Source organism: Gymnogyps californianus, chromosome 4 (assembly GCF_018139145.2).
Source record: "Gymnogyps californianus isolate 813 chromosome 4, ASM1813914v2, whole genome shotgun sequence".
NCBI classification, from domain to species: Eukaryota; Metazoa; Chordata; class Aves; order Accipitriformes; family Cathartidae; genus Gymnogyps; species Gymnogyps californianus.
Window position 1 is genome coordinate 45,110,848 of NC_059474.1, and position 118,150 is coordinate 45,228,997.

The window sequence follows — 118,150 nt, forward strand, 5'->3', positions numbered from 1 at the left end:
TAATTGCAAGCTGTGGCTTTTAAGGAAAACACTTCTTTTTTTTAAAGAGACGTTCAGATATTACAGTGGATCAATGTTTGCTGTGTTTGGAGCTACTGCATTTATTGCTTCAGAATACAATACTTTTTGTGTGTGTTTGAAGCTTTCAGAAGACATTTCAAATGAAACTTTTGGGACACTGCTGCAAGGAGTTTGTGAACATTTCTTCCTTTGATTTCAGTATTTGCTTTGCTTTTACAACATTATATTTAAAACAAGAAAAGTTCTGTTTCGGTTGGTAGTTCCCCTGTTTCTTAGGGAATGAAGATATTCTCCGTGACCATGTTAGATCAGAAATAGTGTAAGACATGATCTTAAGGAAATAAGACATTTACCAATGCATCTGTTTTTATGAGGGTTTGGGGTTTTTTGAAGGGCAGGATGGAGATGTCAAAGATATTAGGCAATTTAAATAGTATTTTTGATAGTTTTGAATAATAATAAGATGAATTACTCATTTCTGGTGGACTACATTTTTAGAAGAGGAGGGAGATACTATGTGAAAGACTAACATGATCCAAAGACTTTTTGAATAACGAACTTGTGTTTTTGAAGAGTTTATTTGTAGCCATGTTTTGCTTTGTGTTTGAATGATTGAGGTATATAGCAATCATATTGGTAATAATTTTGTTATCTATAATTTTTTTGTCATCTTTAATTCCATGCCATTGATATTTATGACTGTGTGAAAGCAACATGGAATTATCCTATCTTAAATATAGAACATACAAAAGAACATACAGAAATATCTGAAAATACTATTCTGAATAGTTAAAAACAGTTTAAAGTACTTGCTGTACCTCTCAGTCAATTGCTGACCTTTTACTATGAGGTCAATATTGATTGTGACAACTTTACATAGGCATATGCGAACAGATGCACGAGTCCAACCTCAGAGCTCACCTATAACTGTTCCTACATATATAGGGATGACTGCATTAATATATTTCCCATAGTGTTTTCCAGTCTGTACTTGCGCCCTCCCTTACCTGTTACCTATGTTGCAATCATCTATCACACAGTACTTTACTGTTATTTCACAAATCTCTCATTTCAGCCCCAAGTTGTGTGTTTTATTGGACTGTAAGCTTATGTGGAGTGCCACTGAGTTTTGCACTTGAAGACAAATTCCTTATTTTTTTATTCCTGTTCAATTACTTTTGAAGGCACAGTTAAAACAGAAGATGATACAAAGAAATAGGCTTGATTCTGGTCTTTGTGTGCAATTAATATTTCTTTACTAAATTCCAGACACTTTCATCTGTGTGAAAAACAGTAGAATTTCAAAGGTATGAAAAGAGAGCGTTCTGTAACATGTTGGGTTTTTTGGATAACACATGAGAAGACAGGAGCTTCTTTTCAAAGCCTAGGCTGGTTTGTCAGCATTTGCATTTGGAAAGTTTACGTAGTATTCAATGTTTCATAGCAAACACTGAAAAAGAAATGCTGAGCCTGCAGCACCATTTTTATTGCCACTAATCAGAAAGAAATTGCAGTATAACTAAACTTTGTACTACTTAACTATTTACTTTGTGATACTTAACTGAGCAACTTTGCCATCTGAATGTTTTCAGGAGTGGAATATCTCAAGAGGAGGAAGTAAGAGTTTTAAAAAAAAATGTCACTTTCACTATGGGATTGGCTTGCTGCTGTCAGCATGCCAGATTTGAAACCAGATTGCAAGTTGTGGAGTGCATTACAGATCCTATTTTCAGCAATGTTCATCTACTGCTGAGAAAGTATTAAATAAATCCTGTATGGAGAGTGATGGAGGAACACCACGGAAGGCATCCACTGAATGTGATCACTAAGTGAAAAAGCACACACCTCTTCATTTTTGGACTAGTCAATTTTTGTACCTTCCTTCCTCAGTTTCGTATCTTCTCCATTCCTTACAAAATGTTGGGTAACACATATTCACACAGAACATGCTATAAATTTTATCAATCTGTAAATCACTGAAGTATTAAAGTACACTTATAACTCTAGTATTTATAAAAATTTGCCTTACAGAAGTGGTTATACTATTGCTAAAAGTGCCTGGAAAACAGGTTTCTCATAAGCTCTGTTTACGGTTTTTCTTACTTCAAATTGTCATCTCACTCTTTGTCGTTGTGCTGTGCCCACCCAGAAGTTTGGGTTTCTTTCCTTCTAACATATATGCGGACATAGTCATGAGTGTAAGGAAGAACGTAGTCAGCATATGCAACAAGGGAGAAATAGATCTGATCATATATACTGTTCCTGACCATTCTGGATTCTTTTACAGCTGGACCTCTTGGCAAAATATTTATTTTCCAGGCCAGATTTCAACTTCCTCTTCATTTCAAATCTAAGTTTCTCTTCATCAAAGATGTGCTTTCCTGCCGAATCTCACCCTCCCTCCGTTGGCTTTGAATTTGTTCAAAAATATGCCACAAGAAACTGTATTTCATTAATTAAGGGTGTTAAAACTTGAATTAAAGGATTTCAAGAGAATGATGGGCAGAAATAGAGTATCAGCTCAAAAGGTAAATGTTTCAAATAATCAAGACTGCCTCAAAGAGCAAGACATTTACAATTAAATGCTCTCTAAATTGTAGCTTTAGCTAATAATTTTATTACGATACTGTCCGAATCATCACACAAGAGGTGTTATATTTTAGTGTGTTTAAATTAGAGTAGCTGGATAGAATGTTGATTTCTGAGCTTTCATTTTTCAGAGACTGTCAAACAATATTACAACATATAAGATTGATGCTTCTTCTAATAGAATGTTATGCCAGTGCTATGCCTTCTACTGTGTATTTGCTTCCAGTCCTTTTATAAAAAGAGGTTTACCATATTTCAGGCAAACTAGGCTTGCTAAGACTTGTGATTATAGCAGAGAGGATATGGAAGTCTTTGCTCAGAAGTGTATTCAGGCAAGAAATTTAGTGTTGTCCCATTGTGATACAAGTTCCTTTGAATTCTTTAATATGAATTACATAAATACAATTTTTTACTTTGTTAAAATCCTTGATTCTTCAAATGTCATTCAAATGAGAGAATGAGCTAATGATTTACATTATAGGAGAGAGGCCAAGTAACTTTTTTTAATCAGCGTTATCTATTTTCGGTATCTGAGATAAGGAAGGTGTGTCAAATGAGACGCTATCAAGATGACCTATTCATTTCTAACTTATGTTAATAGAAATGCTAATTCACACAAAACCAAATGTAATTGTTTCACCCTAGAAAAGGTTTTGTGTTAGAAAATAAATTTTTCTTAACATGAGCTGAAATCAAGTGTAATGACATGGGAAGGTCCATTTATATGGGCATATTAGTCTGTTTTGAGAGAAATGATCCTCTCCTCAGAAGATTATAATATATGGTATTATTTGATCACTACTAAAAAACCATTAAACCATGGATGTATTGTTTCAGAAATTAGTGGTTGTTTGGGAGTTTGGTGGGGTCTTTTTGTTTGTTTTGTTTCAGTACAGAACCCTAAACCTCCTTAGAAATACTGTGATATTAGATGTCTTTAACAGTTATTGAAGCTAGAGACTATTCAGATTGGTTACTGACTTTATTTCTCCTGCTAAGCTGAGAAATTTCTTGACAAACTTTATTGTATGGTTTTGTTTTGTTTTTTTTTTTTAATTTCTAGAGCAGATGTTTTTCTTCTATGTGAGACATAAATTGTAGGATGTGGTAGAGGTGATGAAGTTTACACCTTTCATAGCCTTCAAACATTGTTGTAAAATCACCAGCTGTGTTCCCATGGGTTTATCACTCAAATGCCCTACTCACATGATCCTTGAAATTCTGGGAATGACAGATTTCATTGAGTCAGTTCTTGAACCAAATAATATAGATTTGCTTAATTAGGTGAAACATAATCTTGAAATATGAGATTTCTATTTTTTCCAGACTCTTAGAAACCCTTCTTAAATGCATAAGCCCATATGTTCCTCATGCTGTGCAAAACTGTTCAGAGGGAACAAAGCCAGTTAAAAATTCAGAGATCTAGTGGAACTAGATAGCTGAGGAAGATGCATAATATTAAGGGTTTGCACCAAGAGTTTGGTGACTGGAGGATTCCTGACAGCTTAGGTCAGATCTCTTAATGACATGTTGCAAACTGGCAAGGACAAAGCTGTTGGGCAAAATGAAACCGCAAGTCTACCAGCCCCCTTTAGGCTTTGTAAATTATGTACAGAACTGCTTTAGCCTCCTGAATATGGTAGGAGTGGAAAGATATGAAAGTTATTGTGAGGCAGTTTTTATTCTCCTTCCTTGCAGTATAAAATATTGTGTGTTGCAGAGGTGAAAAACAAAATAACGTCACATATCTATGAAGGACCTCACAAATAAAGTTTATGGATGTCACAAGTTTAAAATGAATGTTTTAACATTAATGAAAATGCCATTAAATGATAAATGTTAATATATTTTTTCCAATAAAAGAGCCAAAGAGAGACAATACTGGAGGGAGGAAATTTTCCTTCCTAATTCTTGCTCCATCCAGTCCCAGTAAAGGTCGCTCATTGCATAAATCCTGGAGAAGTACTTATTGGAAACATTTTCCCTTAAAAGGTGTATAGGAGTGGAAAGAGGTAGGCACCTATATTTCACAAGAATCAGAACAATAAAAGAAGCTTAATTCTGAGCTGTCACCATATGATTTTTGTGAAGTTGTAAAACTAATTTACGTAAACTTTGGCAAGTAGCAATCAGTTTTTCATTGTCTGGAATAATGGAAACCCCAGATAATATGTCACCAGGGCATAACGGAATTTGACCTGCAGAGAACTAGTAATCTCATCTTCTGATTCATACAGGAAGGCTTGGGCATCCTTTCACAAAATTTTCTGGTGCCTCAAGCATCAGCTAAGTTTTGCTCAGGTGCAGTGTGGCCCCAGATGGCTTCATGTGTTCATGCTGTGGCTTTGCTAGCAAACCTTCACAGGCTGTGGCTCCTGGGAAGGGCAGTGCTCATGTGGCTTCTCAGAAGTTAGCTTGGATGCGGACTTGCTTAATAACCATTTCACACTTAAACTGCTTCTAGGCCTGTAACCCATATGGCTGCAGTCACGTCATATGTCAGCAAAAGTAAGTGTTCAGAGCCAGGCTGTCTCTGCACAAAGACCAACTCAGTGACTGCGTCAGAGGCACGACTGATTTCTAACCTGTAATGTTAATGGCATATGGATAATGGAGAGTTTTCTGTGTGTTTATTAATGCTATAGTAAAACCTATGAGGAAATTAAAATTTGTGTTTTGAAGAAGGGTCTGGACAGTACAGTAAACATGGTTTCATGTTCTGTTTTTTTCTTCTCTCTGTTAAGTGATTATTGTCTACTGAGTGTATGAAATAATGCAAGGAAAAGCAGTATGAGACCCTAGAGCTAATGAGGTTATAGTGCACGTATAACAGGCTGTTATAATTTTGGTGGTTTTTTCAAGTTATTGTTTGATTTGTCAGCTTCAGTGACTTCCTTCAAGTGACAATTCCTAATTTTCAAAATTGGAAGACCCTAGTGTAAAATCTTGAAGCTGTCTTCTTTTCACAATAGAAATAGCTCATTTATTCCTGCCTACTATTGCTCAACCAAGACATGTTTTTGTCCAGCACAGAACTTTGCCTACTGCTTGTGATTACTTAAATATCTTTTTCAGGAAGCGATGACCTAAAGTTCTATGAGAGTCCAGGTAAATAGTGATTTCTATTCCTTGTTCATTATACTGTTGACTTTCCACCAAGAACTGTAAGGGGTCAAAGAAGCAGGATTTACCTTATTAGGATTCTACCTGTTCTCCCCTATTACCTCATAGTTATCTGTTTCATTTTAGATTTAGCTCATTCTGAAGGTGCCTAGCTTAATAATTCTGAAGATCTGGTGTTTTTTCTAAAGGTGGTCACAGCACGAGTTGCTTAGGCAACCTGCAGTTCTTACGTGAAGCCAAAGAGTCGAGGCCAGGTTTCATCTCTGCGTGAGTACTAACTGATCAAAACCATACCATGCAATCGTCGAGAATAACTTAAAATTTACTTGCAGCTTTTGTTCATTATGAATATAGTTATGCTTCGCTATTAGCAAACAGTACTGTCAAGCAAACCTATTTCAAATGTTCAAAGCTAATTAAACCGATTTTCTGTCAATCTGAGATTCCTCATTATAAAACAAACAGTAAGCGTAGTTTATGGATATCTTAATTTATGCTTGTTGGAAACTAGATTTTGCAATATAAATATTTAGATATACTGGATCTTCAGAATTAGGTTAAGCATATGTCTGAAATTTAGATTTGTGACAATAGCTCTGTAATGAATTACTGTACAATGTTTTTATCATAATTATTTCATTAGCAATGTGTAGTTCATCAATTCTGAATATATGATTAGTTCAAAATCTACTAGAGGGGTTTTTGGTGATAGCTATGGGTTATTGCTGTAAGTAGCTTAGAAATGTTTAAAAGATCCTAATAGATTTCCCTCCAAGAACTATTGTTCTTAACTAAATAATCACAAAACAGAAGGATAGAGAAAAAGCAAAAAAAGTCAGCAGGGCACAGTTACTGGGAATAAGAGTCTACCTATCTTGCTTGTCACCTACCAAGCAGTCTTGGTTTGGTTCTGGCTAATTGACACAAACCGGAAGGTTGACCTGCTGCTTCGTTTTCAGAAGAATATTTAACATATTTACCTGCTGCTTGATGAATGAAGGCGAGAAATGAATTATTCTGTACAAATATAGACTGAATGGTGAGTCTAAACTCTTAGCAGGGAGTTTAAATTGATGCCGTGCTGGGAATGCTACTGATTGTTTCCTGTTATTTCTTCATCTTGAAAGAAAAAGATTTAAATTCTGGAACCCAGAATTCCCACTACTGTATATGAATTACTTTATGATAGAAATTTTATTTCAAATATCTTTATTCTTAAGGGGAGGGACAAAAATAAGTGAGCATAAAATATTTCATGTTTTGGATAGTAGACTATTTAGTAGAACTATTTTGTTCTGCTGCCATATGTTTTACACTGTAAGCCTGTGGTAGGTTTCTGCTGACCTGATAAATTGCCTGGACTGATTAGTAGTTGTCAGTAAAGTATGTCTATATAGTGTCGTCTTAACATTTAATTAGATTTATATAATCAGCATCCCCTGACATTACAGTGGTAACGGTACTGGAGAAGACCCTAATTAGTAAACTCCCATAGTGTTTAAAGGGTGCGCTTGACATTTTTCTTCTCTGTACATTTTGGTCTCTGAATGTGAAAAATGTACATTCTAGTACTCTTTTTAGTGTGGGAGCAGTTAGTGGCAAGCAAAGAAAATGTGTAATTTTCACACTTTTGATACCATGCCTCTTCATACTTGTACTGAGCTTACATGAAGCAAAACATATTTTAATTCCCAGTGTTGTTTCTATTTCAGGACTTTTTTGATACTCTTGTAACTTTAAGGACTATATGGTACCTTCTGTAAAATGTATTCCTTCTGTAGTAGAGCTACTGCTCCACTGAAAAGCAAATTTGAGCTGGCACCTTCATTCTACACTGCCACCCATGTGGGCTTTTTACTTGGTGGGAAAAAGAACTTTCTGGGATGAAATTTTGCATGTATGATAACAGAAAGATGTATTTCTTTCTGTCTTATGATGGAACTTTCATTTAAATGTCATTTGGAAAAAAAAAAGTGAAAATAAAAACTGTATCTATTTTGCTTGATGATGTGATCTTAGGTAGAGGTATATTCTTAGTGCAAATGTATTTTCTATTACAGTGCAGGAAATGTAAGATGTATAAAATGCGTAATATTAATCTGTATTAGCAACAACTGTTAATACTCTAAGCAAACTGCAGTCCCATGGGTTGTCAGTAAAAACTTAAGTAAATATATAGGCAGGGAATCAATATATTCTGTGTCTGAGAATAGTCTGTCCCTTCCTGAGGACACCACGTCGTAGCGCTTTGTTGGCACAGATAAACGAGTTGTCATTCTAAACATACTGGCACATCTCCTCTGTCAGCCTGGGGAGGTCCTGATCCTTCAAAATATGACATAGCTTCAGCACGGACACAAGATCGTTAACAGACTGTCCTTCACTTCTTAACTCGACCGTGAAGATTTTCAAAGTAGATTAATGAGCCCTTAAACATGCCCATGGAAGTTCAGCTATAAGGAAGTGCCCAAAGACCACTGTCATGTCAGGCGATAAGATTCCTCCTCCTGCTGCTTTGCTTTGTTACATGCTCTGTGCACGTTTCATTTTCCCATTTTTCACATCACAGATGAGCGTGTTTGACCCTACCGTTTGAGTATCTTGTCTGCACTTTTCTCTTTGTCTTTCACTTATTCCTATCCGCTTCCACCTGATTATCAGGGGTCTGACCTGGATTTGCTATACTCCAAATATTGCAAAAGCTGAGGGAGGGGCTGGGATCTTCATTTTGTGCTTGAAGTCTTTTAAAGTACTTCAGTAGCAATAACATGCCAGCCTGTATGTAATGATTTTCACTAGCACATTTCTTTTTCCCCTCAAGACTTCTTGAAACGCTCCTTAGTTTTGTGGGTGGCTGGCCTGCAGTTAAATACAACTTTCACATTCAAAGTTAGTTTCTCTCTGTTTAGCTTTCTAAATAAGTGTTGAAGTTGAATATAGGCCAACTACCTACACGTGCTTTTGCACTCATCTCTCTTTTCCATTATTTTGTGTTTCCTGAGGCAAACTTGTTTTCTGTGGAGCTATATACAGTGAAAGGGTCCTTAATAAAATCTCATCTGTTGAGCTAGCACTTAGCAAGTGTGTTCTCAGTCCACTCATGCATTTGAGGAAGAGAGAATGGAATGGCATTGGGAAATAGTGTACTTACTCCAATTAGCTCATTGAGACTTGTAGCACGGCATATATTTCAAAATTGTAAATAAGTCTCCGGATAATGTAGTGAAAATTGGTTTGTTCAACTTATATGGATCTGTAGATGTGCTTACTTAATTTTGTAATGTATTGCTTCTAGCAGCTTGCCAAGATTTTGTTGGTGAAATTCTTATTTATTAATTCTTTCAACAAACATTTCTAGTTTAATATATTTTTCTGAAGAGAAGAAAAACATTAGTGCTAGACTGGAAGGTTGCTTGCTTGCTTTCTTCAAATGAGAGAGAGCCTTCATGTAAAAATGCTGTGATTTGAGATGTATATATGAAAATAAATGGTGTAACAGAGAGCTAGAAATGTCAAAGTACTACAAACCTTAATTAAACCTTAAAGAAATAAAAATGTCTGAATTCAGTGTAAAATGCATAAATGTCTAAATGAATAAAATTTGAGCTTCAAGGAAATGGGCAGCTAACGAAAGGTGGCATAACCTATGTACCAGCTCAAGAGGCTATTTTATATAGGAGAAATGCTATATATTTTAGTGATTGGAACAAAAAGGGTACATAGATTGGTGCTGAAAGCAGAAGAAGCCAGAGTTGGTAAGTAAAGAGGGAGAAATTTTCAGAAAACAGGAAAAAAATAGTGCATTGGGGAAAAGAGTTGAAAAAACAGCCAGCCAGGGCAAGTATTTATGCAGCAGAGACTCTGTCAGTGAATTCCGTTGCCTGTCAGGGCTGTGGAAGGCTTTGATTCCAGATCTTGTTGAATCAAAAACATGGTTACCCTTCAGGAGGCATTTAATGCAGGTCATCAATGGTATAAGATATCTTTAGAAAGCTAAGGCTTGTCTCTGTTATGCCTCATCTGTAGAAGGAAGAGAATAGCACATTCATCTCACAGAGATATTATAAGAAAACAAATAATTGAAAATTATGGGGCGCTAAGGTATCATGGGGCACGGGCACACTGAATACATGAAAATAACTCATTAGATGACACTGCAGAGCTACTGAACTTAGACTGAGCTTATCTGAGAAGCCATGTGACTGCTTAAGGAGGTCTCACACCACTGTGCAATAGTTCTGATGAGGGCAAGGCTTACGGCTTAGCCATGGAGCTGCTCTTTGGTACAGCAGTTTAACAGCTTTTGGAATGGGACCGTTATACAGGACTGCACTGTGTTACATAGCTGTGCCAGGTCACATCCCACAACTGCCACGGGTATCTCTGCCCAACGCTATACTGCATACTGTTGTCTCAACTTCAGCGCTGGTGTTCAGTATAGCCTAAAAGAAAGCAGTATGGATGGTAACAAAGTCAGAGGAGGTTGTAACTGCAAGATTACATGCTTCAGGGGATTGTCAGAGGCAGAGATCAAACCTTCTGGGTGGCACAGGATGAGACTTGGCTGCCTGAGCTGCTGCACCACAGCCACCGCAGAGTTGTCAATCTTTCTGTGTTCACCCAGTCACTAAAGGGAGCCAGGGAGCAGTGCTGCGCCATCAAGCATTGTGTCCGTGTTCTGCTGTACACTCAAGATCTCAGTTTTATAACTTTACATTTTGTCAGTATCCTTGCTAATGTCTTATTTCTTTGAGGTTCTTTGGAAATACTTGCAAGAGGGTGGATACCTGTTTTGTGCTTAGTGTTATTTTGAAATAGAAGAGAAAAACTGATGCTGTGCCTAGTTTTACCCTGTAATTAGCAAACACAACAAATACTACATCTTCTGGGGGTTTTTTAATGGTTTGTGAAGAGTGACGTATCATTTAATGGTTTGTGAAGAATGGCATATTATAGATGTGACGTGCATATGATCTGTGTGAATCTTAGCTCACTGACAGCCGTGAGAGTTGTGGTTATGATAACTGCGTGTCCTGCATTGTTTTCATCTCACAAAGAAGCAAAACCCAATATTCTTTATGGAAAATAATTAGTAAATCATTATGGTCTGGTATAAAGTTTTTATTTTTGCTCAGCTGTCAGTACCATTAGTCATTTGCCCTCATATTCCATGAGATAATTTTATAAAACATTATTGTTGGATTGGTTTCTGGCTGCATTTAGCTTATTTTTATTTTTAATAAATAGTGTTTGTAACGAATTTACTCCTGATTAGTGAGCAATATGGTCATATCCACCAATACAAATTTGTAGGTATCCTGTGACTGATGAATAGTCATGAAATAGTTTATTTGAATGCTAGTTGACAGAAAATTCAGTTACCTCTGGAAACTGAGGTGCAGCTATTTTCTTGTTAACAACTACAGCCCTGAAATTAGTTAGAAGGTGGTGAAATTTGATATTCTATTGGGAGGTACTTGTTAAAACACTTACTAAAGTTGTATGCATTATAATGAAGAAAATTCTGCTAAATGTTTTGAAGAAGGCTTGTGTTGTCATCAAGGATTAACTGGGTTTACTACCTAATAAGTTCATATAAGAGCCAAATTATGTTCGATGAAAACTTGTAACAGATCTGCTGAAGGCAGAAAAGTTGGATTCCTTTTTAACAAAGATTAAATACACCTATTAAATAGTTGTCACCACTAAACTAACTGAAATATACTATTGAAAGTAACCATTTTTCGTAACCCCCACCCCCCCACCCCCCCTTCTGATATATGTTATGAAGGCCATGACTTAAGATCTGACCTCTGCTAGGAGGAAATCATGACAGATGGCCTATTCAGGGTTTTTCAGGATAAATGGATTCTGGTTATTTAAGTTATAAAGAATTACTGGCCTACTAGCCTAATGCTGCAGTTACTGGTAAAATCTTAAATAACTAGTCTCTTACATAAGTAAAGTATATGTTAACCTAAAAGCTAATAATTATGTGAATAAACTTTTGAATAATATTACTCTGATAATTTTCGACTGCAGTTTCCAGAAATCAAATACAAAAGTAGGCTTTAGAAGTGGATGCGTAGGTACAAAAGTATGACTCAAATAGCTGAAATAATACGTTATTTAAATGGGGTTGTCATTAGACAATAATAATTATGGTGATACAATTATTGGAAACAGTTATTCTTGTCGCTCTGGCTGCTGTCAAAAAGTAAATTGGGAAATACTTGGAGAAATTGAGTAGGAAAAAAAAAAGTTGAAGGATTAGGTAGCCCTTCTATTTTTTATGTTTGTAGTTAACTTAGTGAAACAAATAGAAATGTTTTGCTGAATAGATAATAAATCTGGAGAGGTGCCAGAAGATTAGGTAAATACCAGTATGGCACTCTAAAATGAAATTAGTGGGATTCTTAAGGGTGTCTTCAAATAGTTTCAAGTTAAGCCTGAACCAAATTTAATATAGGACTTTTTAAAAAATGAGGCAAAGCATAAAAGCCTAAATAATATGAAAGAAATATCATTTTAAAGTGTTAACCTACTATTCACCGTTTGATGAGCATTTATTTAGTGGTAATGCTTTTATACTATGGTTGTTTGGGAAATAAAGCACAAACAGGCAAAACCAATAATGAAACATACTTTTACATAAACCAATTATTTAAGCACTGTGAATTAAAAAAAAAAAATTCGACAATAATATATAACCACATTCTCTCTTATCCTTAAAGATTCAGCAGAGAATACATGCAGAAAATATGCTGGTTGTAATGGATTTAATTATTATGCTCACGTTTTTATTAAAAAAAAAAAGTTTTGTTTCATCTTGTTTCTGTATACAAAATGAACCTACTGGAATAGGTGACAATTTCACAGAAGTGTTTCCATTAATTTAGTTGGGGTGCAGTGATTGCTTTCCTGTCATTCTGATGTTATTCACTCTAAAAATGGTTCTGAAAACTATCTGAAATTAGGTAAGAAAAGTTTAAGAGACCAGCAAAGATAAAGTAGCAGTGGCCTTCTGATATAGCCTGTCCTGCAATAGAGTTGTTACAGGTTGCATTATGAAGAGCAACAGTATCTAAGCAACAGGATATGCCTTTCTTTCCAGCAGTGATGACCATCGTCTAGTGTAGGTGCTATATGACTGACCTGTCACAGGAGCAGTATCCGAACTGCTCACAAGCATGAGGTTTCTGTGTTTAGGGTTGTCAAAGGAGGATGGTTTATGACTGCCCAGAACATTGTATTTGACAGAAGAACTTCTGTTAAAAATACTTCTCTGAGAAAGGGGAGATACTTCTTCTATTGGACCAAGCATGGTCTTAGCACTCTTTGGCATGTGTATTTCTGGCACTTCAATGAAATGTGATTTAACGGGATTTTCCCTTTGTTCTTAAAAACTCGTTTAAATTCAGTATTAATTATCCATCTTTTGAAACAGGGGTGTTTAGTGGTTAAATTATGTCTTTCAGACATCTAACCTTTATTGGATTAAAAAAAAAGAAAAGCTACTTCTGTCTTCAAATTTTACTTCAATAGTGAGCTCTGCCTGATTCAAAGTGGGTTTTATCTTACACCATAAATATACCCTTCTTCTTTAAGTAAACCACATAAGAATGAGGAAAAGCTTTACAAGATAGACTTTTCCTTTTACATATGCAGAACAAAGTCCCTTAAAGACTTACTTTAGCTTCTTACGCCCTGTGCGTTTGGATAACTGCATGCATAACTTTACGAGTTAGTTAATGCTTTACCTTCCTGTGGATTTTTTGCATGTTACACTTTCTGCTATTTCTATGGCTTCCCTGAAGAATTTCCATCTGCCAAACACTCAGTGTGGTTTTAACACATGCACTTACCAGTCGTGCCTTTATTGTTGATTGAAGCTTTGGTTTAAGCTGCTTGGCAATCGTATATGTTTAAATATATGCAAACTCACAAAGCAAAAACACATACTTTGTTCTTGTTCTCAAATATATGTTTGTTTCAAGACTGTTCTCCTTTCTAATTGGGAGTCTGATGCATCTGGAATATACATGGAGAGGTCCCGAGGGAAGGATTAGGCACCCTTTCGTCACTCACCTGTAGGCAGGAACGTGCCAGGAGCCCATGCTGTCGCATTGCTTTTGAAAGCTCTGAGGACAATTCAATGGAGACATCTAACCTTGGATGAGCAAAGCATTCCCAAGAAGAGTAGCTGTGATATTAAGAGCAAGAACCTTTTAGAAAACAAAGTCATATTTGATGATGGAATAGAAGTTGCTTATTAAAATAGTTTGGAAAAAAACCTGGAATTAAACTCTGCATAGGCAAATACGGATTTGGCAGTATCTATGTGTGTAAAGATTATTTTTTTTTAAATATTAAATCAATAGCCATAAATATACGTTTCTCCTTTTAATTTTTCAACATTTTCTTCTTGCAGTCTTCACAAATGCAAAGAGGTAGAATTACAATGCTAAAAATTTACCATGGGGGAAAAAAACCTGTCATGGTTTCTCTAAAGAGCCTTGAGTGATTTGAAATTGCTTTCTGCTTTACACAAGAGATACTTTTCATTGTGCAAAAAAAAAAAAGTGTGACTATAAAGACAAACATACCCACAATTTTTATACCTTTAGTAACCCAAAAGACTATTTTCTTTGAAAGCTTTTGAAGATTTCTTGTCACTCTTTGGGTGTAGTGGTTATGGAGTGGTTAGACAAAGCAATGTTAGCTGCAATAATTTTTGTACCAGTCATCTTAAATTGATTGATTTTCAATTAAACTGTTTTAAGTAATGAGTGAAGTTTGAATCCTTAGTTATGACAAAAAGGAATCAAAGTCTTGAAGGGCTAAGGACAACTTAAAATACATATTAGCAGTGTAACAGAAAAGAACAAAACATAGGCTCGCTTTAGTTGGAAATAGTGATATGGTTAATTATGGTGCAGGAGCACCAAGATAGCCACTTTATAGTCTCTGAAAATTGATTGGATAATATAGGTAGTAATCTAAGAAGATGCTATAGTTAACACTTTGCAGGCTTAAATAAAAAACTGAAGCAAATTCTAGAAAACTCGATTATAATAAAACTTCTAATACTCTAAAGAGGTGTGCTGATACTGTGGTTATAATTTTAAAATGCTGCTGAAGTGACACATTTGGTAAGCATAACTAAGTTAAAGGACAACTCTGTTTTGTCTTTACAGCTAGGGAAATGCATTTACTTGTGCGTAATTGGGTTTACTCTTCAAATTGTGCTCTAGAAGCACTTCTGAAATCAGTCATTAATAAATAGGACAACATGTTTGAATTCAGACTCTTACATCCACTTAATGCAGAGGTGTTTGATTGTGTATATGCAGTAGCTATACAAGAAAACTGGTATCATTAGAGTTTTGATCAGTACTGTCATTCTAGGTGTCAACTGAGTGATTTGTGGGCTTGTATGCTTGTTTTCTGTTGGTGTCTGCATTTTTTTTAACGAGGATAGCACATTAGGTATATAATTTAGCTATCTGCTGCAAGTATTGGTCAGGAAGATAACATTTTACTAGCTTGATGGCCTTTCAAACTACTGACATTGCAAGTTATATTAATTAAATGATGGACTCACAAAATTATTCCTGTTTGGAGGGGCAGATGGTACTCAGCACTTCTGATGAAAGAAAAAGTTTTTACAGATAGTTATCATATTTGTATGTGGAAACTAATTTTTTTCCCCCTGACTTTAAAGAACCACCACTGAATTGTCCTGCACTTTTACAGCTGTTGGCACAATCACATATATTTTAATATGACTTAGGGTTTTTTTAAATATAGAGGTAATTTTCAAACTTGAGGTTGAGCTTCTTATTTGTAGAAATACAGCTTTAGAGTCATTATGCTGTTATGCTATGGCTACACTGAATTGTCTTTGTGAAACACAGCAGTCATAGGATAATATTGACTAGCTGGTTGAGAAAAGCCTATGGCTCCCTTGTGACACAAAAATAGCACAAGCTATCAGAGCTTTCTAGTGCATCCAGCCCATGAATTTATGTTTGTATTCAAATTAGAATAATTGATTGGAAGTCACAGCATGATAAGACTCAGACAAGAGATATACAAAGAACAACAGTTCTTTTACAAGAACTCAGCAATTGAAGGTTATTTGCATTTCAATATTTCTGCAGCTGTACTCCTGGAATATTTTGATGATCTGCCAAGTCATGCAGTGTGTTTAGTTGCTGGACAAATACCATCACTTTGATTGCTGTTGGGAATCTTCGAACACAGAGAACAAAACTATTTAGCTTACATAAAGAACAGTATGTTTTGTGTTCAGTTTCCTGCTGTTCTATGGTAGCTGCTAGATCCTGGTAAGGACTGAAAAAGCATAACCTTCTCATGTACTTCATCTTAATTCAGCCTTTGTTGAGGCCTTTGTTACCTGAATCTAATTATGTTCCTGAATTAACCTTACCGATTCTTTTCTCTCGATAGATTAATCAACTTTTTTTGGAGACATTACACTTTTATTTCATATGACTGGCTAATTTTTAATACACTGTCCTTAACTAAACCCCTATTTATTTAGTATTAATATTGTGCAAGATGTACTTGAATCTCTATAATTCTGTATGTCCCTTTGCTTGCCTAAATTATAAGTAAAAATTGTCTCCCCTGAAAAATTATGAATAAGGTAAATCTTTCATTTTTAAACAAATTTATAGGGGATGAATTAAGATTTTTTTTTTTCAGGCAGTTTATTTGAGGTGGTGGTTCTTCAGTTGGATGAGCAAGTGCAAAGTCCTCCTTTCAATTATGATCTGTACAGTGGCAGTCATCATTTTGATTCCTCAGAGCAAAAAAGAAGAATTGCAAATGTTCCAAGAGGTTCTGCACTCCAAGAGGAACAGGATAGGACTATAATCAGATGATTCCTTGTCTTCACAGGTACAGGCAGTATAGAAAAGATTGATTGATCACTTACTGAGGGGTGATGGTGGTGTCACTCTTTGGAATGATCTCCTTGCAGATCCTTGGAGGGCTGTTGCTCCAGGTAGATGGCACGCACTGATCTTGGGCATCCACTCTTCACTATACCTGTCAGTCAGGTAGACTCTGTGGAGCTCTAAACTAACATGTTTTTAAAAGACTGTAAAACTTTGAGAACCTAGACTTCTTGCCAGCTGACATTATAGAGGATGTGCTGCAAATTGTTAAAATACTGTATACCTGTCTCGACTGTGTAGAAACTCATAATGTAATGACTTCAAGTAGTTACCTTTGTTATACTGAACTACAGCTGTTGCCTGGGGTTTATGGTTCTTTGTCAGTTCTAAGTACCAGGAGTATCCAGCTGTGCAGAGTCATTTTGTAGAATATTCCCTGGACTAAGTTATTTTTTCACTTCATCTGTGATCAAACTCAAACTGTGTAGTATAACACATTGTATGCTTATATGTGATGTGTAGAGTTGTATTTTCAGGTTGAATTGGCTTATATCCACCCCAAGTGTGAGGAATACATGACTCTAGAGACGGTGGAGTTTGCATTACTTGTCTACACTGAACACATCTCTGGAAGAATTCACTGTACACTGAAACATGCAGCCATATAGGTTCGTTTCTGCTAAAAGTTTACTTGAAAATTTGGTAGACAATCAGAAACAAAGAAAGTAGCCTGACACGTAAAGCTGTATTAAAATACAAACCTAAAATAATGATAAGATAATAATTCATCAGAAGTAATAGAATATTAGAAAGGGTCTTCAGTGAAGACCTAAAGCTTTCCCTCTTAGTAAGTGATCAAGAGTGTGATGGTTCAAAAGGAAGCTTCAGCTAACTACTCATGTGACCAGCTGCTCACCAGTAGGTGTAGCAGACTTTTAATCTCACTTTAGAGCTCTAGGAACTTAGGAACCATATGGTTTATTCCTAGGATATCTTTTCAACCACTTATCTTAAATATACTAGGTTAATTTTTCTACCTTTGCAAAAACATGTTTGTGTGCATTGGGTCCAGAGAAGGACGTGTAAGAGCCATTTAAAAGCTGGGGTTTGGGAGGTTTTTTTTAGTAGTAGAAAGATTGGATATTCTTGTCTAATCTGGGGAGAATGGTCAGGAAGTTTTCCATCTGAACAGTGTTCTGGAGAGAAATATCTTTTAAATAATGATTGAAATATTCTTTTAAAATCAGAATGAAGACTTTCTTAAAAGTTATATGCTTTTTCTTTCAAGTTCATGTTCTTTCTTCAGGGAAGAACCAAAGCAGTAAAGGGCTCCCAAGCAGTGAGCTGCACCAGCTGAATGTGGAGCCACCTTGTTCATGGTGTGCATTCAGAGGAACAATGAAGTCTGGAAACTTTTCAGACATAGCAGGCCAAAAATTTATACATACATTCCTCTGGGCTGTAATCTTTGTATAGTATTCTTCTGGGGGAGATTTCAAAAAATTATTACATTTATTCCAAATATGCATTTTGTGGGTTTTTTTTATTTTTTAAGGATTTTTTTTTCTCTAGCCAGCATTAATATCTAGTTTCCAGGCATCTGCGCAAAAAATGCACAACAATAACTTAGTGATCATGGGAGAATGCAGTTCATCAATTGTAACAAATGAAATCTGCCCATAAGTCCTGGGTGTAGTAAAACATTTTACTAAAGCGTTAATGATTGATCTTACCAAAATAGAGAACCACTTCCCCAGAGCTATTTTTCTGTCTATGAAGGTTCAAGTGGCATGAAAGATTGGCTCAACATCTTTCCTACAAACTTCACTTGTTAGGCGTAAAGCAAGCAATACCTCTTTGCTCAGCTCCAAGTGCAGTCATAAAGAGAGCAGCAGCAGCTCATCCCTTTTCACCCAGTTTAATAGAGTTCACCAGTGTCATACCTGATACAACTCCCCTCCTCTGCTCATAAACTGCTTACAAGACAATATGTGAGGAACCACCGTGATGGGTTCCAGAGCAGCAGAAAGAAATGGTTTGTCTCATTTTGAAAAGTCTGAACAATACTGAAATACTTTCTGCTTGAAATTTTGAATGAAAAACAGGAAATTCCAGAGACGGCAGAATAGTTTTGAAAAGACATTTTACTTTCTCAGAAGGTTTTGTGTGCTCCTATTTAAAAAGTGGGGGGGACAGGATGGAGACTAGTTTAATTTGAAGTCAGACTCTGCTGTTGTTTCAGTCCTGTTTAGCTGGTAAATGGTATTTCAGCACGATACAGAAACTTCCTAGAATTTTCAGTAGAAGCTTGAAAAAACAAAAATTCTGTTTGGTTGTCTCATATTAAGTGCTTGTCTTTCCAAGTTGCAGAGGACGTGCATATGCTTGTCCTTCTGATACTTTTTCTGATTCTCTAGTTTTACTTATAAGTACTTCATGATATGTTGGACATACAATGAAAAGCATTTAAAACATGGATTCATTTTTTGTATCTGTATAGAGGTTGCTTAAAGGCACAAACTGTTCACTGGTACTTCCTTTACTCTTAAAAAACCCCAGTTTGGTATGTAAAGTTCTGCTAGTTGCATTCACAAAACTAAGGAAAATAAACAGTCTTGTAGGGCTTGCAAGGCAGTGGATGCTCTGATCCAGTGGAAATTGTAACTGCTGCTAAGTTGGTGACAATGAGTTTAGTCGGTGCTTCAGTTGGATTTCTCATTGTGAAGCCTTTGCTGGGTTGTATTCATGCCCTGGAGGACCGAGTTCTTGTAAGTCTACAACTGAATTCTTTTGTAATGTAAAAATGGATTTGACTCCACAATCAGTCAACAGGCTGCGTGGCAGTCTTCATGGTGCTAATGCTTTACTGGCATATATTTTTATCTCATGTTAAGATTTCAAGGGACTGAAAAATTAGTAAAATAAGTTCACCTGTAGACTCACTCATCTAATTATCTCCAGTGAAATAAAGCTAAGGCTAGTTTCCACTTATTCCTTACTATCAGTTCCATGAGGCTGTGTGGTGAAATACAGCTTCATGCATTTCATACTTTGAAAATTATATATTAATGGTAAGTGCGGAAACAGTAGAGCTGTAGTTATTCAAGAAGGGGCTGTAGTTTGTCAGAAACAGAACCTGGGAAGATGAAAGCCTGCTGTAAACGCAAGCATGTCTTGTGTACTCCATGGCGATGTATTGCAAAAAAAAAAAACAACCTACTTTACAAGTACATAATATTCAATGACATTAAATAGGTGTTACTTTACCATGTAAGGTCTTTAGCATTCTTGTATGTATGTTGCAGATCTATTCAGTCTAGTGCTAACCTTGTTTGGAGTATTAGGCACTCAATGTGGTAGGTTAATCTTTTTGTTAATTGTGTTTAATGATGTTACAGAATAACACGTTTTAAATTTTAAAATGTTATAAACAATCAGATTATAAATTGCTTCAGATGTTGTGGAGAAAAAAATTGCTTTATTTTTTGTGATTAATTAGCAAAGTTTTGCACTGAATAGCTACATTACCTATCTCAATTGCAAAAAGTAGATTGTGAAATTTTAAAAATACTTATGAAGGTTTCTTATGCTTAAAAAAAACCTTACTAGTGCTGTATTTCTAGAATGTGTTAGTGTTACTTAAAAGGTATTTTGTTACTGTTACAAACTAAAAATAAGTTCACATGCAACTTCCAGTTGGCATGTAGCATTTATTGCTGGTGTATGTACTTTACTTTTTGCTATTTACAATACATCCTAGTGTAACACTTCAAGACAAGCCAGGTATTCTGGTGTGTGTGGGCATGAGTACATAAGTGTTTGTGTGTTTTCACACTGTTGATTTGTATTTAATATCTGCTACTGCTTTAGGGTGTTTCTAGTTGTTTCAGGGAATGTGGAGTATTGCATCCAAATGTTATATGGTTTTAGGAATGGTGCTAGTCTCACAGTTATTTTGTAATAAAATTCCTTTAAAATAACACTCTTAATTAAAGTGACAACTTGAGAAAGATTTAACATGGAGAGAAGGCACTGAATTAGCTGATACTGAAATAGTATTAATGCATGTAAGTTGTGCTGAAAGTGCATAGTTCTTTTCTAACCTGCATGGCATAACCCTTCGGAGTACTTTAAATAAACATGTTCTTCTAAAAATGTGTTTATTAGCTTGTTTAGATATAACTTAAAAAGCATTTTTTAAAGGCATGCATCCAGAGACATGCACGCAATAAATTCAAAGTGTCAATGTTTCAGGGAATCTAAATTATTTTCAGAATTTCAGAAATTGAGAAGGGATAAGTGGAAGGAGAAAATGTTGGGCTGGTGCCAAGCGATAGCTCGTAACCCTCACAGACTTCCAAACAGCACAAGAACACCCGAGGTCTCAGGTGATGCTTCACATAACTCTACTTTGGTGAGTGAAAAGTTGCATTTTGTGATGGTGGCATGCTCAGATGAACTTCAGAGGTGTTAAATTTATTTTTAAAAATGTAGTGTTTGCCATTGATTGCATTGCCTCAGTGTGTGAAACCCTTTGACATTATAGATATTTACTCTTTCCATTTGCTATTTTTTCATCTTTTATGTTATGCATGGTCCGTTAGGACTTGCATGCTATGTCTATAAATCAGTATTGATGTTTTGTGAATGATAAAGTCTTTAAGTGGGAAATGTCCTAATATGGATTACTTACATTCGTTGTGATCTTAATCAATGCAATGGCATTTGGTCCCTGATGAATACAGCTGGGCATTATCTAAAGGTACCTTGTTTGCTCTTTGCTCCTGTCCGTAACAGGAACAAAGTATAGTATGTCTGCACTTGTGTTAGACAGCTGGATTTTAAAATTATCTTCATATATATAACATGATGCTGCAAGAGATGGTTGAGTTGCTGCATGTAAAGTTATTGATAGTAGATGTTCAGGCAATGTAAAGTCGACAATTTACATAGTGGGGTTATCATGAATTGTATGAAGTTGAATAAACTGACTCATTGACAAGAATTTTAATCCTGCAGTTTTTGCTCATTCAAATAAATCCATTTACATCAGTAGACCACCCCAGGTGAGTAAGAACCGATATTGAATGTAAAGGCTTCAGACTGCCCCACATGTAAGAGCAAAAATTGTCTATGTACTTGTTTTTCTTCAACTGTATTGACATTTTCAGACTACAGCAAAACTGATTATTTGAAACATATTCAGTTAAATATACCTGGTCCAATTTCATTATTAAGTTTAAAATAGGCATGTTTTCCTATCCTAAGAAGCATGAGGTATCAGGAAGTACTGCCCGCCAGTTGTTGAAACATGGACATGATGACATCTAAGCAGAAAGGTGAATAATTGTTTATAAACACTGATGAAACATGATATTCCAAAGAGTGTGAAGAGAGTTATAAATGAAGAGGCAGTGGTTTGTTTGAAAGTTGTTGAAGTTCTGGTGAAAAAAAAGCCCCTACTTATTGTGGCAAAATTATCTTGTTCAGTGGTAGATGATATAGAAAGTAAGTTTCTGCTAAGGAAGAGAACACAAAAAGGCAGCATTAAAAGTTGCAAATTTTATGGTTTACTTAATATCCTAGATTATTATTATAGCTCACTTTCATCTGGAATTATTTTCTTTCAGAGAAATAAAAGGAAATTAAAAAGCAATGAGTCATGAAAGAAGAAATTTCAAGTATATTATCCCCATATTTAAATACTATTAGTATTACTATTTTCTTTTAAAATTTTGTTTAATTACTATTAATGTTTAGGTATTGCTAGTAATAGGTGGTAGCTATTAAGGAATTTAGATATGTGGAAATTTGCATATTTTGATTTCTGCTTGACTGCTAGTCAACATTTAATTCAGTTTGATATTGCAGAGATAAGCATTCCAATCTACCAGGTGGGATTTAGAAATTATGAACTGGGAATACAGTTCATAGCCGTTGAATCAGTAGAGATAGCATGTTTTAACCTTGTTAATATTAAAACTTGTTCAGAAACAAGTTTGCGTGAAACTATATAGACTGCTGCTTAGTTGATGAAGTGTGTAAGAAAGCCAGGGGTATAAACAGCTGGGGAAGATACTGTGTGTCCTTTAATGTTGTGATTGGCTATAGAATAATAATCTTCACAACAGGAAATAAACCAATAATATCTCTTGAGGCCTGTCAGGCTTTCCTCTTCATTTTCTTTGCTTCCTGCTCTCTGAACCATTACTCTTTCTATCCCTCACTTCTGAAATAAATGACATTCAGTATAAGCTTTTGCTGGCAGTGTCTTTCCAACTTGTGGGCTGTAGGCTGAAAATCCTTATTTTCCTTATGAACGTTTTTAAACTGAAATCTTGTTTCAAATCAGTTTTGATTTTGCTTAGTAGTCTTAGCCTTTCAATGTTGAAAAATTTTCCATCTGGTCTTGAGTGAAGATAAGACTTTAGCACTGGTAAATGAAAAAGAAACAGCAGAAGTAAAGAATTTAATAAATTATTTGTCATAAGTGTACAAAGCCACTTCCGATGACCTATTCAAGTCCCTTCTTTCTGAATTAACCTTCATTTTTCAGTGCATTGCAGCTCTTCTGTGGACCTGGTTCCCTTAGTAAAGGTTTATTTGGTCTGTCTTGCGAGCACAGTTATGGTAGGAAAACACAGCTCTTTGCTTCCTTAGATGGTAGGTGGCAAGTCTGGGTTTGGTGGGAAGCAAACTGGGATGTACACTGCATCTTTTTTTCACCTCTGCCATATGCCTTTTGTGTACACTTCTGATTCAGCAGAATGTCTTCTGTATTTCAGAACTTCGGCTAAGGCTTTTCAAAAGAAACTTCTTTTCCCTTTAAAAATAACCCCCCAAAGCGGTCATTTCACAATGCCATTTTCCCAAAGGGGAATGATCTGAAAATTGCAAGTCCATCTTATTAATTTTTATGAAAAGAAATATTTTTCTCTCTTAGTGAAAGAAAGAAGGAAGCTTGTGGAGTAGGAAGCAGGTTATGATCATTAACAAATTGGTTTTTTCATTAGGCAAGTACATGGAATACTGAACAGCAGTGCAGGAAAAAATAAAAAAGAAATTAGCTCATGAAAACACTGAAATAAATTTAAAGAGTTTAATAAAATCAGTTATACCGTTTCATTTTATTTGACGTTAAGATATTCTAGCTTCATCTAAATCAAATAAATTCTCAAATATTTCAGCAAAATTCAACTAAATATTATTGGAAACATTTTTCCATTATTATTTTCAACTTAATTATAATCTTATCCCCAGGCTTTATCACCTTAGTCTACTTTGAGGATTAAAGCCTTTGTGTTCAATTTTAGGTGGAACTCTAGCTTCTTGGTTCTGAGCATACCTCAAAAATTTTGAGTCATTCTATAGGCATTGCATCTATTGAGGCATAACTTCTCAAAAAACATTGTTTAATATTACAATTTGTTGGATTTTGGGGTTTGTATTGATAATTTTAGATTCATAAGGAGTAGACCTCTTTTTTTTCATACTCAAAACAATTTCATATGGTCCATTAACTTGGGGATTCATTCAAGCTGAATTTATTATCAGTTTGTGCTTGTTTGTCCTGTATACATTGTTTCTAAACTTTAAAGGTTCATCCTTCCTAATATTCATGATAAGATTTATTTTTAGAGACCTGTAATATAACTTTTCATCTTTACTTTCCATTTTCGTAATAGTTTCCATGTTCCCATGAGTATCTTAAAAGGTCTTGTCTATTCCTGCTCCAGTTTGAACACAAGTGACCACTTGTATACAGTATTCCAGATCAAGCTTTCTGTTCCTAACAATTGTGACACTAATTATTCTCTATCCAGTAACACATCATACTGTGTAGAATTAGAATCAGTTTATTGATATATTTTTTGTAGCTGCTATTTTAGTTTTGAGACCGAACCTCTAGACTATGTTAAGTTCTGATCAGTACATGAAGACTGTATCAATTCAAATTATTATTGCTCCTCTATTCTTTTCCATTCATTTTATGTTTATTTAGCAAAAAGACCTTTTCCTATTTAACTTTCTTTTTTGAAAGTTTGATTCTGGGTTGTTTTGGTTTTTTTTTTTCCTGGTAATTCTTACTTTTTTCATTACTTTCTAGTATGTTTCTCTGCTTTTCTATTTCATGTGGGCTTCATCTACTATATTTATCTCTTCTGAAGCAGATATTCATTCAGACAAATCTGAAAATGTTCAGATTATTCTCTACCAGTTTTTTTTTTCTTAAATGCAAATTCATATCTTTTTCATTTTTCCTTTTCTCTGACTTTTGCTGGAGTTGAGGAAAGAATAGTAATATTTTCTTCATTAATTGAAAAGAAGCCAGATCTTGAAAGCTCGTAATTTGGTGCAATCGTATTTGCAGTTTTTTGTCTTCTGAAAGGATAATGGATATAATTGAAAAGTACAATTTTAAAATCTTTTTTCATGAGTCACTTGTCTCTGTACTGACAGTATCTATTTATACTGTGATTCTGTAGGCATATGTATGTAAGGTTAGTTCAAATGATTTTGATGGGAATACATAAATATGTATTAACATTGATTAAGCAATTTGACTAGAAGCAGTTCTGTGTCTGCCTATCTTTGCTCAGTGTCTAGTGTTTCTTGGGGTCCTAATTTAGAGCTTGAGCATTATCACAATTTATGTTCTTAATAGTTACGTACAGCCTGTTCTGCATAGGGTATGGACTGGTTCTTGATTTCAGTACATCATGTTAAATACATGAAGCTAATGGGACATAAGCACATACTTAATGCTGAATTGTAGTCATTAGTACATACTACTTTTCCCTGTTGTATTCCCCAGTAGAATTATGGGTGAATATATATGGAAGTATAGTCATGTGAGTAACTAGATAATTTATGTTTGTATATGCAAATGAAATTTAGCAGTCATGGCAAATGATCAAGCGTCTAATTTAACTCTAAGGAAGGATTTTTTTATATGCAAGCAAATGATACCATCTGCTTCTCCAAGAGAAAGTAAAATATGTTTATGAATTATCTGTTTGACATAGGCAGATCCCAGGTTGCCATGTCTGATCTACAGATGTTGACTGAGCAAGTTAATAGTAGTCAATGGTCATTCCGAAATATAATTAAACAAACAATGGAAAGTGGTTTTGTTGTGGTTTAACCCCGGCAGGCAGCTCAGCCCCACGCAGCCACTTGCTCACTCCCCCTCAGTGGGATGGGGGAGAGAACCAGAGGGGAAAAGTGAGAAAAATCATGGGTTGAGATAAAGACAGTTTAATAGGTAAAGCAAAAGCTGCTCACACAAGCAAAACAAAACAAGGAATTCATTCACTCCTTCCTATTGGCAGGTGGGTGTTCAGCCATCTCCAGGAAAGCAGGGCTTTCATCACGCATAATGGTTACTTTGGAAGACAAACGCCATCAACTCTGAACGTTCTTGCTTCCTCCTCTTTCCCCCCAGCTTTTATTGCTGAGCATGACATCGTATGGTATGGGACATCCCTTTGGTCAGTTGGGGTCAGCTGTCCCAGCTGTGTCCCCTCCCAACTTCTTGTGCACCCTCAGCCCACTTAGTGGTGAGGCAGCATGAGAAGCAGAAAAGGCCTTGATTCTGTGTAAGCACTGCTCAGCAATAACGAAAACACCCCTGTGTTATCAACGCTGTTTTCAGCACAAATCCAAAACATAGCCTCCTATTAGCTACTATGAAGAAATTTAACTCTATCCCAGCCAATACCAGTACAGGTTTTCCTCCTGTGATAACAAACTGAGAAGCTGAGGTTTAACTGTAAGTTCTGCTAACTATATGAAAGGTCTGAATAGCGTAGGAATGATTTATCACTAGATGATCTTTAAAGGTCCCATCCAACCCAAACCATTCCATGATTCTATGATCTTTATCTAAAACCCAAAATTTAATTCCAGAACAAAAAAGATCTCTTGATCTGAGCTTGAAGTGTTTGGCTGCCTGATTTTCATCAAGGGAGTGTAATTCCTTGCTGAAAATCCTGTGAAATAGGGTCCGTTTAGGTTTCCCTTAACAGTGCAAGCCTATCATTGTTAATCTGACAGGGGTTGAGGGGATGTTTAAGATCTGTATTTTAATTTGTTATAAGAAAATTGTGTAGTTTAATACTCAAAAACTAGATGTAAGAAAAGAGTAACTATCTAAGAATATGGAGTTGGTTTCATCTGAATTATCTTCTTATTTGCATAACTCTTAAGTAGACTTTATTAATTAGGCTGCAGAACCAGCTAGGAAATCCACAATACTATACCTACAAAATTCTCTATAGACACTGCTTTTGGAAATCTAGTAGTAACTTTAATATAGTAGCCAAACAATGTGTATATGTGAATCAAACTGTGGAAGAGAGAGATTCTACAAAGAAATGTAATTTCAAAAGAGGCAGAATTATTCACGCGATATAATAAATTATACGCTGTTTAAACCTTCTCTTAGTCTATACTTTTAGAAGAATAAAAATACAGCTGGGTGCAGCATGTTTAATTATGCATTGAAAAAAGGAACTGTTGAGAATATAACCTTTTGTGGTTCAAGCGTACTGCTCCTGGCTTCTGTGTCAGGTAGCTTATGGAATAATATATGAGGTCTGAATAAATTTTTGCGGGGAGAGGAGGATCTTAAATATCTCATGTTCTCTGGTGCTACATATCTCAGCTGGGCTGATTCCCTCCATTCTCCTGGTGCTCAGAAGTTTTATCCCAAGTGACTGGGTTTTCTGTTTACTTCTCATGGACATTATGAAACTTCTGCAGCGTTTCAGTTAAAGCCAGCATTTGTTCTGATACTCTTGGGCTAAAATTCTTGTTGCCATTGTTCATTGATTAACCTCACGTGTTTTTCTTTCCTCAGATGCTCTAAGGCCTTTTGAGAAGAAATTTAATTAGACGCATGTTCTTTTTTAGCATTTTGCAACAGGTTACTTTTTAGCTTTTTATTTAGGAAGTCCCTCAGTATCTGTTAATGTTAACCTATGGAAGCTTTTCCTTATGATGTAGATGTTCCACGTTGGGCTCATCCTTCTGCACGATGCTGCATGCTCCCCTGAAGGGCAATTGTTTTAACTATTTATTGCTTTCCAGTTTACAGGATCAGCCTAAGCTGTCACTGGCCTCAGTGGCCATGCCACCCCAGGCCAATCTTATTGATTTTCCTTATATTTAAAGCCAATTAGCAGTCGTTACCTGGGTTACCATCACCTTCTGGCTTCTCACCACAAATGTGTTATAAGAATGTAAAGTTGTTAACAGTTCATTGGTGTTTCTTTTCTGTGCATACATAAACCATTAGAGCAGGGCAGATGTAGGCCAAAGCTTTTAGGTAAGTCTCCTCCAGTGCTCAGTTTCTTCCTCAGTGCATACCAGCGTCATTTAATAATTTAAGAGCTGGGCAGATATGGTCAAATTTTTGCTTATTTGACCAGTGATTTCAGTTAGGCTTCCCCTGGGATGGGCTTAAAATGACAGTCCTCACTTAAATCATTTTCATTTCACTTGTGAAAAGGATGACATATTTCCTGACCAAAAATGGAGGCCATGTAGAAGCAACAATAACTTAAATATTGGAGAAAAAAAATGAAGCTTACCTGAATGCTGGCTTCAATGAGTAAATTATTATTATTATCAGTTTCTAAAATTAATGTTTTATTTAGCTTTATAACTTACACGATATTTATGTTTTCTAGGTGTTAGGTGTCCACACTTACGGATACTTTTATCAGTGGAATTTGTAAGAAATTATTTTCTGTAGATCAAATTACTATAAGGAGACATTGACAATAATATTTGTTAAATATCTGTGTAACTGTTCGAATAGATTGTATTCAATCCTTTATTCTTTCCCCAAAATATTTCATGCACCTTGTTTCTCATACTAACATGTGTTTACAAGATTGGTTCAAATCTATTTCGTATAAATTATTCATTATTTGTTTCTTTTTTGTATACCTGAAGTCGTCTCATTAGTGTGTTTCACTTAGGAAAAAGGGGGATCTTTTAAGTGTAGAATTTAAAATGTGTTAACTTTTTTTAGTTTTGGAGAGGAGTTATGTCTCAGTACATTAGACTTGTTCACATAACTTTTGACTGAAAGCTCAAGAATTATTTTTCTAGCAATTTTTAATTTTGTCCATATTTAATTTTAATGTCCATAAAAATCTTAGATTTAAAGTGTGTAAAGCTCCAGGTTATATGATGTAGGGTTATAGATACTGAAACAAAGAGGGGATTACCAGATTGCCATTCAGTTTCTATCTGGAAAATGAGTTCTGGAAAATGAGTTCTAGAAAATGAGACAATCAGACAGGGCCAAGTAATTAACCTAAGTTTTTTATAAGGTGAAATGGATTGTTCTCATTTTAGCTCAGCGAAGCCTTCAGTCCCGTCATTAACTGAACACCTACACTGTAATGGGGAAGCCAAGATGACAGGAATCATCAAAGAAATGTCTCTGCTCGTTCATTTATTGCCAGAGTAATACCAGCAAGGAAAGCACGTCATGTTTTTTTTTAAAAAAAAAAAAAAGGGGGGGGGGGAAGTAGTGGTAGAAGATGATTCTGCAACTTTGTGTTGTAAAAAATCTCATGGGAATACTAAATGTTTAAGTTAAACTGCAAGTTTACATAGTACTCCCATTCCTGACAATCCGTATTTTTTGCATGATATTTTGCAGTCCAATACTACTTGAATTATGAGATCTAGCAACAGTTTTAGGATAAGCTCTCTACTGGGCTGAGTACTACAGTCTGTGCAACTCAGTCCTGTAAACAGAAATGTGTATGCATAATTTGCTTGAAGAGTCTATACTGATACCATCTGCATGCTTAGAATGAAGTATGTGCATATAAGTTTGTGCAGCAGCAGTTTAGAGCATTGACAGAAAAGGGTAGGAATCAGGATTTCCCTCACACATTTTTTTTGTTTTTTTTTCTTTCAACCCTGCTAGTTTAAATTGTACCTAATCACATAAGTTTGTGCAGTTTCTGCAACAGGATTCATTCTCCCTGTTAAGTGGTTTACAAAGTAATTATTACTGCAAAATATACTCCAAAAAGTATTCTTAAGAGGAAAATGGGGTTGTATGTGCGCGCATAGAAGCCATTTCTTGCATTTGTATTAGTACCTAAGTTTTGCTACAGACAGGGGTGGAAGAAGAAGAAAGTAGTAAACTACACGGAGCTGTCTGTCTCCCTAGATACATCCCTAATATATTCTTCTGCTATGCTATACTCAGTAAGAGTCTTCCCAACGCTACAAATGATTTGGTGTTGGTTTTGTGGCATAGGAGGCTACGCAGTACACTACATCTCTGCAGCTAGCTGTTCTTCTGATGTGATGGTATGTCGATGTGTCGTGGAGCCATTTCAGCCCACATTCAGCACCGTGTTCCACCCAACCTGTGGGCTGGTTTTCCTACAGCATAATGCATCTGCATGTATCAAGACTGTGTTGTGAGGACCTAGCTTGTATAGAGACAGTTTGAGTCCTCATTGCAGTTCTCTGTGGTTCTTCCTTTTATCTAGTAGAGACATGTGGTAACACAGAAGATTAAGTAGGGCCTCTTGAAATCTACAGCACGTATGAGTTTCCCTTTTCATAAGATTTTCATGGAGCACTGAGCTAGGAGAGAGTCTGGGGAGAAATCAGATCTTCAAATAAAAGATAACTTTTATAAGCGGATTATTCCAAAAATACTCTGTGGGAAGATTCTGAAATCTAATGTTACCACTCTGTCTTCCAGTAGGCAGTGTCACTGAATATTTGCCATTGCAACTGCCATTGTGGCGTCCCTTTTACAAAAAAGAAGAGCAACAGAAAGTGCCGGAGTGATGAACTGAAGCAGAAAAAGGATCATAATTGTTGTGTAGGTTAAAGTGCTGACTTGCATCGTATGTAACTTCTACGTAACTTTGTGAAAGTCACTTCTACTTTGTAATTTCAGCCTCATTAATGTGAACTAATGATAACACTCAGGATAAAATTTCACTTGCAATTGTAAGGTACTTAAATCCTGTAGAGACAAAGATGTTAGATCTATCCTGGTTGATAGTAGAAGGATTAAATAAATTTGGATAATTAATACAAAGGAGGAGGAGAAAATATGGCAGAAGACCTAGTGGCTTTCTAGAGATGAATCAAGAGATAGGTTGAGGTTTAGTGTTTGTTCCACAGGAGATGGAGATAACAGCATGAACCAGGTACCCTGCTGCAGTTTCAGAGGTGTTAGTTCAAATCTTGGTCTTGGAAATGCCAGTCCTATCAATTTAATTAAAAATGGGTATGTGATCGAAGATGGCCATGTGTGGATGCTGACTATATCGCTTCTGTGGACTGTTGACTGTGAAAGAAAACTGCCTGTGACCTTGTTAGGCTAATTACATCTGGGGTTAATTTTTTGTTCCCTCTCCCTTGCCCTTTCATAAAGTATGAGATGGGAGTGATAGGATGAGATTAAGAAGGGGAAATTTAGGCTGAAGGTGAAGAACATACTCTTGACAATGAAGTGTCTTAGGCTGCTGTATGATTTTTGTATTGAGGGTTACAGGAATCTCATGTCTGTCATCCTTGAAATTTGGAATGGAAACATTTGCACGTGATATTGTATTAATTTTTTTCCTGCCTCTGATTTTCTGTGCATGTAGGGTTTTTTTCCTATTTCTAAAAGAAATACATCCCAGCTTTTCTTACCCTGGTAATCCTTTTATAAAATCAATGGTATGAAAGGTACAACTTCTGTACTAGATCAGTCGACTGACTATGATTTGTCTAATCATTAAGCATTGTTTAAATAGAAGTGTTTAGATTTCATCCTTTGTGAAGACCTATTTTGTGGTAAAGCGTCTGTTTTCTATTTCTGTGCCTCATATTTCAAATTTTTCTCTTTTTCAGTCTGCACTGACCCTGACAATATTTACTTGTTAACCACATAGGCTGTAATTTATATAACCAAGTTATTGTTTTTCATAAGGTATTGTAAATAGGATCTTATGTTTGGCCCACCTTACTTTAAGAAGAGAGGCACCAAATGTAGCCATGCTTCTACCATTTTTATACCCAAAAGTTAAACACTGGTTCTCTTTCATGATGGATGAGGGAGAAAAATAGTGTTGTCTTTTTCTGTGACTTTTTTCTCTTTTCTTTTGTTTTGGAGAAATGAATTTTATGACATACAGCATAACCGTGATCTGACAGAAAAAGAGGAAAAGCATGATAAAAATTTATTTCATAGATGTTTCGATATTACAAGGAGGAGGTTTTGTTTTTTATTTATTTTCTATTCATGCAGAAATGATACACTTATATTTTGAGAGTTGTTAGTTATTCTTAGCTTTAATATCATATTTATTTCATGTACAAGAATTATGTTTTAAGTTGCACTGAGGTATGCTCACATGTATAGTCTACATTGTTATTTTTCATGCTGTAAGTGCCTTGTTCTAGAAATACATAAAGGTGGTAAACGTATTTTGAGTTTTAGTACTAAATTGGAATACTGCACTTTTTTGCTGCTGTACACAGCAGCATCTTACACAGATGTTTGAGGGTTTTTTTGTTTAGAATCATAGAATCATTTAGGCTGGAAAAGACCTTTAAGATCATCAAGTCCAACCCTAAACTTAACACTGCCAAAATGGAAAGTTTCCAAAACAATTAAATTTGCTGTCAGTTTGAGCTATTCTTCTCCTTTAATATTTGCTAAGATACTAAAATAGTCCTGGGAAGACTTTGGGTCTGTTTGTTTTAAGATTAGGATTCTAAAATGTGTATGGAAAAACCACATTAAAAATTCTTCTTTGAAAATGTAGTTGACTATAAAATATGTGAACTAAAAATGACTATGTCATTTTTATAATAACTTGTATTCCTTCCATAGAAATTAATCAGGTAGCTTATAGCAATTTTGCCTCCCTTTGCCTCCCATGTTAAAAAAAAAGAAAAAAAAAAAGAAAAAAAAACCAATGAGGGAACAAATACTGAAGAAAAAAAAAATTGAAGAACATAGAAGTTTGTATGAATTCAATGCAATCCCATTTTACACTTCCTGGGTATAATTTGGCTCCTCACGGTGTCTTGAGGTCCCAGGCAAGAATCGGTACTCTGTTGTGGGGCTATCGTTACTGTCAATCAGTCCATAATTGGCATTTTCAGTATAACCATTGGAAGAAATACATAAGGGAAATGTGTAAATAAGGGGAATAGGAGTATTGTGGAAGAAAAAGTGTTTGTAGAAAAAGCTCATTTACTGATTAGGCCATTAATTTAAACTTGTGGTTTCCCTAGACAAAGAAATCCCCCGAAACAAACAAATGAAACAAAAATCTTCAAACCTGAAGTAGCTGCAGACTTGCTGCTCCTTGTATTTCACAGAGAAGCTGTTGAGTACAGCCTCTGCCTAGTGTAAGTTTGAGGGTAGGCAGAATAAATTTATGTGTAGTGAAATTTATAGTAATGAGATCATTGAGCCAGGAGGCATGTTGATGTTGGTCCATCCAATGGACTCAAATTCACTGTAGATGAAGTACGCAGAGGCAGTACAGATGCTTCCGAGGGCTTTCAAATTGCTCTATTGATAGTCTGGAAGTGTGGTGCATCAAAACCATATACTCAGACTTTGTGTTTAGTGGGGAAATATAGTTTTACCTATTCAGATTTAGGCATATACTCTTCTTGGTAAGTGACACTGATTTAGACTACAGTATTTTCTGATGCTAAAATAATTGAATTTATTTTTTTATTATGGAAACCTGAGTTTATTTAATCATGTTTGATGTTTGTTTTCTCTGGATAATATTATTTCAGAATGTGCTAATTACTTCTTGTAATCTCTGTAATCTATAAACATTAATGCTCATGAAATGATAATAACAGCTGATAAAAAAGAAATGTAGAAAAATGAGCAATTCAATTAATCAATTTAAATGATTTTATAACTGCATAGATAATTACTAAATTGTCAAAACGTTAATAATGATGCCTGTTGAACTACAGTAGTATGAGATAGTTTGAATATTTTATACAGACGAAGTACGGTTTCCCTTCAGTTTCTTTGCTGTTGTGGGTTAAGGCCATTTTATTTAAAACTGAGATTACAAAATCCTGAAGTTCTCTTGTGGATAGCCAATTCAAGATACTCATGTCATTTTCAAAGAGGTGCTGATCTCCCAGTAACCTTAAATGGCTAATGATGCTCCCTACATCTGAAAATCCTGTTCTGTAGTCAAAACAGGTGTTTTCAAAAGTGTGAACCTAAAATTTACTTTTAAATAATTATTTTGGGATTTCAATAAAAATGGGCTGACTTCCAGAAGAACCAATTGAAATTATATGCTTAGAATATCTGAAATGATGCATCTCAGAGTTTGGAGATTTGTCAAAGTGTGATTTTTAGGTGCAAGGTCTAATTCAGACAGCATCAGAAAATCTACCGTTACTGAAATCTTGCTGTAATCAAGGTTCTACACTGTCAGGAATTGTTTGAAATAATGAGACAATGATTCAGGCAGAAGGTGTTGGGGGTTTTTTTCATTATGTTTAATTCTCCATAGAGGGGAGAGAAAATGAAATGCAGAAGATAATGGAGAAAAAAATAGGAAAAAAGTGAATTCTGTATAAATACAGATGTCAACTCCACCTTGATCAGTATCTTGTACAACTGTGAGTTCACTTGTTCTCAAAAAAAAAAAAGTTCATTTTCTTCCAAATACTTTTTTTTATCGCACCATATTCACGGTTCACCTTGGCTTATGTATTGAGCAGTACTGATGTGCGATAGCATCTGCAAGGCTGAATATTCACTATGTTGGCACTTCCAACTAAATGCATTTTTTGAAGTGTTCTGTGAGTGCCTACCCTTCTGGCATGCAAGTATGTTTAAAATACACTGTAAAAAAAATTGGAGACAACATCATTAATCTGCTGGTTTTGAAGATCTGGTCTAAAGAAACTTTGTCTGAGTTTTCACATGCACCACCATTGACAGGAATCACAAATAGTCATCTTGCTTCTGATTTCTGTACTTTAATCATAGGATCATTCATTTTTCCTGCTTGATCTTGAACATTGATCATATTTTCTTTCTATAACATAATTAATGTAAATGTGTTTCTTGGTAAACCTTTTTCCCATGGCTCTGAAGAAGTGATTAAAAGGCAAAGAATTCAGCAAAGTGTAACAGTAAAACTTTGCTTTAATGCTGCAAGTGACCTTAAAGCTTTTTGTTTAACATGTACAAAAAGCTTTCATGTAATACGTGTCTACACATAGGCTTGAGTCAAGAAATACTAACTCTAGTATCAATCTTGAAAGTATGGTCTGTTTTTCTTTAAAAAAAAAATCTTTTTAGAGGAGCTTTCTTACTGAGTTCAGATATGAAAGAATTTCTGCATTATTTAAGAAATCCACTTTTGTGATGTAAGTAACTGAACTTACGTTATTGTCTTCTATTTCCTTGTTCAGATGTTTTTGGTTTTGGTTGGGTTTTTTTGTGGTTTTTTTTTTTTTTTTTTAGAAGGAGGAAACAAGGTGGAGCACTACATTCTTAAACCACTGCAGCATCACATTGCTGCTCCACAGTGTCCTTACTGTCACTAAACTGTGGAAAATACCATGACTTCAAGTTGTGTGGAGCTGCAGAGGGAAAGACTGTTGCATGGCTGTTTCTGCATACTGTCATGAATACACTGCCCTGAATTTAAACTGGCACAAAGATCCTGTCTGCCACCCACAATTTCTTTGGAATTAATTAATAAGATAGAGGTTAGGTGTACATAGGTTTTTTTTCAACTTGATATTTAGCATTTGAAGAACCATTTGCAAAGAGATACTTTTTTAATACTGTGGATTACAGTAACGTGACTTAATGCTTTGGTCAGTCAGTGCCTGCCATGGAAAATGCATTGCTTATCAGTTTCTCAGGCGCATGAGATGTGCAATTAGCTTAGTAATTTTGTGTATTTATTCTCAATTCAAAGCATTTAGTAAAGCAATTGGTTTTTTGCAGATAAAAAAAATAATTGAAAGCAATTTATTTTTGTACATGAGAAAATTCAATATGCTTTGGTTATCTATGTATTTAGTTTATTTTTGGGATGTAATTAACTGCATAAAGGCCAGTCAGAATGGGATCTGTTTGTGCCTATCTAGGTATCAGTGCATTCAGAAGTGACTGTCAAATTGTCTGCATAAAAAAGTGTATTTGCATCCAGAATGTACTTTAATTAAAGAAAAAAAAAACCTCTACAAGCAAAGAGCCTCTTTTGTTTTTCAAAAATTTTAGTCATCTAGAGATCTACTCATATTATTAGGAATTTTGTTTCTAGGGGCCATTGTCTGTGGGTTTTGTGTTCTATTTTTCATTTTATTATTGCATGGTACAGGCAACCTCTTTCTTTACCAAAGTATGTATAAAGGTGGAAGAATATTTGAGAATTTTGCTTTCTGTTAGCTCATAAGGGATCAGACCAAGTTCACTAGTGATTTTTTCACATTCAAAGCAATATAGTGGGATGAATGTGACCTTACCTGTATGCTTTTTGTTCTAAATTGAGAGACTAGAAACCTAGTATTTGAATTTTCCTGATTACAAGCTTGTATTTTCCTTCAACACAGATTGACTCCTTCAGAGAAATAAACTAAAAAGCATTCTGGCAAGCTTGCAAACTTGCAGCATGACACTCTCAGGAAAAGTAAATGTAGTTCCTAACAATCTGTTAGAACTTCTTTAAAAAGTTAATATATTCACTTTATTTAATTAAAGTAATGCACTTTTGAGCATTTTTATGCATTTTTTTATATTAGATGCAGTTTAAAACAAAAGACAAATGGAATAGACTCCACTGGATAAACTCCTATTGTGGCTTTATTTAAAATAATAAATGTTGTGGTTTAACCCCAGCCAGCAACTAAGCCCCATGCAGCTGTTCACCCCTCCCCCCTCCCATGGGGTGGGGAGGAGAATCGGGGAAAAAAGGTAAAACTGGTGGGTTGAGATAAGAACAGTTTAATAACTAAAATATAATACTAACAATAATAATAATGAAATATTATAATAATAATAGTTGTAATGAAAAGGAATATAACAAAAAAAAGGAAGAGGGGAAAAAAAAAACCCAACAACAAACCCCCAAACAAAACAGTGATGCACAATGCAATTGCTTACCACCCGCTGACCGATGCCCGAGCAGCGATCTGCCCCTCCCGGCCAACTCCCCCCAGTTTATATACTGGGCATGACGTTCTATAGTATGGAATACCCCTTTGGCTAGTTCGGGTCAGCTGCCCCGGCTATGCTCCCTCCCAGCTTCTTGCACACCTGCTTGCTGGCAGAGCATGGGAAACTGAAAAAAATCCTTAACTGAGGATAAGCGCTACTTAGCAACAACTAAAATATCAGTGTGTTATCAACATTATTCTCACACTATGTATACTAATGTATTTGTTTTCATTTGATACTGCTAAGAACGTAGCAAGACAGGTCTCTAATACAGCTTAGTAGCTTCTGGTTTTCCCTGCAGGCAGTATAGCATCTAATTTGATGCACAGCATTTTTTTTTTTTTTTCCGAAATAACTACAACAGCTTACCTACCAAATAACATCTGTGTTACCACAAAATTGGAAATGGTGATGTAGATATTCTTGCTCAAACAAGCAGACCAATTCTTTAAGGGCTTTCTGCACACTATCATGATCTCAGGTTTAGTGCTTAGACTTCTCTGAATCTCTTTTAATGAGGTCTGTAAACTATGAAATCTCTGATACTATGTTTCACGATATATTTTTCTGCTTTTTGTGTGTGATTACAGATTCTAAGTAGAAGATAAGTTTTGTAAATAAAAACCATGAGATAAGAAAACCGAGAATCAGTAAGTCATGATACACAGGAATAGTGTAAAGTTTTGTGGTTTTTTAGTTATGCAGAGACATTTCAGAAACCATTCAATTGCCTTGGACTGATTGCAGCTGCCAGCAAATGTAACTACTTCAAGATTTATTAGCTGAGTGTTTACATTAATCCATAGACCATCTGAAGCTGCTTCAAGGACTACATTACTATTATTTTTATTCTTTACATAAAACCAAAAAATTAGACCATTTGCATTATTATTTCAATAATATTTAATTTATAAATAACTTGGGAAAGGACTATTTACATTTCAGACATAAGAATTAAACTACTGTTAAGTTTTCTGTGCCATGATAAAGAAAGAAGAAAAGACTTTTTTTTTTTTTCCCTAAGTGGGGTGTGTGAGGGGAATCAGCTATGTGAAACTGAAAAATAAGACGTTTACACATTCACTCCTTTTCCCTTCAACCCCAATACTAAATGAAGTCCAAGATTAAGAAATGCTAGCTTTTTAAATACATTGTTTAGAAAGCTGAGAGTGAAAATTGAATGTATTCCAATGCATTTGACCTGTAGGTTATCTTTAAAACAGAATATAAAAAAAAAAGATTCAGCAGGGTCTCTGTGAATAACATGTCTGCTCAAGAAAGCTTATTATTGTTCTCTAATAGCCTTCCAGTCACTGCCTGTGGCTTTGGATGGCCTGAAATAATTATATTAATGAAAACAATGTAGTTGAAACTTCTTTATAATCCTCAATAAAATCTAGGCTGTCAAGAGTTTGCTGTGATCAAAGTTTCACAGTCGTGAAGCTGTTTTTGATATTCATGCAACTGCTTTTTTCTTGGAAACATCCATTTTTGTATTGTGTTCTATAAGGCTCACCTTTTGAAGACAAAATGGATTTTGCTTTGTCTTGTAAGAAATTCCTGTATTTTTTAATAAAGTCCAGAGATTGTTGAGTTTCTTTGCTTAGAAAAGATTTTTTTAAATTTAATTTTAAAAGTTCAGATTTTAAGTTTTCAGAATGTTTCTAGGTTCTTGTTTTAAATAGTAAACACTAAAACCTTTCAGTACATTTCAAACTCGAAAATCACATTCAGAATATATATATATGCTATAGTGTCCTTACTGTTTTCTTCCATTTCCCATAGTGTAATACATTCGCAGGTGTACATATCTGTCATCCCCAGTTCTAAAGGTCTTTTGAGTTCGGAGGGAAGTAGTGTAGGATTTGGTCTTTCAAATTTCAAAGCCTCAGTAATGGTCAGCATAGATGTCCTTTTTTTTTTTTTTTTTTTCAGAGAAGGATTGTCAACACGATTTTCTACTATTTTACCTTTCACCTTGTCAACTATATATAAATTTTAAATATATTTCAACTCACAAGTATGCTGTTTTTAAGAAGAATACATTTTTAAATGATCCTCAATTGTAATTAAAGCTTAAATACTACACATTAGAAAGATTTTTGTTCTGATTTGCAAAATGTTGTCTAATTTTCAGATTAGAATAGATTTGGGCAAAACCAGTATGTATAAAAATCAACTGTAGAAGGTTCAGTGATGAAAGATTCATGGCTGATTTTGATGATGCCCCCAACTCTTCTTTCTTATCTGAGTAGTCCTCTTGGTTGCGAGAGGATTAATCGCATGGTAATCATACCAATTAATACTCAGAGAGCTAAGATGAGAAATCTAACCAAATGCATGCTTTATAGTGCTATTAGAGAGCATCTTTTTCAATGGATAGGATAACTAAACACATCTATAAGCATATTCCTTAGCCATGATTTATAGACATTGTGTCTCTAAAATGCGTATGCACATGTGAGTTGAGGGATGAGAAAAGCTAAATATATTTGGACCTACCTGAAGTACTTTTACCGTTTAATTCCTTTCCCCTATTCCATTTATCTCACTCCTTAGAGTAGCAATGAGCACATTAACAAAGGAAATTAATCCTTTATCGTTATACTGCCACGAGCTGTGATCTTGTCAGATCTTGTAAGGTAAGGAAACCTGGGCCTAATCAGTATTCAGAGATCAACAAGGGACAAAAAAAGTAGGTCTACAAAACAAATAGCTCTTTTCTTGTTAAGATTTCATTTGTTTTTTTCAGCAGACATTGTTCTTGTGTGGTTTTTAATTTATCTTTTTCAGGTGCATTGTTTTGAAAATGCAAATCAAGAAACTTCACCATTCGTCACTGAATTCTTGGACTCACAGCAGTTACAGGATTAATTTTCATGTTCTCATGTTGGGTACTGGATACAGCTTTTACATAAACGCTTAAGAGTATACAATATTACCTAGCATGCAAATATGTTTGTAATACAAATTAAGTTTACTTCTTGCTATAGCTACAAATGGAATGTCTTTATATGAGGCTGAGTATTATATAAAGTAAGCCATAAACTATATTTTTGGTGTTAAAGGATGCTGCAATATGACAGAGGTTGGTATTGTTCACTGTACCCCTAAAATTGAAATATTATGCTGCTCTTGGAATTGTTTTTCTGTTTTGTCAAAGTGTTGAACAACGAGAAAGCAATAATGAAATTCAAACATGAGAGCTTTACATCTCTGTCCACTTAAAAAAGATGGACATGAAAATGGTTCCCAGAGCCAGATTCATCCAAAATCCAATTATTTGGATGCGTACCAAAGGATTCATCTAGCCCAGTGTCATGTCTCCTTCAGAAACATCTGATGCCTGGAGAAGAATACAAATATCAGTATTTCTGTGACATGCTCCTCAAATCTGAAGAGATAGGCAGTCACAGGTCCTCCTCATCCGTATGAGATAACATCGGGTATTTAACAGGCCTTGATAAATGTTTTTTCTTTCACTAATTTCACCAGTTTCATGCCTTTTAATATCCATTGAACATTAACTTTTAACATTGACTAGTTTCTCTGGCAGAGTTCCAATGTTTAATTACTTGATTGTGTGAAGATCTACTGCTTGTTGTTATTATTAATGAAATCCCTAGGCTCTTACTTAGATGCATATTGAAATAAATTATCAAATCTGATATGGATTCTTTAGAAAGAGTGCCCTTTATGCCTCTTTCATAGCCCAAATTAAAAAACTGGAAGAGTCCCTGAGGGCCTAGCTTGTATTTGCTGTTTCTGAACAATTTTGAGACTACTGTGTGAATTTTGCAAAGGAAAAAATAATTATCATCTATTGATACTGTCTCCAAGGTTATGCCTTCTCAACCTTTGACAGTCACAATTAAAGAAATTAAACTAGGTGCTTTAAAACACCTGTTCTTGTCAGAAGTCTAAAGAATATGAAATACCTTCAAAAGCATATCAAGCAGAGTGCTACCCCTAATTTCAGGTTTCCCTGCAGTGGATTCCCAAATAACCAGAGCAGGAGGAAATCTGTCAGCACGTTCACAGGCGCTGGAAATTCAGTTGAATGTAAGAGTAGAAGGCAGCATTAACTGCTCCGTTTTGGCAGATCCCACTGTTCTCTGTAGTCTTGGTGCTGTGCTTAGTCACTTCAGGAATGAGAGGCAAGGACATCGTGATGAGCAGTCAGAATGCTCGTCCGGGATTCCCATCCAGGCATGTGCACGTTCGACTTTCAGCTTCATAGAGATTGCTCTTGTGTCGTTTCCACTATTGTTTGCAAGGGTAGAAAAGAACAGCAGCTTTTCCTGGGCTGCTGACTTGATGGTTGAGGGATTTGAGGAAGGGACTGGAAGTTCAGTGTAAATAAAAATTGCTGACTTTAGTATAGATATCAAAAAGGATTTATTTTTTTTTTTTTAACATGGAAGTACTTAATGTGTTTGGGGGATGGTTTCAGATTAAAATTTAACCAAGATTTTTTTAATTGAGGATGCTTAGGCACAAAAGTTCTTGGAATCAGGGCAGAGTCTCTGGAGGAGCAGGTTGTTCTTGAATACTGCTTCTTGAAAAGCTTTCTCTGAATAGATGCAGAAAGAAGTTAGGTTCATAATTTTGTACCCAGGTTAGTTTTTTAGGTACTTGGCAGCAGAGTTTCTCTCATCAGGCATAAGCAAAGGTGAAATTAAAAGATTCATGTTTCTACCTGAAGACAGATCTTCTGTGATTTCCAAGTGTGAAGCTATATTTGTATGGAAAGTGTTGCTAAGACAGATGTTCTCGTCATTTCTGTAAATTCAGCAGTGCAGAATGATCATATGTGTTTCAAAAGTAATTGATGTGCCTCACATAATCTGATTTTGGGATGCCTCAGCATTATATAACTTTTACAGTATACTAGATTCTTTGGCATTGCATGATACACTTAGCTAAAAGTAAAATTTTGATTTTCGTATGGGGCAGAATTTGGCCCGTAATTTATGCAGACCCTCTGCGATATTTAAGCACTGTAACCCTTGCTAGAAATTTGGCTTTCTGCTTTAACTCCCAAAGTCTGATCTAAATCTTACCCTCAGTTTCATTTCAAAGTAGTTATTTTTCTGCCTGACGTATTTACATGGGAAGTAGTCTTTCATCTGTCTTCATGAATTATGCAGACAGCCAAGTTATCATACAAAGGTGGAAAAGGCTTTATGTTCAAAGGCTTTACTGGAGTCACATACTATCGTTGGAAGCGCTCACACTGGAAAATAATAATTAAAATTTTTGATGTGATTTTAAAGTGATGAAAAGCTAAAAGGGTGGAGATCAAGACGTGCAGCTGTGGAGGGGGAAAGGACTGAATGCAGGCTGTATGTGAAAGCAGCAGAGAGTATTGTCAGACTAGTCCTGAAGCTAGGACTGCAGGTGACCTGTTTAGTTTACACTCTTTAACTTATTTATCCCTCACTTGGAGGCATGATGTTTGGTTTTTTTGGCTCGAAGTGCATAGGCAATGAATATACTGTTACAGGACAGAGTTTTTGTATGATTCCATATTTTATGTTATTTTTTGTGCCTGTTCTTAATTGTGCAGTCCTTTAGCTAGTGTACTTGCATTTAGAAGCATATTTTTTATTTATGCCTTCTATTAGTTGTGCAAATATTTAATTGTGTCGTTTTGGTATCTTATAACAGCAGCCTCAGAGTATTTTAAAGTAAGATTTCTAAGTGGGATCATACATCTTTAGAAATGAGATGCTTGGGTTTTGTCAGAGAATCTTCAAGCATTTTTGAAACATTCAGCCTGTTTTAGAAATAGCTTGGGGCTTTGCATATTAGGAGGAATGTTAAATGTGCTTTTTGCTGTTCTTTGTCACACAGGCATTAGGATGTATAAATGCAGCATTTTCAACCAGTTATCTAGTTAATAGTTTACAGCTGGCAATAAACTGTATTGTTTTTTATAATGTTATAATTATTTAATAACTTCTTGTTCTGTTGTATGTATACTATGCTGAAGTATGTTAGGTTTCATCAGTTCCAAGTGAAGATGTCAAGGTTCTTGTTAACCATAATACTAATTTTATCAGGTATGCAGTAAGATATTTGATTATAAAAAATGATTAATTCCAGTAATTTAGTGAGTTAAAAAAAAGACATTGAGTTCCTGTTAAATTGCTAAATATGAACATATACTGGGTAGTTTGTGTATATGAAAATGTCAACACTGCAGTACAAGTAAAGCTACTTCCAGCTGTATGATCAAATACCTTCTATTTAAGGTCATGTAATACTTTAATAATTAAAAAATAACACCATAACTAAACTATTCAGGTATATATTACTCTTCTTTGATTTCCTTTTTCTAATACTTAAGTATTTGAAAATAAGCTGATACAAATTTTACATTGCTTACAACTAATGGGAAATTTACAAGTCTCCCATGGCACCAGCAAAAGCATCTGTGTTCCCAAATTTATCCGTTAAAAAAATGAATAATTTTGCCATATTATACCCTACTTTTTTAAGCTCAGTCAGCACAGGAATTTGCAGAGTGATTCAAGTACATGTAATTTTTGAAGAAGCAAAATGAGCTTTTTGCAAAACAGGTAAATTAATATTAAAAATCAACTTTTAAAATTATTATTCTTATTTTAGTAGCTCTAAGCATGCCCAGGCTATTTGCCTAGGGGTTAGCATATGTGCAGGTTGCTAATTTTTTTTCTTAAACAGGTATTGACTTAAAAATAGATCTGAGAGTTTTCAGGGCACGCTCATGTTCCAGGCTTCTGACAATAGGCTGGCACAGGACTCATAATGAACGCTGGTGGTAACATTCACTAGGAGCATGAGCATATCATCAGGCACTTTCTATTAATTCTTGTATTTCCAGTATTACAATGACTTCATTACAATTATGTGGCTATATAGCGATGCCCACATAGCAGGATTCAATTTACTAGTGAAATAAATGAAACCGAAATGATAGGCAATTCAGATCATTCAAGCTGAGGCTTTACACTGAATGTGTAGATTTGCATTAAAGCTTTCGATGTTGTTACCAAATTGAATGGGAATTTTAGATGTTATTTTCTCTATTGTAAATCAAGTCTGAATGAACCACCAGTGGCACCATTGCATTTGGTTGATAACAGTAAGCAGAATGCTGAGCATAGAGAGGAGATAATACACTAATGCACAAATCTTCACGTGTCCTGCATTGCAATCTGCATTATAACAAGGCAGTACATATCAGCAGAGCCAGTCCCAGTGTTGCAGATGTGTAACCAAGATTCTCTTAAAAAAGATGAAAACATGTTTTCTCCCTGCCTTTTCACTGGTAACCAAGGGAAGACATATGATCAAACCAGAACACGTTCCTTTCAGGTACTGCCTCTTGTCCTGCAGCCTTTCTGGGTTTCCTTCATTTAGGGAAGACTAAAACATGGTTTTCTTCAACTTTTTACCTTATTGTATGCTGCAAAGTCGTCACAATCTCATGTCAGCAGCGGGTAGTCAAACCCATGAAAGTAGCTGAACTTGATTATTTGTCAGAGACTGTAATTTTGCTATTCTGCTAGGTTAAAGGAGAGCCATGATGCATAGGCCAGTGGGCACGGTTTGCTTTGGAAGGTAAAATTTACTTTGCTGGTTATAACATTGCCCTGCTGTCACAAGTTAAGTGTGTTTCTCACTTCATTTCTGGTTTAGGTTGGGTGAATCAGAGTTCTAACAGTATGGCAGTTCTGTTTTGTTTTTAATTGGGTGCTCATCACTGCACCCAAATCAAACAAGGAAATCCAATGCTATATCCTATTACCAAAGCTGAATAGAATAAACAGGGAATAGAGTTTAGATATTCACCAGTATCCTAAGATACAAGTTTTATGGTATAGCTTGCAACTTAGATATGTTTTATAATAACATACTAGCGAAATGCGTGGTGTTACAAAATCAAAACAGATGTATATTGGTGTTTGCAACATTTTAGAAATTTAAGTATAAATGAATCCTAGGCAATAAGATTGTGAAAGTGGTACAGATTTTTGAATAGTTTGTGTTGTCTCTAATTTCATGTCAACTGAACTGACAGTTGTGGAATCATCTGCGCAGTATAGAAATGCTGCAGGGGGAGAAGAAACCTTTTCCCATGAATAAAACACATCTTTTTATTAATGGATGAATGTTGTCTAGTGAAGTCTCCCTTACAGGCTTTTTACCGCCTAGTTTCTCCCATAGGTTGAATTGAAAATAGTGCTCCTTCAAAGTTTTATAGTAATACCAAGATGTAAAATTCACTACAAACAATGGGGAGTCAGTCCAGTTTGTCATATTTACTCGAATGGTGGTATTTTAAAATGAGCAGGTCAGAATTTAGTTTATTTTTATACCTTTTAATATTAACTTCTTAGAGTAAGATTTGAATAACGGAATTAACTGTCACTTTCAAAAAAAGAGGGGAATCAAGGATTCATAGTGTCATAAAATTTCATTGGAAACACCTTGCAAGGTGCAAGTGTCATGTCATAGCTGGGAATAATGGTTTGTTGTCATAGGGAATATTTTGAATGAAAATTTTTATCTGTATAAAAATAATTTTATTGACAGTTATTCTAAATAAAACTTGAAAAATGGATATTTATTACAAATACTAGTAATTAGTTTTAAAATTTAACAGAAAATCACTTTACAAGGCAATAAATATCAGATTCATTTCATTTACACGTGCCAACAGTATAACATAATTAAATCACATTTGAGAACCTGCTAAGTATCTCTCTGAATCCTCTCTAGTGACATATCATGTTTAGGGACCAGCAGAAGCAATACGTAAGAAGAAGTGCAGATATATTTAATTTGCCTGTGAAATGGTGTGCACAAGCAAACTGAAGTGCACTGAATGAAACTTGAGCAGCTGTGTCGGAATGAAAGAAATGCTAAAAGCCAGTGAGCAATCCCAGCCTCAGGTGGCCGGGGCCCCTGTACTATCCTGGTATAAAAAATGCTTTATGCTTGGATCTCACTGACCTTGCCTCATTTACTACAGCTCTGTGGGTCCTCCTGCTGTGGTGCCTGTGATCCTAGGATCAGTGAGATGCCATGGTTGAGATGCTGTGGTTCGGCACTGCATCTCAAGTGTGTGTGTCTAGCAGGACTCCCACCTGAAAGTATATTGGTAGAAGTTCAATTTGAATGATGTTGGTTTAGTTTTCAGAAGACACGTGACTGATATGATGCTTTTAGATTAGGTTTTTGTTTGATGCAAATACCGACTTCTGTCTTGGGAAATATTCCAAAATTTTTGCATAAATTCTGTAAGTTCAAATCTTAAAAATTATTTAGTAGGATGTTTAGGAAGGATGGTCACTCTTGGGCATAATCCTAGCTAAATCCAAAATTTGCATTGGAGTGAATATTCACAAACACAGTTTTAAAGCTCAGTTCTGTTGCAGTGTTCAGTGTAAGAAAGGAAAGATTAAAAACTCAAAAATGTATTTGGGAAAGAAAAAGTAACAATGAATGGAAATAGCCTTTAGATGAGCAAAGAGAAATGCCAGATTAGAAAAGCCCAAATCCTTTCTGTGACTAATAAGGTCCTTGAGTGGTTTTGAAAACTTTGAGGAGATATGGAGTCAAGGATTATGCGAATGATGTATTTGATAATTATTTTGAAACTGGCTAACTAAGGAAAGGGATAACTTCTGCTGATACTAAAGGATTATTAAATGTACAAGAAATAATAAATTATTTAAAAAATTAACTATCAATCTCAGGTTTGATTTAGTACTAGATTTACATCTCGGATACAGGATGTAATTTTGTATCATGTTCCTAAAGAATGTTCTTATCAAAATATCTAGTGTTAAAAAAATGTGGTTTTCTTTTGCCCAATTTAACAAAAAAGTGCATCTAAGCTTTCAGTTGAAAATTGAGCTTTTGTGTTTGAAACAGGGGAACCTGGAGCCAGGTTTTTGCTATTCATGTTAGTCGCTATGACTGCCTTACACTGCATTTTGCATGTTACATCTTACAAAATCCTTAATAAGCTGTCTTGAATCATGTAGTCTGAGGTCTGAGAGGGCATACTTTATAGAGTTGCTTGAGAGCAGGTGTCAATAAAGTGCTTGTGCCATTTTACGCTTCATAGAAATCTCAGAACTGAAGCTTGGGAATTTTTTTCATTGGAAGTATTGCTCAGGCAATTCATTATTGTAGGTATTGGCCAAGTTTGAAACAAAAAATTTCTTTTTTTTGGCATTAATACTTTGAAATTTTAAAAAATCATATTTTCAGTGGAAGGCAGACTGTTTGAAGAAAAATGTTTTTCCTACTAAGCAACAATTTTGGTGAAAATGAGTTAATCTCTCTAATGAAAACTACAAAACATTCTTTCCAAAATAAAATATATGTCTAGAGGGGACTTACTCCATCATTAAGTCCAGTCACCCACTGTTACAATTTTCATGTTATTCTTTAAGTTATTGTCAAACAGTTACATTTTTTCTCCTTTTACTGGGAAGTTGTTTTTCCAGCAATTAAGAATCTTCTGTGTCTAGCCTAAATTTGCTCTGTGGATATTTTATACTCATTTATTTTGTGCAAACTGTGGCTTATCTTAAATTTTCCCATCCCTAGTTATCTACTGCAGAAGTATTTATACATAACAGATATCCCATCTCAGCCATCATTTTGCTAATCTAAACCAGTCAAACTCTTTAAGCCTCTCTTGGAGAGTAGGCTTTCCATTTCTCTAATGATTCTACTGGCCTTTCTGCCCCCGTTCCAGTTTCAATTAATCTTTCTTATGTGTCTGTCCTTGTACATGCTATTCTAGATGTCATCTCATCAGTGCCTAGCACAACAATAACAACATTTTCCTGATACTTTTCAGAAAGCATTCATCTTTCTTTTAGTGTCATTTAAGAAAAGGATTATAAAGAAACCTGGTATTGAAGATTTTGGATTAAAAGTTGCCTTATACAAAATACTGTGCTAAAACAAATGTATCACTTAATAAGAATAGCAATTACCATTTTAATCTTGAAAAGAAGGAAGGATGCAGCCAAGTAAAGAAGTAAAGTTTTCAGCTAGAAACTAGCTGCTTTGCGTAGAAGATATTGAAACTGAAAGTTCAGTAAGGAGCTTCCATGTTACATGATATAAAAAGTAAAAATGATGGTGCAAAGCCAGTTAATTATTTTGTTGGGTTTTTTTACCAATGAAAACAGTGGAAATTAGATACAGTAATTTAAAATAGGTTTTACAGCATCCAAAATTAACTCTTTCAGAAAAATGGTCAGTGTGCTGTTATGAACTCCTCAGGGGAGTCTTCCTCAGAATTAAAAACTGTATTCAGTGAAACTATAAGTGTGAGAATAGATAAATGTGAGAGTAAATGACACTGCAGATACTGTAATGAGACCGTGTAAATCAGTAATAAACCCTAGACAAAACATCTAGAATGCTTTATATATTTTGACCACATTTCAAAAATTATGATTCAAAAAGATTTAGATTAAATCTTGAGGCTTGAGCCTAATCTTTAAGGCCTGAAAAAAAAAAAAAAGAAATAGTAACAAAATTGGAAATAGCAGTTCAGCTCAAGGAGAGATAAAGGTACATTACTTCAGAAGTAGGGGAAGACCATACACATACTGAATGGCATAGCAGACTGTTTTAGTAGTATTATAATTTTCTCATAATGCAGTATTTTCTGTTATGATCTGAGCAACAAGGTAAAGATGACACTCAACTGGGAAGAATGGAAAAATTTAGAATTCCAGAAGGGGCAAGTTGTCTAACAGGATATAATTCAGTTCCTAGAAGAACAAGTGTGATGCACTGTACAGAGTGCATGATTTCATTTTATGGTTGGGCTGAATTATCATTTTGCCAGTACCAAAATGTGAAGGTCTTTCCTTGCCTCATGTGGAGTAAATCTTCTTCCCTTTCTTTCCCCCAAACAAAACCAAACTTGGGGGCAAGAGACTGATAACAGCTAATTAATATTTGTCCATACTTTTGATAGTTCTCTCTCTTTCCACAAAGTCACTAAGCCTGTGTATCCTTCTTTTGTTTCCTTTGAAGTCTCTCTTCATCTGAGGGGCTTGTGGGGCTATGAATTAAGACTGTTAAGTCTGTACAACTAATACAGATCAGCTTTTTTTTTTTTATTTTATCTTGTTCTCATTTCTTGCTTGTTCATTTAGTTCCTTCAAGTTTCCAGTACAATACTCAGTGTAGTGTCTAATGACATTTTATAGCACTAATCTAGTCATCGGTGTTTTCAGAATAATTATTCTCAGGAGTCACAGAACATGAAGGATGCATGGCGTAACTCCTTCCTTCTCTCTCTCTCTCTCTCTGCTGGCATCATGTAAAATTATATTCCCACATCACTATTTAGCATCTGGTTTCATTTCTCAAAATGTATCTGGCAATCTTCTGTTCTTTACTAGGTTTCTGCCTATCTGTGTGATAATCCTTCATCAAAGGTCTCTATAAAAAGTTGAAGTATTTAAATAAACTTTGCTGAAACTTTTGATAGATGAGTTAAGTGCATTAAGAAAGGAGGGAGTTACAAGTATGCTATACACTAGTTTGCTGTATGCATATATATGACCTGTAAATTAGAATGAGAAAGAGAACGGCTTGTTCTTGATTATCCTGCCCATTAGCAAGCAACTTACTAAATGGATATAGTCTCTGATGATGATTCTCCTTTATCTCATGTAGAAGTGATCTATTGTATCAGAAGTGTCTAAATTCAAGTTAGTTCAGAACTATATTGGAGTGGAAAGTAAAGTTTTTCAAAGCGTACTATGGTGAAAAAACCCTGCGTACCTCTGACAACAACAAAAATAATTCTCCTGTTCAGAATAGGGTGAAACTAGGACTCTCTCTTTTGTTTTTCTTTTTTTTCTTTCTTCCCCAGCAACAGAGTGGTATTACCCCAGGAGAGCTAGTAGTTCTGTGGTTTGAATCAGACACAACAGGGAGTAGCATCCAAGTCGCACTGTTGGATAAGCTAATTCCACCAACTAACCTCTCGTGTTAAGTGAGTAGGAACCCTTTCCAAATGAATTTTTTTTCAAACTCCAATGGGTATGAAATGGTTTTGTTTCAAGGAACATCTACTAAACAGAAAATTGAAAAAAATCTCAACAATCTTTATTAGTAACTGCAGTTAGTGTGTATATGTTTGCATGATGGTATCTATATGTGTTTATGCTAGTTTCTGTTGACTAACTTCTGCATTGTAATCACAGTAATGTTGGAAAAGTTGAGTTATTCTTTATATATCTCCCATTAAATAAATGTTATAAAGTCTGCTTAAAGATTTAGATATTCCTTGCTGTTCCTTGAGTAGCTTGCAGAATCAGGCCTGCTGCTGTAAAAATCTTTAGCTACGTGTGCACACTGTGAATTTAGGATAATATTTGGGGATTTAGTTTCTGGTTTTGGTACCTCAGAGCGAAAAAGGCTATTGTCTGCCACTTTATATACCTGATAATTTTAAGTTTGCAATGTAAGGAGCAAGAATATACTGTGTAAAGTGGTACCTTAAGCAGAATGTGCAGAGATACTAACTTTGAAACTTTTGATAAAAATATTAAGTCTCACAAGGATGCTCAGATGCTATCGTATTTTTCTTGCTACTGGTCTAATACAGGTATGCTGGCATGATGCTGTTCATTTTTTTTAATTTAATTTTTTTTTATTAAAAATGTTATTCTAAACAAAGATTAAAATATCATATATCTGCATTCTTGAAAACCTGCATGACCCTGTGTTTTTATTTTCTAAGAAATTAATATAGAGCATTGTGTAGATTTCTCCTACCAGTTTAAGGAAGCAGTAGGTTAAACAGGGATGTGTGGATAGTCAGATATCCATCTCAGTCAGAATGCCTAGAATATGTTCATTTACGAGAGCCTTTGACTTATTTATAGTTTATCAAGTTTCTTATGGTTTACTGTGCATTCTCTTCTACTAATCAGTAATTGAAATAGATCTTGTTATCAAGCACTAAGTAGTGGGATCATACTGTCAGAGGTGAAGCATCTTGTGTAAGAATATGCTTGATGGTTTAAAAGGAAGAAAATAAACTTCTGAAAGCCATGTTTGGAATAAATGGAAGGCTTATCTAAATGACAAAAGATGAACTAGTCTGTTACTAAAGCTGATCTCCAGCTGATCTGTTTTTTCCATTAAGGACAAATTGGCCAACTACATACTAAAAATATAATCAAAGATAATCCAAGTTACATTATGAGGTATTTGTAACCACTTTATACAGGATATGGGGGTTTTGCACGGCTATTGTAAATCATTGAATTTAGTTTCCTTATAAGTGGTAATAATTTTTCAAAATGTTATTCAGCAGAGGTAAGGTCTTGCTGTTTAATTTACTCTGAACTTACTCTGTGAGGGAAAAGTGTGGACAAAGCTATAGACAAAGGACTAAATCTCAAGTCCTTTTAATCTTTTTTTGTACACAGACTCTTTTTACTCACCAGAAATTTTCACAAATACAGATGAATTAACAGTCTAGGATCCAGGTCACATGTGATTTCATCTTACCTTCGGACAGTCTGAATTCATGAAAGGTTTGTTATACTGCAGATTTTCTCATTTACATAAAAAGACCTCACAATTTTCAGAGCTGTTGACTTTCCAGGAACTATTATTTAAGTTAGTGGGAGCTAAATAATTTGCTTTCCATTTGTGAAGATATCTTCCAGGACTGAATTAGTGAAATACTGTCATACGTAATATTGTACAACAGGTCTATTGAATTGTGTGATATGTTCTCATTTATCCCCATCTTGGTAATTGAAATGACAAATTTCAGTCTTATAATTATACAGTTGATGTCTATTAACGTAAGAAGGTCCGAATGAAGACAAACTAAAAGCCCATGTAGCCCAGTATGCTATCTCAGACAACGGCTAATTGTGAATGCTATGGGAAGGGTAAGGTAAGAGTGTGAGCTGTTAGCGTGACTCCCCAGAATATTCTCCTGGCATCCAGTAAATTGTAGTTCAGGAAATTCCTGGCCAAGAAGTAATTTTTTATGTGTTCCCCCTGAACGAACTTTTCTTCTGCAAGTATGTTTGGTCACATTTTGATCCTCTGTAAGCTTTTAAAAATTTCTGATGTCCTTATTAAACATTAGCCACTTATGGTGTTTACTTTGTTCTGAACCTATTGTCAGCTAGTTTGATTTAATGCTCTCTTGTTCTTATACCAGTAGACTGGAAAATGATTTCCTGTTTTCCATGCCTTTTATGATTTTGTGGCCCTCTATCATATTTCAACTCAGTTGTCCCTCTTCTAGCTTTAATGGTTATAGTTTCTTTAGTTGTTTCTTGTGCAGAGGCCATTCCATCTGTTGACCATACAAATTTTCCAGCAGACTTCTCACTCTTCATGTGTTTGGGGGAAGAAAGAGGATTACTGTGAATGTTTATGCCTTTGGCAAATTGTTGCTCACTGTCTTTTTTTTGTTTGTTTGTTTGTTTTTGGCCCATATCTTTTTACATTTAGTCACCTAGAGGGTATATTTCTTCATATTTTCATGGACACGACTTCAGCTTTTTGTAGGATTCATTCACAGCTGTACATTCAGTTTTTTCAACACTAAAGGATACTGAATGCAATGTGAAAATTTACCCAAGAGTCTCAAATTTTGAAGTCTGGAACAATATATAGATGTTAAGGCAAGAAAAAACGTCTTGTCTAACTGCTTCATGAGCCAAGATGCAGAATTTCACCTTGAAAAATTTGAGCTCCAAAGGGGTATAGATGAATCTCAGTCATTTTCATAGGGATTAATATTACTATCAATTTCTCTGCAGTTTTGAATAGATATATGTACAGTCTAAATTGACAGTACTTTTTTGTTATAACTGAATTTGACTTGTCAGTGCTAAACAGAATATGAAGTGCTGCAGAGACACAGTCAGACCTGGGTAGGTCACCCATTGCTCAACAATTATTCTATCAGCTAAATACAGAGAAAGGCCTCAGAAGAGAATTTTTGCTTGCCTTAGTTATCTTAATTGATAAACTGTCTCACAGGAAGCTTAGAGCCATAATAGAGGAAAAGACGACAGGTAGTCAATGGTTAATAAGAAAATAATTTTTCATCGTGGCCAAGATGAATTGCAAAGGTGTGGCAAAGGCAAAGAACCTTTGGGAGGAAAGTGCTTTTTTTTTTTTTTTTCTTTTGGCTACCCTAAGTATACAATATACTGTATAGTGGATTTTCTATACAGTAGTTGTTACAGCAGAGCTGGCAGTTTACAATACATTGCAAATGCATACTTAATAAACTAGCAATTCACCAGCTAATGTTCATTTGACAGGTATGATTCTTGTCATAATTAATTCATTGAAATAAATAACTCTGAAAAATGCTTCCTTTTTGTGGTGGTTCTGGTTTGTGTCATTTTCATAATGAAAAATATCAAGAGCCATTTATTATATTTCTCATTATTTCCTTTTTATGCTTTTTAAAGTGTCTGAGAGTAAAAGAGGAGAGGAAATTACCCTTAATTTACCAGGTTTTTTTAGTTGCCAAATATACAAGCTTGTTGCCATGGAGATCAGTGCACAACTCAGATGCCTGACTCACTGCTGGTAAAGGGAGCACCTTAATAGATTATTGGGTGAATGTTTGACTATATTAAATAGCTAAATAAACTACAGGGATTAGAACACATTTATTTTAGGATGCAAGGGAGGTTACTGATATCCCAACATCTGCTCTCGGATTCCAGTAAGTACTTGTAAAAGATGTACAGCTTTTCATTCTCTGCTCCTGTTTCATGTCATGTTTTCTTAGTACCACAAAAGAACACATTACAGTTATAGCCCTTGGAGAAGTACACTGTAAAACTGAACTGAAAAGCTAATATAAATATGAACTCAAAGCTGCATGCACTGTGGCGAAGAGCAGGAATTTAGCTTGGAGTGCAATGCAGAAGTGATTGGAAGTGGTGTAAAAGTATCATTTATTTTTATGTTTAAAGTTAAAGAATAGATTCTTGCTACTGACTGAACATCTCAGAGACAGGATGGGGATTTCTTCCTTGCATCTTTCAAATCCCGTAGCTGATTCAGGGCTCCTGGTGCTGATTTTTGCAGTGAGAGGACTGAGGGACTGACAGCAAGGCTCCTTTACGGTTTTTCAACTGGAAGTGTGCCCTAATGTTCCTGCAATTATGAGCTAATCTCACTTTCTCTGTCCTTACATTGTGGAGATTCTTACTGAGCAGCTCATATACAGACCTGAGAAGGGAAGAAAATCCAGCTGTGCTAATTCTTCCTTCCATTTAATTGCAGAGGCCAATTACTTGCACCACGAGAAAATATCATAGTGAGAGAGTGGCTCCAGGGATATAATATTGTCTGTTGTAAAAGGGAGAGCTGGAACATTTACATGACTTCTCTCCCACACGCATCTCCTTATAAAAAGAGCTATTATACTTTGCCTTATAGATACTTTACATCACAGAGGCTTAACGTATTTTATCTGTGTAACACTTAATCTTCTGCCTTTTATCTGGGCCTTCTGGGCATATTTTAATCCAGTTTCCCTGGGAAGCATAATGTAGGGAAGGAAGCGATCTCACTTCATGTTAACCGTGAGTAGTGCAGGCTGAGAGAATTTGGATGGCTGAGATGTTCATGTTCACAGGGACTGTAGTTGTGACTGTCTTTTGCATATGCTAGGAAGGGGATGCTTTCACTATCCTTTCCAACTAGACTATGTGTGCACTGATTTTAAAAGAGAAATCATATCAGAGCTGTTGTTACTGGGGATTATATTGTCATCTTTTATTGCCAGTAAAATTTCTCCATCTAATCACAGTATGAGGTTATATTCCTCATCCTGCTGATTGGCACCATATTCAGAAGTTCTGTCAGTTTGTCCTTATCTTCCCTCCTCAGTTTGTCTCTAATGTGGATGAGTAAGCTGAGTTATGTGCTGTAGTGCTTGGCTGTATCACGGTTCAGTGGTTTTAGCACCTCTATTTTCTCTGAATGCAAAAAGTTAATTTCATTTCAGTGTAGATTAAATCTGGATACTGACCTTTACAACAGGAAAACCAGATAGAATCATAGCTTAATTAACCTCCCAACCAGGATACATATTTGAAACATACTCAAGAAACTGTATATTTTAAATACTACTAGGAGCCATGTAGGAATAGTGGATCATTGATATCCAGAAACATTAGAATTGTCCAGAATTAGATGAAAGGAAAAGTTTATTACTGAAATGATGAAGCATACAGTTGAGCTTGGAAAGAACTAAGGTAAACTGAAATTGGAATACTGAAATTATGTCTTCATACTTTGTCTTTATTGTGAAATGGGAACAGCAAAGAAGATACTGAAATAATCTGCTTCTCTATTCACATTTTCCCTAACCTGTCCTCTTTTCCAGCTCGCTATGGTAGCATTCCGTGGCCCTTCCAAGTTAAAACACAAACAAGTTCTGCGGAATTAGATTGTGTGCTATTTTAAGAGAAACTAAACTCTGGAAGCAAGTAAAGAAAAAAAAAATAGATTTAATCCCTTTACATCTTCTTTGCTTGATCACTCAGCATTTGTAATCAGTTAAATGCTTAATAAAAAAATCAGGACTGAAAAATGAATCCTTACTCCTTTCTCTGAGGTTCTCTGTAATAATTTCTTCTCTAGTATCTCAGATTGTGAAAGCTCTGTTTTGCTTGTTTATAGCAATAATAGGCAAGAGTACTGTTTCTGTATGAGGGGGAAAAAATTCAGTTGGAGCTAAAGATGTTTTTTTAGATCTAAAAGAGAATCACCTGAATACCATCTGCAATTTTATAGCTGTATAAGCCAATGTTTGCCAGAGCTGGAAGGCCTAGTTCCCAAAAATCTGAAAGATAACATGTTGCTGAGGATGTTCTGTGAACATCATATTGCAAAGTGTGGACCACTACCTGAGATGAATGAGCCAGCTCTTCAGTGGACCTGGTTCCAGTTGACACTGCGTACGTCACCAGTTAAATACCTGCTTCAGATGCAAGTGGCAGAATATTGTTTATTTTCTTAAAATAGTATAACTGTACTTGAAGTCCTTTCCAACTGGGACTGCTGGAAATCTGGAATTGCACTGAAGACTAAAAATCTAGAGCATTTATTACATTGAAGACCTACTGTAGTGAAATGAGAGGAAGTGTGGTATCTATTTAGAAAATGACAATAGTGATTTGTGTGTAATGTTATTTCACACTACGTGTTGTGACTAAGAAAAGCAGGATTCCTTGGTGAGAAAGCACAGAAAATAATAGAATGGAATCACACATGCTTCATTGTTGCCTGCAGTAATGGAAAAAATGCAAAGCGTAAGGTATTAACTGATATCTAAGGCAGTAATTAAAATGTTTCATGAATAAGAGACTAGATAATTTCAGTGGTGATTTTAACAGCTAGAGCCTTTGAAGACAGACACACGTAAATGCATAGAATATTGTGTGCAAATACTCGAGTCAATTACGGTGTCAGAATGTTACTCCCAACACATTAGTCTAAATTCTACGCACTAATTAACAGATATGAATAAAATAAATATAGTCTATTCTATATTCTGGTAAGTAGTTATTTATAGCCACTCTGGGAAAGTTTGAATTATTGCCTGTCCTAATTATGCCAAGAACTTTTTTTTTATTAGGCATGAATGTCTGACTGGGAGGAATTAACCACCATTACAATGTCTTTGCATTATAACTAATCAGATATCTTGGCAGAGCTGCTTCTTATATTTTGGTTTTATTTTTCTGTTCATTCATTTATTAGTCACATCTGGAATTAGAAATTGTGCTCTCAACAGTAAAATCTTCCCTTGCCTCAGCTAGGGTAGCATTTTCTCTTCCCCAGGACAGTCTCCTCATTATCTGTTTTCCCCAAACTTCCTCCTCCTTTACCTCTCGGTGTTCCTCTTTCCATCCGAGAGATTTCTGTTATAACACAAAATCTGCTAAGAAGGAGTAGTCAGTAAATGGTGTGCTGTACATGTCCATCTCTCAACACTTCTTTGAGACTGAATATGTAGGTCATATCTGTTTGGGAATGAAAGACCTGTAGAAGGCTTCTGTCATGAATATGTATGACTTGCTGGGCAAGTCTGCTAAGAAGTAGGTGTATCCTGTGTTCCACACTTGTTTTTACTTGCATTATTTTAAGTGGAAAATAGGATCAAGATTTAGCCTTTTAATTAAATATTAGGGTAGCTATAAAGAAAAAACAAAAAACCTTTTGTGTGATAGTTTTCCTCCATCCCCTGACTGAATAAATGTATATATAGCAATAGGTAGGCTTGTGAATTCTAAGAATAAGCCCAATTTCATTGTAATTTCTACAGCATCCTTACTCTAATGAATATACTGAATATTTCAGAAAGCAGAGAGAAAAAAAAAAATTGTGGCTTGGATCCTGAACCTTGCTGTCCTGAAATATTCCAGATGTAACTGAAACAAGGATCTAGTCTTTGTCATGGCAGCTCTTCAAACGACTGGAGTAAATGATACATTTCTGGGTTTGTGCAGTAATATACTACTATTAATTTATGAGAAGACTCAGTAACTTTAGAGATGCAAATCAGACAAAGCTTACCTGTAAACAAAAATTATTGTTTCTGTAATAAAGATCTGTGATAGCATATATGAAAACTTCACAGTAGGAAAGTTTGTATTACCTTGATGGTGGATCCCATCATTTATAAAGGATGGTGATCACTGGATCAAAGTACATCATAGAAATAAGATTTGAATTAACTTCAGTGTTAGTTCTAAAGCAGAGAATTGGCTGTAGATACGTATTTTAACTTGAAGCTGTCTTTCCTCCAAATTTTCTACACCTTTTAATGTGAATAAATATATCACTCCACGAACTTTCATATAGAGCTTTGTTGAAAAGAATTTTTATAGGAATTTTGTCATTCAAGCACTAAAGTTTATATTTTGCTTTGATGTTTAAAGAGGGAGGAGTTGCAATGTTCAAATTTATGTTGAAAATTACAAACTACATAATGACTAAACTAATGGGTTGATAATTAAATTAAACGATAAGCCCAAAACTGTTTAATTATTTATTAACCTCAGTTAATCTAGCGTTAAGATGAATTTTGGGATTTCCAGAAGAGGCAGGAAAGATGCTGATGAATGTATCTGTGGAAACTATACTCATCTCAGATTCAGCTGACATAAAATTCCTTCATGTCCTTACATTTCTTATTTGCAGCTTCTGATTGTAAGGTTTCAGACATGCTAAGCCCGTAGCACTAAGAGTTATAGGCCTTTGCATCTGGGCCTGCTGGTACAGAATTAAATTATTCAGCTGATAACATTTCTGATTTTTCAGCTGCATCCAGCAGTAGCAACCCTGACCACCAGAGTTCAACATAAATTCTCTTAATCCTACTCTTATCTACTGTCAGTATTTTTCTGTGAGCTCTACTATTCTGCTTACATTTCTGTTACACACATGGAGATCCTTGAGATACAGGTTTGCAGCATATCAGAAGCCAGGCATATAGCCAAACAGTGTTGTTCTTAGTCCAGTTCTGTCTCCATTATTTTTTTCTTAACATTATTACTTAGCGCTTAGGACTTACGGTCAAGAAATTAATTATTTATAGTTTTGCTCTTATTCTTGTTGCAGTTGGAGATCAGTGGGTTTAGGCTGAATAATGAATCAAATTGGCCAATGAAAGGTGGCAATTTAAAGGATTTAAAAGTACTGTACTTTAAAAGATTTGAATGCTTTAATAGCCTTTAGAGGACTGGGGAAAATGCTATTTCCTTTCATTTTCCCTTTTACTCAGAGGAGTTTGAGTTAAAGGGACACTGAAGACATAAAACTTGTAATCAGGTAAAAGGTATAAAAATGGTGATATTTGAACGTACAGCACATAATCAAGTAATGGTTTATAGCTCTGTTGTAATTGAGGCACTTTGACTTTGTGTATTTAATTAATCTTTTGTCCTTTGATAAATATTTGGCTGTTAGACAAGTACTTGGCCACCCAGAGTCTTTCATCTCTGGTACTAATTGACTGGAATCCAGCAGGTCACAATAACTGGCAGACAACAAAGTGACCTCGCAATTCCGGCTTCTGAAACAAGTTAGTTTGTCTTTTAAATTAAAAAATGTGCATATAGTCATACTTAACAAAGAGAAAACTGAATGCATATCATACTATGAATTAAAAATCAGATTACATGGTCCACAGACCGTGTCTACTTTCATGTAAAAAAATTCCTGTCCATTACTCCTTACAACTATTTGCTCAAATTTGTATACTGACCGCCAAGAGTGTTCTTACAAGAGGGGATCACTGCAGAGACCACATGTTTGGGGAAACATCCTGAAGGATAAGGAATGGCTGTCACTCATAAGAGAAAATTAAAGAGCATTCAGACTGATAATTGAACAAACATTGATTGGAGTTCAACATGGTGATGAAAAGACCAAGTCTTCTCTTCAGACTCACTGAGAGTCTTATGGAAAAGCAAAGTTTCCTGATGTACTGGGAGCTTTCGAAAATAAATGTAGTGGCTAGTGTACTAAAGTTCTATCATGCTGTACAAGATAGAATGAAAAAACAGGTCTTCATTGATCAAGGATGGAAATTCTTAAATACATTATCTGTAAATGATAGTAATGTGTAAATGATAGAACCATTTGATTTAAGAGTGCTGCAGTGAAATTTATTGTGTTGTATTTCTGTTCATCATAGAAGAGAGACAAAATGATAATTTGATGTCATAGTGAGGAGGATTCTATTTCACTTTCTTGCTCCGTGTGTCAAACCCATTTAAGGAGGGTAACACAGTGTGAAAATAAGTGATAATTAAATAGTTGGTTTATTTCATATTTGAAACCAAAAGATGTACAGTGACATGTATGTGTCACACCTATGTAGAAGTAATAAAATAAAGCTGAACTGACAGTCATACATTAGTAAAACAGATTGACAAAGTAAAGCCTGCAGACTGTTTGTTGCCTTTGTATTTTATAGAAAAAAAAAAATAGAAATTGATGCTTGTCTTCATTTTCTGTAGCTGTGTAATGCCAAGAAAAAAAGGTAGAAAAATAACATTTGCAATTTTCCAAGGTAAGGTATCTTTATCAACAACACCCAAACACAAAATCTCCCATAGTATGCCTCCAGTAATAAATGAATGTAAATCAAGTGTTAGTGCAATCATGCACGTTGTTTATAATTGCCAGGTAATTTAGACATTAGCAACCAAGTAGCAGAAGGTGGTTTTGACATGTGGAAATCTATCACAAATTATATTGCTATGTTATAACTAAAGTGCTCTGATTAATGTAGTGAGGTGGTAGAAATTAAATAGGCTGTAGTTAGACATTGATACAATAATAATAAAAAGCTCTGTATTTTTGCTGAAGGGAAGTATCTTGGCAAATAGCAGTGGAAAACAAAAACATTAGTAAGATGCTTGTAGGCCAAGATTTGTTTCTAAATGTGACAAGTGTATCTTCTATAAACACTATGTGTCAGAGAAGTTTTGAATGTGTCAGAAGTATTGAATGTCAATATGCACACAGTTCTCTGGTGAAAAACTAACAGTAATGAATTCATGCAATCACTCTCCCTCCCTGTAGGTTCCTCTTTTGACTCTAAAGAAGTAGCTCTTTTAAATGCCTGTATGCATAGGGAAGATTTTACTTTTTATGTGGTTCCATATTTTGACACAATGGGGAAAACATTTTCCCATGTTTATTTTTCATTCCATCTCTTTTACTTTGTATTTGCCTTTTTCTGCTTTTATTTATTTATTTTTGTAATCTTTGCTTCAGTTTTAATTAATATTATCCCTCTTTGCGTTTTTCCATTTAATTCCATTTGTGAATAGTATTCCACCCGTCTTGATCATACCAAGGTATGTCGTTAGACTACAGACTAGCAGCTTGTTGATTTTTAAATTATAGTCTTCCTATGCTTTTCCCTGTGACTTTTTAATAAGAAGGTAATGGCGAGTTTCTCATGTCCAATATCTACCTTTGCAGCTTTTAATTTTTAACCATCTGGTCAGCTTCAGATAAAGACAGGCATCACTTGTATCTTGTTAGAAAAGTACTACTAGGAACTATCATTTTGGCAGCCTTTTTTCTTCTTCTTTTTCTTTTTTTTCCCAGGGTATAAACTGAAGAGCAAAGGCAGCTAATTACAGTAGATTTTTCATGCAGTGTTATGCTTGATGCTTGATGTTCACCAAACAGTTCCTGAGTCGACAAGGACAGATACTATTTTAGATGTGTATTTTTGCATACTAAGAGTGATTTAGAATACCTAATCATAGAGAACAACCTTGGATTAAATGCTTCTGATTTTTCTTAAGGTTAAAGTAAGCAAAAGGGTAAATGAAACCTGGTTAGTTTGAAAAAATAATCCTGACATTGTCAGTCAGCTGATGAATTCAGTGGATGAAACTAGGAATGTATGGGAATTTCACATCTACTTGAAAAATGAAACCAGTCATGTGAAATTATCTTTTGTTAGAGTATGTTAACCTAGAGACTGGTTAGGATATTGACGTCCATAGTTTCTGATGGATAGTGTCATTTGGAAATGAGCTGGGTGATATAACACTGGTTTCTTTTTGAAAAGAGCAGCGCCATGAACCTCTCTGCCAGTAGGTGCAATCTGCTGTATTGCCCTAGATCAAGGAGGCAGAAAGATCCATTGGCATCAGGCTGTTGCCACACAACAGTGTATTGCTTATTGCCCAAGTCTATCCTGAGCAACATATATGTTTCACCTCCTAGTAGAGGTAAGTGGAGAGATTTATCAAAAATGTGATGCATTGTATTGAACAATGCAAAATACTGGCACGTCTTATTCACACTTGTTTCTATGAATCCCCTCAATTCTCTTTGGTTTTTTAATAACTTGACGCTTTGGACGTAGAAACATATCATACCTCAAGTCAGAGTGTGATAGCATCTTGTCTACTTCAAATATACTTTCCAAAGTATGTTCTATTACTGAAGGATATGTATGCAATTTGTGATATTTTTGATACACTGGAACTTCATAAAATAGCTTACATTGGAAACTTCCCCTGTGGTAACTTGTTCAAGTGCTCAAACCTTGAGTCATGTGGGGCTGGGGCTGGAGTGTTGCACTGCATTTTGTTGGCTTGGATGAAGAAGTATGTAATCAGCAGCAGGAAAATGGGGAAGACGGTTCTTAGATCAGTTTAAGATTTGTTCAAGTTCTTTCCTTGCATTCAATGAGGGACAGGACATGATCTCCTTCAGCCTCTGAACCGAATCAAATTGCTCCTCTTGGTCCGCAGGTGCAGAAGGAAATTAGAGCCACTTCCAACCCTCAGTTCCTGGTTATCTTAATTGCAGTAGGAACAAGTTCACTTTGCTCCTAGAAAGCAGGAGGTACTAATGAGCAAGACCCTTTGACTGCTGTGTATGACTTCTTTGTTGTAAGACTCTTGCTCACCCTTATATGTTGATCTTCTGAAATCCTGGCCTTTTTTATTTTCAGTTTTGTTCCTTTAACCTCATTCTCATTAGTATTAGGCGTTACCACAAATAATTTCTGGCCCACTAGAGATACTAGTGGAAGAAGCAGCTATAAGTAACACGGCGATATGTCTGTGCCATGCAGTTGGTGGCATTGTAGATTTCTGATCAGAGGAAAAAATGGTGAAGAAGAAAATAACTTCCTAAAATGTTTAACTCCAAACCTTATTGCAGTGAAAGTACCAATGTGCGATTTTTATGGTCTTATGTGCTGCAAATCTGGCCACAAAGATATCTTAATTGCAAAATAAGTAACAGGGCATATGACAAGTAAAGCACCTGTACATTATTCTTATGTAAGGTTACCCAACAGCCCGCTAATAGGGAGGTTCCTTGATCATTGCTATGTACTATTCTACCCACATATAAATACGGTAAATATGCAACTTCTAGGGTGATAAAACTGGCTTCTTTATGTCGCACTGGATTATGTAGTCTGTTTCCAGAGATGACAGTCAGAATGGCATGTTTGAAATGCTGCAGCATCCTCAGAAGCTTTGTTTGTGATAGTCAGCTGGTTTTGCACAGCTGTGCTTTACAATAGAGACCTTCAGTCTGTTTAGATTTACCTTGTCCACAGGCTTTTTGCCTAGTGACCTTAGGTGATTTGACATGAATGTTGAACTTCTTGGTGAAGTTAAAATTTATTAGAATGGCAAGTTATTTGTTTACAAAGAAGGGAGATAAATTTTCTTACATTTTCAAACACAGACTTAACTACCAATAATTTTATATTTGGTGATTTAGTGGTATGATTCATTTATAAGAGGAGTTATGTGGCTAACTGTTGAATATTTGAAAGTATGAAAAAATTATATAAAATATGTAACAGCACAGAAAATAATTCCATAAATAATAAAAGATAACTTGCAATTCATGATGAACTGCTTTCTCAGTATTATTTTAGGGCTAAAATATGCTTTGAGTTCCTTCCAGGACTCAAATTCCCCACATCAAAGCTGTTTAGAAATTGCCAGTTACTCTGAAAGTTGTTAGAATGCTATCGCCAGCAACAGATCTCTCCCTGCCCCTCCTTCTTGCAGAGGAAAGGCTGTCCAAGTCCGAACTGGCCAAGACGCAGGTTGTATGCTCTGTCAGTAGTGACATTGTCATTATCTTCTTGGTATACATAGTCATAAATAAATATGTATATACTTGTATTTGTTTTAATAATTTAGACCCCAACATGAGAAACTGTGAAATAGTTCTTGAATAATGTAACAATAACCACACTGTGGGAGACAGTGTATCCTGGCTCTGGCCATGTCCAGTAGCAGATAACTAGGAAAAGAGTGAATACATTTACATATCTATACATATAAATACATTCATAGATAGATAGTTATATCAATTTAGATGTTTTGTTTATATATATAGATGTGATATAGTATATATGAATAATATAAACAATACATATTACACTATATATATTTTGTTGATATTTTATTTAATTTTTATTAATAGTTATTGTTATTTATATTTTATTATTATTTTAGTTAACGGTTGCATCTGCATCACAGTCTTTAATATTCCCAGCAGACTTTTCTTCTGTGAGTTGGCACTTTGAACCCAGTGTTCTTTGATATTGAAAACATTCTGGGTTCCAGAGTAAAATTATGCATGATGCCCAGTAATTACACAGTGTGTTTATGTCTTAGTTAATTATGGGCATTGGAGTTTTTGTTTATCAGTTCAGGCGAATGTTGCCTGTTTTGTGTTTTTGTCTTTCCATTTTCACGTTAAGGTATTGAAATAAGTATACCAAGCCCACACATCGATTTTAATAATGTTAATTCCTGCTCTTTAGTCTTCCAGCGACTGACATTGCTAGTTGAGATCATCTGCATATCTAATAGCTCAGGCCGTAAAGCGAAAGCAGTTTCTGCTCCTATTCAGAATTCCAGAAGTGAAAAGGTGCTGAAAGGAGGCTCCTGTGCGGATGCAGTGAGGGGGTACTAGGTGGAAATGGACTTTAGGCAGGGAAAAACATGTTTGTTTGGCTTGTGTTGTCCTTACATTTAGGAGACATTTATTTTTGCGATATGTTGTGATATGACTTCTAGAAGAAAATCTGTCGTTACAATCATGTATAGAACTCTAAGCCTGAGGACTGTGTGCAGATGTGTGAAGCAACACGTTGCACTACTGGGATGCAAAGGTTAGAGCCCACAGAAAAGAAAACAAAGGTGAAATATTTTGTGCAAAGTTTTTTTTGGGGGGGTGGGTTAGGTGTATGTGTGTGACAGAAGTTGTTGCTTAAGATTCTCCTGTGAATTGAGATATTGTGATTAGTTCTTGAGGCTATCGTGCTCTCTTCAGAGAGATGAAGCGCAATCCGTTAGCAAGCTGCCTGGGTCACCCTGAGTGATGGTCAGAGCCAAAGCAGAGCAAGGGGCAGCTAAAGGAAAGAAACCAGACAAATGAATTGAATAGTTTAAAATGCGCTTTGCTACCCAGCAAGACTTAAAATCATTAACCGTACATATGAATATTCAGTGCGAGTCAGAAAGCAACCAGCTAATCTACCACTTTCCTCTTTAGAATAAGAGCCTGAACTGTTCACAGCAGTAATTCAGGAATTTGTTATTACTGCCCTGTTCCTCTACCCACCCAGAGTTTTATCGTCTTGCTTTAATAAAAAAATCTGTTTGTTAGCAAAGTAAGTCACATTTGCAAGTTGGGGAAAACTGTATCTTTAAGCATCAGAAAGTTTAATGGTCTTATATTTAAGCTGGTCCCTGCAAATAATATCAGTTCAAGAACTCAGTCTTGTGCTGAAATGAAATTTTAGGAGGTGGTTTACTGTCACAAAAAGAGAAATTTTGCAATCATTTTAATTTTAATTATTTTAACTCCTTGTTACATACAGAGTTGTTTTCTTGGTATGATGTGGTGGGACAGGTGCACATAACATTCCCCCCAAAGCAGTTTCATGAACATGTCATAATCTGAAATTTCATGGCATTATTTCTCTTTTGTCTTCCTCCCAGAATTTATTTTGAAGGCTGAATTGTGTTTTCAATGATATACTTGTAAATGATCTGGGTAAAACTGAATTCTTGGGAAATCTACAAACACAGACTGATTTTTCTTGATATTCCAGTGGAATAGTTACAGGAACTTGTTTCTGTGCTATCACAGTTTTGAAGAGATACCTGATGAGTGTTTGCAGGATGTAAGACAAGATAGAAGAGATGAGGTATTGGTGGTACAGGATGTCTGGAAATAAGGAGGGGCATTTCAATGTGGACTGCATAATGCAACATACAACCCGAAAAACTCGTACCTATCATGGCCAGGAGTCTTGGAAGGAGTAGTTTTGCTGTTTTGTTAACTGGAGGAAAAGACAGTTTGAAAATTTTAGCAAGAGATCTCTCTTCAATATTTTGTTTTCACTTTGCTCAAGGGCCAGAACTCTGTATCTGTAAATTTAGAAAACTCAGTCAGGGAGATCAAGAACCCTCATTACAGACATTAAATAATTCCTGCTGAGAAGTGTTAATTCTAAAAGGTGAATGCTACTTTCTTTGAAATAATCTGATTGGAAGGACATGATAAGACGTCTCCCTGATGCACAAAAATATGTATAGGTGTTTGAACATATATTTCTTTGGATATAACCTTTCAAATGTAAATTAATATTGAATGTGTGGAAAAAAATCTTTTTATTAGTGTTTAGCAAGCTTGTGGGAAAAACATTCTTCAATAAAGATAGTTTCTCTTCACTTACAGTAAGAAAAGGAATCAATTATTCTTAACAATGTGAGTACTTTGTAAACATAAACCATTGAAGTCGAAGCACATAGACATTCTTTAAGGACACATTTCAAAAGAGATTTTGCCGTAACTTTTCTATTCTGTTCTTTCTTTGTATGAACAGTCATGCAAGTTCAATGTGAACTTGAATGAAGAATTCTATCTTCGATTTACGTAGGGGTATTTAGTGCAACATTTTGTGTTTTATTTATATGCTCTTAAGGATAAATCACCATGAAATACCTGAACTTGGACATTATGATTAAATTTATTTATTTATTTACTTTTCCAAAAGCTGTCAAGCCAGCACTCTTTCTCTCAACGTAGACCATTCAGTGTATGAGCTAATACTTTGCAGAGTGTGGATGCTAGGAGTTTTCAGTTAGAGAGTAGGGAGCTTGTTGTAACTAAAGTGAAGGAGATATGTGCCATTGCGAAGAATGGATCATGTAAAAAGCCTAGAGAGCTGTAGTCAGGAAATAGATTTTTAAAATGAATCTTGCGTGATAGATTGTTAAAAGAAAGGAAGTTAGAGTTCCAGAGTTCACTACACTGTCAGAAAATACAAAATATTTCTTTAGTTCAAATGATGGATGATAAAGTTTACATGCTTTTAGCAGGGGGTTTCTCAGCTATGATCCCCGCTCATAATTTCTAACCACAAAAGGGGAATTAATTTCATGGGTCCATAACTTCTATTATTTTTAGTCAAAGCAGAGCTTCTCTGAACATTGACCCAGAATATCCAAAGTGTATTTTCTATGGATATAAATGAAGACATTCAAAACTGTATATATTTAATGTTGTCTAGAAAGGATAAGCAATTATTAATTTATTACCAAAGCTACAGTGGATAATATATCACAGAAGTAATATTTGGATCATGGAATACTTCAGGTTAGAAAGAATCATCTGGTTCACTTCACTGTTCAAAGCAGGGCCAACCTCAAGGACAAGATGTAATAAATGAGTGCGTAACTTGAAGAATTCTTTTTTTATTTTTTTTTTAAAGAAAAAATTCTGATACACAAACTTGAAGGTATTTGAGTCCTGAGAATTAGCTGGTATGGTAGAATAAAATGCAGAAATGATGTATGGTCAGGGAGTTCAGTGATGCTGGTTTTTTGAGGGCAAGAGTCCGTTGTGCTACTTAGTGAAGACAAAGTAAAAAGAGAGATAGTTCAGTATATTAATATTTGCAGTGCAAAAGATTGGTGGTGCTGAGGGATGGAACAAAAACATAAGCTACCTACTAGTCTGAAGGAAGAGAGATACAGTAGGTATATGAAACAAGTAGGTTTGGAACTATTTTTCATATGGGTGTGCTTACTGGGGTTGAGATCGAAGCAGCTTTTTTAATATAAAAATGGCAAAGTGTTTTTTCCTAAATGTTTGCTGACAAATTGCCTAAGGTTTTTTTTTTGTCATTTTTGCCATTGCAAAACTGTTCTCTGCTCCAAATTATTGGGGAAATACTAATTTCTAGACTAGACATGCACATTAATCGAGTAGGAAATTTAATCTTTTTTAACTGGCAGCTTCTGTATTTTTCCATAGTTCTTTAAATGAAGGGTGAGGAGAGGTGGGTCATAGTCAAGTTGAAAGCCTTTTATGTACATGTATGCATGTGTCTGCCTGCCACAGTGATGCATGCATTGCAAATTAAGCTGCACAGGTGAAAGGTCTACTTTGGGTTTTGTCCCCCCGTTCCCCCAAGTAGGTTATCTAACAAACTTGCACAAATGGTATCTAGTTCAACCCCTTCTAGGTGAAAATCAATCATCTTGTTTATATGAATGTTTCACCTGAGTGTTTGAACCTACATTCTCAGCGCTGAGAAAAATATTTCCATGATCTCCTTAAGATACGTGCATTTACCAAGGGGACGAGCACTGTTTCTGAAATATCTTTTACCTTTTCAGTGTAAATGAAGCTGAAACTATTGCTGGGGAAGTGTAAATAATGAACAAATTATTGAACTGCTGCTTCACTTCCTCCTTTGGATTACCAGAAGAAAAAAATTGTGATATAGAAACATAGCTATTCAACACATACTTTATTAATGGATTTCAGCCTATGGTGTTGGTTCGTGTGTATGTGTTTTTTGCATGAGCGAGAGAGGATGGAGGGTAGGTGTTAAATTGAACTACACCTATTACTGGTTACAATTTGTTGTTCTCAGAACGTGTCTGGCCAGGAAGTCATCTAGTACTGTTTTAATTTTTCTGAAAGGATGAATTCAACTTTTTAAGCAGGGGTGTGTCCAGTGTAACTAGGTGGATTTTATTATTTGTTATGAAACTTTCCTCTTCATGCAAGAATACCAGTTTTCATGAGAAGCTGTGATGATACATTAATCTTTCACTCAAAATATTGTTAAAAAAACCTGCAAAATAAACCAACAGTAATTAAGTGCTAACATTAATTTCTTACAGAACTTTTTTCAACTTTTACTGATGTAATTTGCATGAATATTGTAATGGTTTATTTGTTGAGCTGTCTTCCACTGTACAATCAGTAGCCAAACTGAAGAAAAATAGAGGAAGAGAAACTGTGCACTCACAATCACAAAAAGAGTACAACTTCTTCTTAGGTAGAATTCAAATGACATAACTTTTTTCATCTTTTAATTTTGTCTTCCAGAATGACAAATCCCCAGGGCGTTCTACAAGTCGATCAAGTAATATTTCAAAGGTATGTGAAATCTATTTCCTTTGTATAGAATGTAAAGACAACTAAGTTTATCAAATATAATACAGTACTTTACTCCATTTAACCATATATGCATATTCTGATGTTTTCTTTATAAACATCAGATTTTAAGTTTTTGCTGCCTAACATTAGAGTTACCATGTAAAATCCGTCTTAAAGTATAAATATGCAATTAGTCATTACTGTAATATGTGTAATAATAAGAAGTAGATAACAGTTGCACTTTTTTCACCTGCTTTCCACAACTGCTTAACGTTACATTAACACTTTGGCTTAAGATAGAATTACTATTTGATTTTTCTCCCCCTGCCCTACCCAAATAATAACAGCTGTAATGTGTAAAGCTATGAACGTGTCATCATTTTGGACTGAATTCTGAATTCCTTTTACAGCGGTTTATGGTTCACTGAAGCCAGGACTTTATATCTAGATGCTTTTTAGTTTCTAGGAAACGGAGAAGGGAAACTTTAGAAAAGGGCAAAATATGATTTGTACTGGAGTTCTTTGTTTTTAACCCCCTTTTTTCTGTATTTTTGGTTCAGATGTGGCTGAAATCTATGCCAAAAAGCCAGGATATACAGGAGGTAAAAGATAAAACCTCAATAATTGTTTGAATCCCAGCCTAACCCTCTGCCATGTATTACATTTGTATCTAAAAAGTAAATATTTTGCATCCAGTGCAAGCACAGTATCCTTAAGCCCCTTCCCCACAATATTATTGTCTGTGGGGTACACACTGTAAAACTTTTCTTTTCAGAGCCGTAAAAAAAAAAACCAAAAAACTGTGATTTTTTTAATTAAAGAAACTAGTTATATATTAGGTTCTGCTCTTTTACATTAAGAAGGAAAAAAAATGCAGGGAAAAATATGTAGAATATATCCAGCCTGTTGTAGGATATGGCTGAATCTCTTACTGACTTGCTGCCTATTTTTAAAAAGTATATGGTTATATACTTACAAGCTTGATCACAGTGAATTGTATGTATTATTTTCGCTAAGAGTTTTAAATGCATGTCTGTAGTTATAATTACTGTAAATCTATGTTGATTTGATAGTACTTTTTCTGCTTTTTTTAAGTCAGTTGCGTGGGTTACACTGTGACAAAGCATAAATATATTCACTGACGTGAGAAACATGGCAGTGACTAACATTTATTTTGAAGTAATTTCTGCAGAAATCAGTATAGATGCTTATTAGAAAGGAGTACTTGCACCTTTTTAAGTAGTAAGTTAAAAAGCAAGGTTTTCAGGCATGCACTTAATCTTTTTCTGATGTATAGCATCATTCATTCTTTTGAATCAATTTTTCTATGTGAAGCTACCTGCCAGTGAAGCTTTTCAAATGCTGAAAGACATTTGATTGGAAATCCAGTTTCCAGTTTGTTGTCTGATTCAAAATGCTTTTTTTGTAAAATGGGAGGGTATATATGTGTGTATACATAGAAAAGCAAACATCTGACTTTTCAGGTTAATATCGCATGGCACAAAGTAATAGTAACAAATATTGCACCTGAAAACAAGATTAGAAGCTTCTAGGTGAGGTAAACTACATACCAAAGGCAAGAGTTGAGTTCTGTGCAGTGTCAGATCCTGCACACAATAAAAATTTCAATTGACGGAAAAGTTAGAAAGTCTTTATCTTAAAAATGTAAACTACAGTAATCAAAACATTATCTTTTACTGCTTTCATTTGCCTGTATCAATAAGGTAAAAAGGGTCAAATAGAGAGTTACATTTTAATAGTTACTGTGTATTGTGTATGCCACCCTTGGTTGTATATGGAGCTCCTGCCCCAGAGCAGAGTAGATGTTCCCTGATATCACTGGATTTTGTACCACCCTATTTGTGCAATGGAATATAGCAAAGATTCTGCAAATACAGATTCATATTTCATAATGCTCTTAAGTTGTTTGTTCAGAGAGGACACCTGAGGTTTGCAGTGTATGCTTGGGCAATTTTGCGTACTAGGTACATTAACCCTGAATTACATGATATTACAGATTAAACTGAATTGTTGAATATTGAATATGTCTTATCTAGACATAATGAGAAGGAATGGCTTTGGTTTGTTTGTTATTTACCAGATACTAGTTAGTATATACCTATTCAATCTATAGCTTTTAAAATCAAACATTCCCTAGAGGGGTGAGGGGGAAATCAACACTTCAATTTTACCATTCACTTTTGCTGTCCATTGAAAGCACAGAAATTTAGCATGTTGCAAAGACTTTTCTTATCTTGCATATAAGTTTCTGGTAAGAATTTAGAGTAATAAACTATTTTAGGCAAATGAAAGGACAAAACTTAAAATATTTAGATATGATTTCAATACAAAATTATTTGTAAAGTCTACCGTAATACATGTTACTAAGTAAAAACAGGGGCTGGTCAATATGTTTCTGTACATGTACTATTATAAAGTTAAGCCAACTGGAATATTTACAAATTATTTTCATGTGACTATAAAATTATGTAGCTCTAGCTGTGAAAGTCGATATTTTTTTACATGTATAATGGAGTACTTCATCAATACGGCGGGAGTAAGGCAAAATCCTGCACTCTCATTCTGTTAACCTGACTCAGCGCTGAATCAATTACAATTTTATTTGTGGGCAAGAGTACGTGAACAGTGAAAACTAAGTGTAGTAAGGCTATAGCTCCCACTGCCCCTTGTCCCCGTAAGACACTGTGCTTTACCCCTCCTGCCCTTGGCCCTCCTGTGCCATGCCTGCACCATTTTGGTCGGCAGGTAGGAGGGAGAGAGAGCACTTGCTCAAACTAATTTGCTGATCCATCTCTGTGTTCTTTTCCAGCTCATTACGATGACCTTACATATCCCATTTGTGGGGTAACCACTGAGTTAATTGCAGGTTTTTGAAAGTAATTACTTTTTGAAAGTAATCTCGCATCATTTTGTACTCTCACTCTTCTGTACTCTGCCCAGTTCTGTCTGCCTGTTTCCTGGTACTCCTGAGTGACAGTCAGCTGTGGCTGTCTTCAGTGAATATCCACCTGGGACATTCATTCATTCGCTTCAGCCTACATCAACAAAACTGCCCTGGGACTCCAAGAACAACTGCTTCAGTTGGTTTTCCAAGCAGAGACAATTAGGAAAATGTATCAGTGTCTGATTTCTGCTGCACTTCTGGTAATAACCTAGATTTTTCATGTAGAATCAATAAATCAATAAACAAGTCTTCTTGCCTTCTGCCTTGCTAGCATTGGGAGTAATAGATCATATTTGGGACTGATCTGTATTTCATATTATCTCGTAGTGAAGAAGTGGAGCCCTAGTTACTAACTATGGCTTTCAAAACCTATCTACTGTAATACATATAAATAAAAACATAGAAGTATTGGAAATGTGAGTTATGAACCAGTCTTGCTGTTTTAAAATTTTTTTCTTAACCTTTAGACTTTCTCTCCGACCCATTTCCCATGGTGCTGGTAGAAGAGGCAACTTTATTATTCTTAGTCTGCAAGAGACAGTCTTGTGCAGTGTTCTGGATTTCAGAATTAGAATTATCTTATCTGAGTGTGTTTAAAATCTAAGTGAATTAAAAACTTGACTTTCTTCATTACCTGTTTGCCACTGCTTAGTTCTGTGCACTGTAGATTTTTTTGGTAAACTTGTTATGTCTTCCTAAATATGTGTATAATTTAAGAGGAAAGCTAGTCTGAGAAGGATCTGGTGGATTCATTTCTTTCTGTTGTGGTTAACCAGTGGAACAAATCTTGTGTTTGAATTACAGTCCATAGAGGTTATGCTTATATGTGTTTCTGAGGCTGCCTGGTTATGTTGAAATGCTTTGTGGAAGAAATGTTTCTAACACATTGTAATTATCTTTCTGCATGTTAATTATGATTCAAGAGCTCCTTAGAGAAGGATGCTCTTTCAGCAGTAAGATTTGAAATTCTCTGATGGGAACTTCGGGCTTATTTTTCAGTGCAGAGAAACTCAGGCTTGGAGCAAATTGCCTGATTTTTGTTTTGGCTCAATTGCTTCTCAAAAGCCTGGAGCATGTGTTAGAACACTTTTTATTTACAAGTCTCTGAAGCATCCATCTAATAAAAATCCATTGAGTTACATCAGGAAGAAGTGAGGTGATCGTTTCGGAATATTCTATGTGATAATATTCATTGGTCTAATTTAGAATATGAAAAGCAACAGAGGCTGTACCACCTACTAAGAAGACAATCAACTCTATCCCAGCCGAAACCAGGACAAATGGGTAAACACACCACCATGTCTTTGGCAGTGATACCAACAGAGAATGCATAGTGTCTTCTGTCTGAATTATTGTAAGCACAAATGATAGGTTTTATGGTGGAAAAAGCATAAAGGAACTTAAATGCTCTTTTTAAAGAAGTTCATATCATGGACATTGATAGCCTGAAAGAGGATTGCAGCATCTCCAAGATACCTGTTGCATGACTGAATCCTAAAGAGCAATTGTGTGACCCCTTGCATTTCGCTACAGGGGACTGCACTGTTACAAGTTGATCCACATTTGTTATTCTTACTGTTCTTTGCCAATTTCACACTAATCATAAATGATAATTCTCTTCCAGATTGGTGGAGGTTTTTTTCAAGGAACCATGTAGCTCCATCCTTTCCAAACGTAGCTTCTAGATTACTGTAGTGAGCAACTGAGAGAAAACTTAGAGCTTTCAAAAAAGAAAATAAACCAAGAAAAAAATAAGTCCTTGCTCTTGCAAAGTGTAAAATGTCAGCCTTCAAAAGTGTTGTTACAGTGAATAATACCGTGTATACAAAACTGGCATTAAAATATGAGTGTAAATGTTATGTTAGTCATCTAAATTATTCTTGCTCATAAACAGAATCGTTAATATTAAAGGTGAGACTAACCTGGCACTTAACTCTCATATACTGTAAAAAACAACAGCAGAAAGTAAACAAGTTAGTGAAAAGTATTTTGTTCATTAAAAACATAAAGCAGAGAAAGGAAAAAAACTAGAACTAGATACAATGGCATAATAACTATTGCTGCACTTATTTTTCCTCTTAGACATAAATGTTTGATTTCTTTATCTAGAGAATACTTTGTGGCTTGTCCATACAATCTATTCTTTATTTACAATAAGTTTAACAAAAGGCATGACTGCAGAATTTGCCTGAGTCTACCTGAAATTCCTTCCACTCCTGTTTAATTTACAGAGATAAGACCAGAATTATTTACAAAATAAGGCCCTGCAGTACCTGTGAGGTCCATAACTAAACATCAGATAATGAATACCAGAAACACTAACTTTCTTGGGTTTAGAAATCACACCATCAGTTTATTTTTGTTTCCCCAACACTGGACACTTTTAAGATTCAGCTGGACAGGGTGCTGGGCCATCTTGTCTTAGACCATGCTTTTGCTAAGAAAGGTTGGACCAGATGATCCTTGAGGTCCCTTCCAACCTGGTATTCTATGATTCTATGATTTTACGATTAAAAGCTATTTTAAAGTAGATAAAAATCAAAATTTGTATTTAAAAGTTGTAGAAACCTATTGAATGAAACTTGCTCACAGATAAGAATCTGAATTATCTTGTGTGTAACTTGGCATGTTGGAATTTTCTTGCTTTGTTTTTGAAGACTTAAGTGGTGCATAGGCTTTTTTCCTGCCCAGATGTCAGGTTTGCTCCAATAGGGATTAGACAAACAAGCTAAAAGTGTTCATTTTTTTTTAAGAATTTGATGTGAATTATTTTAGAAGGAAATAAACCTTCCTCTGAATTATGTGCAACTAAACATAACATCATTATGCCAGTGCAGGGGAACTAGAAAGTAAATTTGACTGAGCAGGGCTGAAACAGTCCAGACCTCTTTACAGCTGAGAGTGAAATGTAAGATTTAAGCAATCAAACTGGTAATGTAATTTTTATCTTAAAATAATTAGATTTCCACCTGTCTCCAGTCCCAAATAATAAGTGTAAAAGCTTTTCAAGGAATTAGTTTTAATTTTTGGCTTGATTCCAGCACTCTTAAGAATCGTCTAGCTGACTTCCTGCTTTAATAGCTGCTGAAAGTTTCTTGAACTTGTGCAGACCTACTGTACGGTTACTGGGCCAGCTTAGCCGTTCTCCTTATCCCTTCAAAGGGTAATGCTTGTGGCAAGGTGATATAAAACTTGCATTTACAGCATGGGGATGACCTGACCACCGCTTAAGATCAAGCCGAGCCCCTGTAGTACACGGATCCTGAAAGAAGCAATGGTAACAGGCCTGCAGCTGTGAGGGAAAAAAGGGAATGGGAGCTGGTCACGAGGGGTGAATTCAGGAGCCCACACTTGACTCTAGGGCTGGATTTCTTCAGCAGTCCTTCACCTGGGGTTTAGTCTGGAGGGATGTTTTTTCACACAGCAGCAGCATGTAGCCCAACAATGTGGCTCTGGTGCTGTCGTCTACATCTTTCCTCATTAATTAGCTTAAGGTATGCCTAATCACTTAAAACTAATCACAGAGGCTGAGGTGGAAAAAGATTATATACCCAACCATACATATACCATCTGTTTCTAATATGTATGTCAGAACAATTCATGTTCCTTCACAGTATGTGTAATTGAGACGTTTCTTTTGTGGAAAAAGAGATACAAAATACAAACAATTCCTCTCACTGATACTTGTCCTTTTTTCCAGGATTAGACTGCATGTAGACACACTGATGTTCCTCCTCTGCCTGGTGGACCCAGGCATTGAAAAACCATTTGAACATAAGGATTGTGCCCAAATGCATTATCAATTTAATTTCTCATGTTGACTTAGTTTTCATACCTCTGAGTTTCATTTCGTGGAGCTAGTAGTAAAGAATTAGTAATATTTTTGGTGTTGTGATATTAATCAAGAGGTAAAAAGGGTTACTTGAATGCCAAAAGCTAGAAGATTATTTTCTTGCAAAAGCACCATTCTTAAGTCTCAGCTGGTATCCCATTAAAGGCAAAAATGCACATAGTGGTGACTGATGTTTCCAAAAGATCTATGCGTGAAATATAATGGATATTAAGAACCTTGGATAAAAGCAAAGTGTCAGCAGGTACTTGCTGTATTTATTTTTGCTTGTACTATTAATTTTCAAACTGACACCACAAAAATGTCTGTGAAAGGTGAGCTAGAAATAATTTTAATTATGGACCCTACATGTGACTGAATTTGATTTGCTAGTACAAAAGCTTGGGATGACAGCCTTTACATCTTTGTATTATTTGTACTTTGTACTCTTGCTTAATAGCCATTCTTCCCTTGCATCTGGTGTGTGATCTTGTGGAACTCTTAGGTTTATAGTATTTTGCCTCTATTTGGTAGTGGTGCTCACAATGGGATAGGGTTGCATACTAAAAGCTAATGTCCTTATCAGCTAAAGGAAGGTCATAGCCTTAAGAATGATTTGTATTGAACTGTCTTCCCACAACACTGTGCCTCATGGGTGATCCTGAAGAATCACAAAGCCTCGGATTTAAATTTGGATTCCATACAGCTATGCTGCCAGTAGACTGTGAGGCAGATTGAAATGGTTTGCTGTTAACACCATCAAAATATGTTTTCAGTGGAAGTATCGAGCAACTGAGTCTGCAATTCACAGCAACAACCGTATGAGCAAAATGTCACATACTAAACGTGTTTTATATCTCTCCTGCTGTTTGAAAATGTGATCAGCTCTGTAGAGATGCAGCCTGCCCTTTGGTCTTCTCAGGCTTATCAGTTTAACATTTTTCAGCTCTTCTAGAAGATCTGATTGCCTTGAATACCTTTTAAAACGTATTTTAATTTTCTCGCTGTTCTGTCAGTCCACTCAACATAGGTTAACTTTGTGCTCTTCATCACTCAGCATAATGTAAATGCACTTCACTCCATTTTGAAAGGAATCATCATGATTGATTGCATGAAATAAAAACAACATCCTTTCCCATCAGACATTTACAGTAGATCAAACCCAAAATGAAAATTCAAATGTTGAAAGCTGCTTCCTCAAACAGTGACAAAAAGTAGTCATGAGCGAATCAGAGCTGAAACACTTCAGTCATATTTAGTTCCACAAATAGGTTTTGCTTTTGGTCAGGCTTCCTGTATTTTGTGAGCTTGCATGTGTTCAACAGTGCGCTATGAACAGCAGCAACAGTTACTTTAATTTTGTAATCATGTGGCAAAACAGTAAAATATCTGCAATGTATTTCATGGACAAAGATTCCAAACTGTCTAACTTTTTTCAACAGGCAAGCAGTCCTACAACAGGAACAGCTCCCAGGAGTCAGTCACGGTTGTCTGTCTGCCCTTCCACTCAGGACATTTGTAGGTATGTGCTGAGAAAAATATACTCTAATCTGGCTGATACTTGTTAGTTGTTTGCATTAAATAATATGTAGCTCTTGCTTCTGCTTAACACTACTCATAATTTACATGGACTTTAGTTTTCTTTTGATCTCTCTTTGTTTTGGTAATGTTTTTGCTTTTCAGTCTCATGTTTTTCTATTAAAATTCATGTTCTCACTTTCATCCTTTTTTTGTGATTTCTCTCTTTCCACCCACCCTTACCATTTCCATCCCTTTCCTTTGCTTACTGCTTTGTCTAGATCTACTACCTTGCATGATTTGTCAGAAGATGAGCTTGAACATGCAACCCCTGTCATGGTGCTTACCCCTTCTAATAGGGAGTCTGGTAAGAAACAAGTAAAACGAAGGTTTAGGCGGAAAAGAGAGACTGGAGACAATGGTGAGCATACAGAAAAGCAAGGAAAGGGGAAAGACTGTAAATTGCATCCTGAGCCTGCGAGATCCAGCTGGAATGCATCTGATTCATCATCATCTTCGGATGAGAGTCAGTGGGCTCAGGCTAGGAGGAGAGCGAGAGAAAAGGCCAGAATGCCCAGGAGAGGGAGAAGGAACAATAGAACATGCAGTAACCAGGATGGGTCCTCAAACAATAATGCTGTTGAACTTGTCACCTTGGGGACAATGGGGAAAAAGAAGCAAGAGGTATCTGACCCTGAGAATCCTACTTTAAATCACCGCCGAAGAAGGGTTCCAAGGCTTAAGGAATCACAGTCTTCAGCGTCATCTCAGGAAGCAAGGATTTCCTCAAGAAAATGTGGGAAAAGCAAAGGGAAAAGCTACTACAGAGATCAGCAGCTTGCGTCTTTCCTTAGACACAATAAAGATTCGAAGGACTGCTTTGCAGAGGCAGGCTCTGGCAGTGATGCTCTGGCAGTCCCAGATAACGGAGCACCTGCTGGGGCAGGGCCCAGTGTGACTGATGCTGTTCAGAAGCCTCCAGTGTTGTACGATGACTGGTCTGATGATTTAGAAGTATGCAGGTTAGTCCCTAATAAGAAAGATTTAACGTTCTTAAGAGGAATTTCTCACCGCTGTGGGCTGAGTGCCCATCTCTTGACTGCTTTCTGTCACTGTTTCTCAGTAATAAACTGCTAGGCAGGCCATAAGAACTCACACAAAAACCTTTGCTACAGAGAAGTTAGCGTATCTCAATCTGAAGACATACTTCTCTAATTTCAAAACAGTAATCCTACAAGGGAACCAACTGTTTTTCTTTGCTCCATTTTTCTTCATGAAGACGGACACACTGTGTCCTCTGGCAGAGTATTAGTGTGTTTTAAATCTCCAGCCAGAGGCAGAGAATGAGGCAGAGTGCCAGATAGCTCAATACAATGGGATATGGAGTTTTTCCTCCTTAGGTGATCAGTTCAAATCCAGCTTTGGTCCCTCTTTGTCATTTTTCATTGACTTACATGAAATAAATTTATGGTCTTGATTCAGTGTCCTCTAGAGCTGCCATTACCACAGCAATCTGATGGACGGTGCCTGCAAAACACACTCTCCAGTCGAGCATAAGTTGTACGGGATTTTGCACTGCTGAACAACTCTACACTGTGAACATGCAGGGGCTGTTAGTTCGGTACCCATCACAAGGATTGGAACAATACAAAGGATGATTGGGCAGAATAAGCATTAAAATAAGCTTTGGGAAAGAAAAAGCAACACCAACAGTTCTCTCTAGTTCAGAAGTTCAGGCTTCTGACAGTCTGATACCCTTGGTGTGAAGCATGCAATCAGAAGGTGAGCATTTCCCCCTGGAAATGAGAGCAAGCTGGCTGCTTCTGAGCTAAAGTCCAAATTCAGAGTAGACAGCTGGTTGGACTTGAGTTACTTAATTTAGTGGTAAATGAAAATACACCATCCCGTAAGTTTAACAGAACTGAAACAAGTATTTCTTTTTTTTTTTTTTTTTTTTTTTTTCCCTTCCCTCCCCAAACTTGTGAGCCAGTGTTGACTCTCATCTACAAAGTCTAAATGAGGATCAGGCTTAGTTTCTTGATATGGTAACCCAAAACTTCTCACTTTTCTTTGCTGGGAAGAAATTTGCATGGAAACATAAACACAGCCAGAATGAGGAAGTTACGATGCCACATCATGCAGTTCCACAGTATACTTCAACCTAGTAACACACTGTAAAGATCCTAGTTTTAAAAAGAACAAAGATGACATGCAGGCATTGTGCTTTTTCACAGCAAGAGATATAAGCCATTACTAATACAGCCAGTGCTATGCACTCCTTGTTACACTTACCAAGCAAGAATGGACATTTCAGTTGTCCAACCATTGTCTGTCATGATAATTTAAGGTTCTTCAGAGTAATGTCCAGCTGTGTTTGTACATCAGCTTGTATATCAGGACCATACCCCTGGCTTGGGACCTTTTTATCTTACAGAAATGCAAAGAAACAGCAGCAGTGGTAACCATGTTACACATTTTTGAAGCACTTGAAGTATGTCTACATGGTATGATGCAGAGATGTGCACAGATAACTACTTCAACAACTTCAGAGTTGTCTTAAATTTCTGAACCACCAACCCTGCATGTATTGAAGATCCAGTGTAGTAGGCACAGTACGTATATGATAGGGCCATTTAATAATTATTAAGAACATGAGCTACCCAAAAACTGGAAGAAATTATTTCAACATGGGTCTTTATATGGGCTTAACTATACTGTGTTAAAAAAAAAAGAGAAATTAAAGTCAAAGTTTTGTAATTGTCTCATGTAGATTAATCCTAACTGTTGCCTAAGTCCCCAAACTTAGACTTTGCTTTCAGATGGAAAGTGGACTCCAGTCTTTTATCTGTCTTCTCGACCCATTCAATTTTATTATAATTATTAAGGCACTTTTTGTAAGAGTTGGAGCTTGGTTCAAGGATGGACTTTTTGGATGTGCACACAAACTTTTCAGCTAGGCTCTTGTTTAGTAGAGGAAGGTTGAAAACTTTTGATAGGTATGTGTCCCTAGGCTCACTATCAGTGGAGATGCTCTTTGAACAACCAGAGTTAAACTCAACACAGTTGATAACTTGGCCTGTTGTGCAAAATTTGTCAAGAGAGTAATAATTGCATTTTTCTTCGTGTCAGGGATAATGCTATTTTTTTGTTGTTGTCATTACTAGGTGTATTATAGTGATGATAATACATCTAGGAAAAACATTACAAAATCAAAAGCATGTTAATTTTTCACAGCTGGTAAGTTGTCTTACTTAATCAGTTTGCAGACAGCTGAAGAAAAAGGAAGCCATGTTTTTACTACCGATTCAGTATAGACTGTAGTTTCTGTTTTTCAGGACAGGTCCATGCACTTAATTGACTCACGATCTGTGGTATGTTTTTCTTCAGATTCACAATCTTGCATCTGAAACACAAAAAAAATTACATTTCAACACAGATGTGCACATATACAGGAACCATTTTTCTGCATAAGAAATAGAAAAAAGGTTTTTGTGATGTTTATTCTAAGATTGGAATTAACGTAGCTGGTTGTGATGTGGAAAATTTGTTTTCTTGAGGTGTTTTTTCAAGCTTTTCATCCTAGGTATTCATATCTTCTAGTTGATGTGACAAAACTGGCTGAGAGGAATGGCTCTCACCTAGATGGGATTGTGTGGAAATAGCAGAGGAACAGAGATCTTAAACATCTCTTGGTGCCAGTTATTTTGTCTTTAAGTGTTTGGGTAGCCAATTTTTTTCCTTTACTTCCTCATGAATTACTGGCAGTGGAACGCATTTATAAGGCAGTTTCCTCAATGTGCATTTAGCTGCATGAGTGGGAATGTTACAGGACACACCCAATTCTAGCATAAGCACATTAGTCAGATAAAGTATAGTAACATGGCGCAATATATACTTCAGCTAGTCTAATGTAGGCCTCTTGCTCACTTCAAGAGAGACTGTTCCCCTTCCAGCATCACTGTTTCTCTCTTTCCAAAATGATGAAACAATGACATGGCATCAATGATGATCTTTACAATCTCTTCCCTGAAAATACTCCTTTCTTCTGGAATCCACTAGAAGGCAAGGTTTCTGCTTCTGGGATCAGGGACAACTACATAAATTCTGACCATGCTGAGTTGTTTTGGCACCTAAATTTTTTTCTGAGATTCACAGGATAGGCTTTCTAAATCATACAGTTGGATCCTTCTTTTTCTAAGTTGCCTTGTGTCTGAGATTGTCTTCGTATGTACTTTATTCTGGAATTTGCCATGTGGCTTGAGGCACAACCTCAGAAATAGCTTTCTTTGGTCTGCATGAGGGTAATCTCCCTGAAGGGAAAAGCTGTGTGTGGGACACAATAAAGTGAGTGGATTGTGAAGATTTAGTCCCATGGATTTTCATGTGGGAATTACTAAGGAAAGAAAATTGGTTAGTTGATATTACCACTAGTGTATCCTAAGTGCTTTGTGTATTGACTCTGAATTAATCTTACGTTATCTCTATTATTTATGATGGGACAATTAAAAGATATTTTCTGTTTAACTAGTTATGCTTTTGGTGTAAAAATTTTTTTGTATTACTGATGCAGTCATTTCAGCACTGTAATTGTAACACTGAACTCTAATTAGCTGAAAGAAACCACACACATTTAAATAAGGTGGAGTTTCTCACTATGAAAAAAATGCTTATCAGAAGTAGAATTTTGATTTTGTTGAACTCCTTGAATGACTCTGTATGCAGTCAGATAATGGCAGGCCCTCATTTGAAGAGTAAATAGAAGAGTAGGGCATGCCAGAAGACTGTTAGGAATGGGGAGAAGTAGTAAGGGAGATGATTAAGTTGATTAATGAAATCTGCAGAATCTACTTCAAGTATAATTTTTTAAAATCAGCTTTAAAAAGCTAGTGTATTAATTAAAAGGCCATTATAAACTTAGGAGAAGACTAATATGGGTATTTCTCTGTGTTAACACAATCAAAGATAGGAAGAAATAGCGTACATTGCACTTGACAAGAGGCAATATGATTATGTAGTTTCCCTCTGTGAAATCAAGGGTTGTAACAGGGTTTTTTTTTTTCATAATATTATTTAGTAGGACCTGCAAAAGTAGTATCTTGCATGAAAATACTTACATCCTGAAATATTCATGTAGTAGAGTGCTCACAAAATCAACAGACAGAAAGCCTCTTGGGAGGAAACAAGTCCTCATGGACTTGAAGAAAAAAAGAGAAAGGTGAACGGAAGATAGATATATAGGCTCAAATACTACCATTGAAATTTAACACTCATTTTAAATATTTATACCGAAACCATGAAGTTGGATCCCATAAATAATTTAAACTGTAGTGCAGAATACGTAGACTTGAAATACCATCCAGAGCCCTCTAAAATCACCAAAAACTGGAGGATGCTGAACTGCCAAACTGTAGTGTTTGGCTGAAGAGGGTTTTTAACCTGTTTCGCCCTGGGATGTTAGTGCCTTCCTTGGGGTCTCAGGATGATACCTTCCTTCACTAGGAGCCAAATCTCTGAATCTTGTCCTGCATGTTGGCTCCTCACCCCTTCCTTTTAAAGAACTGCGACTGCTGCTTACTTTCCTGTTCAAAGCCTTCTTTTTGCAAGGTGACTTTCTGATAGGAATCTCCTGCTTTTTGAGGAATCTCCTCCTCTGTATGATGGTCTAGTGGTTCATCAGTCTTTGAAGCAGCATGAAATCCTGGTTAATTCTATTGTCCGTCTGATGGTTCAAAGCCCCATCTGCTACCTCTTTAGCCATCTGGTTATGCAGTCTCTTTTGGAAGCTCTCCATGATTCAGAAGGATGCAAGGACAGCTGAAACAAGGCAAGCATGTCTTTGTTGTGGTTAGGGTCACTTAACTGGGGGAGAACTGAGTCCTGGTTTCTGCTTCTTTCTCTCAAAGCCTATTATTATTTTTAATGCAAATGGATGAAATGGCACAAATTCCTGCTAGTCTGAGTCAGAGGAGACCCTTGGTTTTAAAGGTCCTGTTATTACATACTTAAAGCTTGCGTATGTTCTGCAGGGAGTGTAGTTACTTAAAGCTTTGACTTTCACTAGGCGGGTGGGAGGAAATCTAAATCCTTTTTTAAGATGCAGTCCCTAGTTCTTTGAACTGTGTTCAGTGCAATAAATCTTGCTGACACGTATCTTGAATTGCACTGACAGTGCATCTGAGGCAGGAATTACTTGTAACTCTTTAGATGGTTAGATAGCCTATTTATCACCTATAATGGAAGATTAATAGAAGGACAAGAAATGTTGACAAAATAAAAGATTTAGTGTGCTTTTGCTAATGTTGTTTGCTCTTGGGTCTCTTACAAATTCTGATCAAGTTTTCAGAAATCAAGAGAAAGCTTTACCTAGGCCATTATGACATTCCACTGGTGTGGTGCAACATTTCGAAAATGTTTTTTCCTCTAGTCAGATAAAGACAGCTGACTGTATAGCATAATGGAAGGCCAGGAGTGACAGGGAAGAGGTATACAAATTGATTACATTCGGTATGGAGAATTAATGTGCTTCATTCACACTGTGTTTAAATGGAGAGGAAGACCAATTTATCATTTAGATTATGATTTAACAGTGGAAAGAATGGAAACAAGATTTAAAAAAAAAAAAGCCTGCAAAATGAAAGCAAGGGAAACATGACATGCTGTAGCCTGTTGCAGGGTGAACATATTTACTGAATATACTTTTTTTTTTCCCAAGTGATAAATTATGCAGGAGCAGAGTTTGACATTTTTTTGGTTTCTGTTTATGAATGAGTTAATTATTTGCTGCGAGTTGTTCATAAAGTTGTTTGCTTTAATTTTAGAGTCTAACTATCTAAAAGCACTGTAAGCACTTTATAAATTGGCAGAAAGAGAAAAAGACCTTTTTTGGACAGGAGAACAGTTTTCTTAAGATTATCAGGCAGTAACAATAGCAATTTTGTGCATCCCTTTGCAAACCTGTGGAACTGGTTCCTTTTGGTCCAATTAAGATAACCTAGGAGCTCAGGGTATTTCATGCTGGCAGCTAATAATCCTCACAGCCAAAAATCAAACCCAGGGATTCGCTTGGTCCAACATTTTCCAGCTATGCTGTTTCTCCCTGACTAAGCTCCCTTTAGTGATAGTGAGATATAACAACGAGATGTACCCACTGAACAGGGTAAGAATTTATCTTTGCATAATCATTATGAGTCCAGGTATGCTTTCCAGTGAAGGGCAAGATTTTAACTGCCTTTTCAATCATTTCTCACCAAAAATAATGTTTTTGGAAGAGGCGTTATCTTTGTTGAGCATATTTACATGGAAAAGATATTTCCGCCTTTTATTAGGGAGATCTGTTCGAAAGCATTTCTATTCTACTGGTATATGTCCATCCACAGGAAAATGACAGTATGGGTATTGGACATATGCATTAGTTTAGTTCACAGTGCATAGAAATCACATCACAGTGGCGGTAAACGTGTCACAGTCACAAGGCAGTAGCTCCTCCTAATTTTGTCAGTGAAGGGGCCTCCATTAGTGCTTTAGTTCAGATAAGGAGCCTGCTTTTGAAGCACATCTGATCACCTTTACTTTTACCATGGTCTAGACCACACTGAGTCTTGGTCTCAGGGTTGTCCAACTGTATTCCCTTTGAGGGAAATAAACTGCAAGATGCATTCCTGGTCCAACCTCAAATCAGTATCAAATCAAAGCAACCCCCACAAAGATGTGCCTGGTTGTAGATATCAGGTTTTTAACACTAGCTGATTTTTTCAACAGATTGGCTACACTTTCACTGCAATGCTTATTAGCATAGACATAGCTGTATAGCACCCAGGAATATTAGAGAACAATACAGTTTTTACATAATTATGTCATTTATAGCCCTTAAACATTATCGTACATTATTATCAGTCTGCCCATGCCCCCATATACACTTCTATTTTTGAAAGCCTCAGAGGCATTCCCCTAGGTTGTACATTTGTTAATGAGGGTAAAATTTGACCTGGTATATTTTTAAGGAAGTCTATAAAAGCTATCTGCACTACGTTACTGTAGCTAAACCCTTTGTCTATATGTAATGGCCAAAAATCCTTGAAAATTTTATTAGATACTGAGATGCAGTGCCAATCTCAAATACGGGATTCACTGAAAGAGTTCTGGTGATGCAGAATTACTGCAAACTCTTTTCCGCCAGCGCTGCTCCTAATGACAAGGCTCTTATGTGGCTTGAAGCACAAGCAGGCACATGCTGATTCATTCTTATCCTTAATCACTTTCCTTTGACAATAGTCATCTGTGGCAATATCAGCTGTACAGATACTGTCATAGGGGAGCACTTGCCAGCTAGGTAGGGGTAGAGCTCTAAGTTACACAGTGCACACAAGACTCTTGCAGAATAAGTGCATTTTCTACTTCACTACAGCGGCACAAAGATTAGCCTATTTTCTTAATTACCTAAGACTAAAGTGGATTAGTGAAAGACAGGTTAGAATAACTGCTGGTTTTCCAATGAGGGTAGAGATTAGCAGCTATTCTCTTTAATGAGTGTAAAATTGTTACCTTGCATGTGAAGGAAAAACTACAAACCTGTTGGAATCTACCTATACCTCTTGCAATAAGCAGGTCAGATGGTGACTAACCATCTAGATTGTAATTTTGGTTGCTATGATTTTGCCAAGCTAAACCACTGTTGGGAAAACCTGAACATTTTCCATGTGAACTCCTTGCTTCATACTGATTGTATTTGACCTTTTAAACTGAGATTATGTAAGAAATGTTTGTCTGTATGAAAAAAAAAAGTAATCTTAATTTGATGAGAAGTGAAGGGCAGTCATCCAGGATAGTTCTTGCTGTTTTTCTGAAAATCAGCCTAGATCCAATTAGCATATGAATGTCTACAAGCTATAGCCATCTTGATTCATACTTCCCTTCCTGCCTTCTAACTTGTGTAATGAAGAGGACCAGGGAAAACAAGGGAAAACAGTTCATAGTCATGGAATTAAAGACAGCATGACAATACCACATTCTGAATATGCCTCACTTCTGAGTGCTTAGTTCAGCAGCATCTCATGATTTTAATCCGATAAGAAATTTCTCCCGTTAATATATGTATGGTATCAATATGCCCTTCAGTGAAGGAGATGTTATACCTTAAACTACTGGCAATTTTACTTACTCTTTTTGCATAGTCATTGTGGTACAAAGTTTAATGTGTCGCATACAATTTCTCAATCAAGCATTGCATTATCAATGAGTTTTTCAGCATCATTTGAATGTGCCTTAAATTCAATTAATATTTTGAACAAAAAGAAATACTGAAAAATAATTCTAAAATATTCTCAGTAAACTTCTTTACCTTTTCATTTTTACATACATCATTCTCTAAAAATTTTCTAAATTGAACTATTCTGTTTCTGTTTAGGAGTTGTTTTTTGTGTAGGGAACATACAAGAAATCTGCAACAGTTTTTATATGAATTATGCAAAATCTTTCACAAGGACTAATTTTGTTTTCAGTTTAGCATTTTTGATTTTTTTCCTGAAAAATATTTTTTCTTTTTGCCAATTTATTGCATTATAAGTGAACCTGCTATTTAAGAACATCCTTTAAAGAATTTTTATGGATTTTTGTCTGATATATGCAGTGTTGGCATAAATTTCTCTGTTTAGTACATCTGTGTGCTGAAGGTTGTAGAAACAATTCTGTGCTAGAGAAATATGTGCTGGGTAATTAAAATACTGGCATATAAAGCAAAAACTTAAGCATAAGAATGACTGCACTGTTAGAGTATTATTTCATAAAGTTTACAGTGAACTTTCTGTAAAGAAAAATAAAAATTCTGTGATCTCAATGTGTAGGGATATGTCTGTAGGTGTATATTATACACACACACACAAATTATTTTGTGTATCTGAATCAGAAGATCATCTAATAGCTCTATATGCTGTGTTGTCTGGTGTACATACGATTTATAGAGCAAAAGCTCCTTTGGAGCCTTGTACTCATCTTTTCCCCTAGACAAGCAAGGTTCTGTGCATAGGCAGGAATCTTTAAATCACTAAGCTGTCAAACCTACCAAAAAAATAAAAAATTATGCAGGCTCAATTTGTGACTCTAAAGGGATTCTAACTAAAAGGATTTGGTCAAATAGCTGACTTCCCTCCATTTCCAGATAGTCAAAAGTATTGATCTATAATGAAGGCCATTTATCTACGAAAGGACTAGAAAGTTGAGAAAAGCTGAGTATGTAAATTCTGTAGGTGTGTCTGAGCAGCTGAAACTGCAGCTATTAACCATGATCAGTGCTGTACTACAACTTGTAAATAAATCAGTATAGATTTAGCAATTTATATTTTTCTCTTTTCTTTATAGTGGAGAGTGGTTTTTTTCATTCAACTCATTTCTGAAGTATGTAAGCAAATTTTACTCTCAGGATAAGTTCAGCCCTGTAAATAGTCAGTCTAATGGGTGAAAATTTTGAACAGTTGTGATCATGTGAAAATAGGAAACTAGAATGGAAGTTCTCTGCCTCTGACTTGGTTTAGATACAGTTTGGGTAAGTCTATGCTTTGTATCCCTACTCAGTTCTGTTTGCACAACATATTTTTCAAAAACTGTATTTACAATTTATTTTCTATAATTTGTGATAATTATGATGTACATGATAGATGAATAGAGCAAAGGGCAAAGACGCAGAAAATTCTGATTCAGTACTAATGGCTGAGCAAGATATTACAAGTTATCTGGCCCAAGTCTTTAACAGATATTTAAGCAGGTAACCAACAATCTGTTTCAATAGCTGTCAGGCACCCACGTATCTTTAAAGACTGTGATTGTGAGTTTAGGTAGCACAAATTTCTTTTAAGCTAATTCCTTCTGGCTAAACAAATAATGAAGAGTTAAATTGCACCAAAGAGCAGTCAAGCTAATGAAAACCATGCCTTTGGTTATTTTCTCTGGACTTTAATTCCATTTGAAGTTTGTTTTTATTCTCATTACATATTTCATGGTTATAAAGCTAGAAGAGGCCATTAGATTATTTAGTTTGAGCTTCTGTATAATGTAAATTCTTAATGTCACCCTGTTATTTATATGTTTAGTTTGTAACTTCTGTACAACAAAAGCACAAATAGAATGTATAATTCATATAGTGTTTTTCTGTAAAAGTGTTTCTACTAAAGAATACTTCTGTTCATTTCGAATAGATGATTTGCAGTGTCACTTAATTTGAAGATCCCAGTGGAGTTTTAGGCTTGTATTTTAGCTCTTAAAATAATTTTAAACAATTCTGGCAGTAGTAGAAAAAAGGCTCTTGGGTACATAGTTTAGTTGTCTAATTTCTAAATAGTTTAAATGTTAAGCCTGTAAAACAAATTACGTATAGCTTGAATTTAAATGAACAAAGAATACTAGTTTTCCTTTGGGAAATAGTTTTAATTTAAAAAGAAAATGTTTTTTATGTAACTCTCAGCTGGGAATGCATTTGTTAGCAAAATAGCTATTCGATGTTTTGAAAATTTAGTTCTGCTTAAGCTACAGGCCTAATAAGAAGTCAGCATACAGCCAGTTTCCATTTAAGAACTAAGCCACTGATGCACCTAGCTTGGCTGGATTAGTAAAGAAAAGACTGTAAATTGAGTTCTTGCAAAATGTGTCTCAAAAAATGAATGTGTGCAAGATGGAAGTTGTGGGTATTTTCTTCTCCCCTCCACTCCCATGGGGTGTAAGATGCTGTATGGGCACATCGCAGACACCGAAACCTGGCTTTTGTGTACCAGGTTTCCGGAGCTTCATTTTTTTGTTGGTTTTTTTGGTCTCTTTCTTTCTATAAATCCAGCAAAGCAGCTTTGTTCTGCTTTCCCATTATTGTAGATTATTTTTCTCATGGCTGTAGGCTACACCATGGAAGAATAGTGAAGCTGCTGGTTTTGATCCATAGATCTTTCGCTTAGACATTGAAATTCCCTCCTCCCCCTGCTTGTAGACTTGGCAGCCTCAGTGCTGTGCCGTCGCCAGTCTTTCACAGGGTGTCTCTGCCAGGCTGCCTCCTGACGTACGCCAGGTGCTCCTGTGCTATGAAGAAGGTCGCCTTTCTTCCCTAACCTGGCCGGTAGGAAGACAACCTCACCGCAGGGCCCTCCCCAGCCCTTTTCCTACCCCAGGAGCGGTGTGGCCACAGCTTTCTGCATAAAGGGCTGAGTTATTCTTCAGATGTGTTCAGACTCTTCTGCACACACGTATCTGAGGGTGTCTTTCCTAAGTACTAAGTTTCTAAGCCCTAAGTTTCGTTTGTGTGACACCAGGATCTGTGCTGTTCTTGCTACTTCTCTATTTTGAAATAACTTTTCTCAGGCTTCAGCTTTTTTTTTTTTTTTTTTGTTCTTACATGCCAGTTTGACACTTAGGACATTCATTAGGGTTTGGGGGCTTTGTTGTGTTTTTCTGGGGTGGGGATGGGAGGGAGTTTCTCTTCATTGAGGTGAACCTCCTTAACTTCAGGTGTTCGGTTAAGCCTTCTGCTCACCATAGAGCTTTCTCTGCCTTCACAGAGATGCTTGCCAATAAAGCTGTCATTGGTTTTGATGGGTGAATGTTTTCCTGATATGATCAGGAGTCTGTTTGGAAGAGGGGAAGATCACCAAGACATTTGGACATGTGTCACAGAAGAAAACCATCAGATTGTGATGTTAGGACACTGATCACTTTATGCAAAACCACAACGCGAAAAGCTCTGTATCCCATTACAAGGTAACAACAGTTCTGGGACCAAACTCTATCTTAGGGTCTGCTTACAGCTTTAGTTCTTGTTTTCCCAGATAACGCAGCTATCTGCTTCAAAGGGACAGTGAAAAATGAAAAAGAGGAAGGACCATGACTTTTTAACACTTGCCTCCTAAAAAGTGTGTGCATACACTGTGCCATACACATGACTCCAGAGTACTCAAAACTGTTCTCTAATCCTTTTAACTGTGTAAAAGTCCAAAGAGGTATCCTAGGAACTTTTTGTACTTTTCATACTGGATATTTTCAGCTTGGGTTAGATTCTGCTAACTTTGAGTATTTTATTCGCATTACTTACAAACCAAGAACTATTCAGCTCTTAGAAAGAGCACTGGTATTTGTCTTAAAGGTTTTGCTATGCATAAAAGGGAAAAACAGTGTTATTTCTATTGATTCACCTTCAGACGATGTAGCAAATTCAAAGAGAAATATCTAAGTGAAGAGAAATTACTAAGTGGCAGAAGGGAACAAGGAATATGCTCCTGGGCCTCAATCTGAAAGGTCATATACCTGGTGTCTTATGAATGTCAAGTCTGAAAATGAAAAACCAGTGTAAATAAACCAGTGCCTTTGCATTGCTGGTTAGCAAGTTCCCTCACTAGCTCTTGCTGTCCTTCCTGTCAGGATCTGTCACTGTGAGGGAGATGATGAAAGTCCCCTCATCACACCATGTCGCTGCACAGGGACCCTGCGCTTTGTTCATCAGGCCTGCCTGCACCAGTGGATTAAGAGCTCCGACACGCGCTGTTGTGAACTCTGCAAGTACGACTTTATAATGGAGACCAAGCTCAAACCTCTTCGGAAGGTATGGTGCTTCTGAATTTAATTATCCCCAAGTGTCAAGTGTCCAGAATGGCTGTGCAAAGTACTGGCACAATTAAAGAAACATCTGCCTGTCCAAAATGGCTTTGTATTTGCTGTTGTTAAATCAGTCCCAGTGATTTTATTTCTACATTTAAGTTACTTAATTTACAGCAGCAGAGGATTTTGACTAAAGACTCTCTTTCAGCACACATGCCATATAAAAGCACAAATAATAGTTTTTTGTATTTGGAATTTTTATCTTCAGCTTTTTGTTATTGGCTCATCTCCCTATTTTTAAGCCAGAAAGAAATCTTACTCATCACATTTTGCTCCTGAATAACACAGGCCAGTTCACAAAGTAATTTTTGCATTGAGCCCATAACTTCTGGTTAAGAGTGATGCTTATACCAATATGCAGTAACGCAGTCAATCAATTTAGCTGCATCTGTTCTAACTGTTACACTTGTGGGCAAATTAATCACTCGCACATTAAGATTAGTTAATGGAATCTAAACTACAGGGTGACCTTGCATCCTGAAAGTCAAATGTATGTTATCTGCACTCATCTGTTTTCCAGGATAAATCAATTTAATGGTACACAGGTTGTCAGTATAGGGAAGGTGAAGAGTTTGTTAAACATATGTGGTTTTTGTTTTCTTTGGAGTGAATCATTTATTCTCTAATTTTGCTCTAAAAATGCTTTCATCCTTTTTGGGTTTTGTTGCATCTTTGAAGTTCGAGTCAATCTAGAATAGGGCGAGTTTTGATTTAAAATAAATTTCAATGTGAGAGCCCTTGAAAAACATGTAGAAACTATTAGCTTATAACTAGTGTATGCATACATAGCAGTGTTTTGATGGCAAAAGACATTTTGTTTTTGTCAGCCTTGCACAGGTAGCAGCAGTTCAGAGAAAGGAGAACAAATGGAATTTGTTCTCATTTCCCATCCAGAGAAATTTTCTAGTAAGTCCCTGATGATAAACCACTTCTGAAGAGAGAAATGGGATTGATTTGACAAGCAAAGCTTGTGATAGGAAAGGACACAGTTCTCAAGTGCCAGGTAGATCTTGCCAGGTAGACTGGAAATTGAAACATGTAAATAAAAAACTGATGGCTAAAAACTTAATTATATTGACTTAGGTTTTAGTAATTGCAGATGAATTTTAACTAATGTCACAGGAAGGAGATAATTGTGTAAAATCCCCTGCCTGTAGCATATCTTTTGGGGATTTTTTTCTGTATATATGTTTCTATTTTCAACACAAATTGCTCTAACCTTCCATCTAACAAGTACACTTGCAACAGCCACTTTACCCAAGAGAATATACAGATATCAGTATTTTTAACAAAAGCCTTTTCCTGATTGTGTTAGATAATAGAGCATCTTTAAAAAAATGGAAACAAAATCTGCCTGGCAGTAAATGCTGGCAACATTCCTCCCTTCAAATGCAGTGCTAACAAATATTTGTCTGTATAGTATGGACCCAGCATCTAATTATAGATCCTTTCTTATAATTTACACCCATTTCAGAAACCAAAACCAAAGTTTCCAATGATTTCAAAGTTAAAATTAGTTATCCTTTTTGCATTTATAGCATTCAACTGTGACACCCTTCATATGTTATATTAAACTAAATATATCATCCCTAATAAGTGTATGCACTATCATTGCCATCATTCACAAATTTATGAAACACTAAACAGTTTATGAGAAGCTGTACCAAGCTTTATGAGAAGCTGTACCAAGTATTTTGACAGCTGTAGCAAAGACAAGGTAAGGGAGGAAAGAGTGATCATCAAGAGACCTGCCAAGTAAGCACAGCTGACTGGTAACTTTCCACCCAAACATCTTTTATAAAAATCACTGGAAGTGCTGTTTTGTCAAAACCTATATATTTTGCAAAAGTGGAAAGTTCCAATGAAACACTGTCAAATTTCTTGCAAGCTTTTACAGAGCCCAGAATCTCAGCTGTGGGGCATTCCCTAGGAGTCCAGATTTTCAGAAGATGGCATGAAGACTGGTTTCCAGAGACCAAAGTGCTGTGGGACAGGCAGCTTCTAAAGCTGAAGCTCTCCACAATCCTGTCTCCTTGATGCAGGATCTGAAAAGCACTACAGACTCCAGGATATTCAGACCTTCTTGAGAGCTTTAGGTTTTGCTAAAGCTTGGCTATGTCCTAGACCCAGAGAGCCTTCAGTCTCCAGCACTAAGTCCAGCCTGGCAGCAGAGAATTAAAATTTCCCAAGTCTCTGGAATTCTCTGGTCATAATGGCAAGGACATTATAAGCAGTGGTAGTTATATCTGAAAACGATGCAATTCCTGTCAGCTTTGCCCTATGCCGAGTGGAAACAGCAAAATTGACAAAAAATTATTTATTTTGCTAATAAACTTTGAGGAATTCTGAAAACAGATTTCATTTCAGTGTTTCCTAAACAAAAGACCACATATTTAGTTCCAACAGAAAAGTACCTGTTCAGTTCCATAAGAAACTCATTTTATTAAAAAAAAAAAAAAAAAAAGGAAATTTTTTCCTTTCCTAAAGTGAAAGTTTCTGGCCAGCTCCAGAAGATGCTATTTCCATGGCCATTAGACCTGGATTTGAAGTGGTATTCTACAAGTGGAAGGGTCACATCTCTCAACCAGTTTTGATTTTTAATCTCTACCTTACTCATGATGTGAGAGTCTAAAGTTTGGTTCTTGACTATGCATTGCTTCATTATGATGAATTTTATCATAATACCTTTGCAACATTCTAACCACTGGTCTCCTGAAGGGAAAAAATTACAGACCACAGAACTTAATTACAGGTATCTATACTTTCGTTTTTGCAGTATCACAAAAGCAGAATTTAAATATAAAACAAACTATTTGATTCAACTAGTGAATTACCATCTTTATTCATGCCTCAGCCTTTCATGTACCCTCAATGTTTCCTAACAGTTTTTAATCAAAGTCTAGGGTCTTATAGCAAAATCGTGTTTGAATATCGTGTCATACAGCTGTTAGCACCCATAAGTGACAATGTTGCAGCATATTAAGTTAACATAAATCAAGATACCTCTATTAAATCAATAGGCTTGTGCCAATATGCAACAGTTATTTAATTACAGAATCCCTGAAAGCACCAGACATCAAATAAAACTTAGTTTAATCATTTTAGTGAGTCTTTGTATTGAAATAATCCTTTTTAAGCATTGATGAACAGGCATTGCAAGTGTTTCGTATACTTGAGCAGGTCTAATTACTTGGCTAAATATAAATTTAGAGATTAAATATTAAGCATTGCTTAGTGTGTCTGTTTTGTTTCTCGTGGTCTCTGTTATGTCTATCTATGGTTATAAATAATACAGTTGCATTTGTAGCTTTACCTTTCAGCATTTGCAATCCATAATGCAGAATTTCTCATTTATAAAGTGACTTTATTTATCATGGAAGGAATTAGAAAGTGGCAAGAAGCTTGTGTGAGTTCCTTATTGAGCTCTCTCAGGTAATAGCTTCATCCTGAGAAAATCACTTCTTCTTTAAAAAGGATGTAATCCTGGTAAAGTAGCACCTGCATTTTATATCTCTTTAATTTGGTGTTTGAAGCGTAGTAGAAACAGGAACTGAATGAAAATACTGTGACTATGAAATGGATTAAAGTGTCAAATTAAAAGGTGCTTAAAATGTAGAAATGTCTTCAAATGGAGATTTCTCCACAGTGTCTCACTATACTTCAAAATACTTTTCATATTTAAATTTTGCTGTCCATTTAAGACGTCTGGTATCTGATGAGATGTTTTACTTTGATGTGTTATCCCAACAGATTATTCTGTGGTGTCAGACATGTCTATTTTCTCTCCTGATTTTGTTTTAACTTTGAAATGATTTACAAATAATGTCTTATTTATGTGAGGCATAAGCAATATTGCACATTGTTACCGTGTAGTTACTCTTGGTCATTAAGGAAGAGCAATTCAATTTTTTGTTTAGGGAAGCATTATGTACCAGCTGAGGCTGATTTTCTTTCTGATAGAAAGGGTATCTGAATTCATCCCTTTTAAAAATAGAGGACTGGGAGTGTTCTTTTAGAACAGAGTGATAAGTTTCTGTTAAATTAAACAGAAGCAAAGCCAGTCTTAAAATACTGATAATGAAAGAAACTTGATCTTCTTGTTTATTTTGAATGTGTACATATATCTTCTAAGTGTTTACTCCTCTTGTATTCTGTATTTGCTTACATACTGATAAATAGCACTTCTAAATGTCATATGAGGTGCCTCTCTTTGGGTTTTACACCCTTGAACTCTGTGGAACTTCTCATGTACCCAGCTGCTGTCATTAGAATAGAAGGAAGGAATGCTCTCTCTCCACTTGGTGTTGTTTATTTTGTAAATAACCAGATTGTAATAAGAGTGATAAAATGTCCACACCAGCTTTAACTCCCATACAGGATTCAAAGGTTTAAGTCCCAGTCGGAGATAGGTGGTTCACGACTGCCCAGAGCAGGGTATTTAGGTCCTGGAGAGAAGTTATGGAACTGGCTAACTCAAATTTCCATACAAAGCAAAACCCGGTTCAAGCATATCAGTGCCCCTTTGTGGTCAGATTAGTGATTAACTGGTTAAATCAGTTTGGGGAAGATTTCAACTGTTTGGTATGATGCTGATTTAACTATTGGATCAAAAGCAAATATTTAGTTTTACTATAGTATGTTAAACATACTCTGTTTCCAACAAGACCGTCAGATCAGTAGGAGCTGTGTAACCAATTAAGATGTAGGGTTTCAGCCAACAGACAACTTGTGGGTAATGCCCAGCTGTAAGGCAGAGAAATCAGCAATTCCACAGGCTCCTTAAAATAAAAAAAGTGAATCACCTATGGAAGCAACAGAAGAAAATCAGAATGCTGCTTTGAGAGCTATGATAGACAAAAGGAAAGTCTAAAGTGAATCTTTAAGTCCCATTTCTCTCGCAGACTTAATGTTTCCCTCTGGAGCAGGGACACATCTGCTTCTGCTCCCCCTGCTGGAGTTAAAACTGCATAGGGTGCCTTTTTTTACAGAACAGTTGTCACCTGCACTACTCTAAATCCAGTTGTTAGAGCTCTTAGCCAATGTCTGAGAGAGCTAGATTCAGCTCCCTTCTCTGTGCTCAACGCAGTCCTATAAAAAGAGTAAATCTTAAAAAATATGACTGCCTGGAGGAATTCATTCATAACTGGATGCTTTGTGGATAAATCTTTTTTTGATAAAATCCGGTAGCATGCATGATAAATTCAGTGACGGCAAAATACGCTAAGGGTGTTGATTTATTTTTGGTTCAATGCTAGCTGGATAATTCGTATTTACATTCCTTATTTAAGAATATGGCGATCACTGCCCAAAGTGATATAGGCTGCAGAGACAACTTTGTGAAATCCTGCTATGAAATCAAAAGTGGTCACCATTAGAAACCACTTCTCCTGCCAGAGTAGACTCTCAGAACCAGAAGTGACCTGCAGAATCTCCCAGGAAAAAAAAGAAACTTTGAGCACTGATTACTGTATCGCTTGCTGTTTACTTCTTATTGCCCTGTGCTGTGAAGTATGAACCGTCTGGCTTTTTCATCAGTTTTCTAATAAGGCTCATGATAAGAAGCGATAGCTAATATTGCATAGGTCAGGTAACATTGACTTGCTGTGGGATTAGTTCCCTTTTAACCCAATTTGGTGAATACTTTGCAGTCCTTAACATAGAAGAAGATCCTACATTTCCTTTTGATTTCTGGTGCAGCTACACAGCGTCGTCAAGGCAACCTGCTCCGGTGTTTTCTTTCTTCCAGTAAACTGTCTCAAAACATCACTAGCCTCACATCATTTCTTGTAATATGTGGGGTCAGACACTTCACCAGTACGCACAAAGGTACAAAGCTATTACTTTCTTATTGGCTATCATGTCATTATAGTGAATAACTTTGTGCTCAAGGGAGAATGCGTATATTAAAGCTTTTAAAGTAAAAATAATTCTATAGCATTTATATGCTATTGTGATGCCTCGAGGATGCAAGGGACTACTTTGTTCAGACAGTTCTATTCCTAATTTTTGAGAGGGAGTAATAGAGCATGTCATGGTTTAACCCCAGCCAGCAACTAAGCACCACACAGCCGCTCCTTCACTTCTCCCCCCTCCCAATGGGATGGACAGGAGAATCAAAAAAAAAAAGATAAAACTCATCAGTTGAGATAAGAACAGTTTAATAACTAAAGTAAAATAAAATGTCATACTAACAATAATAATAACAAAATATAATAATAATAATTGTAATGAAAAGGAATCTAACAAAAAAAGAAAAAAAAAAACCAACAAGGAAAAAAACCCAGTGATGCATAATGCAATTGCTGACCACCCGCTGACCGATGCCCAAGCAGCAATCCGCCCCTCCTGGCCAACTTCCCCCCATTTATATACTGGGCATGATGTTCTATGGTATGGAATATCCCTTTGGCTAGTTCGGGTCAGCTGCCCCGGCTATGCTCCCCCCCAGCTTCTTGCACACCTGCTTGCTGGCAGAGCATGGGAAACTGAAAAGTCCTTGGCTTAAGATAAGCGCTACTTAGCAACAACTAAAACATCAGCGTGTTATCAACATCATTCTCACACTAAATCAAAAACAGAGCACTGTGCCAGCTACTAAGAAGAAAATTAACTCTCTCCCAGCTGAAACCAGGACAGAGCTTTACTGCTAATTTATTTGTATATAGATAGCATGCTGTAGTCTGCAGAGTAACATTGTCTTGCATTTTGTGCCATAACAAGAATAATAGATCTTAGCTTTCTCGTAGTGGAAGAATTTGGGTTAGCTTTCCATCTCCATATTCCTTTCTCTTCCATTCAACACAGCTTTTATTCACACAGCTGTTCCAGTTCCCATGGACTTCTGATGAGAGATTCTGACTTCTTGTGCCTCATACCTTGAAACCATCATAACATACTCTTAGGCTTGCAAAAAGCTGTCTTACTATGATACTTTGCTGGGACACCCCCACATGCAGCATCCTTCCTGGAGGTGGAACAAGATGTTTTTATTGTCATTGTTTTGAACTTACATTCTTTTAAGAAGCAAACAAAGAATCTTATAGCAGAAAATGAAATGAAATCTGTTCCTTCTTCTAATTAGCTGCTAGTAAGCAAATTTGCTACTTCTGCTGCTCAGTAGCATTTACAAAAGTAAAGGAGATTGTCCTTTGAATTTACAATTCAGATTGTCCAGTTGTAGGTATTAGTAGTGTTATCCACTATTGCACAGAACCATGAACGTGAGCTCTGGGAGGTACAAATCCTTCTGTGCTTTCTGAGGCTGAAATAAACAGCTTGGTCTGAGCTGTTTTACAGATGCAACTTGCATCAAAAGGTTCCATTTCACTTAGAGGGCCCTACCCCATCCTGCAGTTTATCAGCCTCTCACTTATTTTTTAAGAACTTGGGGTCTCCTTTCCTTTTTTTATTTCAGCCCTTTCAGTGTTCCATTTTACAGCTTGGCCTCATCAATAGTTATAACACAGGAGGGGCTGGGTAGCTGAGGCATTGGAAATAATTAAGAGAATCTCTTGACACTGGCTTTACAACTAAAGAAAATGTAAATGGAATGGTGCCCTGACACAAAATGTATAGCTAGTAATATAAAATTTAAAGATCATAATCAGCCCAAGCATTGACCTAAACCAGTCATTGTTATTCATGGACTTTTTTTTAAATGCCATTTTTACTGTTTAATTTTGAAGCTAGGGATTTTACCAGCTCTAATGGGAGCGGGCTGCTACTCATGATCTCATTAATGTATGTATTGATCTCTCACATAACTAACACATACAATTTTACAGTGGTTATTTGCCTCAAATTTATTTTGTCTGGGACCTATTGATGTGAGAATGATCTGAACTGAGTTTTAGTTCATAGGCTGATGCTTGCTTGTTGGTGGAACGCATGCAAAAAATGGCTTCTCTTGAACATAGTGATGTTCTCTTGAACATAGCAATACGGTCCTTGATCTAAAATATGATCAAATGGGATAATTATCAGTTTATTCAGTATATTTTATGATTTTTAGTGTTAATTTAATTTTATTCCTGTAGCATTTTATTAAAATGACTTGGAAAAAAAGAAACTTTTCCTCCAGGAATTATTCAGATCTTTATTCATCTGCTCCAATTTGTATGTGGCAAAATTGGAATGTACGGCATTTGTTGGAGGTCTTTCAGAATGAATAGCTCCCCTCAGCTCTTTGCCAGAGCACTAGGCTGTAGTTTTGTGTTAATTACTGTAGCCTTTCCTCAGCACAAATTTCTTCTATTTCATTTTTATTTAATTGGATCAAAAGAGTCTCTCTTGTGGGAAAACTAAAAGACAGAGAAGGTAAATGCAGCTATTCATGGGGAAATCAGTATTCTTGCTAAAGTCGTATTTATAGATAATGAAGCACATCAGCTCCTTTTTTTCATCTTGGTTACGTGGCAATTCAGACATATGCGTATACACTGTATATATAGTTGCAAAAATAAGATACATCTAGATATGTTTAAACAACAATGATGTATTTAAAAATACCAGGGTTTTGGTATACAAGGACATTTAAACCAAGCCACACCTTTGTTACAATTCAGACTGATTTGGTTAAGGGAAGCTCAGAAGTCAAGTAACATTTTCTATACAATGTGGGTCAGTTGCTCTTACAACGTCAGGAAGAAAATAATGAGCATATAAAAAGAATTAGTGCTCAGGTTCACTTGTACTATTAATTTAGTGGGTGATGGGCGGGGGGGGAAAGAATTGGTAAGAGCATCTTTGATCTATAAAAGTGAAGGATAGAAAATGAGATAAAAAGACATGCAAGATGTTCTTGAGGTTCATCCAACAGTACCAAGTGTCTACTCTTCGTTCAGTGACTTTCAGATATGGCTGCTTTCTGTTTCCAGTCAACTGTACTCCTTTCCTCACAAGAGTCCTTAGCATGCGAAGGTACCTTTGTACCATTCCTTCCTCTGCTTGCTGCTGTACTTCTCTCCATTCCTGTTACATGTGATGCTGAAGGGCCTTGGGCTGTAGCGATGTAATACACGCTTCTGTAGGCCAGGTTGCACAGCAAGTTCTCCAGGTAAATGGCTTTACGTTTTTATTCTGTAAGGTACAAATTAGAACTCTAAGGAATTTTACATATTGGAAAGAGTGTTTAGATTACTAATGTATCAAAGGGGAGAATCAAGGACGTGATCAGCAAACAAAAAAGACCAAGCACATTTAGTACAAGGCAGTAATGGCAATTTTCATGCTTGCACTGGTCTAAGAGAAGGCAAACCTAGGAGAAAAATATTTTCTAGGTGGAAGGTGGAATAACTAATATTCTGTTGTAACTCCTGGAGAAGACTGTAGATCATTTATAACTACAGCTAAATATTGTTGATTTAGCTTTTCAGATGTCACCAGTTTCATTTCATCAGCTCTCATTTCAAAATGCATGCTTCAAGATACTTCTCAGCAGGCTAGACAATTTGATATCGAGGAAATTAAGCAGTGTGCTGAATATTGAAGAGAAGGTGATTCAAGTAAGGACTCCCTAACAAAACTGTGATCATATATTATAACTCTGTCTTAGGTGCCTAAGGGAACAGTTCTTCAGAGAAATTTCACTTTAATTGGACAGGACTAAAGAAAGTGGAGAGCCGTACAAGACTATGTAATGGGATGTTGATCTCCATCATGTTGCTATATCCACCTTTCTCTCTAATTTCTCTCCTTTTCCTATTTCTACCATGCTATCCCAGCCTTCTGCCCTCATCCATCCCACTATTTAAGACCAAAATACACTCAGATGTGCAAAGGGTGCCCATGCTACTTGGTGTTCGAAGACAGAGACTCTGGCACAGACTGTTGGGAGACGGTTTGTTATGGCTGCTGTAGTGGAGGAAGGACTCGTGAGTGCTTTGACCCCGGTATAATCCATCTCAAATCCAGCACTGAGCATGCGTCATGGCTGCTCTTGTGTTGCCGGTAGAGTACATACCGCAAAATGCAGCACCCCCACCTGCTTTGGTTGGAAAATGAAATCTCAGCTTAACTGGCCTTGCAGCAAAATTATGATCTGTGCTTTGTGGTATGGTAGTTTGATTGATTGATTCTTTTTTTTTTATGGGGTTTTTTTTCTGTCTAAGTTATTGTTGTTTGAGAGCTGGACTGTGATTTAAAGGCTTCTGCTACTTAGTGGCTGGAGGAAAATGTCATGCCTTCAATTAGGTGTGCTGTTCTTTTGGAAGGACAGAGTAGACAGAGGCAGGAGATGACTAGCTGCAAAGAATAAAAGTGACACACAAACTAGATCCTTTCAATAGACAGAATGATTGTAGAAATACTGTAGGGAGAGCGGGTACCAGTAGCATCTGCTTCTGTTCTTGACTAACTGTGATAAAAGTTAGTGGAGACATAGATTCTACCTCTTTTTTCCTTGCTTCTTTATGGGTTGCCCACATGTAGCTTGTTTTTTGATTTTTGAGCAATAAAGACATAGGCCCAGGCAGCTAAAGTAAATCTTTTCTAGAGTTCTAGATGTGTACATCTTGTTCTTAATACCAGACATTCCCCATATTTTTGCATTATGGTGATAGTTCACTTCTGACCAGTGGTTTAATGTTTCACCTGCAGTTTATCTGTCAGGATTATCTTTTTAGACAAGGTAGCTGAAGCGTACTATGCTAGGAGATAATGATCCTTTTCTTAAATAGCTTACAAGGCAAGAAAAGAAACAGCAATCGTGAAAGACAAGCTCATGATAGTACCAAAGGCTGATCATGGAGCTCTCTATTGAACAAAGAATTGGTTAATGTTGTTTCAGCATTCAAAGAGGATGCTTGGAAAGTAAACACTTTGTAGAGTACTTTTGCATTCTATATATTGATGTAAAATAATTTCTAGCAGATGGGAGCTAGGAAGAAGCTCCCAATATGGAGAGATTATGCTATAATTACTTGCCACGGGGTTTCTTGCACGTTTCTCTGAAGCATCTGGTGTTGGCCTCTGTCCGAGACAGAGCATTGGATGAGAGGGACATGAGGTCTGGCTATTCCTGTATTTCCAAAGCATAGCATTTTTTTGTTTAGTCTGTGTTGGGATGATTAGGATGCAAGTATTGAAGTTCTAGTTGGCAAGTGACAAGTATTCTCAATAGTACTTCCAGACTGCAAAAACAGCTACTTCATTTTAGAAATTATCTTTTCAAATTACTTACTACCCCTATTTTACACTTTTTAAGAGTCTGCTAATTGATGACATACACAGCTAAAAATTGTGTAAGTTTGTGAAGAGTGCATACTGATTATATCACTCAAGTCCAGCTCTTTTAACTGTCACTTAAAAAAGAAATATAGCGCTGTCTTGATTTTGCTAAAACTGAATTATTAGTTCTTTGCAGATGATAATCTTAAGGTGTTTATCAAAGTGAGATTTTTCATTATGTAGTTCTTTTATTACTCTAGGCATGCATATCACACATAAAAGTGAATTAAAGTGTGTTTGTCTTTAGAATGCACCCATTTCTGGTTCAGTTTTAAACTTTTAATAGGTGTTTTAAATACACCACAGACATTCATTTGAATTCCAACCAGGTTTGTTTAGTGTCACCTAGGGACAGAAATAGATTTTAGGTAAACTTCAGACAGGTTTGCCAGAGAAGGATTTGTACCAGCTCATCTAATGAGATAACTAGATCAAAGTAAGGTTGTACATAGATATGGCCGTATGATGCACCATACGACATGGGATTTTTAAAATTCTTTTTATTTTTGTGTTCAGTGGCTAATGTAGCAGGGGTCTAATTCTGGTCTTCTATTCTTGGTCCTTACAAGAGTTTCTTCTGTGGGATGTATCTTTTGACAAAAGGCAATGACAGATACATTTTCTGTGTGTTCTGTGAACCTGCTCAGTTCTTCCTCTCTGAACGTGCTCTGGATGTGTTTGGGGAAAAGAACGTGGAGGAGGTGTTTTCATGGCCCAAACCCTTCTCTTTTTAGCCATCAGACCTGGCACACATTCTGTTGGGCTGTATGAGGGGCACTTCTTGTCTTGGAGCAGGATGCAGTGAGGCATGCCTTGTCCTTCTTTAAGATGCAGTTGCTCAGGCACAGGCTGTAACCACATGTTGTTTAGATGGCACAGAGTGGCCAAAAATGCTTTTATTCAAATTACAAGGTTTGAAGTCTCATCTCTCGTCAACACTTCTAATCTGCGCGAGGCTATTTTGTTCTCCTGACGTGTGGAGCCCTGTTGTCCTTTATTACTATTATTTCTTCCTCCTCCACCCACTGCACAAATTCCATTCCTGCAAACTACCATTGCAGCTGCTTTCCTCCAGCTGGTAGGTTGATAGTAGCGAACAGTTTACTGTGGAGCCTGAGCCAATTAGTGCTGCAACAAGTGACCAGAAAACCCTCCCTAACCCACAGAAAATAAATAACTCTGAGCTTACATGTTCAGACTACTGACATATCTTCACTGCTCGGCTCACTTCATCATACTGCTCCAGTTCTTAAGAGCTTTTTTCAAAAGTGCTGGCTAGATCCTTCAGGCCTGGTTTGAGATAAGAAAGATGTTTTTCTGTGTATTCCTAGTCTGTGTGCAGAGTGCAGTTTCTACAACAGCCCCTAGTAAATAATTTTAGCCTTCATTTTGCAGGCATGATTATTTCAAGATAGAGGTTGGTTCAAAGTCTTTCTTTAGATTGTAGAAAGAATTCAGAAAACATTGCATGATGACTTTAGCTCTAGGTGAGAGCAGAAGGAAGTCCTTCCAGCTGTGGGTGCTGTTTACATTACATTCGTTGTCATTTTTTTGCTAAATGATGGATGGGGAGAAAAAAGTCAGAACGGGAAAAATATTTAATATTGGCAATATCATGCCCATACCAGATTCCCCTGTCAGGCCTCCTTACATGCAATTTTTAAAAACAGAGTTCCTGACAATACAATCCTGGGTTAAAAGTCCAAGCATTCGTAGCATGTTGCAAAGCAGCCCATTAACTTCACCTTCAATTTGGCATCCTCGGTGATGAGCCCCTGCAGGAGAGAGACCTTCGGTTGTAAAGGTGTGAATGTGCAAACCTGCAGTAGATATGGAGTTGCTTCAGGAAATCCATGTAGACAAAATTTTGTGGCCAGTGTGACAGAAGATTACCACTAGCAGGAGGCAACATGTGGACACGAAATGGCGGATGGGGGCAGGCAGACAGTAAATCTACAATCTGAAGGTGGGGAAAGGAACTCAAGCAGCAAAGTTTGCAGAGTGCAATTCTGTGGTGTGGTAACAGCTTTTGTGTGAGCAGTGTGAAGCTTTTGGTTCTGCATTGGGCCACCGTGAAACCACTTTGCAGAAAGCTTAATGTGTGGGAGGGAATTAAAATTGCAGATTTACTTCTGTGTATAAGAAGAAAGGCTGTATTGGGATCTCTAGGATATGAAGCAGCATCCCCACATCTGCAGACAATCTGTTTTCAGAGGATATTAAAAAATATCCATATCTATTTGTTGCATATTGATTAACCAAGATGTTATGAGAAGTGACATGCAGGGAAGCAAATTTTGGTCCTTTGAAATAAATATCAGGGATTTTCTCAGACTATGTTACAGGAAAGGGAAGTGGTTTGCTACATATGATTTAGATGTTCCCTGTGAGTAGGCTATTTTTTTTTTCTTTTTTTATTTTTTTTCTTTCCCCAGAAGACTCATGACTACATTTTGTAATTGCAAAAGTGGGTTATGAAATCAGTAACCATTCCCTTTAAGTTTCAGAGCAAGATAGTCTTTAAGAAACAAAACCAAAACACGAGGTAGAAACCTAGAACAGGGTACAGTTTTACAGCTGCCACTTTCAAGATTATTACAAACTACTCTGGCAGTAAAGCACAGGAATTCAGGCTGAGGTGCACGTCGTGTTTTAGAAGTAGCTCTAAGTTGTAGCTGAGCTGCGAGGAGTGTTTCTGATCACATTTACAATCCAGCTTCTTTCCTTTGACAGTTCATTCTGGCTTCTTGGTAGGAACCCCTGAAGCAGGCAGACAGTCTCCTACCACCCTCCAGTGGTTTGCAGAGCACAGTGCAAGTGTAATGTTCAGAAAGCTTATTCAGAAAATAAAAAGGAGGCTGGGGATATTTCACGCTTTCTTCTCGGGATACATATTGTTGCAGTGTGGATTTGTTTGGTGACTCGTGTAAAAGGTCTTGTGATTGTTAGATATTACGAAGTGGTTTAGCACACCTGTTCTGTGGAGCATAACGATATTCATGCGATTGCTTGCATTTGCAGGACATTAAACCATCTGCATCTGTGATGATTTCCAGTCTGTGTTTGTATTGCTGCCAGGATTAAGGAGTCTCTGGGTGGTGACAATCAGATGTACAACAGTGAAGGGGTGCTTCGGAGGAGGCTGGGCAAAAACTACAGTGTTTGTCTATCAATTTAGTGACTCAATAATTTGCAATTCATTATAGATGTCTCCTCTGGCTGTTACAGTCTTCCATTTCTTTCTCTCCTTCCAGTCTCTAGAACACCTTAGGAGTATTAGCTTATAAGTTTCCAAGGAAAATTGCATCTGAGCACTTACCGTTGTAGGTTTTTTCTGTTCTTGGTGGCATCTGATATTCTCTCCATGGCATGTCACAGTGTCATCAACCTGATGGTTGTACATTTTTCTAGATCACTGATGAAGATAATAAAACGTGATGCAATTCATTTTTATCTTGCCGTCATGAATGTTGAGAGCCATAAGAACCGCAGAAGCTTCAAAATACAGCAGGGGTGAATTTATCAGTGGTTAAGGAGGCATTAATGCGCTGTGTGACATGGTAGCACCTGCCAAACTTACCCACCCAACTTTAGGCCATATCGAATCCTGGACTATAAAGCACAAGTAAAAGGGGCCGATGCTTTCACTGCTCAATATATTGTTGTCTCATAGCCTTTGCTATTGATTTTCAAGGAATTTTTGTTTCACGTAACTGTGCTTTTATCCAAGCAAGTCTGTGCTAACATTAACAGTTAAATTTTCGATTTAAGCCTATTGCAAAAATCCTAAAATAGTGAATCGCACTTTTCTGCTCCCGGGCAACTTAAATTGCTGGCTTATCTACTAACATCACTTGTCTAGTAGAGTGACAGTAGTCACATAGTACTCTCTCTTCAGCCAAGCTAAAATACACGAGTAGGACAGGAAAATTACCTCAGCTACCACAGGGATCACCCGGAGTAGAGCACAAAGCTTAATTGAATTTCCCCTTCTGAGCTCAGCCCACCATGACTGCAGCCAGGGCAGGGCAAAACAGAAGCACAGCTTTGGGAGACACTAAGAGCTGTAAAATGCTCCCAAGTACTCGGATCCCCCTGCATCTGTCTGTGTGAGCAGGGGTCTCTCCTTGGTCCTTGTTCCTTTCTTGTACCCCAGCTGGGAGTATGAGATGCTCTGCACAGTATTCCAGTTCCATAACCACCCATGCCCTGGTGGCCTCTCCCAGTCTCCTGCCAGCCAGCTTGTTTCTGGTGTGGTAACGTGCGTGTGGACAGAAGAGACGCACAGGTATGCTGTCTTGTGGGAGAAGAAAAGGGGCCAGAGAGAGGAAGCAGAGTCCAGTAGGCCTTGGCTTGCTTTCTGGCTGGATTTGATCATGGGATGTTAGCAAAAAAGGCCTGCTTTAGCCCATTTCTGCTAGCTCCCTCTCCTGATATATCTTTCTTGTAAATCTCTGCAGAAGTTTGTGAGCTTGTTCCTTTATTTACCTACTCTGCCTGTTGGTCATTCGTTTTTGTCTTCTTTTTTCCACCTACAAAATATTTACATTTAGAGTAATGGGACCAGCATTCTTCTTTGACTTTAAAATTCCATATGAAAAGCTTTATTTGACTGAGCATTCAGATCAACACTCTAGGGCTTTTGTGTATGTTACAGAGAGAAAAATGGCTATAATGAGACTGCAGGTATACATGACAATGAAAATTTAGCACAGAATCTTCTCTCCAGTAGACCAAAAAGTGTAGCATCAGAGTTGAGATGACAGAAAATTTCTGTTTAAGAACACAATTCATTCTTCTTTATGTTCGACATATTGATCTCTCACAAAGCATCCACAAGTAAGTGAAGGGTTAAGGTAAAATCCTTTCTTCCATCTGGACAAAGACAACTTTTTCTTTGGAAAGAAAGCCTGTTGCAAGGCTTGAATTGAATTTTCACTGCAAAAAGCATGAAAGTCTCCAGGTCAAATGCTGTGTAACCTGGTGACCATAATGATATAATAAGACTGTGATGATAATGCCGCAGTCTGTCTGGCCTGACCGCTGAATACTACCTACATGAACTAAAATGAATATAAGGTTCTGGGTTTTTATTACTTTTTTTAATGCCTCCCATTTTTCCAGACTGCCATACAAAACCCAGCAAGCTTAGTTTTCACTCCTAAGTAGATGTATCAGAAACAGAAATGAGGTATCAGGTGGTAAATAAACTGCTAGCTCTGGCTCTTTGTATATTACTCAGGAAATATTTCAGTTCTTCTAACCAGCTATTTAAGCCTTCGGTTCATAAAATTCTGTCAAGGGCTAGAAAATGCTTCAGAGAGTGTGTTTTGAGGCAACAGCCCTGAAAGCTTTAACTGCCATTAAAGAATGAAATTTGTTTGGCCTGATGTGTACTGCTCTAAAACTAACGGCAGGAAGAAGCATTTCTGAGAGTTAGCCCTCTTGGTGACATTGCATTGACATTCCTCAGCTTTTATTGCAGTTGTGCTTCAAAATGTGACCAGACAGCAAATAGTGTCCAGACTAGAAGAATGGCCATATTGGTTCAGGTTAAAGTCTAAGCATCTAGCTTAGATGCCATCTCCAACACTAACCATAAGCAATTATTTAGGGAAATTTGTTATTTCCCAAAAAACAAACTGTTGTGGTTTAACCCCAGTCAGCAACTAAGCACCACGCAGCCGTTTCCCCCTCCCCCTCCCAGTGGGGTGAGGAGGAGGAAAGGAAAAAAAAAGTAAAACTCGTGGGTTGAGATAAGAACAGTTTAATAACTGAAGTAAAATATAATACTAACAATAGTAATAATGAAATATAATAATAATAGTAATGAAAAGGAATCTAACAAAAAAAGGAAGGGGGGAGGGGGGGGGAGAGAAAAAAAACCAGTGATGCACAATGCAATTGCTCACCACCCGCTGACCGATGCCCAGTTAGTTCCCGAGCTGCGATCCGCGCCTCCCAGCCAACTCCCCCCTGTTTATATACTGGGCATGACGTTCCATGGTATGGAATACCCCTTTGGCTAGTTTGGGTCAGCTGCCCCGGCTGTGCTCCCTCCCAGCTTCTTGCTCACCTGCTTGCTGGCAGAGCATGGGAGACTGAAAATCCTTAACTTAAGATAAGTGCTACTTAGCAACAACTAAAACATCAGCGTGTTATCAACATCATTCTCACACTAAATCCAAAACACAGCACTGTACCAGCTACTAAAAAGAAAGTTAACTCTGTCCCAGCCGAAACCAGGACACAAAACAAGCCAAAATTAAAAAACCCAGCCGACCAAAAAATACCCAAACAAGGAAAACAAAGCCAAACTCATACCTTCAAAATAAATTTATACCACCTCAGTGCTCTGAAGTGGCCAGGGGTTTTGATCCAGCCTTAGCACCTGGAAACTATTAGGAGCCGCAGCCTGAGAGTACTAAAGGTCCGGGCAAGCGGAGGAGCAGCGTTTGCTGTCCCGGTGGCCAGCACTGTGGCTTGGATGCTGAAGCACGGTTCAGCCTTACATGAGCACGGCTGCGGAGAGGTGGCACTGTCGTATTGCGGTTTGTACTTGTTTCATTCATCAGGTGCTGGCAACCGACTCTGAGATTATTCATCGGAATTGAGGCATTTTGCTTTTAAATGTCATAGTCTTTCATCTGTTTTCAAAGGCAAGCATTTTAGTAGAGAAGGGCTTTATTTTAAAGAAGTGCCGAAAAAAACGATGTCTTCACAAGCGAGATTAAAAAAAAAATCGCCTCAAGAGTTGCATTGCTCAAATGTAGAGAATAGCTTATTTCATCTTAAAATAGCCTTAACTTAAGCTAGGATTTAGTGCCATAATTCACAAACATGTGCCTGGAAGATCCTTCTTGTGTTACTGTTTGACTGCTATCATGTACGATCATTTCCACGTAATCATCTTTTCAAGTTTATTGAATTTAATCCTCGCTGCAGTTGCATTTCTTATGCTTTTATTTTATGGCAAGACAGTTCCACAACTGTGTTCCTCTAATTTTAAGCTACTGAGAATAGCTGTGAATAGTTTAAGTATTACAAGCTAATGTTTGGGGTTTTTTCTTATCACCAGAAGTGTGCATCAGGTAAAGTTAAAGTAAATATTCAGCTTTTTACCTGTCTATTAACATGTTATGGCTGTACTGCAATTAAATTACTTTAGATGTCATTCGCAAGCAGACAGAAACAGAACAGAACTCTTCTTTCCTCTGAATCTGTGAAAATAAGATCTTTATGAATTTTACAGTGACAATGCACATACTACTGTAATGTGTATTATCAAAATAAAAGGATTTGTTAATTTTATTACTGCTTGGGTTTTTGGTAGAAAGAACCAGAATGGCCTAATCAGTTTATTGTAAAATTTTACAAGTCTGATTTTTTTAATCACTTTTTCTAATTACAGTGGGAGAAACTACAGATGACGACAAGTGAGAGAAGGAAAATAGTTTGTTCAGTCACATTCCACGTAATTGCAATTACTTGTGTTGTTTGGTCATTGTATGTTTTAATTGATAGAACCGCTGAGGAAATTAAACAAGGCAATGATAATGGTAAGTATCTTTTACCTTCTTCAATCTTGTTGATAATGCAATGGATGGCTTTGAAAGGCAGCTGTGTAACCAGTCACATTCTGTTCCTAAATAACAGCTCACTGATACATGGCTACATCAAATGCTTTAATGCAGAAGTAATGAATGCATCAGTGTTAAAAGCTTATGTTATGCCCCTGCAGAGAGACCTTTACTTAGTGTAATCATTACAACAGCTTAACTAGCCTGCTGGTTCTTCCTAGGTTAATCTCCCATTATCTAGGTATTTCTAAAGTGCAGACAAAAAGATGAGTCAAATTCAAACAGCTCAGTGCAAGTTCAGGTCATAAAATAGCAATTTATTTATATTACCCACTTGAACCTCGATATCCTGTAAAACACGACAGAGCTCCTTCATCAACAAGCTTCCTAATATAAACTTCCAAGAGACTGTGTTCCAGTTGTGTTAGTGCTTCATGTGGGACTTAAGTAGCATGGAAAGCCATTCCTGCCTCCTTTCAAATAGGATTTCACTATGAGTGTCCATGTTCCAGTTGTGTTTACTGTGAGTGTGGTCAAACACTGAACAGAGCGGTCCTGGAGTCTCCATCTGTGGAGATACTGAAAACCCAACTGGACATGTGTAACAAAATACATGTATAACATAAGTGGGTTTCTTTTTGGACTATACTTACCCTATGCGGAAACTATATTCCAAACTGAACTATTGTTTTCCATTTCACATCTAAGTCTATTACTCGGTCTGAAATTTAGTCTTAAATATGATCGTGATGCTGACGAGGATAAAAAGCTTTTGAGTTTTGGTCTGAATTGACTTTAAGCACAGTAGAGGGACAAAGGTCTCTAGCTTTGTGCTATACTCTGAAGTTAACATGGAAAACGAAACAGGTGGAGCTTTGTGCCTTTCTAGTTAGATAAATATTTGATGATGCTTGCCTTTCTTGCCTATGAGAGGAAAATATGTAACAAGCATCAGTAAGTCACAGACGAATGTATACTACAAAGTCTTGTTTTGCATTCTTTCTAAATGGGTAACTCTGTTTTTCATCTCAAAAAACCTGACCCTGAGAACAGGACTAGGAATGGCTTTGAACTTCTATTTATGAGTACAACTACATCATCCTACTCATTAAAAAGGGGAAAGGTATTTCTGTGGATTAGCTGAATTTACACAACAAAACAGCTAACATCATTAATTTTTGTTGTTATATGGAATGCGTAAGAATCACATTCATTAATCCTGGTAGGCTCAGAAAGTATTTATGATTTGTATAGAATTCAATGTTTGCCAAAGGTAATGGATGATTCTTCACACTAAAAAATGGACAAAGAGATGCCTTGGAGCTACTTACAACATGCAAAAATAAGTGTTTCTGAAGAGAACTCTTTTCCTCCAAAATTTGCTGGGGGGGGGAGTGCTTTTACAAAATCAAATGTGTATTTGGGGGTGGGGTGGGAAGAGACATATATGTAGTTTGCTTTTCTCTCCATCATCTCTGTTTAAATGGGAAATGCTGGGAAAAAGACAGTGAACACTGGAGTAAAAACACTTTATAAATATATTTTGAGAAGGAGAAAAACTGAAAGCCCTGAATAATACTAGTATTGTTTGTTAATATTGTGTGAGTTTAAAAATCCCTTTTTTAAATTTATCTCTCAAAATATTTAAAGGGATTTTTTTTTTCTCCTTATGAAAGCATATGATGCAAATGAATAAAAGTGTAAACCTCTTTTTATTGGAAAACCTGTCACTGGTCTACAGAAAGGACAATTTAAAATATATTTTAAATATTCTAGAATTTATATGGCACCAGTGGTAGGGAATCAAGTTTCACATAAATTTGCTCTGCTTGAAGAAACAGGTCTAGGCTTAGCTGAGCTTTGTCTCTCCTAATAAAGTTCAAGTGTGTGAAAATATGGCAATCCTGGAATATACTGAAAGGTACAAACTTCACTGTGCCATACTAGTTAAGCAAAAAATGATGCTTCCTGTATTACCATGGAAGAAGCAGCAGCACATCTTTACTGCTAAGAGGTGGAAGAAACCCTGAAGGAAAGCTGAGCTGTTTATTCAGCCTCTTTCTTCTGAGCTCAGGGCTCCAGCTGTGACTTGCTGGTTCTAAGTGTCGTTACCCACTGATGGGGCCTAGTCAGATGCAAACCATACTGTTTTCATAATTACAAGCAAGAAAGAGATGGTGATTTTTAAAAACAGTTATTAAAAGGGAAAAAAAAAGAAAAAACACATCACTGGATATGATACCTTAGTGAAGTATTCTTTGCTACTTCCTTTTGTCCCAGGAACAGGGGATTGAAGAAAGGCATGACAAACATTTTGTGAACAAATTTAACAAATATAGAAGGATTTGTCCCGGGCAAGTTCAACTAACCGCAGTAATAGTGGTTAGGGAGATACAAAGTGATTTACATGGTCTTTGTATGCTTTCATTTTGCTGCAAATTTAAAAAAATTAATTGGCTAGCACCATCACTTAATACATTGTTACCATTTCTAAGTACCACTAAACAGTTCCCATGACAGGGAAAACTACAGCTACTTCAAACATTTTGTGTGCTTTTGCAATAATTAATATTCTTTTGGTCTCTATTTGTTTGTTTAATTAAAAGCCCAGTTCCTATGTGTTTAATAGTAAAGGGGATACTTAGATTCATGAGACTCACACAGAGGAGTCTAGGTTACCAGGTCTATGAGTTGAGACTGACTGCTCACTGAAGCTCTTCTGCTGAGTCCCAAAGGAATGCAGATTGCTTTCCTGCCTGTGGCAAAAATTTCTTCCCTGTGTAAAACTTGGGTAAAACTCACAAATATCACCAAGTTGTTTTGATATATCACCAGCGGTTGAAGACAGCATCTGCAAGGCACCTTGAATACTACACTCTGAGCAAAATGTTATTCAAAGAAAGACCTTCCATATAGGACCAACAAACCTATTCAGATTGTTCAGACTGACAGCTTAAGCATTGATAGAGAGGTCCGACTCTTGTGTATAGCATTTAATCATCTTTAAATCATAGAATTATAGAATGGTTTGGGTTGGAAGGGACCTTAAAGATCATCTAGTGCCAACCGCCCTGCCATGGGCAGGGACACCTTCCACTAGACCAGATTGCTCAAAGCCCCATCCAGCCTGGCCTTGAACACTTCCAGGGATGGGGCATCCACAACCTCTCTGGGCAACCTGTGCCAGTGCCTCACTACCCTCATAGTGAAGAACTACTTATTTCTAATCTAAGTCTACCCTCTTTCAGTTTAAAGCCATCACCCCTTGTCCTATCACTACATGTCCTTGTAAAAAGCCCCTCTCCGGCTTTCTTGTAGGCCCCCTTTAGGTACTGGAAGGCTGCTATAAGGCCTCCCTGGAGCCTTCTCTTCTCCAGGCTGAACAACCCCAACTCTCTCAGCCTGTCTTCATAGGAGAGGTGCTCAATGTGTAATGGAAAAGCTGGTAGCTGTTCCTTTATGTTTGGCTACTGAATGGTTGAAAAAAGCAGCTGCAGTAGTATGAATTAAGGAGGAGAAGGCTGTTCCTAATAGAACGTTAATTTATTTTGTTAAAACCTTAAGACCACATTTAGGCCAAAGCAGATCATTTTAACATTATTCACATCATAATCAAGTTCAAATGTTCTCATCTCTAGCTTTTTTTGTGTTAGCAGCCATATATTTTTCTGTAAATATCAATGATGTGATTGATCAATGAGAAAAGTAAGAACAGATACACCAAAAACTGTAAAGTTACTTTTTTAATACATAGGAATATAAGTTCTGCTTTTTGGTATAGGTGTGTTCGGTGGGGGGAGTGGGGGAAGGGGGTGCACAGACAGCAGGAAAAAGAGGCCAAAGGCAGGTGATGCAGGAGATAACAGCCCTTTCCACTAGCTTTTTTTACTATACCCTGGCTTCAGGATGAAGTTAGGACCAGGTAATAATATTGTAAATGTTGGTGTTCCAGGTACCCTAAACAGTGTCATGCTTCTAGCATGATTTAAAAAAAAACCCAACAAACAGTTGTTGTTGAAGATGTGCATAATATTTCTAGGTATCCAGTTATCTCGGTTTTGGTACTTGTATTTTTACTTAAGCAAGCTATTGAATATGGGGATATTATTGAAGAACAGTAAAATGTTTTGGTTCTGACTGTATCAAGCAGTACGCTTCCTTTGTAAGAGTGGCCTTGCATTTCTTACCTGACCGAATTGTGGTGAAGTCAGTTAAAAGCGGGAGGCAGTTGTAGTCTCTTGGCTGGCCTATGGGATAGGAAACTGCTACCGTTTCCTACTTGAGCCGCAACTGCCCCAATAGCGCGTACATACCTGGGAATTCTTAGCCAGTGGCTCCTTTTCAAAATATTTTACTGAAACTCAGTACTTGATATTCAATGTATAACAATGGTAATAAATATAAACATTTTATTTCAAAGGTGTCCTTGAATGGCCATTTTGGACAAAACTCGTTGTGGTGGCCATTGGATTCACAGGCGGCCTGGTCTTCATGTACGTGCAGTGTAAGGTTTATGTTCAGCTGTGGCGCAGGTTGAAAGCCTACAACAGAGTGATCTTTGTTCAGAACTGCCCAGACACCGCCAAAAAACTGGAGGAGAACTCCTCTTCGTGCACTCAGACCTCGGACGTCAAGGATGCAGTGGTGGTGCCAGTAGCACAGACAGGTACAAACTCTCAGCCGGCAGCTGAAGAAACGACATCTGAGGTCATGCCAGTTTGACAGAGACAGCATTGTTTCTTCCTTGCAGTATAAGGCGTAGTGTTTTCTACACTACAAATGCTAAAAGAGAGTAGAAATGACTGTGCATTTTTTCAGTTAAAAAAAAACAAAAAAACACACAAAAAACAAAACCCTACAAGGAAAATGGATCCAGCAAAGCAACTTGTTACTGTATGGAATGTGACCGTTCGTGAAGTAGTTTCTCAACTAGTCAGCAAGTGTAGTGAAAGTGGAAGTGTAGAAAGTGCAATAGAGAACAGGTTTAACAGACAATGCCAAACCAATGTGACAAGAGTACTTTTTTTTTTTTTTAATTGAATGGCTGGGAAAGTAGAAACAGACCTGATATAATCATTTTGTTTACAGAAAACAAAAACCTTTCATCTGTTTACTACTAACAGTTGTATTTGCTATTTATCTTCTTAAAGATACACTTCAAAAGGGTACCAATCAAGTTATATGCATTAACTGAATGAAAGTATAAAGAGCTGTATCACAGCACTCACTCTCTAAGCCTCATACGGTAACACATGTTCATGGGACTGCAGTGGAGCCTGCACATTTGGGCAGCTGTGTCAACTGAGGATATTTGAAACATTTGAAGGGTAGCATTGCTTTTAAATATGCCTGAATTTTTGAAAAGTAGGCAATTCCAACCAGTATAAACTCATGTCTCCATAAGCTACAGACATTTTTTTAAGTATAGCTGTCAGCAAAGTAAGTACAGGAAGGAGAGCATGTGTAGATACATATTTAGAAAAGCAGCTCAGCTGTTTATTTTACTTTGTAAGAGTGAATTAGACATAAATTGGATACACAAAGTTTTGAGGCAGAACTATAAATGAAAAAAATGCAGTTTACTGGAGAATCACACAAAAGTAAATTGCATATTATCAAAGGTCTGAAAAAGGATGACATATAGGGAAGATGGAAGCCATTTTTGGTTTTACTTTTTAAGATTCATGATACAGAAAGGTAGACGTAAGAGAATATATGTACGTCTCTTAAGAGAACATTAGTTTTTATCTCCTTGTTCTGAAAAGTTAGTTTTTATCTTCCTGACTGAAAAAATAAATCAATGGTTTCCCTCTGTACAGGTAAACTTGAGGTGTTAGAGATTCAACAGTTCAGTTGTTAACTTTGTGTTTTGAGCATTCTCATATAAAAATGAAGTGTGAATAGCATTAGAGGGTGCAATAGATAAATGAATGTAGATATAATACTGTGTCCAACAGGGTGAATTATATATAAAGAACAAATTTTGTGATTCAGTTCTCATACCTGTGATGTTTACCATCAGGACACAACAGCAAGTATTGACTTGGAGTAGTTATATACTGGCATGGACAAGTCTGGGGCCTGAACGCAACGTATATTTAAAAAAAAAAGTTTAAAGTTCTTTTTTGATCTTGTATTTAGTTAAAGGAGGAAAAGCAAACAAGCAAATAAAGAACCAGAGTAAAGAGGACAGGAGAGCACATGTTCATTCAAAGGGGCAAATCTGCCACAATTACAAGTGAACTAGACTTCTACAGAAGCCTTGCAGTTTCTAATGGTAAATTTCCTCTTTACATACTCAAATATCTACAATTAAATAACAGAATCATCCCATTCTTGCAAATATCCAGGGTGCTGGGCCTAAGATGTATTGGAGTTCATATATTAGGCATTTTTTTGTGAATGTGTTTACTGGCTTAAGGCTCAGGGAATACTGGAAGTAGCAGTGTTACCAAGAAATGTGTCTTCTATCAGACCATTATGTTCCTTTGTATTGGAATTCCTCATGTAATTTGGCTGCGACTAAGTGATTGTCATCTGGCTAGACAGGACACAAAATCTTGGCCCTAAATACATATTAACATTTGCTCTAAGTTACTCCAGGTGAGTTAGATTAATGTTTAAGGTTTTTCACATAATGACATGCACTTTTCTTATTAAATAACTTTCCAATTATACAATTGCAAATTGGAATTGTAGCAGCTTCTCATTTGAAGTGACATACAAGAGTAACCAAATCATTTCTCTGTTTATAATTGTGGAGGAGACTTCAGAAAACGATGACAGTACTAAGGAATGCCTCATAACTGCACATGTTTAAGACAGTCTGCAAAGGCATGGTTTTCAAAAAGTATAAATCTACTTGCTAAAAAGTAAATCTCATGATATCTGAAGTCAGACACTTAAAATTACTAGCTGCATCTAAATGTTTGGAATGATGTTTACAATAAAACCTGATGAATCACAGCAAAATTGACTAACGAGGAACATTATTATAGAAGATAATTAAGAGCTTTCTGAAATAATCAGAAAGTTTCTTACTAAGTGACAGTAACCCTGCTTCTTTAGCCAGCTTGTTCTTTGACCTGCTGCAGCATCATGACCCCATTGAAAGTACTTTATGCCCTATTTTGACAGTTTACTGGAGACTAATTCATATTGTTTTTTTCTTGAACAAGTATAAAATTCAACTCAAAGAAAAAAATACCTGAGGCTTCTGAAAGCAGATTTGTAGCATCCAACAAAATTACTGTACATTTTTAAGAATACACTGAAGAGTCAGCAACAGAACAGACAACTTGCCAAATTGTATACTAACGACTTCAACTTCAAAACACTATTTTGGCACTCATCTCAACTACATGTGCAACTGAGCTTACAGTTAGTTAAATATAATAATGAAAGACTTATGAAAGAAAGAGAAAGACTTCAGGTGAAATTCCTCCTCTCCCTTTGAAATATTAATTTGGACAGCAGGAAAAGGAGCAAAATGGGACACTGTCTGCTGAGACAGACAATGAGACAAGTCAGCAGCAAGAGAGATCACAGCAGGCTTGAAGCAGTCTTTAACTTTTTAAAGCATTACAGTATTAGCCCATGCATCCCTTTCTCTTCTTAGGTGCAGTGGATATTCTAGAGCTTTCAGGGATTTCATGCAGGATTGGAACTTGTTTCTGAAGCAGGGTGCAACCTCTTCAAGAGGGCAAGGAGCTATTCACACCAACATGCCTTGGATACAGGCCTGCATGAATAAGGAAGGTGCATGAATACAGACACTAGACAGCTGCTTATCAACCAATGTTTTTTCTTTCTCACACAAAGCACAGTTTTCTGTATCAATTTAATAACCACAGGATTCTATCCTGCAAAAACAGTATACTGAAAGTTTTAAGATACATTCTAAGACTTTTTAATGAAAATGATACATCAAATAAAGATCCGTATCAAACTGCCTGTGTAGCCACAGTGCATCTCAGGCAAATACACTGACAGTGGAATTTAGCCTGGCTAAACCCACAAGGGCAGAACCTTGCTCTCAGCTGCCATTACCAAGAAGAGCTTAATCTGCATTCTTGTTTAAGCAAAGTTGTAATGAAAGTAGGTAGAAGTAATCTGGTGTCAGATCAGATTTGGAATTTTAAACAAGATACTCCTAACTTATGAACATGCACGTTTCTTTTCCTGTTTTAAGTTACAAGCATTATAAAGTTTATTTCAAACTGGCATAAACATACCACTTTTGAATATCATTAGCATTATGAAGATTCTCAACTAGTCCAGCTGTGCCATACACACACTGCTCTATCTGAAGGCAATGGTTATTTTTGTTGTGTAGAAAAAAATAGTAATTCCCCATCACCAGAACAAACCGTTTATAATTTCTAATAATGCAATGAAACTTACTCTATGATGAAAATACTTTACTGTGTATAATATTTGGAACTACAAGTTTGTGTTACTTGTTTAAATCCCTCTCTTTTGCAAAAGAAAAATTGTATG

General features: G+C 36.3%; 1 protein-coding gene across 2 annotated transcripts; it reads left to right on the forward strand.

The window, feature by feature from the left end:
* The first annotated feature begins 20,962 nt into the window (after positions 1–20,962).
* On the forward strand, positions 20,963–114,679 carry MARCHF1 (membrane associated ring-CH-type finger 1). 2 transcript variants are annotated; one of them, XM_050896596.1, is made up of 7 exons: positions 20,963–21,072; positions 68,860–68,910; positions 77,147–77,226; positions 77,504–78,244; positions 90,609–90,789; positions 109,483–109,630; positions 114,072–114,679. In XM_050896596.1, exons 1-7 carry the CDS (start codon positions 20,971–20,973, stop codon positions 114,371–114,373), a joined length of 1,605 nt encoding a protein of 534 aa, XP_050752553.1. In that variant the 5' UTR covers positions 20,963–20,970; the 3' UTR covers positions 114,374–114,679. The 2 variants fall into 2 exon arrangements, with proteins under 2 accessions (XP_050752553.1, XP_050752554.1); XM_050896597.1 differs by lacking the exon at positions 77,504–78,244.
* The last annotated feature ends 3,471 nt before the right edge of the window (positions 114,680–118,150 follow it).

Excerpts from the sequence above, each read along its gene's own strand:
- MARCHF1 (XM_050896596.1), top strand. The coding sequence starts at position 20,971 with ATGTTGGGCTGGTGCCAAGCGATAGCTCGTAACCCTCACAGACTTCCA. Across the intron at positions 68,911-77,146 it reads GATCAAGTAATATTTCAAAG|GCAAGCAGTCCTACAACAGG; the intron begins GTATGTGAAATC and ends TTTTTTCAACAG. Across the intron at positions 109,631-114,071 it reads TAAACAAGGCAATGATAATG|GTGTCCTTGAATGGCCATTT; the intron begins GTAAGTATCTTT and ends TTTATTTCAAAG.